Below are 144,179 nucleotides of genomic sequence, written 5' to 3'. Positions count from 1 at the left end.
TTCATTTTCCTTGTTTTGTGCTTTATTAAAATATCATATTGAATTAGTCTTCTGCCACTTCATTTGTTTTTTTTTTTAACCCAAAGCTATGTTTCTACGATTTATCTGTGTTGCTGCTTGATGATAGCAAAACGTATGAATTCACTCTAAAGTCCTTGGATGTTTGGGTTGCTTAGTGGGTTTTTATTTTAATTTTTTTGCCATTATGAGCAATGCTGCTGCAAATGTGTCACCTGGTGAACAGTTACAAGTTCTCTACGAATAAGGTCTAGGAATGCAGGGGTGGAGGTCGGCATTGCTGAGCCTCAGAGGATGAGCAAGTTCAATTTTAGAAGCTAGTACCAAGCTTTTTCGAAGTGATTGTATCAATTCACACTCCCACCAGTGGCATGTAGCTGTGGATCTAGAAGGAATTGAAGAAGGTAGAGAGAAGGTGGAAAGTCTCGTACTGAGCCATGAAGACCCTGAAATTTGTAGAGATGATCCTTGCAAAAGCATTTCCTGTGAGACTCAAGTATATAACATGTACATTTACTTATTGAATTAATATTTTTAATTTCTCCTATGTGCCAGGTACTTTATCTAGGCCTGAATGAAACAGACAAGATCCTTGCCCCTGTGGAGCTTATATTCCGGTGGTGGGGTGGGGACAAACAATAAACAAATGCATATATAATACATAGTATCAGGAAGTGAAGACCAGCTTTGGGGTCATATAGGCCAGTGCTCAGTTCTGTTCTCTACACCGTACCAGACACCTGACCTCTCTGAGCCTCAGTTTCATGTTTTATAAATAAGAATTGGTATCTTGCAGGGTTATTGTGAGAATGAAGAGCTGGTGTATAAAGGTTCCCAGTTCAGTGCTGAGCAGAAATGTTGGTATTCTCTCCTGCCTGGCCACTTTGAGGAGTGTCTGCGAGCAAAAAATTCAAGGACCTCAGGAGTGGGGCAATCTCATCTCCTAGATGGCTCCTTCTGGAGGCTGGGCAAACAGACCAATACTCCCCACAAATGCAAACAGAAGCTTGTGCATCTCTGCCGGCCAACACCAGCCTGTTCATTTTCTCCTGATAACCTCTGATCACCTTCTTTCACTTACTTTAACTGGCTGTGAGACATGGTATTGAGTTCTATTGTTTCCAGCCACACTATACTCCTTGCTATTTTTCAGACACTCCAGATAACCGCATTTAAAAATTGATTTTAACAAACCAGTTAGTAAAAATATATATGAGCCTATATGGGGAAGTTGAACACTAATGAATATCGGATGATATCAAGGAATTGTTGATAATTTTTATGTGATAATGATATAGTGTCAAGTCAAAGAAAAGTGTTTGTACCTTTGTAAATACATACTGAATATTTATCTGATGTCTTGGATTTGCTTTCAAATAATCCAATAGGCGGGGGGAGGCTGGTGAATTGGCTGGAAGTATAGAAGCAGAGTGATGGATCCATGGGGTTCATTCTACAATTCCATCTACTTTTGTATGTGTTTAAATGTTTCCATAATAAAAAGTAAAAACTGAGGTAAATGTACCTCTGCCTCAGAATATGCTTTGCACGTGCTGTTACCTCTGCCAGGAATGTTGTTCTTCCAGACAGCCACATAGCATCCTTCCTCGATTCATGCTAGTCTCTGCTCAAATGTCATCTCCTTAGACGTGCTTTCTCTGACTACTTTACACAAGACAGCATCCCTCTTCTCTTGCTTTACTTTTCTAGCCCTTTATCCTCCTATGTTTTTCTTCAGAGTACTTCTCACTAACTGGTATTTGCCATATATATATTTTTTTATAATTTGGCGGAACTGGGTCTTAGTTGCAGCATGCAGGATCTTCTTTGCGGCACGTGGGCTCTTAGCTGCGGCATGTGGGATCACGTTTCCCAACCAGGGATCGAACCCGGGCCCCCTGCATTGGGAGCGTGCAGTCCTAACTGCTGGACCACCAGGGAAGTTCCTGCCATATTTTCTTTTGTAAAAATGTAGGCTCTATTAGGACAGGGACTCTGTTTCATTTATTGCAGTCTCCATACCTTGAACAGCACCTGGCATGTAAGAGAAACACCAGAGATAACCAATGAATGAATGTACATGTTACACAGCTTACAGTCCCCATCAAAGCCAGATCAGAATTCTTGCTATGCAGAGTTCCTTTATATACTACCAATTGATCCTCTGTCCAGAGTTCTACTCCTGCATTTAAGGATGGGAGAAAGCACTTGGTAAATGCTAAGGTGCTATATAGGTTTGTTATCCATCATACAGTTTGGAGGCACTAAAAAGGAATTATTAGATCACTATGCTGAAGTCACCAGGTCTGCAATGTCTTAGAAAATCTTCTGCCGTAGAAATCAGCTCTTATCAAGGTAACTGCTTACAGGCAAATGTATTCTGGCTAATTTAAGCCTTAGAAACAGACCATTAGGATATTCTACAACTGGACACTGGAGTCTCCTTTTGCGGAAGATATGTAATCACTCCATGCTTTGGATTGCTTTTCTAATAGCGGTGAATTTACTCTGGGCTCCTTACAGCTGTAGAGCCTTCTCAGGACCAGGTGTGCACATTCACGTGAAACTGACCCTGGCCACTGTCCATGGAACAGAGAAACCCAGGGTCCAGGCTTCATTCCCCAAATCACAGAGACTTGCGGGATCCATGCCCCTAGTTCTCTTTCCTTTACCCTATTTAATGGACACTCTTAGCAGCCTTTGACTTCTCGCTCTTCCTTGGTTCCCCTCCTGGTTGTTCCCCACACCTCTTTTGGGAGGTTAACAGCAGAGACACTTACTGAGCCAGCAGGCCTTAAAGCTGCCCATTCCACAAAGACCAGCCCACAGGCAGAAGGTAAATGTCACCAGCAAAACTTAGATGTCCTCTTTCTGAAGCAAGAAATTTTGAAAAGCATGAGTTTATTTGAGGATTTCAAATTTAGCATATTTTACTTCAGGAAAATAAACATATTTCTCCAAGATTCTAAGAACAATCTTATTGCAAGCATTATACATAACACATATGTACATGATATCAAAGACCTTTCTTATCCGAACTACATTCATAATGGAAAGTTATATAACTGTTGGGATGATATCTAAAAGGAGAACAAAATTTTAATAGGAGAAATTATTAAATATAGTAAAGTTTGTGTAAATAAGCACTTTCATAATGCTTGTTTAGCATTTGCTTTCAAGAAGATTTTTCTGCCTACCAAATAGATCCAGGATTAGATCCCACATCTTGTTAAGGCTGACTAATGTGGACTCTAGCTTTTTTTACATGTAAACTTTTATGGGAAAAAGACTGGGATTCTGGGAAAGGTCTCTCCCATGTAATAATGATGCCTTATTTTCAATAGTTTCCATGAGAAAGGAAGCACAGAACCAAAAATGCAGAGAGCGTGACAAATGACCAACTTCTGCGCCATGCAAAGGTAAGTCTAGGGCTTCCCTGGTGGCGCAGTGGTTGGGAGTCTGCCTGCCAATGCGGGGGACACGGGTTCGGGCCCTGGTCCGGGAGGATCCCACATGCCGCGGAGCAGCTAAGCCCGTGCGCCAGAACTCCTGAAGCCCTGGCGCCTAGAGCCCGTGCTCTGCAACAAGAGAAGCCACCACAATGAGAGGCCCGCGCACCGCAGTGAAGAGTGGTCCCCCGCTCGCCGCAACTAGAGAAGGCCCACCCACAGCAGCAAAGACCCAACGCAGCCAAAAATAAATAAGTTAAATAAATAATAATAATAAAAAATTTAAAAAAAAAAGGTAAGTCTAGGAGGAGACACGCAAGAGATGACTGAGGGGGCAGGAATGTGATCGCAGTGGCCTTGGAGGAGGCCAGGAGTTCCTCCAGTGCTTTCAATCTCCCTCTAAGACTAAAATGTCACACTTCACATTCAAAATGGAATCATGGGGGACTTCCCTGGTGGTCCAGTGGTTAAGACTCCGTGCTTCCAACGTAGGAGGTGCAGGTTCCATCCCTGGTCTGGGAACTGGGATACTGCATGTTGCACGGCGCGGCCAAAAAAAAAAAAAAAGGAATCATTTTCCACAGGCACTTTGTCTGCAAGCCTTCCTCTTTATCTGCCAGCTAATTCCTACAAAGAATTCTGAGCATGAAGGGCATTCAATGATCAAGAAACATCAAAGGACACAAGAAGCTAATCCACAGAAGGATGGCTGAATAGTAAACAGTTCATCATTCTCAAGATATTTAACATAGAAGTATATTTCGTGCTTCTCTGTCCCTAGCTTAGATGAATTAATGCAAACTGTACAGGTATATCTAATGTATCATGAAATATTTCAGGCATTAAATGTATAAAGAATAATAAACACCCATTTACCCTTAATCCAGTTCAAAGAATAAAATTTTATCATTACAGGTGTAAGCTCCTATGTACCCCTTCAAAGATTGCATTCCCTTTCCTACAAGGATAACTACTGTTCTGAATTGAACGTTTAACATCTGGTATATTTCTTGAAAATTACATTTCATGCCAACCTGTGGACGTTACAAACATACTCTTTCAATTCTAAAGCCCTAGGGCACTTTTGACATTGTGCTAAAAATATCTCTTATTGCTCTAATAAGTTAATACTAAAAATATTTTTAGCATCACATGAAGCTTTCTACACTGTATTATTTTAAATAAGTCAATTAATTGATAGTAAATATCTCAAGCCCAAGAATAAATGTAAGAAAACTGAGGACTCTAGATTAAATTTATAGTTTTTATTCTACCTTTATTTAAACTTAAAAAAAAATCAGCCATTCAATAGTAGAAGGAGGTTGGCCAAAGTCCATGACATGTATAATCAACTGACAGTAGCCAGAAAATAATACTTTAAAGGGACTAATAACTAAGGGGTGTACTCTATACTCTTTAAGGTGGATAAAATCTCCAATGAACTCAGCCTTATGCCTGACACTCCCTGGTTATCATTAGGCATGTTTCAGAGTTGCATGAATGCTTGTTAACTAGAGGGGCACCATTTAATAAATCTCTGCACTGTTATAGTCATCTAAGAGGCCTGTCTGCTCGACACCAAGTACTTTTGCCAAAGTGGTAGAACAATCGATGCACTTAGAAAGGGCATTGTTTTCAGCTAGCTTAGTAAAACATGAATGGGTCAAAGGAAGCACAGTTTATTTTGTAAAGGGTCAGATCAATGATGCATTGTTGGGAGTCGGCAGCGAGGACAGCTAGAGTCTAGTGACTTGGTTTGTTGGTTTTCAGCTCCCAGGGCAAAGACCTTGTATTCTTAATTCAAGTCCACAATGTTTTCTTCAGAAACTGGAATCTAAGGAACTCTGAAAGCTGGCATTTTGTTCACAACTCATTTGATGCCCAAACCTTATACTGATCTGGACTCATTTAGTGGCGAATCATCACCTGCACTGACATTAATTTATTTAAAGTCTTTATGTAAACCAGTTACCGTGACTATTTATATGTTTTACTGCAGAAATATTAATGTACTTGATTAGAGGGTTTTGCTCCAGACCCCCTGGGGGTACTATATAATACAATTACCATTTTATGTTATTTTATTTTAGAATTACCATTTTAAAACCCTAAATCTTATGAATTCTGGAACATAATTGGCCCTACAGGTTTCAAATTTGGGGTTGCTGAATTATAGTGGCTGTCACTGATTTATTATTATTATTTTTTTTTTTTTTTTTTTGCGGTACACGGACCTCTCACTGTTGTGGCCTCTCCCATTGTGGAGCACAGGCTCCGGACACGCAGGCTCAGTGGCCATGGCTCACGGGCCCAGCCGCTCCACTGCGTGTGGGATCTTCCCGGACTGGGGCACGAACCCGTGTCCCCTGCATTGGCAGGCGGACTCTCAACCACTGCGCCACCAGGGAAACCCCAAAATAACTTATTTTTGTCACACAACAAAAGTCCAGAAAGCTCAAAGATGACTTTTCTGCCATTTCTTGATCTTTATCCTCATTGTCACAAGATGGTCTCCTGGGCTCCAAGCATCACACTTTCACACAATCACATTAAAAACAAAAAAGATGGGGATGGGAGGTGGGGAGAATAAACTTTTCTTTCTCTTCTTCTTTCCCAGAAATTCCCAGCAGACTTCCCCTTACATCACAGGCCAGAATTGAGGTCACAAGAGAGGCTGAGAATGCAAGTACTTGGTATTTTCTGCCTCTGCTGTGGGAGACATTTCTGCCAGCCAGGAAGACAAGGGAGAGGAGGTTGACCTTGGGAAGGCAGCCAACAGTGTCTGCCCAGGGGCTTTGTAGCTATGGCCACTGCATGTGCCTTGCCGGTTTCTAATGGCCAATGAGCAAAAATACGGAGTGTGCCATGTCCCAGGGAGTAGGAGGAAGAGGAGAGTGGAAAACATCTGGCTGGTATAGAAAGGCAGGCTGATGAATTGGTAGCCTGCAAGAGTCAGAAAAGTTATAAACTCTCCCTAATCCACAAAGCCACTCAAGTCGGTAGGACAAATCAGCCAGGGTAATCGAATGCTGAATAGTGAATACTAAGCACTGAGTGTTCCCCAGGAAGACCTTACTGTATCTTTCCCCCACTCTCTGAAGCCTCACGCATATTGAAAGTGATCTTTCTGTTGAGATTTCCCCTCTTAACGGTTTGCCTGGAAGTTTACTCTGTATTTGTTTGTTCACGTACTTTTATTCATGAGTTCGCATGCAATGCCGGAGGATCAGGGTCAGTAGGTACTTAGGAATTCAGTTAGAAATCCAGAAGCCAATGGACAGAGCATGGTTTACTCTGTTATTAAAGATAGTATGATTTCTCATTTGCTTTTATTAATGAGGACACCTTTCCTTACAGAATCCAAAGAATGACGCCGTGCCAGATTTTTGTTTAATTCAGTAGAATTCCATCTTCCCAGCAGCCTCAAAAGAGCTATTCTCAGTTATTTCCATAAAACCAGAACACTTAATGCCCAGCAATGCAAGAGGGGGTTGACTGGTCATTGTACATTATAAACTGCAGACAAACATCTTTTGTTGTTGCTGTTAACAAAGGCATGATAATAAACATCCTAATCAAATTTAAAAGGCAAGCATTTGAATATTTTTAATTAGAAGGACTAGTACATAGTGCCACATTTAGTCAAATCTAGAGTTCCCATTTCAAGCTTAAATCATAAATGTGGGCATTATTGCTTTTTACAATACACCATTGACAGAACACCAACTTTAAAGCCAATTAAAGGTTGGCAATCTTCCTACCATCGGCAAAGTAACACTTGTTAACAGTTCCCCTTGTGACACGTTTCGGCATAATCACTGATTTCTGGAAAACGTATTTAGCACTTACGGATATTTTGAAATCTCTAATGAATTTCTTTTTATAGACATTTTTACATTTTACTCTAATTTTTTAAAGGTGTTCAGGTAGTTTAATTTTATACACTCAGATGGTGCATGTACCGAGATATTTATACGTGAAGGACAAAATGTTAGAGTTTGTAGAACTATACTCTATAAATAAGGTTTGCTCAGATTTTAATGGTTCCATTTCTGAAATCTAATTGTACCCAAATTCATTCAGGAAAAACTTCATATTAGAATCTGAATATGCAGGTATTGTTCTGCTTAATAAATTACAAGTTCTTGTCATTTAAGAACTGGTTAAAAAACAGAATAAGTAAATTCTTTCACAGTTGTTTACTGCAAATAAAAGTGTTTTGGAGGCTTGTAAAACATTTTCATCATTTCATATGGAAATAATTTGATAAGCTTGGCAAGGATGTGACAAACAAATGAGCTAAGAACATTCAAGTTATTTTAGTCCTGAGTTACTAGCACTGAACAAAGAACTAGTTTTCACCAATTAAAGAACAGCTTGATTATATGCTATGCAGATGCTAATGGGAAAATGAACAACAGCTAGTTCTCACCTAGGTGTCGTATTCTGGCCAGCTTCAAGTAGATAATATTAATTCAAGATGACACAATGCATCCAGATACTCAATATCAGAGATGTGATAACATTAAAACAAGATTATAGGGGCTTCCCTGGTGGCGCAGTGGTTGAGAGGCCGCCTGCTGATGCAGGGAACACGGGTTCGTGCACCGCTCTGGGAAGATCCCACATGCCGCGGAGCGGCTGGGCCCGTGAGCCATGGCCGCTGAGCCTGCGCGTCCGGAGCCCGTGCTCCGCAACAGGAGAGGCCACAACAGTGAGAGGCCCTAGTACCGCAAAAAAAAAAAAACAAAAAACAAAAAACAAGATTATAGAAGGCATCTTGACAGTCAATATTAGAAACAGATAATATTAACACAAGATGATACAATGTATCCAGATATTGACAGTAGATTGATTCCAGTAGAAGTAGGTGATCTTCACAAAATTAACAACCTTCAGATGTTACTTATATTATTTTTGCTTTTTGTCATCTAGTCACACACAAATTAGCGATACTGTACAGGATCAGAGGGTCATAAAAGCCACATAATTTAACACGTCTTTATCTTTAGCTATCTATTCCTTGACCCACACAGTGTTTATGTCAGGACTACATATCAGTATAAACGTTTAATTGCCCCCCCGCCCCCCCCCCACGCCGCGTTTTTGTAAAAAACAAAAACCAAAAAACTCTACTGCTGTTATCATTACATGTTTCATTAAGTACCTATTGTTTATTTTGACTTCATAAGTGGAAAAATTCTTCCAAAGAAATGTGCTAGTTGTTTAGGAATACTTTTTTTCTGTGGCTGCGCCATGTGGCATGTGGGATCTTAGTTCCTTGACCAGTGTTCAAACCCAGGCCCCCTGCACGGGGAGCACCGAGTCTTAACCACTGAACCGCCAGGGAAGTCCCACAGGAATACTTTTTAAAAAATTAGAGTAAATTTAAAATTTAAACTTAAATTGTAATTTAAAAGTTTTTAAATGATGTTGATAATAGTGAAAAATCAGAAACAACCCACGTAAATAAAAATTAAGGTTTGGGTTTCTCTGGTGGTGCAGTGGTTGAGAGTCCACGTGCCGATGCAGGGGACACGGGTTCGTGCCCCGGGCCGGGAAGATCCCACATGCCGCGGAGCGGCTGGGCCTGTGAGGCATGACCGCTGAGCCTGCGCGCCATGACCGCTGAGCCTGCGCGTCCGGAGCCTGTGCTCCGCAACAGGAGAGGCCACAACAGTGAGAGGCCCGCGTATCGCAAAAAATAAATAAATAAAAAATAAAAATTAAGGTTTGATTAAATATATTATCTTTTGTCATGGCAGGAACAGTTAGTTGCCCATCCATGTCAATTAACCTTTATTTTTTAATAACAACCTGATTTCATTCCGGGTATTCAGGGTGGCAATGCATCCAGCAAAAAGATTACATTTCCAGCCGACGTGAGAGTTAAATGTAGACTCATGACTAAGTCTTGATTAGTGAGATGGAAGCAGAGCTGGCCTTCTGAAAGGCTCCTTCAGAGCACTGATTCGGCCTGGAAGAGTTGGTCCTTTTGCACTTCTCCCTTTCTCCTTTCTGCTGTTGTTGAACTCCAGCAGCCAACTTGGATCATGAAGTGACCTTGAGGATGGAAGTCCCCACACAGAAGATGAAGGAGCAAAAAGAGAAAAGAAGTCTTGCAGACTTGGTGGAGCATGGCAGCTCCATGGGCATGCAAGCTATGCTATCACACGAGGACCCTGCTCAGAAGGGCTCTGCATTGGTGGTTTCTACTGTGGCTATCTTGAAATTCTTAATAATTTTGTCTTTGAACTTGTGCTTTGTAAATGAAGTCTGATAGAATGACGGAGCATGTGTGTGAGAAGAGGGTTACATGCAATATGCTTGGTTGCTGTACCTTGTTGCCCCATTTGCATGAGCCGCGTGAGCTCAGAATTCCCGTGGTCCCACAATGAGCCAGAGTTCAGCAAGACTCAAAGTGAGTCCAAGGAAAGCGTGTTACATCTATACAGCTGATTAAGCCGGGGCCCTGAGAGCCCTGAGAGGACACACTTTTTGTTTGAACCAGAACTTGCTACTCGGTAAGAAGGCAATGACGTTCCTAGAAATACGACAACCAAGGAACCCTGTTATATCACTCCTTACTCATGTTATGTTACTTCCCTGTAATAGTCAACAACTTATGCAAAGGATCACATAGAAGGAAAAAAGAAGATAACCCAAAGATCCTTTTCATTTCAGTCCTTTTTACTCAATAGTATGCTGAAGGTAGAGCGTTGGTAGAAGGTGTGTGTGTCAAGAACTGAAATAAAAACAGTTGATTTCCTTTTGTGCAACGTTGTTCTGGTAAGAACAAGGTACAAATGTTTGTACACGCTACGAATTATGAATGAATGTGATTTTAGTGATTCCACATACAATTTAAATATTCCTCTATTTACTGGTTGTTGGGGTTTTTTTTTGGCCACACCATACAGCTTGTGGGATCTTAGTTCCCGGACCAGGGATGGAACCTGGGCCCACGGCAGTAAAAGCACCAAGCCCTAACCACTGGACCACCAGGAAAGTCCCTTATATTTGCATTTAAATTGGCATTACTCAATATAAACATGAAGGGTACAACACATACTAATAACTTAAAATTTTATCTTTTTGTTACCTAGAATGACATTAAATGGAAAATAAAAAAACACCATAACAAATCAAGAAAGAGATCTCAAAATGAAAGAATCTTCTTTTTTTTTTGGCCATGCCCCATGGCTTGCAGGATCTTAGTTCCCCAACCAGGGATCAAACCCATGCAATGGAAATGCAGAGTCTTAACCACCAGACTGCCAGGGACGTCTCCCCCTGTATTTTAGTACTTTTAACGTTTGCCCAACGAGCAGCAAGTTCATGCTGAGACACCAAGATTTGCAGCAGAGAAAGAGTTTATTCACAAGGCAGACAAGTCAGAAGACAATGGAACAAATCTCAAATCCGAAGCATCCAAGTTACGTGCTTCTTCATGGGATACATGTTCGAAAATGGAGGTATTTAGCATGATTTGAGGGTGGGGTTTTGGGCCCTCTGACATCAAAAGGTCATTCATCAGACACCTGTGCAGGTCCAGTTTTAGGGTCGATGGTGCCAACCAGTCTTAGCTGGCTTGAACTGGACAAGAGCTGACTCCAAGTTTCTGAAAAACAACTTAAGCCCCCCGTTACAATAGCGAGGTGTTATCTATAAGGTAGTTAAGGAGTCAAAAATAATTAAAACATTCAGAAAAGCAGGTTACAAGCAGAGGGATTTTCAACAAGCTGTTCCCTTACCTGCTGTTCTGTAGGACAAGCTCAAGAATTTCTGTTAGTCACCAGTTTCTGTTAACCCTGTGGAGCATGGTTTCAGAACACTCTACTTTTTTTTTTTTTTTTTTTTTTTTTTTTGCGGTGCGCAGGCCTCTCACTGTTGTGGCCTCTTCCGTTGTGGAGCACAGGCTCCGGACGCGCAGGCTCAGCGGCCATGGCTCACGGGCCCAGCCGTTCCGCGGCACGTGGGATCTTCCCGGACCGGGGCACGAACCCGTGTCCCCTGCATCGGCAAGCGGACTCTCAACCACTGCGCCACCAGGGAAGTGCAGAACTCTCTACTTTTTAAACAAGAAGACCCACGTTCTCATTTTGCACTGGACTCCACAATTATGTAGCCAGCCTTGACTTCTTGGAGCCAACATACCATCTGTGATCGGCCTACTTTTGTGTTTAATCACTGTTATTTTTTTATAGCTAAATCTAATCCTAAATGACACATAGTATACAGGGTAGCCACTAACTTACTGCTAAAGAAGGATATTTGATTATTGGGAAAACTTACCTTTGATAGGTTTTTAAAAATGGGATATGCACAGTATGCAACTTTAAAAAAAAAAGCACAGGCTTTCTCTCCAAGCCAAGGTTATGCCAGGCTAAATGTGGTGGCTAAAGAGGGCCTTGTCCTCAGGGACTGGGCTGGCCAGGGGCAAGCTTGTGCAATAGGAAGTTTGTCCCTGGTACACTCTCCAAACAGCTCCCTTTGCCCTTGGTGGCCACCTCTTCTCTTTTCCTCTTGCTCTCAGGGGTCTCTCTGTCCCTGGCTAAATTTTGCTCTCAATTGGCAGCTAATTAATGAGTAAGAGGGTACGTTTGTGGAGAAAACTGTGCTTCTAAGTATTTACAACTTCTTTATATGTTTCAACATTTTTCAGTTATTAGAAACAGGGAGGAAAATTTTGGTCGCAGAAAAACCAGTTTGGCTCTGGGTCAGTAAACCTGTCTGGCAATTTAATAGAATCACACCTTAGTAATGAATTTTGCATCTTATCGTGGTAAAAGACCCTAAAGATATCTAAGCAGCAGAGGTGGAAGGTAAGAGTTAGTAGTGGTTTTGTAATTTTGTTTTTCATGGAGTTGAAACAGTCATGGGATCCACCAGCGTCTGGAAAAATGGCTACTTTCTTCTTTGATATTTAGTGGAGGAGGGAAAAACCACCACCAGAAGAACTGTAATCAGAAAGTTTTGGTCTTGTGGGGATGCAAATATAGACTTTATTGGCTTAAATACGGGGAAAATGGAGTTTAAACGCCAACCACTTCCCACCTACAGCATAAACAAACAGGCTGAAAGACCAGGATGGAAAGCTTTAGTATGTCCTCAGGCCAAATTCTATATTTAACAGGGAGAAACCCACACTTGATTAGACTCAAGAGTAATTAAATCAACAGAAGAAAAATGTTAGCTCAGTTAAGTATGAATTTTTACTAAGATGTTATGTTCTTTTACAACCTTCTTTTAAAAGGGATGTTTTTCATAGTTAATTATAGCTGTAAGTTGTATGCATAGTTGTGTTTCCTTAATGAAGAGTTTAATTTGCTTGAGGTGGTTTGTCGGTTCTTACATGGGGATCTTCAAAATTCTTTGCATATGTAATCCTGAAAGAATTTTGAAAAACATAAGGCCCCTTGAACATTTTACATTGACATCTAAAACTGTTTTATAACATTTTAAGTTTAAATCATTGCAAAGAACGTACTTTCAGGTGTATTGTAATTTGAACATATATTTTAACTTCGTTTTTATCAAATCCTTGGAGCTGTAGGTTTAGCTCATTCAGTTTATAGAATAAGTCCAATATATGAATATAACACTTTTGAAGCCAGTCTTCATTGTCAAACCAATCAGTTAAATCAGACTTACTGTCAATCATTTTAAAATTTAAACAATTGAGATGATATCCTTCTGAAGCCTAATTTCACGTAACAGAGACAGGAGATAGAGGAGGCATGGAGACTTGCCGAGAGTTGTTACCTAGATAAGATAAGACTTCAGTACTTTTTACTGAGGCTTTCTTTGCTTTTTTGGGGGGAAGGTAGGTAATGGGAGGATGCCCCCTCAAGAGCAGCGCATGTCTAATTTTCCCCTTTTGAGTTGCCTTCGAAATTTTTATAGCCTGGAGCAATGCACCAAGGTAAGATTCAGGTAGGGAGAGAGATGTGTCCGTCTTCTCTGAGGGGGGAGAAGGGTGAATGTGTAAAAGGAGACATTGGCAGGCCTACAGAGGGGGCTGTCAGGAAAGGGACCTGTGGAAATTGAGAACTGGAAATTGGTTGCATTAAAACTATCCAATCACCATGTGTTTTGGGAGAGTCTTCTCGTACCCTAGGAGCATGAGTACCCAGTTTGAAGTTGGCTGCTCTAAACCCTATTTGGAAGAGTACATGTGGTACAGAGATTCAAGATACAAGATAGCCTTCCAATGGTGAGACACTCAGACGGCAACAGGCATACCAGAAACGCAGTAGGACAAAGGGAACTACTTTGTTAATGCTTCCTATCATAACACTCACATTCCAATCATATTTTAATACAGAATATAATCATATTTTAATACAGAACATTTAAGAGATGAAAAAGCTTATAAGATACAAAATCATAAAGCTAGAATCATGGTAAGTAACTAGCAGTGAGATTATTTGCCTTTTTTGCCTCTGCCTAAGTAGCGTAAGGGATCTTCTTAATGTTACCACTGAAGGTTCTAAATTATTGTGTCACATTAAGTGAAAATGTAAAATAATTCCACACATCAGAGAGTTGGAAAGCATGCAAACTTATGCCCCACTGTGAGAAACACCAATAATATAAAAATCTAAACTTCATAATAGATAAGCTAGTATTTCAAAGGAATGCTTCAAAGGACATCCTTCAGCATTGCTTTGTGTTAAATATGTTTTCATTTTACAATTGTTTCCTACAAAGAATACCTTTCCCTGTTGTTCTCTAGGAATTGTTAAAACACCCCAAAAAGGACAAACTAGCCACGAGGAAGGGTCGAATCTCTACCAGGAGTGAATGTTTGTTGCTTTTGTTCTTTCAGCATTTCTGTCTTTCATCTTCAGGTAAGATTTCTCCATTTCCTTTGGAGTGTTCTCCTTTCCTCACTCCGTGCAGTTCTGGGCTGCCACTCATACTGCCCCCATCATAGAAGCTGGCATGTGATACAGGTCTGGTCGGTCATACTATCCCAACCTCCTGACCATACACTGGCCCAGTGGTAGGCACATGACCCAAGCTGGGCCAATTAGAGTCCCTCTCTGGGATATTTACATGAAATTGGGGGCAATTCGCCCAAACACAAAAATGCTGAGTTTTGTTGAATTTCTTATGGAAGATGATAAATAATGGAGCATTTCCATTGGGGTTTAATGTGGAATGAAACCTAGCAGGCCATGTAGATACAGTGGACAGCAAAAGACAGAAAGATGCAAATAAGTTAAGGACAGATACATTATAAAAAGGGCTTGAGCTTCCCCAGGCCCTGAACTGGTAGTCAAAGATTTACCTGCATCACAGGTAAATCTGAGACAGGACGGCTCCCAGTGACATATGGATGACAGGGTCTAAAAACCAGAGGTCAACAAGTAGAACTTGCTGGGACAGACGCCACCAGAAGGTCCTGTTATATAACTTTTAACAAGCAGAATGTGCATCAGCTTGTTTGCCTTGATGGAATTTCCTGCATGAAAGGAGCTGTGTGTGAAAGGGGAGAGGGATGCTAGGTTTTCAGAGGAGGTGTAGGCTGGTGCGCTGTAAAGCTTTGCATAACTGGGAGCAAGCTGAGGTGGGGGTGGTGTGGGGAGGGGTACTGAGGCAGTTGCAATACCTGTGTTTCAATAGTGCCACCATGTGGCTGTGATACCAGCAACAGCTTAGCCCCAGCCTAATATGCCACCTTGGTTGAACAGCTGAATTTCTAGTTTTCTCTTCTGTAGGTGACCTATGTGGGGCTAACCTCTCAGTCACTGGGGTGTATGGATTTCATATGGTGGGAGATGAGGAATGGTTAGAGAGTGGGGATTACTGAGAAGAAGGATGTTTTCATGATATCAGAGAAGTATTGTTTGGGTAACAAAAATAGGTGGGTCTTCATTTTGATCCCCCGAAGGGGAGTTTATAGATGTCCTGGAGTTCGCTTGTGCCAGTTTGCCAGAGTTGATTATTAAATTTTTAGAAATTTTGCAAGCTCATTGTTAAGCAAAAACGTCGTGAAAAATTGACTACATATGTCAGATTTAATAACAATAGATTTATCAGGAAAAGAGTTAGCAGACTGGGCTGCAACTCCATTTGTCAAATCATAATTCAATTGCAACCATATTTTGGCCACAGATACAAAAGTTTGGCAAAAGCAGTGTGTAAGAATCCATTGGCTATGTGGCAGTTACAATAAAAGTATTGTATATTTTATTATTATTTGTAAAGTTTATGCTACACATTCTTTATTTTATAAAAATTTACAATAAACATATATATATATGCACACTCCTTTTCCCTGAAGAGTTGACTATCATTTACTAGCACACTACTGCTTATAGGTTATGTGTTTATAATGAATCGCTAATAATTACAAAATATAAATAATGCATCACGTCATTCCACTCACACCCACTTAGTTCCAGAGCAATATGATTCCATCCTGAGTCATACTCCATCTATGCTACAAAAAAGTTCAGGCTGTTACCAATACTTAATAGGAATACACATTCAGTTGTTTCCTTAAGTACTTTGTTGGGAAAGAGACAAGTGAATTCCTATGACATCTATGGTGCTACTTTAAAACCATCCTGAAGTGCTAAGTGACTAATATTTCTGGAAGTTCAAATTTATACAATTATATAAGAGGTTAGATCTCATCATGAGCTACTTTTTCCTTTTTCATGGAAAAAGTAGACAGGTAAATTCTTATGTATGATGACAACCAATAAAATTATTTTGAGACTCGGAAAAATAAGAAGGACTAGGGAGAGGCTTCCCACTTGAATGGCAAACTGTACACATGTATTTGGTCTGGATGCAATTAAAATGATAGTAAAGGAACAAAAATCAAAAAAGGAAATAAAATTACATGAATGAAGAGAATAGGAAGAGAATCACCAAGAGATGAAAGATTTTTAAAATTTTATGGAAGTCAGAAAAGAGATGGAATCATGTGATGGATTAAACAGAGAGAAAGAAGCCACAACCCAGATACAATCAGGAGGGGCTGCAGTGGCAGTAGGAGTGAATTTGCCCAGTAAAACCTCAGAGATTTTCTGAGGTTGGAAACTTGGAGTCAAACTGTCAAGTAAGCAATAGAACAAGATACAGTCATCCCTTGGTTTTCTGAGAATTCATTCCAGGACCCCCGTGGATACCAAATCCACAGATGCTCAAGCCCCTTACAGTTGGCCCCCCATAATGGTGGATGCCAAAACCATGGATAGGGAGGGCCCACTGTAAAGAAATTGAAGAACTCAGAAACTCCTTTTCTTAGGAATTTACTTGATGTAATTGAGAAAAAACAGGAGCGAGGGAAATTAGAAAGAAAATGACCTGGAGTACAGAAAAACATGGACCTAACCCAGGGTTCAATGAACAGAAATCCCAAATGACTGCTAGCACTGAAGGCCTAGAAATGTCTTTCCAAATTGGAACAAGAACTCAGTGGGGACCGAAAAGAATGTCTGTAATACGAAAAGAATAAATTCCACGCTATAGATAGAATAAATAAGGTGTTGGAAGTTATTTGGATATGGTGAAGGAGGCATATTCCTTTTCCCAAGAGAAAAAGAAGGCAATTAAAAACTCCAGAAAAATAGAGAAAACAAATAGTTGTGGTCCAAATAGTAATCAATCTAAAATGCGCTATAATTTTGAGCAATTGGTAGAGTACAAGGGAAAAAAAATGTATTTGACTATACAAATATGTATGCATTTTATATTTTAATAGCTATTACCAAAATCCCTTCTAAAGAGGTTCTATCAATTTTGGCAATAACTATTAAGATATAAAATGTATACACTTTTTGACCCAGGTATTCCACTCTAGGAATCTATCCTCAGATTTATATTCATATCTTTGTTCAAATAGTTAAATTTATGGATGTTTCATTTCATCATTATTTATAGTGGCAAAAAATTAGAATTGGTTAAAGGAATTGTGGTACATCTATACAATAGAATACCACACAGGCTTTACAAAGAATGAGGTAAATCTATAGGTATGATTTGAAATAATCTCCAAGATATAGAAAGTACAAAAAACAAGATGTTAGAAAAATGTGTACATTGTGCTTCTGCTTGAGTAGAAACAAGAACACACACACATGTACATCTGTGAAACTTATTCTGTGGTTGACTCTGGAGAGGTTGAATGATGTCTGAAATGAGATGGACATTTTCTTTGTCTTTTTACACTGCTTGAATTTTACCATATGCTTGCTTGTAAAAATTGTTTTTAAGCTTTAAAACATTTGGAAAATGAAACAAAATTAAAACTAACTCACCTTTTCACTTAGGATACTTTTGCCCAAAAGTAACAGAAAACCAGACTCCGCTTAGTTTTTATTGGCTCATGTAACTGGGAATTCATTGGTTCACATAATGGAAGTCTGGAGAAGGGTGGGCTTCAGGTTCAGCCTAGTTCAGCCTGTTAGGACTGTTTGTCGGATTCATCTTCACACTGGCTTTCTTATGGCAAAATGCTGCCTTCACATATGCTCTCCTCAATGTCCAAAGAAAGAGTATTTTTTCCTGTGATTCTCTTGCAAGAACAAGGAAAACTCTTTCTCAGAAGTTTCTGCATGTCTCTTCTCATTTCTTATCAGCCCAAACAGGTTTACTATGTTCTTCCTGAACCAGTCCCTGGGGTCAGAGGTATGCCATGTGCAGATCAGCTTAGGCCTGGGTTCCAGCACCAGTAAGTATAACAAGGGACATAGTATTATCCTTAATTCAAAACAGTTTTTCTCTGGAGTTGGGTGTGACGGTTTCCCCTGACGTACATGAAAAAGAGTCTTACTGGTACCCAAATTAGGATGCTGTTAGGAAGGGGAGAGAAGGAAATGGAAATGGGTGTCTTGCAGGAAAACAACAATGACCATTACTCCCATCCTAATCTTCCTCAGTGCTATTACAAAAGCCTTTTTACTATTGCCTTCCCAAAATTATTCTAACTCATAAAATTATTGTCAAGGAAAATAAATTAGTCTTCTGCAGCAGTGCAGTAAAGCCTGGCCATAATGATCATGATATATCCTTTGAAAAGATATAATTTAGGACTTCCCTTGTGGTCCAGTGGTTAAGACTCCATGCTTCCAAGCAGCAGGCACGGGTTCAATCCCTGGTTGGAGAAGTTCCACATGCTGCATGGCCAAAAACAAAAAAAAAAAGATGTAATTTATAGGAAGCTCTCCCATTTGATATAGAATAGGTCATTTGTTAGATTATCCTATTACTTAGAATACAATCCTCGGGGGAATAGGACTATATCCTTCAAGAATGTCAGGCTTGGAGAGAATATAGAATAATGCTCATCATGATGTATGTATAATAATTATAAACTCCAAAGTGGAATTCATCAGACTTAACTTTCCCTCACTAATGATTGGCTGAAAAGAAACAATGTAAACGTAAGGTAGATAGCTAGTGGGAAGAAGCCGCATAGCACAGGGAGATCAGCCCCGTGCTTTGTGACTGCCTGGAGGGGTGGGACAGGGAGGGTGGGAGGGAGGGAGACGCAAGAGGGAAGAGATATGGGAACATATGTATATGTATAACTGATTCACTTTGTTATAAAGCAGAAACTAACACACCATTGTAAAGCAATTATACTCCAATAAAGATGTAAAAAAAAATTACACACCAATAAAGTTGGAAAAAATAAAAAGTAAAAATAAAACACTAGTGCTTAGGAAATCTAATGGAGGCAGAAGCAGTAAAGGGTAGTTTTCTGGGAATAACCACAGATTTTCTGTAGAATACACAGATTTTGACTGGTTACAAAGTCAAGGAGGAATGCTTTTGTTCTGAAGATATAAACTCTCTTCTAAATTGAGCTGTTATTGGAAGTTAGAATTTTTTTGTTGCTGTTGTATTGCTTTGTGTTTTTATGATTATTCTGCTTGCATCTCCCTTGTTAAACCTTTGATTTGGGGAAGAGTGCCATTACTGGAAATGAGTTTAGAGAATTATTCTCAAAAACAGAAGGAAATGGTTCTCACCTAAATATTAAGAAATAAGCTCTATACTGGTGTACTAACAGAATTATGATTCAGGGATAATAATTCTATGAAATGTAATTAAACACACCATATATTTTTCTTCTTTAAAAAAGAAGAAACAATGTAAAAGTTACAGTAAGAAACCCACAAAAAGCCTGACAAATAAGCAACAGAATATTTCCTTGCTAATAATAGAATCAAGTTAAAATACTATGGACATTCTGTTTCTTCCAGATCTAAACCAATTTAGAGTAAATATTGGTATTCTCAGGGGAAGGAACAGCAATCCTGAACATTCTGGCTTATCTGTTTCTCATAGTATGCCTAGCAAAAGATGATATTCCTGAGTGACTGCAGAGTGCAAGTAAACCTGAAAATTTCATGCGTACCATCTACAAAACAGTTATTGTTTCGCTATATTTCAGACTTCAGAGTCCTATTGCGTAGGTCTCAAAAAGCCTGAAGTTTCTCCAGAACTGCATGGAATTCTTATGGGTAGGTTGCTGGAGAGGTAATCGAAGTGAATAATGAGTGAAACCCATAACTGTAGTGGATATTTAAATACTGGTTGAACAGAGTCATACAAAAATTTCATAGTGTGAAGGCTGCTCTATTAGGGATAACTGCCCTATTAGTAAGATGGCCTGAATCTGAAATAGTCTGGTATTTGGTTCATGGATTCTTGGCCGTGAGTTTAGAGGTGATGAGAAGTAGACTTGGACCTGTATTTGAAATGCCTATGGAAGGGTCACAAGTCTGGTGCCCCCCAAGGGCTCTGTAGAAAAGGAGTGTATTTGGTAGTCTGTACCGTTCCACCACATTTTGCAGGTGCGTGATGCAGGGGTATCTTGCAGGCACATGGTTGAGTGTCCGGTGCTGTGTGAACAGACACAGGTGATATATAAACTCTCCTCAACAATAGCCCCATCACCCTGAGATGGACACAGAGAAAAAGGAAGGTTTACGATTAAATTGCATGACTAGCAGGCTTAGGGAGCAGGAAAAGGAACAAAATAGCTCCTCGGGGATCACTGACTTATCTTTTGGCTGAGAGTATCCTTTGCATTTGTCTGATTAATGAAAGAAGTTATGTTGCATATGCGACTATTAGAGTCCCTAATGAGTCAAATTAGTTCTCTTGAAAAGTCCCCAGTGGCCCTATCAGTTTGCATCCTGGCACAGCAGAAAGGCCTGGATCCAAGCTTGTCTGCAGGGACATGTAAATGTAACTGGCTCTAGTCGCACAGGAGGCCTTCCTTATTCCCAGTTCACAGTGCTAACTGTCAGGGTGTTCCCAGAGTTCTGCCGAGCATGGACAGATGTAGGAATTTTCTTTTGGTGGCACTGGATGAGGTTTGCCAATCCTTTTGAGTTCTCAGGACTACAGAGGTTTTTGAATGGCTGATCTGGGATGGGATAGCTTTCTGACTTCTTGGTCTCAAAGCACATTCAAACCTAAAATTAACCGTTGGAAAAATTAAGCCTTGCCCTTAATTTCTAAGGGCAATAGCTGTTCAGGGTTTCATTCTGAACTTACTAAGTATGTCATTCTAACATACTAACATGAAGTATGTCTTTAGGGGTTAAAGGTGAACTTCATGGTGAGGAGCTACTTTTCTATCCTAGTAATTAAGTTCACGTGGCATTAGACTGTGTGAAAGTACTGAACGTATATCAGGGCGCCTGCCCAGGCGTTTTCCTGGGACAGAGGCATTGGAAGCATCAGTCTCTATTACCCCTACCAAGGGGTAGAGTACATTACAGCATCTCCAGCCTCCTGACTGTTCTGGCAGTAGCTAGATTCTGAGTGACCTCTTGGTCTTTCTCTTGAGTTGCACTGTCCAATACGGTAGCCACTGGCCACACGTGGCTGTTTTTAAAAAAGTTTTTATTGAAATATCATTGATTTACAATGTTGTGTTAGTTTTCAGCTGTGCAGTAAAGTGATTCTTTTTTTTTTTTTTCAGATTCTTTGCCATTATAAGTTATTACAAGATATTGAGTATAGATCCCTGTGCTATCCAGTAGGTCCTTGTCACGTGTGGTTATCGAGCACTTGAAATGAGATTGATCCAAATTGAGATGTGCTGGAAGTATAAAATAGACCCCAAATTTCAAAGATTTTGCATGATAAAAGAATGGAAATATCTCATTAATAATTTTTAATATTGATTCTATGAGGAAATGATTTTTTAATATTGGTTATATAACATTTATTATTAAAATTAATTTCACTTGTTTCTTTTACTCTTTTAAAATGTGGCTACTAGAAAATTTACAATGACATGTGGCTCACATCATATTTCTTTTGCACGGTACTGCTCTTGAGGAAAGTCAGGGAGATGGTTAGACTATTGAAAGTGTGTCCAGAGCCTAGAAAATCCGATATCTATGACTCTTTCTCATGTCTGAGGAGGTTCCCTCGGCATTCAAGGCATCTACAGGTGAATTTCTCAGGACTGGCCCAGAGATGAATATTCTGCCTCCATTTCATTCCAGGACTTTCAGCACCTCAGCTCATGCGAGGCAAGATCCAGGGAGCAAAGAAGTTTATTAATCCAGAGAGTCATAAACATATCCTTAATTAATGCAAGAAAACAGTAGTAATATTTGTAACCAGTACTCAAACAGCTTGAATTGGGTTTGGAAAAATGTTTTTATTTGGGCATGAGAGACATGCCCAAGGCTCTATCCTCCTTGGAGACCCAACTCTCTGATGAACCTTTCGGGACCCATTAATACTGGCTGAGAAGGAGGTTAGTGGATAAAGGTGCCCTGTGGTCACCGTGTGCAGTCACAGAATTCCTGAAATACGGTCTCATTCTTCACAAGGAGCATGGGACACCGGCAGTCTGATTTGAATTGAGGAGGGGGCCCTTCTTCAAGAACAGCTGGCTGTGTGTCGTGGGGACAATATCCACAGAAGCCAGCCTCAGCCACAGATGCACTTCTGAAAGGTTGCTTGGGTCTGTGTCAGTCACTTAGGAGACATTAGACATTGGCAGGCACCAAAGAAGCTGTGGTAATGGATAAAGTGAGGCCCAGAAAATTGTCATGGCACTGGCTTTCCAAGACAAGCACACATCTCAATGACCAGTCTGTGCGCCACAACTACTGAGCCTGCGCTCTAGAGCCTGCAAGCCACAGCTACTGAGCCAGTGTGCCACAACTACTGAAGTCCACGTGCCTAGAGCCCATGCTCCACAACAAGATAAGCCATTGCAATAAGAAGCCTGCACACCGCGACGAAGAGTAGCCCATGCGCAGCAACAAAGACCCAAATGCAGCCAAAAATAAATAAATAAACAAATAAATGTATAAAAAAGAAATACTGTTCTTGATAAAGCTGCAGTCAGAAGTTATTTTAGGGACAAAATGTTCACAAATAGAAGATTAAAAAAGGATAGAGGGAGTTATTAAGAAGTATTTTCATTTTTTTCCCTAGAAAATGCAAGTCGTTTATGTATTTCTATGGATAGGGTGAATTAGGTTTAGCACCAAATATTTTTAAATTATCAAATATTCAAAAATATACTAGGCCTCATTGGTTTTACTATCTCACAGGAAACCAGGGTTTAATTTCCTAATGAGAAGGCAGACCCTGATTTTTTGAGAGACATAATATGAAAATGGACTTTGGAATCAGAAGCCTGTTTTTAGTTCTAGGTCTTGCTGCTACCTATGTGATCTTGGACAGATTAATAAACTCTTTACACCCTAATCATCTCATCTTAAAATGCAAATAATAATTATAATTACTTCATAGTGTTGTGAAAGGGCTACTTAAATTAATCCATATAAAGAAAAGAATTCACAGGGCCTGGGATATAGTATATGCTCAAGAAATGGTAGATGTTATTATTGTAATACGACATACTTCTTGTGCTCTTAGAAAGTGAGTTTATAGGATGTTCTAAATACTTGAGGGCTATAAAGATATGCCCTGCTAACTTGTAAATGAGATAAAATAAAACCTCTAAGAATTTAGAGCCATAAAATGAATAAAAAATGAATCACCCAAAGGATAGCTTGAAGGCTCAGAAAATTTCAGTATAACCAGTTTGAAGTCATTACCATATCTTAAGAATGTGTCAGTCAAAAACAGTGTTTGTTCATCTGCGGGAGGATAGAACAGTAGTTCCAGGCCTTTAGGCTTTATGACTCAGTTTTTTAAAAAAAAGGAGGATCTGATGAAGTGCTGCCAACTTTTCAATTTACCAAAGACAGGCATGAAAAAGATCTACCAGTCTGCTGCCACCATCATGGCAAAAAAGAAAAGAAGTTTACCACCGAAAATTAATAAATACCATATTCTCAGAATTAACACAATTGTTTCCAGAAAGTCCACCAATCCAGGGAGATTTTTTTTTTTTTTTTTTTTTTTTTGCAGTACGCGGGCCTCTCACTGTTGTGGCCTCTCCCATTGCGGAGCACAGGCTCTGGACACATAGGCCCAGCGGCCATGGCTCACGGGCCCAGCCGCTCCGCGGCATGTGGGATCCTCCCGGACCGGGGCACGAACCCACGTCCCCTGCACCGGCAGGCGGACTCCCAACCACTGTGCCACCAGGGAAGCCCAGGGAGATATTTTTTTCTTTTCTTCCAAAACAGGTGAAAATCTCATATAAAGACAAGCAACACTCTCTTGGACCAGCCCTTGGGATAAGAAAAGAAGGATCACAGAGGAAAACATTGGTAGTGCCTGTTCTCCAGGGAAAAGGAAGCCTTACTGTCGGTCTCTGACCTTTTCCTTGTCCCAGTTGCAACAACATTTCTTTTTTTTTTTTTTTAATAAATTTATTTATTTATTTATGGCTGCATTGGGTCTTTGTTGCTGCGTGTGGGCTTTCTCTAGTTGTGGCGAGCGGGGGCTACTCTTCGCTGTGGTGGGTGGGCTTCTCATTGTGGTGGCTTCTCTTGTTGCGGAGCACGGGCTCCAGGCGCACGGGCTTCAGTAGTTGCGGCACACGGGCTCTAGAGCACAGGCTCAGTAGCTGTGGCGCACGGTCTTAGTTGCTCCGCGGCATGTGGGATCTTCCCAGACCAGGGCTCGAACCCGTGTCCCCTGCATTGGCAGGTGGATTCTTAACCACGGCGCCACCAGGGAAGTCCGCAACACCTTTTCTAATGCGAAGGTAAATATAGGAGACTTAGGCATCTGATTTTGAGTACTTCCTGTCACTATGGTCACAAGGTTGAAAGGACATTCACTAGACATTTGATTCGTTGGTTTCTCCTTGTTTTGATTTCATGCTCATGAAGCAACCTTCTAAGTTCCATATAGGTCTGCCTACAGAGAGAGAATGAGTTGATTCCATGAACTTTAAACATTTCTGAAATGGCTTTTGATAACTTGGATTTCTGTGTAGTTTCATCACAGGGGAGAGAATGTGTTAATTATGCTTACAGGACTGTTGCTGTTTTATTTCTCCCAGTAAATTAATAAATTTGCATTCAGGTGTCTACTTTGGTCTCTTGTGCATTTTAGACTTGTCCCAGTGTCTCGGGGCCTGATCACTGCTAGACACTGAGAAAAGGAAATTTCTAGGCTGTGGAAGAAAAGGAAATTTCTAGGCTGTGGAGGCATCTGGTTTTCTTGTAGATAATACCATATATTACTGTTCCATTTTCAGAGTCATGTCTCTCTACTGATGTTTACAAGGAACACGTAAAGTATGACAGTGGATTTACGAGTCAAGGTACAAACTAAGCTGCTGCAATAAAGACATTCCAGAATATAGTCACTTCAAGAGTCTAGGGTAAGAAGCCCAGGGCTGGCCTCGTGGTCCTGCTCCACAAGAGCAGAGGCCCAGGTTTCATGTAGAGACCCAGGTTCATTGCGTCTTGTTTCACCATCCCCTTGGCAGTTTGTCTTTATCCGTACGGTGGAAACCAGCCCCCTCCATGTCTGGGGAAATGAGAAAGAAAACATCCAGGGCAAGGGACTGCAACTTTAAGGAAAACCCCTAGAAATGCGCATGTCACTTCCACTCTTATCCTGTTGGCCCCAATTTAGTTACACAGCCATAACTGGCTGCCAAAGGGACTGAGAATGTTCTGCTCAGTTTTATGCCCTGTGACCAAAAACATACAAAACACTGATTTCTTTGAATAATTTGTCAGAATCTGTAAATGATCCCTGTGAAATGTGTCCTACCTGTTAATTTGTTAAAAATTTACATTGCTGGGACACACTATGGTCTTGTGGCTTAGTTTTTAAAAATTAGCTCAAGTTGTTCCTTTTTGTTTGCGGTACGCGGGCCTCTCACTGCTGTGGCCTCTCCCGTTGCGGAGCACAGGCTCTGGACGTGCAGGCTCAGCGGCCATGGCTCATGGGCCCAGCCGGTCCGCGGCATGTGGTATCTTCCCAGACCGGGGCACGAACCCATGTCCCCTGCATCGGCAGGCGGACTTTCAACCACTGCGCCACCAGAGAAGCCCCGAGTTGTTCCTTTTTAAAACTCTTTTAAATTACAAAATATACCTACAAAAGAGTGTACGATATATATATATAACAACATAACAATAACCTTATTATTGTTTAAAGCATAATAATAAAATGAATACTGGTATCTATCATGAATCTTAATAAATAGCACTTTGCTAATAGTTTGGCCAGTCCCTGTGTACCTCCCAGTCACCTCTGCCTCCCCTTCCTCCCAATCAGAGGTAACCTCTACCCTGAAATCTGTGTTAATCATTCTTTTGCTTTCATATAGCTTTATTACCTGTGTATATATTCATAAAAAGAAACAATTTCTGTGCTGCCTGTTTTGAGCTCTATATAAAGTTATCTATTCTTTTGTGTCTCTCTCTACATTGCTTTTGAGGGTCATGCATGTTGACAAGAACAGCTATCTTCCATTCATTCTCACCGCTGTAATGACTTTCCATTTTATGCCCAGACCACAGCATATTTACCTGTTCTGTTGGGTTGTTTCCAGTTTTTTGCCATTTGGAACAATGGTGCTGTGGTCTTAGGAGGGCTCCTAATGAACATATAAATGCTTTTCTCTAAACTAAATATTTAAGAGTGGAAGTACCAAGTTTGTGCAACTTTACTAAGTAATATCAAATAATTTTCCAATGTCATTGAGTAATTGACACTCCTTCTAACTGTGTAAGAAAGTTCCTGTTGTTCCTCTCTTCATTATGATTTAATATGCATTCCACGATTATTAATAAAATGCCTGTTTATAATTTTCACCTTTTTCTGTTCTATTAGCTGCTTATGTTTCACGTTGCCTTGTGGAATTTCTAAAAATGTACTTTGGTGGTTTTACATGTTGCAAATATCTTTTCCCAGTGGCTTGTTTTTTCATTTTCTTTTTGGTATCTTTTGATGAACAGATGTTCTTAATTATAATGCTGTTGAGTATATTAATACTTTTCTTTATTGTTTGTGCTTTTGTAACTTGTTTAAAAATTCTTCCTTATCCCAAAGTCATGAAGATATCCTTCTATATTTTCTTTTTTTTTCTTTATGGCCGTGCTGAAAGCGCAGAGTCCTAACCACTAGACAGCCAGGGAACTCCCTCATATTTTCTTCTAATAACTTTAAAGTTTTGCCTTCCATATATAAGCCTTTGGTTTGTCTGGAATTGAGTTTTGTGTACAATGAGGTAGAGAAGGTGAAGAAAAGCAGAGAGAAGAAAAAATATCTATAATCCTACTTTTTTCCCCTATGCATATATGTATACATTTAATAAAATACAAAATTATAAAATATTGCAATAACAGTTTTGTGTCCTGATTTTTTTCACTTAACATTATATTATGAGACTTTTCTTAAACTATACTACTAAAAATTCTTAGGAAACAATATTTTAAATGTTTTCATAAACATTCATAGATGTATTCTAGTTATCACTAGATGTTATTCTAGTTAGAATTAGGTTTATCTGCAAGTGACACAAATCTCAAAACAACAGTGACTTTGAAAAAGACAGAAGTTGCAGCAACATGGATGGACCTAGAGAATATTATGCTTAGTGAAACTAGTCAAAGACAAACGCTTTGTGGTATCAGTTATATGTGGAAACTAAAAAATAATACAAATGATTCTATATGCAAAATAGAAACATTCTCACAGATGTAGAAAACAAACTTATGGTTACCGAAGGGGAGAGGGAGGGGAAGAGGGACAAATTAGGAATGTAGGATTAACAGATACAAACTACGATAGATAAAATAGATAAGCAACAAGGATATACTGTATAGCACAGGGAATTATTTTCAATATCTTGTAATAACCTATAATGGAATATAATCTGAAAAAAAAATGCTGACTAACCATATTTTTAGCTAGAAATTCTATTATTCTGGAAGAAGGGAAGAACAGACATTGGGGGCCAGTGTTCTGCAGTGTACATGTAACAGAATGCATTAATCTATTCCTTCCTTTTGTACATTGGAATTGTTTTCCTCTTTTATGCATAGCACTTCTGTGAACACCTCTCTCTATATCTACCATTATTTCTTTTTGATCGATTTTTAGGGTTGTATCCTTTGGGTCAAAGGGTGTGGTTTTTTAAAAAGTTTTTCAAAGTGCTTTTCAAAAAAATTGGAGCAATGGATAAACATATTCTCAATATGTGCTTTGATCAAAGTTATACGGAGATCTGAAGAAGAAACGTGCTTAAGAGCACACAGAATGCTACTACTGCATGTCAAGATTCATTAAGGGATGAGTACTTGAAGCAGAAGGTCATTAATTAATCCACGGCTTCAGTTGAACTTACTGGTTATTTCCATATCATCTGGTACTAGAAAAGGGGAACCATGAGATAACAAGACGTATTAACTAGTTTCTCCCTCTGATTCAAACTCTAAGTGAACTGTTACCCATATACAGAGGAAGTCTGACTCAGTAATAGGAGAAAAAGTTACAGCAACTTTCTTTCTCTAAAATTCTTGCTGCCAAATAGTCATCTTGGATGTTTGTGTGTTCCTGCCTTGACCTGTACTTAAAAAATTATTATATATAACTATGCTTATATTTTGGTATCATTCCAAATTTGTGGAGTTGCTGGAAAGAAAACCCACAGCTTTATTAACTGAAGCTCTCTATGTGCTTTCTCTCTGACTATAGGTCTTACATGTACAAACTAAATGGGGAAGTATTTTTCTTTAAGTTAAATGAATTAAGGAGGAAGAATCCTGGGGATTGTTCAGTAATAACCTCCAAAGCTGTCTTGCATCAGCTCCCCTCCTTCAACTCAGCCTCACTATTGACTTCCCCCTAAGCATTTAAATATACTCAAATCTCTTTTCTCTTTAAATCTCTTTGCCACTTGCAGCAACATGGATGGCTTTGGAGGGCATTATGCTAAGTGAAATAGGTCAGAGGGAGAAAGACAAAACGTTATGATATCACTTATATGTGGAATCTAAAAAATGCAACACACTAGTGAATATAACAAAAAAGCAGACTCACAGATATAGAGAACAAACTAGTGGTTACCAGTGGGGTGAGGGAAGTGGGGAGGGCCACTTTAGAGGTCAGGGAATCACGAAATACAAACTACTAGATCTAAAATAAGCTAAGGATATATCATATAACACAGGGAATATAGCCAATATTTTATAATTACTATAAATGGAGTATAACCTGTAAAAATTGTAAATCACTATGTTGTATACCTGAAACTTATATAATATTGTAGAGCAACTATACTTCAATAAAAGAAAAAAAATGAAAACAAATTAAAAACTCCCTTGAATTTACTTCCTGCTAATTTCTCCTTTCCTTCACAGGCCAAGTTTCCTGGGGGGGGGGGGAAAGACAATATTCATTGTCTCTGTTTGTCCATTTTGCCATTTGTCATTCTCTCCTTGATCTATCGTGATCTGGTCCCACCATTTCACTGCACCTGCTCTCCTTTACTAAAGGCAACAGTAATTCTTAGTTGCAAAAGCCTTCAAAGACTTTTCTGTGCTTATCTTACCCCTCACTTGATAAGAACTGGCACTGGAAATATTCCTTCTTTGAAGTGTTCTCCTACTTTGACTTCTCTGACATCATTCTGTCCTCATTTCCCTCCCTCTCTGGACTCTCCCTCTTGGTCTTTATATGCTCTAATTCTTCCACCCACACCCTAGAGTGTTCTCTGGAGTTTTATCCACTGTAGAAATGTTTGGAGGGACCCCATCTACTCCCATGACTTTCATTATCATCTATTAGCCCATGACTTCCAACTATATACGCCTAACTTCAACTCTCCATCTGGCCAACTGCCCCGGACACGCCCAGTTCAAACGCAGCATAACCCAGTTCTCTGTTTTGGGAAATTGCACTTTCATCTACCCAGTCACCCAAGCCAAAAACCTAGGAGTCTACATCGATTATTTCTTCTCTTTCAAGTCTCCTTCAACTTCTGGAAGTAACTGGTACTATCAATTTTGCCTCCCAGATATCTCTCCTACCTGTCTCTTTCTCCGTATGCCCACTGTCCTTGCCAGCATGACTAGTTCCTGAGCATCTCTCATGTTTTAAGATAGTTTTACCTTATATGACAGCCACTCTCACTACTCATTCTGCAGCAGAATTATTTGAGAAAATTAAAAAACTAAATCCAATTGCCCAATGACTCACCCCAGAAATTGCTTTTGGATGAGGCCTGGGCTTTGGTATTTTGGAAAAGTTCTAACATGCATTTGGGACTCCAAACCATGGCTTTATGATCTTCGTAGATGAACTGGACCATACAGAAATAATCTGACTAGGAAACAGAGTGACCAAAGGCTACCAAAATTATGTCATGGGTCTCTGGTAATTATAGCCTTAAGCAAAACTAAATAAACAAAAGTAAAACCGAAAACCGCTGTTATTTTTGTTATAATTGATATATTGGATATAGAACAAAGGTGATGTGCTGCATCCTCAGTCACAAAAGGGCCAGTGGGTTATATAAGCATATGACGTGAATGTTGGTGAATGCATGACTTGTTCAAAGGCATTCTGATGCCAGTTTTTAAAAGCACTGTACAGAATCAGACTCACAGACATAGAGAACAGACTTGTGGTTGCCAACGGGGAGGGGTGTGGGGGAGGGATGGACTGGGAGTTTGGGGTTAGTAGATGCAAACTATTACACATAGGGCTTCCCTGGTGGCGCAGTGGTTGAGGGTCCGCCTGCCGATGCAGGGGACACGAGTTCGTGCCCCGGTCCCGGAAGATCCCACATGCCGCAGAGCGGCTGGGCCCGTGAGCCATGGCCGCTGAGCCTGCGCGTCCGAAGCCTGTGCTCTGCAACGGGAGAAGCCACAACAGTGAGAGGCCCGTGTACCGCAAAAAAAAAAAAAAAAAAAAACCTATTACACATAGAATAGGTAAACAACAAGGTCCTACTGATAGCACAGGGAACTATATTCAATATCTTGGGGTAAACCATAATGGAAAAGAATATAAAAAAGGATGTACGTATGTGTATAACTGAGTCACTATGCTATACAGCAGAAATTAACACAACATTGTAAATCAACTATACTTCATTTAAAAACTAAATTAAAATGAACAAGCACTGTAGTACATTTTAGGGACCATATTTTGCTTGGAGCTCCAGTTTAGTAACCTGTCTAGAGTCGTGTTCATGTATTAATTTGCTCCGTCACTGTCTGAGGTTGACAGCCATTGTTGTTACTCTGTAGCTTTTCATCCTTCTTTGAGTTAAAAAAAAAAATAGTACCTACCTTTGTAATTAAATTTATTCAATAACCTTGTGTAACCCATATTTATAAGGTTTGATAGTTACTGACCACCACAGTCAAAGGTAGACATGTAGCTGGAAAACACAAAATACTAGGTATGCTCTTTGCTACTGGAATATCATTGTTTCTAAGCCCTCTCAGATGCCAGAACAAGGAGTTGTATATGTATATACTAACCTGTGTATACATATACATATTGATAAATATGTATATATGTAACAAACTCTAATCCATTTATTTACTTATTTATTTTTTATAAATTTATTTATTTTTGGCTGTGTTGGGTCTTTACTGCCGCACACAGGCTTTCTATAGTGGGGGTTACTCTTTGTTGCGGTGCGCGGGCACCCCATTGTGGTGGCTTCTCTTGTTGCGGAGCACGGCCTCTAGGCACGCCGGCTTCAGTAGTTGTGGCTCCGGGGCTCTAGAGTGCAGGCTCAGTAGTCGTGGTGCACGTGCTTAGTTGCTCCGTGGCATGTGGGATCTTCCCAGACCAGGGATGGAACCCATGTCCCCTGCATTGGCAGGAGGATTCTTAACCATTGCGCCACCAGGGAAGTCCCTCTAATCCATTTAAACAAATGTAACAGTATGTATTTAGATATGCTCTCAATTTGGGACACAATTCGATTATTTTATCAATGTTTTATATTCCAAAATATTTTTGAAACTGCCTGTGGCAAAGATTGGTCATTGTCTTTCCAAATCCATTCTCCTTCCACCTCCCTCCACCCCCGAACCCCTGCCCTGCCCCACTCAGCTAAAAGACTACATTTCTAATCTTTCTTTGCAGCTAAGAATGGCTAAGTGACTAAGTTCTGGCCAGTGGGGAAGGGAAATTGTTGGGTGGGACTTACAAGGAAGAATTCTGAAAATGAGGACAGTCCACTGCATGTCCCTTTCCTTTACCTTTTCTCCTCCTTTTCTGTTATCTGTGATCACCAGCAGCTACCATGAATGGTGAAGTAATCATGAAGCTAGAAACCAGTGCTAGATAGTAAAACAAAAAGAGGAGCCTGGGTTTTTGATAACTCAGAGCTGCCATAATGACCCTGGTTTGTCTACATGTAGACTTCTTTTATGTGATGATAAACCAGACTGCTATCATTTGCCTTTCTGTTTCATTCAGCTAAACCTGATGCTAACTGGTACAATTTTTGAAAGTACCTTTAGATATAGTTTCTTAACCAAACTTTGTCATTTTCTTCTTTTTTTTAAAATGTTTATTTTATTTTTTGGCTGCATCGGGTCTTCGTTGCAGCACACGGGATCTTTTTGTTGCGGCATGTGGGCTCTTCCTTGTGGTGCGTGGGCTTCTCTCTAGTTGTGGCGCAGGAGCTCAGTAGTTGTGTCCCGAGGGCTTAGTTGCCCCGCGGCATGTGGGATCGTAGTTCCCTGCATTGCAAGGTGGATTCTTAACCACTGGACCACCAGGGAAGTCCCTCGATCATTTTCTTGACTGCTTACTTATTGTCCGTTCCCCCACCCCCCAAAAAAAATTTCTTGAGGAAGGTCATTAATTTATTTTTTTCCTTCCAGTTTTATTGAGATATAATTGACGTACAGCACTGTATAAGGTTAAGGTGTACAGCATAATGATTTGACTTATATACATCATGAAATGATGACCACAGTAAGTTTAGCGAACATCCATCATCTAATATAGATACAAAATAGAAGAAAAAGAAAAAAAAGTTTTTTCCTTGTGAGGAGAACTCAGGATTAACTCTCAGTAACTTTCATATATATCATACAGTAGGGTTAATTATATTTATCAAGATGTGCATTACATCCCTAGTACTTATTTATCTTATAACTGGAAGTTTATGCCTTTGACTACCTTCATCCAATTCCCCTGACCCCCCACCCCCTGCCTCTGGTAACCACGAATCTGATCTCTTTTTCTATGACTTTGTTTTACAAGCATAATTGACCTACAGCACCATGTTAGTTTCTGGTGCACAGTATAGTGATCCTATATTTCTATACATTTCAAAATGATCACCATGATAAATCTAGTTACCATCTGTCACCATAAGGTCTGTTATTGACTATATTCCCCACACTGCACATTTCATACCTGTGAAATATTTTATAACTGGGAGTTTGTACGAGGAAGGTCACTTAGAACTGAGTCCTAAAGAGTAGGGGGTAGAGAATGGATACCAGAACTTGTGGTGGAAAAGAAAGGGAGAGAAAGAGAGAGAGAGAGAGAGAGAGAGAGAGAGAGAGAGAGAGCCTGGGAGTTCAGAGCGATCTGGCAAGGGAGATAGTATCATTTTATCGTGGAGGTGAGTGAAAAAGAATAATAGCTTGGGGACAGATGTAAAAATGATTAGATAGCATGGGCCTTGTTGGGAAAGTCTTTTTTCCTCTCTTTCCCAGATTCTGAGGATATGAATGTTAGATCTTTTGTTGTCACGTTCACCCGAGGCCATGTTTTTTAGTTTGTTTTGTTTTTTTCCCCCGTCTATTTTCTCTCTGTTGTTGAGATTGGGTAATTTCTATTGTTCTAGCTTCCTATTCACTGTTTTATTTTTTTTTCAGTTATTACAGTCTTCAATTCTAAAATTTCCATTTATTTCTTTGTTACATCCTCTATTTCTTTGCTGAGACTATTTTTTTTTCCATTTGTTTTAAGTGTGTTCTAACCGCTCATCACAGTATTTTTCTGATGGTTGCTTTAAAACATTTGTCAGATAATTTTAACTTTTGTGTCACCTTTGTATTGACATTTTCCTTTTCATCAGTTTACACAACTCCTGGTTCTTGGTATGATGAATGATTTTTTTATTTCTTTGGTGGTACGTGGGCCTCTCATTGTTGTGACCTCTCCCGTTGTGGAGCACAGGCTCTGGACGCGCAGGCTCAGCAGCCATGGCTCACGGGCCCAGCCGCTCCGCGGCACGTGGGATCTTCCCGGACCGGGGCACGAACCCGTGTCCCCTGCATCGGCAGGCGGACTCCCAACCACTGCGCCACCTGGGAAGCCCATGATGAATGATTTTTTTTTTTTTTTTATGATGAATGATTTTGATTGAAACCTGGATGTCTTAGATATTACGGCACTCTGGATCTTATTTTAATCCCCTCTTTCAGCTGGCTTTTTCTGACACTGCTCTGGCAAGGGCATGGAGGAGGGCATTGTCTTTATTTATTTATTTAGGCTGCACTGGGTCTTAGTTGCGGCATGTGGGATCTTTAGCTGCGGCATGCGGGCTTCTTAGTTGCTGCCTGCGGACCCTTAGTTGAGGCACGCATGAGGCATCTAGTTCCCCAACCAGGGATCAAACCTGGACCCCCTGCATTGGCAGAGTGGAGTCTTACCTACCAGACCACCAGGGAAGTCCCACGGCACTGTCTTTGTTAATGCCAGGTGGGGATAGAAGTCTAGGCTCCCTATTTTGCCTCTGTTGACACCTATGGGGTGGGGGTGGGCCTTCTCATTACTGGCAGGTGGGAGTGGCAGTTTCAACTCCTCACTGGGCTTCCACTGACGCATCCCTAGCTAAGAGGGGTAGGAGCATTCCCCACGTGGCCTCCACTGACACCATGGTGGGGAGGGTAGTGGAGGAAGTCCGGCCTCTCCACTAGGCCACTCTGACTCCACCCTAGCCAGGAGAGGGAGGGGTACCTCATTGCTGTCAGTTGGGGGTGGAAGTCCAGGCTCCCCATGTGGTCTCCAGTGACTCCTTGGGGACAGGGGTGTGGGGAGTATGTGTGGATAGGTACTTGTTACCATCCAGAAATGGGAAAAGTCCTGGCTCTTTACGTGGCCTTCTCTGATACCACACCAGTGGGACTGAGGTGTAGGGGGACGGAGGCGTTAGGATGTTGAGGTGTCTCATTATGGCCTTTAGCGTGTGGAAGCGGGCTCCTCACTTGGCGTTTGCCGGCATGGGTGGGAGTGGGGCCATAGGTTTTTATGATGCAGTGTTTGTCTACAGTAGTGTGATTATTTTCTGAAGGTTATCTGTCTTGCTAGGCTGCCCCTTTTTGGTCCGTTGGCTAAAGAGAGTAGCCTTTTCCTGGGGCATTTTGGTTTGTGCCTCTTAGCAACTTTGGGTTTACGGTTTTTGGGTTCTCCAGTACCTAGTATGTGATCTAAAAGGCTAAATGAAAACCCAAGAACTTACCTCTGTGTTCCTCTTTGGACCCTGTGGTCTCTAGCTCGTATGCCTTCTTTTCTCCACCTTTCAGAATCTTCTTATTGTTACAGAGCAAGGACTTGTGTGCCCACAGTGCGGAAAGCCAAACTCTGACTTGGGTGGGTGTTTGCGGCAAATGTGAGGGTTTATCTGCAGGGTGCCAAGCAAGTAGAATGGGCAGCTCATGCTCAGAAAGACTTGAGCTTCTCAATGGCTTTCAGGCAAGGGTTTTTAAAGACAGTTAGGGTAGAGGGCTGTGGAACGCATGACCAGCTTCTTCTGATCAGTTGGTGGTGAAATAACAAGATGATGTTTTGGGAATCTCAGCTTTCTGATCCCAACCAGTCTGGGGTCTACCTGCTTGCCGTCAGGGTGTAGTCACCATCCTCCACCTGGGTGAAGGTCTCAGCGTCTGTAGAGCAACTTAAAGGTATGCATCAGATTGTTATCTATATCCCTTTAGGAGGGAGTCCTGTGATTCTATAGTCCTAATCATTAACTGCTTGAGCCTGCTCTTTGGAACACAGGAAAGACCTAGGAGACTAAAGCCTTTTTTCCTACAAACAAGAAATGGAAGACATAGAGGGGCTTTTGTACCTGGGAAGGCCCCTCAGGGTTCTGATCAGTTTCAAACCCCCCTTTTTCTTTGATACTCCTCAATCTTGAGGGGTACAGGGGTGGGACAAGAAAGGGAATAAAGGTTTGCGTAGAGAGATTAATCATAGACTTACTAAGGGAATTCGGTTTTAGAGGGACTCAGTTTCATTATGTTTATTTTAGATATAATGTCCAGAGTTTTGTTGTACTTAGTGGGAGGAACAGAGAAAAATATATCCACTACTTCTTCCCAGAAGCAGAAGTAAAGCGCCTATAATGCGTTGAAACACAATTTCAAGCAAAACTACTTGGCAGTGACTTAGGGAGAAGTTACAGGGCCTTTCCAACAAAGACATCAGGAAGGCAATCAACTAAAGCCAGCCGTAAGGAGTAACTGCCTTTTCAGATCCAATAAGATCTGTAAGCATCTTCAAATAGTAACAGTTACTTAAAAAAATCATAATACTTATGAGAAAACTTTTATGAAAATCTTAGAGCCTTAATTTATGAATCAATATAGGGCTACCATGAGGAGATATTTAAAACACATGATGTAGGAACATGGAGAAATTGTAACTTATCCCCTGGTCCTAGTTGAGCCAAAATCATCAAACTTTCAATGCTGCTCACTCCCTTTTCAAAGCCAGCACATCTGTTTTGTTTTGTTTTGTTTTTTAAGAAAAGCAAATTGAAAAGGCCTCATGTGCAGCTTTATCTCTGCTTCCTCTACTTTCTGAGTTCCTTCTTCTCTCCCCTTCCAGTCCTAGGAGAATGCTGTTCATAAGAGGCAGACTTTTGTAAAGAAATATTCATTTTCGAGAGGAGAGCCCTATAAACAACCTAGAGAAACAAAAACAGTAGCTCACAATAAAAATGACAAAAACCACCTGATCGGATATAAAATCTCAAGAGGATAGGGATATAAACCTTAGGAGCTGGGAGATCAATTGATATGTCGGCCTGTGTTGTAAATAGCTCTGCTATGTAGGTTCACATAGTTGAAAGGCAGACAGCATTTCAGCAGTTAATTATAGAAACCTGTAGGGCTATATTTATTGGTTGCAGGAGGTCTATTCCAGCTAAAACTCAATAAACCAGGAAGAGAGGATCAGGTAGGAAATGCTCCAGAAAGCAATAAATAGATTTGGGCAGGGACCCAAATCTAGGAGACTGTCCCCAATACCTGAAATAATTTTTTCTTCCTTGTCTTCCTCCTTTCCTCCGGTTTTGGTTTGTGTGGAGTAGAGGCTTAGGGTGGAGAGAAAGAAAAAGAAGGAAATTGTTTCTCTATCAGTTACAAATGCGGATCTTGCACTCTGAACCAGTTTTTGGAAACATTGCTAGCATGTCAAGAACACTGAGAGAGCCTCCTTGGAAATTATCCAATTCCTTAAGGTACTTTCAACACCTGTGAGTGACTGGGCAGAGGTTAAAAAAGGTTAAAGTCAACTCTGTTGATTCTGCTACTCAGATTAAAAGGTTAAGAACAACCTAGGCACGTGAATAAATAAAATGAATTCAGGGGAGTGGTTCCTATTGCCCTAGCCACTCCTCACTCTTTCCTCCTGTACTACCTTTCCGTAAAAACTGCAAGTCTTTCTTTGGTGTGCCCATGGCTCCCAACCCTTTCATGGGCTCAGAGAGGATGAGAACCCCGCTAACTATCGCCCAAGGGTTCAAAGATTCAAATATGTACACCAAGCACAGATACAAGAAATGAATGTCTCCTTCTCTCTGACACATACATATACATTACCTTCTGCATTTTCATTTACCTTTAGTTTTTACTTATGAAATGGATGCAGGATTTTCAAACATTAGAGGAATATATACTGGAATAGAGAGTGCAAGTTTCTAGCAATTCTATCCTTCAAAGAAAACAATATTAAGTTGTTTTCCTACAATTTTTCAAGTTCATGGAGAAACTTTTGGGTAAAATAAAATCAAATAATTTTAAACAGTTATTGCATTCATGGTAGATTTCTGTGAATGTTTCTCAACGAACAGACACTAAAAATACAAATGCTAACATCAAGAGACCCACGTTTTACTGAGGTTAAAAGTGGATTCCTGTACTTGTAAAGACTGGGAATTTCTGCTCTTGCTTAACTATTGGAGCAGCTGCCGCGAGTCAAAGTTATGCCCTTGACTGCAAAGAAGCAACACATGCAGTTACAACACTCCAAGGGGGCGGTTCTGAGGGTCAGATGCTCCAAGGAGGCGGTCGTGAGTGACAGCCGCCGCCTCCCACAAATCCTTTGCGTTTTGGTAAACAAGGAGACTCCAGCCCTCAGTCTGTAAATGAGGAGGAACTTGGGGGCGGGGCCAGGGCTCCGGATGTGCTACTCCGAGAAGGCCTCCTATTCGTGGTTCGCAAAGGGCGGAGGATGTGGGAATTCTGATTGGTCTGATTCCCTGTCCGTAAGGGGATTGACGTCCTATGTCCCGCCGGGCCGCGCCTCTCGGGGCCGCGCTCCTCCCCTCGCGGGTAGGTGCCCGCCCCGAGCGGCAGAGCGCGTGCGCATGCGGCCCCACGCCGCAGCCGATCCCGCCCGCCGCACCACGCACCCTAGCAGTCAGTGGGTGAGCTGGGAGCCGCGGAGGTCACCGTGGGGAGGCGGGGCGGGGGCAGCATGGCAGCCTCCTTACGGCTCCGTGGAGCCGCCTCCGGCCTGCGGTACTGGAGCCGCCGGCAGCAACCGGCAGTGGCCAGCCTTGCAGCGGGTAAGGACCTCGCGCCTTCTTCCCCAGTCCCTCCTCCGGCCGCCCGCTTCGCGCTCCCTGATGGCTGAAGAGGTCTTTTCACCGGAGGCGCTGCGGTTGGATCGGGGCTTAAAACCCAACATTTTGACTGGTTCCAAGGCCTGGCCTCTTCTGCGGCCCGCGCCACTAGTGCTTCCCCCCATTCTCCCCACCCAGATCTAGATGAATGGGGTTCGGCGTCCTTTTGGGACTTAGGAAGGAATGGGAAGAGCTTGGGGTAGAGAGAGGAGTATTTGGGTCCGAGTCCTGCTTCTTTGGAGTTAGGGCTTTGAGGACAATTGGAGGGCCCAGCCCCAGGGGCTACCCCTTACCCACCCCAGCGACCCCTGGCCTTGCAGCGCTGGCTGGCCTTGCAGCGCCCCGGGTGGGCGCGCTCTCCGGCCGCAGCCCTGATTTTTGTTTTAATCACCTTAATTGTTTCTGATGTTTTTACACAAGTGAAGTCTTACGAATCAGGTGATCAGTCTTTCCAGCAAAGTTTTAAGTCACCCTTGACCGGCCAGGCGGGCTTCCACCGCTTCTCTGTAACTGGGCTACCTGAAGATGACACTTCTGTCAAATTATTAACCAGAATACTTTCAACGTTCTCAAAATTGTGGCCTGAACCTATCCTGCTTCCGTCCCCTCCCACCCCTCATATCATTATAAGTTATGGAAGCTAACCATCGATTTAGGAAGAGGCAGTTTTTAGACCCACAGAGAACTAATCTTTCATTTTTCAGATGGAAGAACCTAAAGCCCCTTGGATAAGTGAATTAGGATATTACAGCAGGATCTAGAAAGTAGTCCTTGATTCTTTATGATTCCTGCACTTTTCTTCTACAGCAGGATTCCTCTTTAATTGGAAAATAGGTTGATTTGTGGGGAAACTGCCATTGTCTTCCTGTAAAATTTTTAGTTTTGAAAATGCACTATTTAGCACGCTCATACTTGGGAGATTGAAAAAGCCTTGGTATTAATTTTTTCTGATCTTTACTTTAAAAAAAAAGGCTGGGAATTGAGTTCTTAACAGCTTCCCTTCCTCCCCCTCAGTAAAAATCTAAGCAGAAGAGTGAATTTCCTCTCTGGCTTTAAAAGGGAAAGCTCCATATGATGGGAGAGAACAGATGTCTGATACAGAATCACAGTAATGAGATACAAACTCACAGAAATTGCCAAACTTGAGTGTAACCACTGTTCGAGCTACATGTATTGAACTACAAAAAATGCCTCCTACATTGGAGATACTTAAAAAAAATCACTCTTCTGCAGTAGTAAACGTAGCACCAGTTTTCACATGAATGCACAATTCTTTCAGTTTTGATTAGTCAAGGAAGACATACGTGCTGTTTAGTGGTTTTACAAGGTGTTCTAACGGTATTTTAATGAACCCTTGAAGTACCTTTTAGAGTTACAGGAAAGTTCTTAAAATTTATGGAAGAAGAGTCTGAGGCCTGTGACTATAATAAATGCTTCTGTAGACTGGAAAGGCCTACCTTGAAATGCTGGTAGACTACTTTGGCATATGATCTTGTTCTTTGACCCAAATACATTGTAAGAATATAGATTTATGACAAATTAAAAAAATTTTTTTGTGTGTGTGATGATTGTTTAAAATGCTTCAGTAATTGTTTTTACTCTGTGGAATTGTTTTCAACATTTTTGTTAATTTTAATTTACTACAAAAGTGTTAACTTTTTTGATGTTGGAGTCTTAAAAGAAAAATTATGTGCCAGTTTGGAGTCTAGGGACATTAAGAGAAAGAACTGTGTTCAAATAGTAACATTATTTAGTGTTCTGAATTCTGTGGGATGTTTGTCTCCATGATATGTTTAAGATGTTTATATCATATGGAGGGTAATATTATAAAGATCTATACAGTTATTTACAGTTTGAAAAAAATGACATCTAAAAGTTGGTGGTAATAGCATGTCTTACTTTTAAAATATTTAAAGCATTGAAAAGGAAATAGAAAAATGAGAACTATTAAACTAGACATACATTACTATTTTTTTCATACATTACTATTTCATCACCATTTAATAAAAGTAAGTTTTATGTTTTATCTTAAAAGGTAATTAAATTTAGTTTCAGACTTCTTTGTACAGACAAAAAAATGACAGATGTTGACCCTCTACAGTCATTTGATTCACTAACAAGTACAAGGAAAAATAATTTGTAACAGATCATCTTAAAGCAACCACCTGACCAAAAGTGGAGTGGGAAAATTAGCCAGCATTATAGACAGAAATGAGAATACAGTTCTTTTTCATTATTGGCTCTTTGTGTGTGTACGAACTCTGCCTTCAAAACAGCATAACTCGTTGTATAAATCAAATATATGCCATTTTTTCCCTCTTTACATTAGCTTCTAGGGTTGCACATGAAACTCTGAAAAGCTGCACATGGTTCTGGGGACCAAAAGTTGACCTTAAACTTGTGAAATTGCATAAGGAGAATACAGTTGACCTTTGAACAAAATGGGTTTGAACTGCATGGGTCAGCTTATGCATGGATTTTTTTCAATAAATTTGTACTACAGTTGGTTTAACCTGCAGATTTGGAGCAGGTTGTGCAGGGCCAACTGTAAATTATACTTGGATTTTGTGAGGAGCGTCAGTGCCCCAACCCCACTCATGGTTCAAGGGTCAACTGTATTTCTAAAATAACTTGACCCAAATAATAAAGGCCTTTATAGAGTAAGTCACTACCCTTAGTTTAGTAACTCTTAGCATTAAAGCAAAAAGAATGCTTATGACGTAATATGTGATAAAGTAGGACACAAAGGTGTGTATGCAGTATAGAGTCTCATAATGAAAAAATGCATTCAGAAGACTGGAAGGGCTATACAAAATGCTAACTGATTATTTTTGTGTAGTGAGATTAACTTTTTCCCTTATGACTTTATACTTTTTCGTATTTTTCAGTTTTCTACAATGAATTACTTTGATGAGAGAAAAAAAACTTTTAGTAGTGTAAAATAATTAACCTATTACCAATTTTTGCATTTTGAAACCTGGAGTCTCCTGGTTTTTGGTGGCACTCCATGTTACCAAGATATGGATAACTTTGTCCATGTCCCATTGGAGAAAAGGTCATAATCTGTAAATTTACATCTGTATATTTAGAAACTAACTTTGCCAAATTTTCTGGCTAGTTTCTTCTTCCTCCTGGCTGCCGCTTAAGTAGTGTTACGGAGAGTCACAAGAGTTTGCTGATTAGATACAATCTTTTCTTTAATCTCTAGTTCATTTCCTATTACATACTCTGATTTTTCACAGATTTTTCTAAAAAGATTTTTAAAAAAGATTTTTCTAAATCTTTTACTTAGGGCTGCCAATCTGTGAACAGTCATTTGCAGAGAGATGCAGGTACCATAATTGGTTTAGGTAATTTGGAACTTCACCATAGGTCTGGGAGGAAAGGATATTGGAGAGTCAACCTGCAGCGTTTGCTTAATGGTTGCTGCAATACAAATTACCTTTGATGGATCCACTTTATCACTGTCTTTACTCTTGCTTCAGCACTGACTTTTATCCTCATTTGATGAAAGCTCTCTCTAGTTAGTAATTCATTCATATAACACTATTAAACACTCACTGTGTGCCAGTTTATTTATTTCATTTATTATAAAAGTAGTCATAAAAGTTATATGCACATGGTAAAAACTCAAAAGATTATAAAATGAAAAGTAAGAGTCTTTTCTCTAACTCTGACCCATCAGTCCAACTTTCTAGCTGTAACTGCTGTTTCTTAAGCATCTTACTGAAACTTGAAAACGTTTAATGCATATGTATTCTTTTTTCTCATATACTGTATGTTATTATATATAATGCTCTGCGTCTTGCTTTTTTTCACTTAATAACATGTCCTGGAGATTTTTTTCTTTATACTTTTAGATAGATATATCACATTCTTTTGAACATTACATACTATTTCATTGTATTGATTTTCTATGAAATATCAAGTACCTTGTTAATGTATATTTAGTTATTATAAATTAAGTGCCCTGTTAATAATGTGTATTTAGTTATTTATAATGTTTCTGTTGTTACAAACATTCCTATAGTAAACTATATTTTTGTGTTGTTCAGAGTTTATATGTAGTAGAGGTCAGCAAACTGTGGCCCAATAGCTGGGTCCCTGTTTTTGTAAATAAACTTATATTGGAAAACAAGCACAGCCACTTGTTTTTATATTGTGTATGGCTGTTTTAAAACTATAGCGGATGAGTTGAATAGTTGTGACAGAGGCCTCGTGGCCCCAAACTGAAATTGTTTACCCCCTCACCCTTTAAGAAAAAGTGTGCTGACCCCTTACGTGTAGTATAAATTCCTGCAAATGGAATTACTGGGTCAAAGAGTATGTGCATTTTAAATTTAAATTTTATAATAAAATTCAAATGTAGATCCTTTTTTCAAATTGCTCTCTAAAAGGATGACGTAAAATACAATTCTACAGTGTATGAGAGTATATGTTTTATCAGTCCTTTCTAACCAGGTGTGAGTTTATCAAAGAAACACATTTGTCCAGCTGATAGGTGAAAATGGTATTACATTGCTTTGTTTTGCATTACTCTGGTTATGACAGAAGTTGAGCATTTTTTCAAAGTTTTTTAAAAATATTTTATGTTAACTGTCATTTTGTGATTTTGGCATACTTTAAAACAATGGATTATTTACATTTTTCTTCCAGATTTTAAAGTTATTTGCATATATAGTAAAGTAGCCCTATTTCTATCGTGTGTTGCAAGTGTTCTTCCTAGTTATTTGTGTTTTGTCATGTTTGTGATTTTTTTTTGAGATGTGCTAAGTTTTTCCCCCTTCTTTTATTATGAACAATTTCAAAGTATTGAAAGAATAATGCCATGAACATCTGTGTACTCTTTGCTCAGTGTCAACGGTTGTTAACCAGCCTTTTGCCATATTTGCTTTATTTCTTTCCAAGTATATTCATATCCCACCTGTATCATTTGAAATTAAAATGCAGACACTGTGACACTTTAAACCCTAAATGATTCAGTGTGAATCTCCTAAGAAGGACTGTCTCCTACATAACCAAATTACCATTACCTAAGACAATTAGCACTTCCCTGGTATCATCCTAATATACAGCTCATATTTAAAATTTCATAATTTTCCTTAGAATGTCATAAGACTTTCACCCCCAACACCCAAATCCAGATCCATTCAAACTTCACACGTTGCATTCGGTTGATATATCACTTCAGTATCTTTAGATTGAGAAATGTCTTCTCTTGTTTGTTTTTTCTGTAAACATGTTGACTCTTTAAAAACAGCTTTATTGCAATATAGTTGACTTACAATAAACTGCACCTGTTTAACATTTACAGTTTGCACCTGTTTAACATTTACAGTTTGATGAGTTTTGACGTGTATATACCTGTGAAACCATCAAACCATCATCACAATCAAGACAGTGAATGTATGCATTCACCCCTCCCCCATCAGTTTCCTCATGCCTCTCTACATACTCAAACATCTATAATTGTACAGTTTCACTGGCTAGATAGATTCCTATCTTGACAGTTGTTTTTTGTTTCAGTTCTTTAAAGATGATGCTCTCCTGTTTTCTCACTGGCTTTGTTTCTGACAGGAAATCTGCCTTCATTCTTATCTTTGTTCCTTTGTACATAATGTCTTTTTTCTGCCAGTTGCTTTTGAGCATTTTGATTATGATGTGTCTTGGTATAGTTTTCTTCATGTTTCTTGTGTTGGGGTTCACTGAGCTTGGATGCATGGGGTTTATGGTTTTCATCAAATTTGGAAATTTTTCCCATTAGTTCTTCACATATTTTTCTTGTCCCCACTTTGCTCTCCTCTCATTTAAGGACTCCAATTTCGCTATGTGTTTGGCTGGTTGAAGCTGTCTCACTGCTCACTAATGTTCTTTTTATTTTTTAAATTCTTTTTTCTGTGTTTTGTTTTGGATAGTTTCTGTTGCTTTGTTTTTAAGGTCACTGTCCTTTTCTTCTGTAATTATATTATAATCCAACCTATTACTCTGTCCTTTTACTACTGTATTTGAAATATTTTTCATATCTGTCTTTTCTATAGCCACCAGTCTTTATTAACTCTGCCCTTACTGTGGACTGAATGTTTGTAGCCCTCCAAAATTCATGTGTTGAAATCCTAATCCCCACTGTGGTAGTATTAGGAGGTGGGGCCTTTGGGAAGTAATTGGGTTATGAGGGTGGAGCCCTCATGAATGGGATTAGTGTCCTAAAAACAGGAAGGAGAGCTTGTCTTCTCTCTCTGCTCTCCAGAGATACAAGAAAATGGTCATCTGCAAGCCAGGAAGTGAGCCCTCACCAGATACTGGATCTGTTGCCTACTTGATCTTGGTCTTCCCAGCCTCCGGAACTGTAAGAAATAAATGCTTGTTGTTTAAGTCATCATAACAACTATACTATGGTTTATTTGTTACAGCAGCTGGAATGGACTAAGACAGACCTAGACAGTCACTTTTATGTTGGTCTTTTTGCCTCCAGGCTCTTCCTTTAGTTCATCCATTGTACACTGCTGCCTCATTTCTGTCCTAAAGCATGGGTTTGGTCAGGTCATTTCTCTTGCCCAAACCTTTCAGTAACTACCTGTCTTAGTCTGTTTGGGCTGCTGTAACAAAATACCATAGACTGGGTGGCTTATAAACAGCAGAGAACTATTTCTCACAGTTCTGGAGGCTGGGAATTCCAAAATAAAGGTGCTGGCATATTTAGTGTCAGGTGAGGGCCCACTTCTTGGTTCAAAGACAGCCATCTTTTCACTGTGTCCTCACATGGTGGAAGGGGATGAGGGAGCTCTCTGCGGCCTCTTTTGTAAAGGCGTTAGTCCCGTTCGTGAGGGTTCTCCCCTCATGATCTAATCACTGCCCAAAGGCCCCACCTCCAAATACCCTCACACTGGGAATTATTTTTTCAACATAGAAATTTTGGGAGGACCAAACAAACATTCAGTCTGGGGTACCACCACTTGCTTACAAAATACACTCAAATTGTTTAGAGCATACTTCCCAGCCTTCCACATTATGGTTGCATTTTTTCTTTCAATCTTAATCTTGCTGTTTTGTTTCTTTGTGCGTCCTGTAGGAAGAGTGGAGGGCACTTAAAAATGAAGAACCTAGAGTCAGATTGGCTGAATATGAATCTTGGCATTACAACCTTATAAAGTCTTGGGCATTTTATTTAAACTAACCAAGTGTCAGGGACCTGAGCTGGAAGACAGGCTTAATGATGGGATCGGATGACAGTGCTATTTATAAAGTACTGAGTATAGTGTCTGGCATGTAGTAAAATTGCCACAAATATTAACTTTTACTATTATTCATTTTTTTCTTGGCTTTCCTATTTCCTTGCATATACTCATGTGCATACTCATTCCTTTACTATATGGAGCTCCCTTTGTTCCTACTCTGATTCCATTTGAAAGCCTATACCCATCCTAGAATACTCAGGTCAAATGCTAGCTTTTTCAAGTTCCCAAACCAGATGAGTTCTTTAGTATCAGCATTATTTTTCATACTTTATCCTTCACTTTCATGTTTTAGTGTCTGTGTACATAGTCGTTCTCTTGTGTTTTAAGCTGGTTGAAAGCAAGGACTGTATGTCATTTGTGTCTTTGATGGCATCTGCCATGGTACATATGATAGTTGCTTCATATTTGTTGAATGTGTGAATGAATTATGGTTCTACCTTGCAATAGTTAAGTGTTTGACTTAGAGTGAGTTGCCTATTAAAATTAACTGCAGTTAAATAATAATATTTCTAGTTTCTAATGTTCTTAGTTAAATTATACCTTTTCAAGCTTAACACAGTAGTCAGGCATGCTAGTTGTTAGTATTAGAGTTCTCTTACAAAGTATACTTCTCATTCTGCTTAATATCAAAATAAAAATTCAGTGAGGTGTCATTTCTCTGTCATTAAACCCCTTGTGAACCAGAAAGTTAGGCACAGGACTCCTATCATACCCAGCATGTTAAACTCAGAACTGGTAAGGTGATGATGCACAGGGATGACACCCTTTTTAACAGAAATGTTAGAGACAGTCGTGGAGTTCATAGGAATGAAATGTGCTTCTGACCCAAGAAGACCTCTATTTCTTAAGCACGAGGGCTTCAAATCATTTGCTTTTAGGAATCTCATTACATTGAGATTAAGTTGAAGGAGGAGCAGGGATCCATTAGTTGGGAGGATCTGAAAAAGGGTGACTGTGATTAGTTGGTGCACGACACAGTTTTAAAACTGGAGTCCTTGAAAGAAAAAGGAAAAATAAAGCCGGGAAATGATACGGAAATGGGCAAGTGGAGTTATTTCTCTTTGTTCTCTCACTAGACTGTGAACTTTTGGAGGGCAAGGACCACATCTTGCTTTTGTCATAGTACTTCATGCAGTAAATACTTGAGAGGAGTTCTAAATCTAGAAATAGAGAAATCGTGTCTAATATTATTTTCATGGTGATGCGAAGCCTGTCTGCTCTCTTGCAAAAAGCATTACCTTGAATTGTATGCCCCAGTGTGATTTCAAAAAGCCTTTTGTAAAAAGGAAGAAAATCAAATCAAACAAAATCTGCATACAGCTTTTTTTGTGTGTGTGTGTGTGCATTTATTTATTTTTGGCTGTGTTGAGTCTTTGTTGCCGTGTGCGGGCTTTCTCTAGTTGCGGCAAGCAGGGGCTACTCTTCGTTGCAGTGCGCAGGCTTCTCATTGTGGTAGCTTCTCTTATTGCGGAGCACAGGCTCTAGGCATGTGGGCTTCAGTAGTTGTGGCTTGCGGGCTCTAGATCACAGGCTCAGTAGTTGTGGCTCATGGGCTTAGTTACTCTGCGGCAGGCATGTGGGATCTTCCCGGACCGGGGCTTGAACCCATGTCCCCTGCATTGGCAGGCGGATTCTTAACCACTGTGCCACCAGGGAAGCCCTGCATATAGCATTTTAAGAACAATTTTCTTTTTCTGTAAATGGAGATGCCCCTTCTCTGAAAGTGCGCGGAGTTGTTATCTCAGGATCCCGAGACTGTTACCCTGGCCATGGAAAGCCCATGGAAGTGTCCCCCTGCTCTCTCCTAGGACCCCATTTATAAACTGGTGACTTCTGGTTGAAATACATTCTTCTGGGTTTAACATTTTTATTAAGATTGTTTTTTATACCATTGGAGGGGATGGTTTCTATAAATGTGGAAGTGGGAAGGTAAAACGTTTTCCCATTCTTGGACCTTGTCCAAGATACAGGTTTTATTGAATACTTCCAGTTTTTAATACACATTATTAGAGAAGGTAATATAGATAAGAGAATCTAGGATACTTCACTTAACAGGTAAAGTATATAATAGGTATTTAATAAATGATAACATTAAGTTTATTGTTAAAAATAGTAAGGGGATGTTATAGAGATAGAAAGCAGAGGAGAGAATGCTTAAAATTTTATGATTGCTTCCTGGAGAACTATATACTCAGAAGTTAGTCTGCCTATACATTGTTGATATCTTTAAATGATCATTAGTTTAAAACTAATCTTTAAAAAGTTTTTTTTGATAGAATATATCAAAATCACAATGACTTCTTAATATTGAGTGAATATTTACAATAAAGCATGTTACTGCTCCTGTTAAAACTAATGTATTGAAATCAGTGTGTTCTAGGTCAATGGCTTCTAAGACTCCAGTTGGATTCATTGGAGTAGGCAACATGGGGAATCCAATGGCAAAAAATCTCATGAAACATGGCTATCCACTCATTATTTATGATGTGTTCCCTGATGCATGCAAAGAGTTTCTAGATGCAGGTGAACAGGTAAGACCTTTTCTTAAGATTTTTTTTAAAACTTTATTTATTTATTATTATTATTATTTTTTTGGCTGTGTTGGGTCTTTGTTTCTGTGCGAGGGCTTTCTCTAGTTGCGGCGAGCGGGGGCCACCCTTCATCGCGGTGCGCGGGCCTCTCACTATCGCGGCCTCTCTTGTTGCGGAGCACAGGCTCCAGACGCGCAGGCTCAGTCGTTGTGGTTCACGGGCCCAGTTGCTCCGCGGCATGTGGGATCTTCCCAGACCAGGGCTTGAACTTGTGTCCCCTGCATTGGCAGGCAGACTCTCAACCACTGCGCCACCAGGGAAGCCCCCGATTCTTTTAGATTTTGATGTTTAAAAATGTTTTCTAGATTTTGATGTTCCACATTCAAATAAGTGACATCTTCTTAGAAGTATACACAATGGATTTGTAAAGTTAACTTGTTAGTTTTATTTCTCTATATGTAATATTATATATGTGTATATTATATGATATGTAAAATATGTGTACAAACACACACACACACACACACACACACACACGAGACCGTTTACTAGTAACTGAATTTAGAGTTTTTTTTCAAGATATGAAGGAAATTCTTCTTGTACAAGTTGTAGAGTGGTAATTGAGGGCTGAATGTAATCCCAGAACCGGGTGAATACTAAAAAATTCCTGAGAAGTATAGAAAAAGGTTAGAGAACAAATAAATAGTCAACTTCTAGGTAATAGGCTTGAAATAAATACTGAGAAAATGCAATGCCTACATAAAGAACAGGTTTAAGCAACTTAGAGGCTACTTGCAGATCTGGATATCCTCCATCTCCTTCTCCATCATGGTTTGTATGCCATCTGGGGGTGGCAGCAGTGTTGTTTGAGGATGTGTGAGTATCATCTTGGAACTTTTCAGGGTAGGGTTGTGGCTGCTTATGCCCATATAGTCTCTGAATATTGACACTGTACCACCAGTGCAGCAGGTTTACTGATGACCTTAAGTAGCTTAGGGACTTAGACTTGTTGGAGAGGTTTGATCAATTCTTTGTTCTGGGAAAGGTGGCTTTACCATCTTCAAGGATGGTAAAGAGTTCCAAGCTGATATTCAGTCTGGGATGGATTGTTTTTCTGAGGAGATGGATATTACTTTTTGGGATAACACATCTATTTGATGTTGGCATTTTACAGTGGTTTATATATTTATTTGTAAGAGTAACAACAGTACTTGGTCTCTAAACAGAGGAAATATCTTCAATTAAATACAGAATTTAATCAAAGTAATAACAGCATATTCTTCTGGCATTTTGGAGAATAATGTTCCCGAAGTTTTCATGTGTGTGTGTGTTTATGAAAGATCACATGAATTTCTCTTCGTCTTTCTACCCCTTCTAGTAACACAGAGGTGGAAATTGAATGGAAACTGATTTACCTTGGACTGGCAAAGCAGAAGCTTAGGGCCTTTCAAATTGTGACCAATGCCATTACTCTTCCCTCTCTTCCTGTAGCACTTAACAACTTGCCTATGGAGAACTGAAATGGTCATCATCCCTTTGTGAATCTCTTTTCTGCTGCTTGCCGGATTTCCGGAGCTTTCTGATGCTCTGCCTGAATTGCCTCATATTCTGAAGTTATCCTTTTACCTCCATTTCCTAACAAAATTCTTATTTTTTTAGTGTTGCTAATTTTAGGTAGGTGTGAAGGAAGGCCACCTTAAGAATAAGACTTACACTTGAGTGAAGGAGACATTTGCATTTTAAAAGAGAGAGAAAAGAAACTAATATTTAATGAGTACCTCCTACGTGTCAGGTCTTTTACTAAATATTTTGTACATATTATCTAATTTTATCTTTGTAACAGAAGTATTTTCAGGAAACTGATGCTTGGAGAAGTTAAATAACATCCCCAGGGTTGCACAGTGAGTGAATGGCAAGAGCCAGGATCTGAACAAAGGTCTGTCTTTGACTTTGGAGCTTTAGCTCTTTTAATTACATGATGTGTAGTCACTAATTAATGAAATCTATGTATGAGACATTTTTAAGTGTATGTGTGGCATCTTCCTTGATGATTCTGAAATGTAGCTACCTGTTACCTATTTATAAACTAGTCTACTAGAAAATAAAGTGCCTAGATTTCTTTTGGATCAGTTAATGTCAGGCCAGTAATGATTATATACCACACCCTTGTTTAATATGTTGTTTTGCACCAATGAAATTTGTTGGAATTAAATAATAGTTATCTATTATGATGGATTGTATAATGAGTGGGTATACAGTGGGTTGAATAGTGGCCCCCCAAAAGATGTCCTACAAAAATCTTAGAAGAAAACATGAAGAAATCTTCATGACCTTGAATTTGGCAAAGGATTCTTAAATATGACACCCAAGATCATGAGGAACAAAATTAAAAATAAAACTTAATCAAAATTGAAAACTTTTGTGCTCCAAAGAACAACAGCAAGAAAGTGAAAAGGTAACCCATAGAATGGGATAAAATATTTGCTAATCATATATCTGATAAGGACTTGTATCTAGCATGTATAAAGAAGTCATACAATTCAAACAGAAAGATAAGTGACTCAATTAAATGGACAAAGGATCTGAATAGACATTTCTCCAAAGAAGGTACGAATGACCAATAAACACATGAAAAGATGCCAATATCATTAGTCATCAGATAAATGCGATCAAAACCACAATGAGATTTCCACACCCACTGGGTTGGCTAGAATTACAAAGGCAGATAACAAGAAGTATGGAGAAATTGAACTATCACACACTGCTGATGAGATTGTAATTCTACTCCTAGGTATATATGAAAGAGAAATGAAAACACATACCCACACAGAAACTTGTATATAAATGGCAGCATTATTCATTACAGCCAAAAGATAGAAACAACCTAAATGTCCCATCAGTGGTAAGCAAAATGTGGTATATCTATACAATGATATATTACTCAGCCATAAAAAGGGATGAAGCACTGACATATGAAAGTCCAGAACAGAGAAATCTGTAGAGACAGAAAGTAGATTAGTGGCTGTTTAGTGCTGGCTGGGAGAGGAGGGGAAAGAGGGAGGCAGGCATAGGGGAGAGATAGCTAATGGATATGGGATTTTTCTTCTTGAACTGATGAAAAGTTCTAAAATTGTGTTGGTTGCACATATCTGTGAATACACTAAAACCCATCAAATTATATACTTTAGGTGGGCAAATTATATGTTATGTGAATTATATCTCAATAAAGTGATTTTAAAAAAAGATAAATGTCCAAGTTCTAACCCCCAGTACTTGTGAAAGTGACCTTATTTGGAAACAGGGTCTTGGCAGATGTAGTTAGGTTTAAGATCTTGAGATGAGGTCATCCTGGATTTCAGGTGGGCCCTAAAGGCAATGATGAGTGTCCTTACAGAGAGCCACAAGGGGAAGGCCGTGGGAAGTCGTAGGCAGTCTTCAGAGTTATACTGTGGCAAGCCAAGGAACACCAGGGTCAGCCAGAAGCTAGTAGAGGCAAAGGAGGATCTTCCTTTGGAGGCAGCATGGTGCTGCCTACACCTCGCTTTCATACTTGTGGCCTCCAGAGCTGTGAGAATACATTTCTGTGTTTTAAGCCACCATGCTTGGGGTAACATTGCGGCAGCCACTGGAAACCAGTACAGCTAGAATCTACAAAATGGGTTTAGAACCTGCCCTTTCCACTTAGTATCTGCAATCTCAGGCAAGTTATTTAGTGTCTCTATATCTGTTTCGTCATGTGTAAAATAATAAGGATAATAATAATAACCTTTCTCAGGGAGTTGTTACGAGGATTAAATGAATTCATATATGTAAAGAGCTTAAAATGATGTTTGGCACAGTAAGGAGTGTGTGTGTTAGCTCTAAGTAAGTTCCCATAAGTCTTGGTTTCACCTCTGCTCTACAGAGCTGTTATTTCCTTTTCTAATGCTTTCTATTCACATGACAATGTCAGAGTCTCTCACTTCTTTGTGAAGAAAAGTTACTTTTTATTGCTTTGATCACTATGGGTTAAGGCTATCTTAGAATCTCTTAGCAAAACGGGATAGGACGTTCATTAATTTACTAATTTGACTGATGTTTCTTGAGTACTTTCTATGTGCTAGGTACTGGGAATATAGCCCAGAACAAAACAGTTACAGTCTTTGCCTTTGGGGACCAACAGGAGGTGTTAGATTATCACATCACACAAATATGTGATTCCAAATTGTGATGTGGAAAGAAGAAGAGTCTCTTCAGTTTTCAGTAAAATCTGCATTACGTTGGCTGAGAGGGCAGTCAGGGACATTCTCTGAAGACTAGACATTTAGGTAGATAGCACAAGAATAAGGATTTATCCAGGTGAAGAATGGGGACAAAGGAGCAATTTTCTTTAAAAGTGGAAGCCTCTCCAGGTTTCTAGAGATTTCTACGTTAGGTCGACCGATACAGGTTGAGTACCTTGCATGTGTCTAGCAGTCCACCTAGTGCTGTGGAGAATAAAACAGGTTGAGTTGGATGTGGCAATGTATTAGATGTGTCTCAGGTGGCAAGACTAAATAATAGAAGGGAGTTTTTATTAAAATTGTATTTTGACAGTAATAAAGTGCTGAAGCAGGTTTTGAGGGGAAAAATAATAAGTAACTCTTAAGAGTCGTTTCATTTCTGATAGAGAGCTACATAAATATTGTGCTTAATCTTCGCTCACCTACAAACAGAAATGCTGTAGCCTGAAATGAAGGTCAGGGAGACGAGATCTCTTGGATTCCTGGATAGAAATCAGAGGGTTCTAGGACACAGACTCAGTTATTAGATTTTCCTTCTTTTCCTCTTCCTTGAGATACATAAGTGGGCGTGGGGAAGGAAGGAGGATGGGTTCTGGGTGGCTGCCTGTCCCAGATTAGTGAAGCGTGAGACTCTCTTAGCTTCTGCCCACAGCTCCCAGCCCTGCCCCGCTCCCAGCACACGGTGGGAAAGTTGCGTGGGCGATTCACACTGGGGCGGCAGAGCCTGGAAGGCAGAACCCTCTTTTCCCACGTCCCATCTCCCTCACCGCTCTGCTTCCTCTCAGAGTCTTGACTCTAAGAGGTCCTCTGAGTATTGATTACAACAGCAGTGGAGGGCAGGAGAACGTGAAATTGAGATAAATGACAGGAGAAGGGTAAAGGGTATAAAAAAGCTTTGGGCCTGAGGGGAAATATTCTGTCATAATAAAATGAAAACATTTGTTGATAAATGATTTTTATGCCAGCAGCTTAAAAACCGTTTTGGTCATTTGAGCAAGTGTAATTTCCTAAGACCCCTACTTTAAAAGGTAATGTTAATTTGGATGTGTGACTTCTGATGTGTTAAAATGTCAGTAGTACTAATTCATAGCTATATTTAGTTTTAAAATGTTTGATAAAGGAAAAAATGAGTTTCATTTTACTACTAAAAGACAAAGAGAAGACTTGGGATGAAATGGAAAAATATAGGTGAAAACTTTGAAACTTCTTGCCATTGTGCACAATAGTGCGGTGAATGGATTAAGAGTTCAAAAATTCAAAGTATATTTGAGTTGACTCTTACATTTTAAGGACAGGTGTCCCTTCCTTTCCCTGATGTTACTATCGCAAGTGAAGTCGATGAAATGGCAGCCAAAGAAAACAGAATTTTTTTCCCTCAAAGTCTGCAGAAAACATGGCTAGTTGATTTCAAATGTCAACTGTGCTTTCAGTGGGAAATTTGCAGGGAGAGAAAGTACCAAACTAGACATATCTGGATCAAAAAGCAATCAATAGTTCTAAAGCTCTTTGGACATCTCCTTGAAGAAGTGTTTTTTTGTTTTTTTAAAAGCAAAAACTGGGCATTTATTGTTTCATGTAACTGAAGAGTTGGGGAGTGGCCTGAACCCAGGCACAGCCGAATTTTGGGCACAGATGTAATTAGATCCGTTTCTGTCTGCTTCTTGGCTCTGCTTTCCACGGGCCTGGCTCCTCCCTCCCCTCAAGGTGCAAGGTCCACCTGCAGTTCTGGGTGAAGTGCTTTAGGGTGTTACCACCCTGGAGGTTTTCCTTCCAGCTGTACCTAGTAGTAAAAAATACTACGTGGGTTATGAAGGAAATAAAAACTTGGACATGTTAAAATGCTTCACGTGCCTGACTGTATTTAATGAACTTATTTATACCTTTACATGTTAAGCAATTCTATTAGGGCATTTATAATTGGTTTAATATGTTACTTGTGGTCATTCCCATAAAAAATTTACAGTTTCCTCTCTCCGTATCCCTTTATTATATCTTTATTTCTGTTGGAAACTCGGGTTTAACATACAATGCATCATTTCAACTTCTAGCATCTAGTCTAAGAATGTAACCCATGATAATTATCAGGCCTTTGGGTATTAGAAATCATGAATCAATAAATTGTGAATGTAGTGGTTTAAAAGCATAAACCCAGGAGGAACCTGGCTGCCTGAGCTCAGATCTCAGCTCCATCATGTGCTGGCCGTGTGACTTTTAGACAGATTATTTAACTTCTTTCTACTTAAATTTTCTCATCTTATAAAATGGCAGTAGTAATAGTACCTTCCTCTTAGCCCTAGAGAACCTGGCACATAGAAAGTGCTGTTACTACTACCACCACTGTTACTACTGTTATGGTTGTTGCTTTAGTATCTATACCATATTTCTCCCAAATCTGCATTCCCCAGCACCACACATATAAATGCACCACTGTGTTGGCTGAGTCACTGAGTCCAGAGTTGTTTGGAATAGAATTGTAGACATATTTTTATTTATTTTTTTGCGGTATGCGGCCCTCTCACTGCTGTGGCCTCTCCCGTCGCGGAGCACAGGCTCTGGACGCGCAGGCTCAGCGGCCATAAGCTCACGGGCCCAGCCGCTCCGCGGCATGTGGGATCCTCCCGGACCGGGGCACGAACCCACGTCCCCTGCATCGGCAGGCGGACTCTCAACCACTGCGCCACCAGGGAAGCCCTAGACATATTTTTAAATGAAAGAATGATGATAAAAATTAAAACCAAATTAGGAGATAAAGTGATTTGACTGCATCCCCGTTTAAGAACATATTCTGCAGAGTCCCTTGTGTCCTCCTCTTATTTTACAGAAGATACCAATTTCTCTTTTTAAGGGGTAGCATCCAGGGCATGTGACTTGTGCTTCGTTTTCATTTTCATTGTGTGGGAATTTCCTTGGAGATGCCTCTGAGTGGTGCCAAAAGTCTTGGGACTTATGCAGCATTTCTGTGTGAGTTTTCTGGTTGAACTAGGCTTAATTGGATTCTCTTGTTTTCTCTCTAAAAACTTGGGAACCATCTTGTTCCTGGGTTATAAGGCTGAACATGTTTGGTTAAGTAATTCTATTGAGATCTAATCTGGCATCCACTCAGGTTTTGTTAGATGAGAACTTTAAAAGTCTCTTGCTGAGTGGGCTTCATCATTGTTGACCACATGTTTCAAGATGTAGGCAAAAACCGTTTTGGTCAGTTTTTTAAGGGTAGTGCAATTTTTTTTTTTTTTTTTTTGCAGTACGCGGGCCTCTCACTGTTGTGGCCTCTCCCGTTGCGGAGCACAGGCTCCGGACGCGCAGGCTCAGCGGCTATGGCTCACGGGCCCAGCCGCTTCGCGGCATGTGGGATCTTCCCGGACCGGGGCATGAACCCGTGTCCCCTGCATCGGCAGGCGGACTCTCATCCACTGCGCCACCAGGGAAGCCCAAGGGTAGTGCAATTTTGAAGCAACAGTATGCATTTCTACTTGGAAAGATTAAAATACACTGAGTGGCAGGTTTAACCAAGGTCATGTTCATCTTGTTTCTTTGCAAGTTTCTCTTACCCATTTGCTTTATGTGGAAGCAATGCTGAGCTTCACTTATGTGACTGTTTCGTCTAGCAGAGACAGCGAGATTTTTCTCTTTATGTAAAACAACTAGGTTAACTGTTGTCTCCTTCCATTGGATATGTAAAAAGGAGGTGCAGTTACTTCAGATTGCTCTGGGCCCTGATGCCCCCATCATTCCTCCCGCCACCCACCCAGCAAAGCAGATTTTGTCTTTAATCTGTCCAGTTGTCTAATCTTTATATTGTACACCTGCCATTGGTGCTTACTAGCATACAGATGAATCTAGTTGCAGAAATTCTTAATGACTGTAGATATTGTGAAGGGAACCAATCTCCTGTAATCAAAATTAAAATAATGGAAAAGTAGGGTCACCTTAATTCACAATTAAGAATGAGGCAGTTGGAATTGTCAAGAGATTTTTCTGGGATGGCCATGACAATCAGAGCAGAGCCAGGTTCCAGGGTCAGCCAGGTCAGTGACCGTCCACACATGTGGAGGTGTAGAAGAGTCCTGCTAATGCTTTACATTTGTACTGAGTCATTGCAGATGCTTCCCTATACCATCAGCCCTTTTTCACAGAGTCTGTGCCTTCCTAAAATTTAAGGTTACTAAATGTGAAAAATTCCCTTGGCTAAGTTTCCTTTCTACTTTGGAGATAGAAACGCTTGAAGATAATCCAAATCACTATTCTTATTTTGTAGATTCGTAAACTGAAGCCAGAGAGGTTAAGTGATTTGCACAAAAGCACAGATGATTTAGTGGCTGAGCTATAACTAAACCCAGTCTCTGGCTTCCCAAATTAGTGTTCCTTTCCCTGATCCATGCTGTCTTTGCTTATCCATTCAATTAGCAAATGTAACTGAAGGGACTCTAATTAAGTTGGCTCCTAAAGGCTTTTGTGGTGAGTGTCAGACTGGCAATAAGGTTTGTTTTTTTCCTGCCAGCTTTTGAGTCATGGCCAAATTTTGTTAGTCAGTTATTTCAGAGTCTTGAAGTCATCACATGGAAGGCAAGATGATTTGAATAACTGGACACACTTGTCTGTCTAGTAAACACGCCTTCTGTAGTGCAAATTAGAGACTGTTAGAATAATGTACCAAATTTATATAGTTGTTACATATGGAGCAGTTGTGGCCAGTACAGTGGTGACATTCCAGCTATCACTATCATTGTGTGTTTTTTTCCAGACCTGTGAGCTTTGACACTACTTTCCTGTATATTTGAGGGGTTAGCAGTACTCTGGCAACCCAGGCATCCCAAGAAGCAGATGCTAGGGATGCAGGGGGCTGATTGGCCACCCCATGCACTTGGCAGTTGCATGAATTGGCACAAGAAGCTTGGAGGTGTGAAGTATTCCTAGATCTGTGAGCTAATTGTTGGTACCCCTGAGGGCATGTCTCAAGGAGTTATCTAGATGGAATTGAATTTCCTTCAGTGGAAGAGACTCTGAATTCCTAAGAGAAAGTCTGAAGTTGACTCTTAGACCTCAGGGCTGGCTTACTACAGTCCCTGAAAGATCAAGAGAGATGGAGCTGAGATAGAAGGAAAGGCAGCTGAAAGGTATGCCACCATTTTGCATGCCTTTATTACTTCATTTAAATAGGATGAACAGATGGGGCTCTCTATGTAACCCATATTCTTGACACAGTCCAAGAGTAGAGAATTATGACTCCTATAGCTTTTCCTTTTCTTCTCATCTTACTGAGCTGTTTTTTTTCTTAAGGAAACTTGAATTGTTTGCCAGGAAATAGTTGCCTCTTTTCAAATCTCAGTATTTGTTTGAGTGTAAGAAAGGTTTTCACCTAACTTAAGTATTACTTTGTAATTTGATGGAAAAAAATTTTTTCCAGAATTATTTGTGGCCGATCCCCACTATATATCAAAATATACATATTGTTGAATGTGCCACTTTGTAGACTCTAAAATGCTGTATTGCCTTTAGATGAGAGAGACTGTCTTTTTTTTGTTGTTTTTGGCTTTAGAGTCTGAGGTGTTTAATATTATCACTTAGTACACAAAGTGCCAGGATACTTGATTATCCGAAATTTTAGAATACAACTTATGAAATTATGTTAAAACTGCCTTTATGTAGAATTTGATTTAGAAGCTGATAGTCTCTTACGGAAGAATGAAATGTAATTGCTTCTAGCTCATAATATTTAGATTGCACACTGTGTTTGGTTTCTCATTCTTTCATCAGCTGTACATCAAAGACAGAAAGAAAGTGTTTCGTTTACTTCCACCACATGAAAAGCAGAGGCATTCCCATTCCTAAGATGCTTATGTGCCAGTTCTCCTATGGAGAAAGTTTTGATTATCCTCCTGATAGTTCCTTGTCTTTTCTTTAAAGAGAGAAAAGGCTTTGGAAAGGAGCTTTCGTGATAATTGGGGTGATAGATTCTTTCTGTTAAAGGAGAGTTTCAGTCAAGAAGTGATCTCCTGGTCTCTTCTGGCCTCTTTGGTTGCTGACCAGCTGGCCAGGTGTATCATGGTGTATATATTCGAGAGAGCAGGGGGTGGGGGAAATGTGAGTGAGGGTATGTACACCCATACTTGTAAACATATGTACAGAGGATGGGCAGAGCAGCTTTCTTGTACAGTATGTTCATGGTCATCATTAAAGCAGAAGTCAGGGTTCTGACTTCTGAGAGAGAGAGCGTACCTTGATGCCTGTTCGTATGTTGTTGTATATATGGTTTCCACAGGAGACCTGACAGCTCATGCTCTCAGACTTCATGGTGGTACTCACATTCAGTGCAGTGCATGCTTATGTCCTTCTCTTGACTTTTTATAAAACAGGCTTAATTTTTTTTTTCTTGAAAATAGAGGCTGGAAGATAGTGGTAATGGGGGCCTGAGAATTTACTTGTGGATTTTGCTGCCCATGAATTAATTGGTGTATCCTGTAGTTCAGCTACCAAGTCTGATATACGAGAATGTTTTCTTAGAGCATCTACCAAAAAGTATGCTGTTTAAGAATCCAACTTAGAGGAATCCATGAGAAGTGTGTCCGTTCCCAGGCCTGTTGGGTTTTGCCCTTTTCCCCCTCAACTCACTTCACACTTTTTAAAGTAAACAGTGGATGTGATTCCATAGAAATTGCATCTGTATGTGTGAAGGAATGGACTCTATTTTAGGCAGTAACGGGTTTTTTTGCTCGTTTTTTGTTTTTGTCATTTGAAAACAAGGATTAGTTTTTATTCACTGTCACTATTATGGGCATGCATAAAAAGTGGATCCTACTTGTACTGTAGGAGCTGCTTGCATTTAATTTAAATAATGTGCCGTTGCAATTTTTTTTTTTTAAAGGTAGTGTCTTCCCCAGCAGATGTAGCTGAAAAAGCTGACAGAATTATTACAATGTTGCCCACCAGCATCAATGCAATAGAAGCTTATTCTGGAGCAAATGGAATTCTAAAGTATGTATTTCTCAACTGTAGATATGTTCTTGTTATGATAGTTTATGAATTTCACATTTGTTAGAACTATTGTGAAATTACAATTATGTTTGTTAAACCTTCTTGTACTGTATTTTTATGTCTTAAAAGTGAATGGTGTGGTTTCTCTCATTGTAAAGGGTTATTTTTTCAGTGAAGTCAAGTATGTGACTTTCGGGAATACATTTTTTTTGCTTTCTGTTTCTTCCCTTTAATCTTGCGTTAAACTTACATTGGTAACCTGTTTAAGAGATTTTTAAAGCTTGCATTTTAAACTGTACAAATGTTACAAGCATAATTTTCTTACGGTTTACAGAAATTCAGGAAGAGATTTCTATGAAAAATGAAACGAAGCACTGGAAAGAACACCATTATTTAAAATTTATTATAAAATAAAAAGTTATTGTATGTCCTTTGGGTTAGTACATCTGTAGTAAGAACTTAGAGAGGGTGGAATTAAAGATTAGCAGTAGCTCTTTAAATAATATATAATTTAGGTCAGAGTTTCCTACCCAGTAACTAGCTTCCCTGGCTTTGAGAACCTTTTGGTTACTTGCTACCTATTGCCAAAACCCTTGTGGTTATGTTAGGATGACAGCGGTTGAATTTAGTTTTCTGGTCTTACTGATTCCTGTTCCTAACTTGTTTTGTTGTTGAAGTTCAGCAGAGAGCTAGAGCAAACTGGTAGGCTTTGTAGACACATGAAGGGCTAAAAGAAAGGGTTTAATTTCTTGAAGCTGTAATACATGAAATTTGAGGTTTTGGGAAATTGAATTGCTTTGGAAAACTAGCAAATTTAGAAGCAACAGACACTTGAATATTAGGCAGAAAACTGATAAGATAAATGTTTAGATTTCAGGGAAAGTTGAAAGATTCTCATTTTGGATGGAGCCCTCAGGCCCACAGTGTGTATGTGGTCCTGAGGTGACCTAGCTGTCTCATTACCTAGTCTGTTCCAATTATGGCCCTGTTTTACCTCTGAAGAAAAAGTTACTAAAAACTTTGTGGAGACAAAATCCTACGTTTATTAATATCCTTTACTCGGAATATGGTGGCCAACAACCAGGGCAATTTTGTCTAGGGAGTGCTTTGAAAGATTTTGGCTTTACATTGAAGTGTAATTTGCTTCTCATGGGTAGTTCTTTATTTTCTTTTGGGTCTGGATCATTTCCCCACACCCTGTGCGTGTATAATTTTTGAGACCATTTCCCGTTTGCTTAAAGCTTTAAGATCTTAAAAATATTAATATCACAGAAGACTGGTAAACTTAATTCTTATATTTTAGGGTATGTAAAGTGGAATTCCACATACTGAGGTGATCTATATAACAGAGTGTGCTATTTCTTTTCTATGGAACATACCCAGCCGTTGCATTTGGACCAGATCAATTCATATGTCTAAAATTGTTGTTTAAAGCATTTTGCGTGCTATTTTTTTCTGTAGAAAAAAATTTCTTTTTTATAGTTTTTAGCAATGATTTTCTATTTCCCCTTCAATATTTTTATTTATTCAGTTCTAACTTTCCAATCATGGTTATGATTAAATGTCCTCTGGGTTAGTTTACCTGTAGTAAGAATTTTGGGACGTTTGAATTCAAGGTTAGCCATAGCCCTTTAAATAAATTGTAATTTAGGTCGGTTTCCAAGCCAGTGAAGATAGGCATAGATTATAGACTGTAAGGTATATAGTCTGCACTTATAGTGCAAACAGAACTGTTTTACTTTAAGAATGCCACTTAACTATTGATGTAAAATATGATATATGAAAAGACTGCTTCCCCCTTTTACCAATGTTTGTATATAAATTTACTGTAAAGAACAAAAAGTCTCTGTGAGATTTATAGGTCCATTCCTGTGTTTTCCTTTCTGCCTGTTTGATGTCTTATTTTGTCTTTCCAAAGTTGCAGTTATTAAAGAATATGCCATCCTAAAGCAAATGGCTAAATTTTAACTGCTTATGTTTATTCTACCTAGTGGAAATGAAAATGGATATGTGAAATTTGCAATATGCCTTGTTAAAGACAAATAAATTACTTTTTAAAGAGACCCAGCTACTTTACAAACAAAAATTTAAATCCTACTAAATAGCCCTTTTAAAGTTAATAGGTGTTTTAAATTGCTTACATCTTAGCTTACCTATATTATTATGGTTAGTATTTCACCTGAAACCAGAATTTATACCATATAGATTATTAGATTATTTTGGTTTCTTTGAAATAGTTCGAGTTTACTTTGAACTATAATTGATCTGAAAATGAATTTGAGATTTTGAACCAGTTCTAATAATGTTTTTAATATTAAACCAAAGACCTCCTTGATATCTGGTGAATTTTAGCAGATTCTGATATAGGTAGTTGCATGAAATGCTTATTCAGAGTTGTAAACTATATTTTTCAAATTATAAAACTGTAGTTTTTAAAAACTATATTTCTGTTCATTTACTTAGAAAAGTGAAGAAAGGCTCACTATTAATAGATTCCAGTACTATTGATCCTATGGTTTCAAAAGAATTGGCCAAAGAAGTTGAGAAAATGGGAGCAGTTTTCATGGATGCCCCTGTTTCTGGTGGTAAGTGGTAGCTAAAATATATGCACATCTATTCTGTTTGTCATAAGTAACAGTTATGATTTTGTGCTACCCAAGATATATCCAGTTATTTTTAGAGCTATTGCAGATTCTCAATTTCCTCATTAAAAATAAAAACAAAGCAAAACTGACTTATGTTATTTAATACTCTTAAAATACAATGCTTTTTCTAAATTCGGATAATAGGATATTACAGCTTTGAAGAGCTATGAATTTTTGGTCCAAATTACTGTGGGTAGGGATAGATCGATTCCTAGAAAATTTTAACTTTTCAGAACAGATTCAAGAAATAATTAGCCTGAATAATCTTGTAACTATTAAAGAAACTGAAGAAGTGGCAAAAAAGAAAAAATAATTTCGTAAGGGAAACATTAGGCCCAGGTGGTTTTACAGGTGAGTGTTACCAGACTTTCAAGGAGCAGATTGTCTCAATTTTTTTTTTTAATTATTTAATTTATTTATTTTTGGCTGCGTGGGGTCTTCGTTGCTGCGTGCGGGCTTTCTCTAGTTGTGGCAAGCGGGGGCTACTGTTTGTTGCAGTGTGTGGGCTTCTCATTGCAGTGGCTTTTCTTGTTGCGGAGCACTGGCTCTAGGCACGCGGGCTTCAGTAGTTGTAGCATGCAGGGTCAGTAGTTGTAGCTCACGGGCTCTAGAGCACAGGCTCAGTAGATGTGGCGCATGGACTTAGTTGCTCCGTGGCATGTGGGATCTCCCCGGACCAGGGCTCGAACCCCATCTCAATTTTATACAAACTTTTCCAGGCAATACAAAAAGAGGAAATGCTTCCCCAACTCACTCTGTAAGATGTGTATAACTCTGATAATTAAACCAGACGGAAACATTATGAAAGAGAAAAACTGTAGGTCTACATCAGTCATGAATATAGAAGTAAAAACTTTATAAAGTATATTAGCAAACTAAATCCAACCTCATATGAAAGAGATCAAACACTACCACCTAGTTTGGTTTATCTCATGTATGTACAGATGGCTTAATATTAGAAGGTCTATAAATAAATAAATTTCACAACATTGACATACTTAGAAATCATCATCATCTCAATCAGAGGACAAGGAGACCCACTAATAAAATTCTAAAAGCTTAATAGTATATAAAATACTAATAGCAAGATCGAATATAATATATATGCACATACACACATATGTATTTGTATACATATACACATACATACATATGTAATTATAGCAATATAGCAGTATACAATGGAGTAGCAATTTTACTCCTATTATATTAAACTCGATTGTTGGCTTTGGGATTAAAAAATAATAAAATAGGGCTTCCCTGGTAGCTCAGTGGTTGAGAGTCTGCCTGCTAATGCAGGGGACATGGGTTCGTGCCCTGGTCTGGGAGGATCCCACGTGCCGTGGAGCGGCTGGGCCCATGAGCCATGACCGCTGAGCCTGCGCGTCCGGAGCCTGTGCTCCACAATGGGAGAGGCCACAGCAGTGAGAGGCCTGTGTAACCGCAAGAAAAAAAAAAAAAAAAAAAAATATATATATATATATATATATATATGATTTAAATCAGTTTATTTTTTTCATAAAGAACCTAATGGTCTTGTAAAGGTATCTTATATCCCAAACCACATTTGAGTATAGGTGGAGGTATAAATAATTTTTAGCCCCTATAATGGTTATATTGACTTGGTTAAGTAGGATTTGGGGTGTAAAGGTTTATAATGTGGTATGGATCTTTGATCATAAAATACTAATAAGCAGTTTTAAGCTTGGTGTTGGTATTTTTTTTGTAGAATGGTTTTAATAAAGTGAACAATTCTTCTTTGAGTGGTTCTGTGATTTAATTAAAAAATTGATACATGGTACATATGATCTTGCTGTTGGTTGATCTTTTGCTTCAAGAGTATAGCCTGAAATTATCATTTGATAATGAAGAATACCAACTTGATTTTTTAAGTGTTATTTTAAGTTTTAAAAATAATATAGTCTTCCTTGGGATAAAACTTTGAAATTACTCCTTGTTCTTATCAAGCTGTTTTTAAACCCACTTTTGTAGTTTAAGAATGCAAAAATGTTAATTTGTAATAGTGAATACTTGAATCTGTGCTTATAGACTGGAAGCTTTGTGTAGAGGTGGTTTGTGATAATTTATCGGTTGACACGATCATTATGAGATTAGCCAGTATATAATAGAAGCTTATGTTTGTCTTCTCATAGTTATTATCTTTATATTTTTAATATGATGGATTAAAAATGTCTCCACTTTTTCAGTTAAAATAAAATAGAGGAAACTTTCTGTAAGTTAGAGTTGACTGGTTTAAAAATCATTATATTTTAACTAAATAAAATTAAGGAAAAGGGACCTGGAAAAAGCATAGATACCCAAGTTAGATACCCAAGATGGGACCACAATTTTATAGAGGTTCTATATTTGTCAGAAACATGGATTATTTGAGGTAATTTGAATAAAACCTTAAAAAATGTCCCCCATGTTTGTCCATTTTCCCTCACCCCTCATTTGTTCCTTATCTTAGATTTAAAAAAAATGCATTTTTGTGTATTTATATACAGCTATTACCTACAAATACAGTAGTATTCTAAAAATTAAAATAGGAACATATTATACTCCTTATTCTGTGGTTAGCATTTTAAGGACAAGCTTTTTTTTAACCTAGATGAATTTGAAGTTGCATAGATTTTTGAGATAGTGATTCATTTCTTTAGTCCAGCCCCTTCTTCTGCTTTCTACTAACTTTTATTCTGGGGAATGCAATGAAAAGAATCTTTACTGTATCATTTTACTAGCCCATGGAGTAATACATTGAAGGTTTTCCTCAGGTTTCATTATTGCAGCTTTTTATACATCATCCTTATTACAAATAATATAATTTTATTTAAATTCCATGTGACTTTTTAAAAAAATCAAAAGCAAGTGATGCTTAAACTGCTATCATTATCATCCTGAAACCAATGTGAGTAACCTTTCTACTTGTACAGTTAACACTTTGTAGCATAGATCATGCCTCAGCCCATTTGGTGCTTCCTTTAGAAGCTGTCAAACTGTACATGCTTTTATCAAAGCCCACATTACATTATATTTATAGGCATTGATTCACTTCCTCCTGTAGACTTTAAGCTTTTTGAGTGCAGGGAGTAACACTTTTTTTTTTCAATTTTTGTTAAATATTGAATTTATATACAAAATATTTATAAAATTATAAAGGTACCAAGTATAAGTATACATCAGGCCCATGTGTACTCTCCTCCCAGTTTAAGAAATAGAGCCTTACTGTTACCTTGTGTGTTTCTTCTGCTCTATTAATACTTAATTTGACTTTTATCTTATATTCACTTCTATGGATATTTAAAGAGAGAGAGTAACACCAGATCTGATTTATACAGCCGATTCTAGGGCTAGAGAAGGATTTTTAGTTCTAGAAATGGAAAATTTATGTTGAAGATCAACTAGAAATCTTATAGATGATTCCTGATTATATCCGAGGGGGAACCAGTGGAATTTGGAATTCAATTTGATGGTTCTTTAGTAAATATTCTTTAAGCAAGGAAGAAAGGAAATTGGTTAGTTCCTATAATTCTCCTACCACCTTTAGTTTCATTTTCTGCTGTACTTCTGTTAATAAGTTAAAAGAAGTTTACTTGGATATTAGGGAGAGCCTGGAACTTTAAAAGTAACTCTAAAAATGAAGGTCTTCATTTTTTCTTTAATGAAATGTCTTATACTTAAATTATTGTATTTATATAATTCTTACAAGATTATATCCTGTTTTCTGATTATACATTCTAATCCTATTATGCTGAGAGCACCTTGATTGCTGATTTCATATAATAAACATTTATTGAGTACTTATATACTAGGTATGTTCTAGGTACTAGAGTTAGAGCTTTAAAGATAGTGAACATCTTTTGCCTCATGGAGCTTATGATTTGGTAGGAATAGAGAGAATAAACAAGTAAACAAGAATAATTTCAATGATAAGTACTATGAAGGAAAAAAACAGAGTAAACAGTTAAGGAGACAGAGACTATGGGGAGGGCTCTTTTACGTAGAGTGGACAGGATGCCTTCTCTGGGGAAGTGACATTTAAGCAGAGATCTGAATGTGCAGTCAAGGGAAAGTGTTCTCAGTAGATGGAGGTGCTCTGTGAGGGCTCTGAGGCATGGACAAGCTTGGTATGTTTGTGGAACATTTATCTTTGTATCCCTAGGATTTAGCAGGTAGTTTCACTTGGCGTTAGTTAAACTGAATGATCTTTACACTGACTCCCCATATGTCTAATACCGTGCCTTTGTTTAACCGTTTGTGGTTCTCAAACTAAAGCTAACCAGGCTCTCTAGTAGCCCATGACACTGGCCTCATAAGTATGATGCCCTAATCTGTTTATCTGTCTTGTGTAAATCACATCTTTATGAAAGTTGTAATCCTTTAATGTGAAATGTTGTTTAGTCACACCAATTTGGACACATGCATTTTTTTTTTAGTATGGAATGGGTCTGCTATCACAATGTTAGTTCCAATTTGATTAGCTCTCTTGTATAATGAATGCTAGACATAAAGCAAATTAAAAACTATTGTTTGAGACTAATGACTACTGTTCAGTCTGCTCCAAGAGCATAACTATAGCACTTAACTGTGCTTGAATAATTGAAGAATAAGCTCACTGATTGCCTAGTATGTCTGTAGGTTTGCATAGAAACCTTGAGTTGAAGAGACTCTGAAGTGGCCCTTGTAGTTAGCCCCAGGCTTTCTGTGCTGGCAAGCCTCATAGATTTGCTAAAATATTGCTCCGGTTAGGGATTAATATCAAAATTAAATAATTGAACTTGTGTGTATGTGTTTGTATAACAGTTCCCTACCAGGAAACCAGATTTAATACTCTACTTACTTGGCTGGGTTAAGTTTTAGTAATTTGTTTGAGATATTCTTAGAATATGGAATAGTAAGCACAAAACCTATTAAGGACTTTCTCTTAGAGAGATAGACTTGCTTGCTAAATTCTTCAATGAAAGTCTCATATAGACTCCATTATTGTTTTTAAAATCAAGTGTGCAAGTCTTGGCCTTGAACTGGAACTGCTCACTGAGCTGGATACCTACTGTTTTTCCACTTGACCTGTACCTAATTTATGGTAAAGGGAGCACAAAAACAAAAATTATTTATATTTTGGCACCAAACAGCATTATGGTTAAAGGTCTATTGGTATTTCCATTAAAACATTTTCTTAGAGAGGTTTATAACTTGGCAATTTTACTTGGCTTTGGGCTGAAACATTGCTATTTCTGTCCAAAAGCAGATTCTTTTATCAAATTTCATATAACTGAATTTGCCATAGTTTAGAATGTATGGAGGGGAACGAGCTATCAATAGGTCTTTGATGCTCTCACAAGCTGTTTGATTACACAGTAGTATTGTGTGCAGTATTTATTCTTAGATTTTAGTCTTACATCAGTAACATTTTTTTTTTAATGATTTGAAATAAGTTGATTTAACATGATTAAGATAATTCATTTTCATGGGTTCTTCCCTTTAAAGAATTGTACTACTATGATGCTTTTAAAATGATCGATTCTGTTATTTATTATAAAATTTAAAAGTACTTTGTGGCATTGACTTCTGTCTCAGAGACTTGGATTATTCTATCTTGAAAAATATTAAAGTGAGCTTCTGCTTGGTCTGATTTGTGGTATTTAAAGCGTTAGTAGCTCAAGTAATTAAAATTTTCTTTAACTTGATTTAATGGACAAATCCATTTCCTCAGAAATGACATAAGATTCATCAGTACCAGTACACCCAGAAATGGGTTAATTATGATATCCACTTACATTTAACCATAATTTTACTTATCACCCTGATCCATTAAGTATCCTTTCTGTCTCTGGAGAATACATTTTGCCTGGGATTTTCTCCAGTTTGCACAAAGTGGTTCAGAAATGTTTGGTAAATAAATTCCAAGGATTTCTTTGAAATTAGTCCCAAAGAAGAGGTGCCCATAAAAACCTCTTTTTACATTCTTTGGCGTGCCTGAGACTCCCTTACAACAGTTGTCAGGGACAAGAGTCCCTGCATAAGGTGTTAATGAGTTCTTAGCATGTTTAGAGAAGACTGCTGACTCACTGCCCAAGATAACATGGTTGAGGCAGCTTTAATAATTTGTCTCCTCAGAAAATAGTAGAAGAGTGGGCTAGAGAAGGCAAAGTGATCACTTCACTCAGTGTTTGTATTATTGCTATCAGTTATTGTTAGTAATATTATTGCTAACAAGAACCTAGTTTATTTCTAAGAATTTACTCTATTGCAGTTTGCGATTCCTTCATCTCCAAATCTGCAGGCCAGATTTTAACTGCATTGCAATTTCCAGTCAAGTAACCGTTACCAGAGTTGCTCTTGCCAGGCTCTGTCCTGTGGTGGAGGGTTCTCCTCACATGGGTCTGTTGGAAAGAGCGTGGATAAGGCAGGGGTCCTGCCTCAAGTAATCCCAGGGTATTTTTAATGTCCTTTAATTGCCATTCAGGATGTAAGTCAGACCAGACACAACTGGGTCTGGTCACACAGTTCAGGACTGCCTAGCAGTATTTATATAAAGGTGAAGTAGATTTAGTAAATAAACCTTCTAAAGCTATTAATTGTATATAATTTATTTTTCATTAACATCTATTGATGCCTAAGCAGTGTGAAATTAGTTCCAGTATCCCTTATGTCTTTATTGTGTTTTGTTTGTGATCCCTGGATAGCTATTGGGGGTGAAGTGGGAGGATGCAGTGGAATTAAGAATTTGACAAGGGCCTTGTCATCGCAATCAAACCATTATCAGACTTACTTGCAGTGTTTTAGATGTCTGATTTTCTTAAAGAAAGTTTGATAATGTTAGCAGTTGAAAAGTATGTTAAGTTGAGGTTAGGTCCTTCTCTGTATATATTTGCCATACAATTCTGTTTTACTTGGGGTGTTTTAATTGTGAAAAATTTAAGTATACGTGCACACTTCATAGTAGCCATCCTCCCCACGTGGCCAATGAAGGTATGATAGCCGACTCGCCATCCCCCTTCTGCCTTAAGTAATTTAACTTGACCTGAAGGTGGAGGGTTTTTGTTATTGTTTTGTATTTAGCTGAGATTACCTCCAGCGATGGAGAAATGTGGACTCTTTTAGAAGAGTATTAAGAATTTTAAGATTTGTATCTGACATCTTTTTTTATTGAGTTATTGACTATTAGTTGTGGTCATCAGAATGTTTATCCACTGCAGTCTCTAAGGTAACATTGTTCGTAAGGAGATTTTTTAAAGTGAAATATAATATGAGGCCAGGCATACAAGTGATTTTATCATTAATTATATTTCATTTCCACTAAGTCTTACGTGTGAGGGTAATACTTGGTCTCAAGTAGCCAACATTGTTAATGTACTATGTACATATATTAAAGAGTAGAAAAATAGTCTTGGCAGACACTGAAATAGTTAATTTGCTTTTCCAGCCAAGGTAGGTTTATAAAACTTTCTGAAGATTAAGAAGTGGGAAAGAATTTTTCTTTGCATTAATGCCACATTAACCCTTTACCTTAGGCTATAAAAATTTTCTTGCAGCATTTTTTCATTAGATAAGCAGCTAGCGGAAGGATAGTTGATTTATTGTAATTGTCAAATATCTGCAAACACTCAGATAGCTGAAAGAATTATTTTGACATAAAATCCTGAGTAGAGATGAGATTTTTCTCTAAAAGTAAATGATAATTTTGAGAAAGGAATAGGAGCAACAGTATAGTTCTGACTTTGAGATCTATAATCTTTAGTAGCAAACTTTTAAAAACAGCATTTAGAAATATTTGATGGTATCTCATGGGCTTTAATTGGGCTGTACTTTTATATTCTTATTAGTACTCGTATAAAATCAACAGCTTTTCATGATTGAGCATTTACATCTTAAATCTTACACACTGCTCTGTTAGGAAACACACCCAGCAACACTGGGTATTTTGAAGTTAATAGGAATAGTCTATATTTTATGCAGAAAAGTTGCTTTATATAATATTCAAGGGCTAGTGGACAAGGGTGAGAGTGGCGGTAGAGGGAGGCAGGGTGGGCGCCTGTCGGGGAGTGAGAAAGCCATTACGCTGTCCTCCATTTTAGCTGGTAGTTTGGATTAAAACTGCAGAATTAAATTTTTTGGAATTGTTACTACCCCAAGTGGGAATATAAACTATATTGAACAAAATTTATTTAGCCTGTTAAAAAGTCAACCTAAAACTCTAGTTAATTAGTTTACATTATGACATCACTTCTAGTTGAGACTCAAACTTCTACTGAGTAAGCGGAGCTCTATCAGGTGAGCTGACTGCTACCCATATGGGGCTTTAAGATAATGATGAGTTTAAATTTCCTCTTAGAGCTAAGTGAGAATAAAACTGGAGGCAGTAAATACTCTGGGCCAAAGCCATTAAATGAAAAAGCTGGGAATTCTCCAGCTCTTGACTTAAATTGTTTGTTTATCAGCTGGCGCCTAGTCTGGAGTCAAGAGCTGGAGATTTCTATCTGTGACAGAACTTTGAAACTCTTGCAGGACACTTTCATTTCAACTTAAGGTAACTTGAGTTTATAGCTTTGGCTTTAAAGATTACTAATGATTTACTCATTTCCTTACCATTTAACCAGAGTGGACTTTTTCCCAGGAAGGGATCTGTGTTTATTTAGGGCCTTTGTCTGCGGAGGGATTAAAAGGCAGCCCACCAGCATTGTGAACTTGATGGTAATAAAAGGTCACCAAAACATACCATAAAAACGTTCTTACCATGGAATTAATTATACAGTGTAATTTTACAAAGCAGTTTGGTTACTCTGTCCCTATACCCCCGATTCTTAAGAATTTCACCTTTTAAAAATTAAAGCTTTCGTACAATTTAGGTTTTTGAAAAAAAATGTTTTGCTTCCTTTATGATATTTAAACACTAAGGAAATTGTCGCATGCAGTTAATTGCTTAAAATTTTTAAAGTTTGAAAATAAAAATTAGCTGTTATTGTTAAACTATGGGATGAATAGCTTGTTTAGGAGGAAGGCAGAGTAGTCAAAAGGGATGGTTGGTGTTTCATAGAACAGCTCAGTTTCTAAAAACCTAAGCCTTGTTAAAAAAATTTTTTTTCTGTGCCACCAGGTGGCATTGCATCCAAACCTGCTTGTGATAAAGGGAGGATTTTAAAATACATTCTTTTTTGTTCAGGAGAGGTCATAATACTTTTTCTAGATTTTGCTTTTAAGTTAGCTTAAAAATACATCTAATATCAAGGTTGATTAAATGTCTCTCTCCAAAGAACTGAAAAAGATTTCTGAAGTCTGCAAGTGTTTGCTTTTAGGTGGTTAATACTGAAATGAAAGTAAATTAAAATGTTGAAACATTTGCAGAGGATTGCCTTTTTTTTTTTTATTAAATAAAATGAACATTTAACAGTTGGTTATTTTTTTGGTTTTGTTTTACTTGTCTAAACACTCGAGAGAGGATCCTGCCTATAAAACCCTCACAAATGTTGCAGAAACCACCCCAGTGCAGCAAATCACTGCCCTACTCCCCTCAACACCCGCCCCAGCCCTTATAAAAAAAGTGTCAGCAGGTTTCACTGTATGGGAATTTTTAAAAAGAGGGAAAGAGCTCTGAAAGGTGCAAGTTGGTCCTTTTCACAAGCCTAACTATGAGATTCATTAGGCAGTTCATGTTCATGTCTTAAAAGCTGTTTTTGGGAAAGTAAATTCTTGCAGTTTCCTGTACTGGTTTTGAGGAAGTCTTTTGAATCAGCTCATTTTAAGAAAGTGATAATGTAAAAGCAGGAAAAAAAGGCTCATTATAAATTTTAATAAAAAAGATTTTTTCATTAAAATACATATTAATGTTCTATTTTATGAACTCATATATAAGTTAATAAACTGTACAGAAAACATTGTTTAATACAAGTATTCAGGTGCTACAGTATTTGTCAGAATAAATAAGGTTCAGTGTACATTCTATTGATTTTTATCCTTTTAAAAAATGTGTTCACTGTACAGAGAGATGTTTAATGCTTAGCTTTGATTAGCTTTGATTATTTATCAAAAAGCTTTATGAAATGTTGCTCATTCTATACTCTCACCTCTTTCTCTGAGGCTTCTTAGTGTGTACAGCCTGATTAAGAAATGTATATGTTTTCAAAGTAAATGTTTGACCTCCCACCTTGTTGTTCCCGCTTTTGTACACACTCAACCCTCCCCTTCCCTATATTTTGAATAACTCGATTGTAATGTGTGTCGTACTAAAACTAAATACATTCGAACCTTTGGTGTTACAAAGAAAACTTTGTTTTAAAAATCAGGAAAATTTCACATTTGAAAGTAGTCTAGACAAAGGTGCTCGTGACATTTGACACTGAATATTTTACTTTTAAACTTGATACAACAGTCTGCTTCTTAGCTTTGTTGTATGCTGATATTTCTACTTATTTAACATCAAAAAGCTGTAGTGGTTTTTCTTTAAAGATTGTGCCTGTGTTCTGGAATTGCCTCCTGCTGTCCATGAATTGCTTCTTGCCTTTTTTTGTTAGAATTTCTCACCAGGGTTTTTGTGAGCTATGTAGCCAACATTAAGGGGGAAAAAAAAGAATTTGATACAGTAGGCTGGATTAGTAAAAATTATACTTACCATTTATAATTATAATTGAGTCAGCTTTTATGTAATAAGAATAAGCACATGCAAATCTCATGTAATAATATGCATATATATTTATAATTGCCTACAGTGACTTTTTCTACTTATTTCTAAAATATTAAATGACTTTTTTTGCTAAAATTCTAGAAATCTACTTTTTTATTAAAAATAATGGAAAAAAATCCTTGCTAGTTAGGGTGTGTGTAATTTAGTAGTGAAGCATTAAGATTTTGGCTTCTCTCATTTCAGTTGGAAATACTGTTGGTGTAAGTGAGTGTTGCCATGGGAACCTCCACATAGATATAAAAGGCAAGACTGTCTAAGTAGAGGAGGAGGGGCAATGTACTCAGATACCACTGGCCTAAATGATCTATTTTCTGTATGTGCTGGGGGTTTAGGGGGAGCTAGGATAAGAAGGGAAGAGAAAGTAGTGCAGAAAGTAAATATTAAAAGTTAAAATCATGTACTCATACTTTTGGAGTCTCATAGGTGGAAGTATTTTAAAATTTAAATGGATGAAATGTGATTCTTAATTATTTGTATCACTTGCATATGTTGGGGAGTCTTTGCCTACCTTATTTGTAAACTGTGTTGATGGAACATGTTTAACTTACTTGATTTTTAGATAAAATATTTAATTCAGTGAAATTTTTTGGTTGGAAAGTTAGGATTTCAGTCTCTGAGATGGCTTTAATTATAAATTTTATTAAAGAGTTTAACATAATTTTTTTCCAGCTATCTGAAAAAAATTTTTTTTAAACCATAACTTTGCTGACAAGGAGACAGTTAATGTGGCTTTCAAAGAAAAGCTGGCTTTTAGACTTCATAGTATTTTTAATATTAGATTTTTTTAATTAAAGAAGTTTGTACTTTTCTATAAATATTGGTCAAGGAAACAATGACTTACTGTATTTGCATGTATAATATTGTGTGGTTTTCTAAAATAAAGAATGAAAGTCGCAAAAAGCAAGCATCAAATCCTTTTATATCGTTTAGGAGCACATGTGTAGCTGCTGAAAAAGAGGCTGCTGATATTTATGTTATAAAAACCAATGAAATTGTGCCAAACATGAGTTAGTGTGGAAAATGCAACATCATTATCGCAGTTTTATACACTATGGATTCTGGATGTCAGATCCATGTGTAAAAAAAAGAAAAGACGTTAACCTGACAAAAACTGTTTAAGCTTTACCTTTTTCGTCTATCCAGAGAAAAAGTAAAGCTGCCAAGGTAATAAAACATCCGGAAGTTTTTAAATTAAAAAGAGTAATTTAAATTTAAAAAAAGGGAGGGGGGAACGGGAGGAGGAAGAGGGGGAAAAGACCGCACACTGCTCCCCAGGCCTGGCTGAATCTGATGTAAATTAACCAGCAGTGGAAGTGTATTGTTTCCAACTCCTCACAAACAATGCTGGCATCTCCTGGGGTGGGTGGGTGTTGGGGTGTTGAGAAATGAACTGGAATGCAAAGAGTTTAGTCATCAGTGGATTCTGTGGCTTAAAAAACAACGGGAATGAGAGTAAAGAAGGAGAAAGTATGTTTCATATAAAATTAATCAAGTGAAACCTTCAAGTGGTGTGAAATAATTCATAACTGAGAGAGAATGCTTAGTCGTCAGTAATCTTCAGTGTGATTTTTTTTTTAAGAGACTGCATGAGGCCCTTACAGTATAAAATATTCAGCAACCAAGATATACCATGCTCACTTTTAGGTGTACTTTTGACATAGAATGTCAGCCTAGTTGTAGACTTGATTTCTTAACAAAAAGACAAAGAAAAATTTTATTTCTTGAAAAAATAGACGAGAGGGATAAAAAGTCAAGTTTATAAAAAAAATGAGAATGAAAGTAAGGGCAACAGCATCTGTGTTGTTTTTCTGTTTCAGTTTTTGTCTGCTGCTTCCCCTCCCCCCCTTCCTTAGAAAAAACCTGACAGTCTTAATGGAGTGGAAAGCATAAAAGTGCACATAGCCTTATCGATAAGTAGATTCAGAATATCTTTAATCACCTTAAAATTCATAATACAGAAATTTTTAGAAGAAGGCAACTAATATTTATTAAGTACCTTTGGTGTGGCAGGCTGTCATGCTAGGTGATTTGTGTATTTTAAACCATTTAATCCTTATAGCAACTTCATGAAATGCAGATTGTCCTCATTTTTTTAGTGTGCAAGTTGAGGCTCATTTAGGAAGGGACGATATGACAACATGGAATTATTATAAGAATTAGCCTGATACATAGCAAAAAAGAAAACATTTTAGGTAGAGGATTTTAAGATATTATGAAAGGAGCAGTACCTTCAAGTTTGGAATTTCTTTGGTTGCTAGAATAACGAAGAAGGCTTTGATTTTTTTTTTTTTTTGTAATTTAAAAACAAAATCAACAGAAATACTTCTTCATGCTCCATTGCTATCACCATTCAGTGACAACCCCGCCCCCCCTCACCTCCCCAGATATAGGAGGAATCATTAACCAACTGAAAGTCAACTTAGGTAATTTAAACCAATTTTGATTTTGGTCTTGTATGCTTGAATCTAGTCAACTACAAGAATAAAAGGGACAAGAAAATGCAAAACCAGAAGTTTTAAACCCTCTAAAATAACCTCCTTGGAATATTAAAAGGAGCCAGAGGGTATCTTTTTAGCTATGGAGTTGAAGTATTGAGTACACAGGACAGTTTCACATGTGTTTACTCTTTTAACTTGTGTTTTAAAATTTTTATTTTCAAAAATAAATTATTTAAATGCACTTTTACAACTTTTTAAATACCCAAAATTGGCCTTTACAAAAATAATGGGTTTCAGTGTTCATGTATACTTTTTTTAGTATGCTTATATTATTCAACATTAAGACTTAACGACTAACAGTGTATCAAAGTTTATTGCTCGATAATAATAAAGTACAGTATTTAGTCTGATTTGACATTATGACTATCATTATGTGTTTTACTGAAAGAATTATAATGTATCGGGAGTTAATGGTTTTTATCTTGTCATATTTTTAACCCCTCTCAATATGCACAGTTCTTCAGTCATATTATTAAAAGAAATCTGTCCCAACAGCTTTTATAGAAGGCCTTTAGGAGTAGTGTTGGGTGTGTGTTTGTCTGTGTCTTTTGATAGTTTTATTCTAAAGTTAACTCTGTACCTAATTCAGATTAGTTTAAAAAAAAAAAATGAACAAACCCGTACTCCTCATAGCTTAAGTAGAAAGCATAGGTTTCATTGAAAGCCATAAGAAAATACGATGTTTATGACATTTTGCTTTGCCATTTTCTCTCTGAATTTTGTAAAGATCAAGTGTGCTGAAGTGCAAAATGCTAGTATATATTTGGAAAACAAACTGAACCTCGCCTAACCTCTTACTTTGCATATGCTAAGAGTGAGAATTTCAAGTGTGATATGTCTGGTTTCATCCTCATAGATTTCTAGCTTCAAGCATGATTGGCAGTAGTTTGGAAAGAAGAGTGATGAGTAGGCCCTTCTTCCCCTTATATTGGTGTGTTAAACAGGGAAAAAACAAACGACCATTCTTGTTACTATAGCTCAGAACACTAAAGAAGAGCCTTGTACCAGTTCCCGGGTTATTTTGGAAGCCATATGTGAAGCTTCTTCCTTTTCAGATTGTTCTTATTCTAAGGATTACCCAGTTGTCTCCAGAAATGCATACTAGGTGGATTGCTGTGAAAAGCAAGGATAGAAAAGGCAGAGTAGAGAATACTGGCAAGAAATTTCTGGAAAAAATTTTTTCTTAAGGATATTTTGACTCTGCTCTTTACTGGGCTGAAATTCCAAGGGAATAATGATTATTGCTGGTCAGAAAATTGTCCAACTGGATAGTGATGAAAACTGGAAGTTAGTCAAATGTAACTTTTGTGTGGTTTTTCTCTCTTTTCCTGTTGTTGGTTGTACTGGAAGGGACCTTTAGTGGATCATCTGATTATGGTAAGGTCAAGATTAGCTTTGCCTGACTTCAGTGATGTTATCTTTTCTAACCAAAGCAGCCTGTGATAATGAGATTCTTCATGGAAAAAAAATGAAGAATTCTTGTTTTTTATCTATGCCTCAGTTTTAAGTGGTGATGTGTTTTTTGAAGATAGAGGTTGTGACTTTAAAAGAGTGAACTGTGATATTTCAGGAACTATGCTAATGTGAACATATGACAGTGTTTTCATGAAGGGGAGGTGATACGGAAAAACTGTAGTAATGAGGTAAAGAATAATATGGAACCTAAAGGAACAATACCTATTCTGTTTTGTTGTTGAAGGGAGAGAACTAGGGAATTTGTATATATTATCAATTATATGTAGATGTAAAGTTAACAATAGGAGAAAAACAGCATTGTAATGGTAACTTTGATGTCTACCCCTTATTAAGTATATTTGCAGTACAGTTGAACACCAGAATAAACTTCAAATGTTGACTTTTAATTTGTAGTATGTGTCATGTGGATATGAGAGTCACAACTGGGGAATGAGTTTTGGGAAAACGTACTGTGAAAATGAGCTGTTTGTGGTTTCATGCCCTAACCATTTACTATTTCCCACTTACTTTCCATTGAGAATGATAGATGTGCATCTGTGTGGATGTGCATCTTCATCTGGTTCTTCTCCCCTATCTGGCCAAATAAAGACAATTAAGATATTATTTCCGAATGTCCAAGAAATAAGAGGTTATTTTTCTCTGTTATGTCCTCCACATCTTTTAGTAACTTAAACTCTGAATTTTTTTCCCTTGGCAACAAAAATGAAGGTGATATACCTTCCTTTTACTTATGTCTGAATTTTAAATGTACTTGAATTTTTTTCTATGATGATACCACAATGTACACAATTACAAAGAAAGGAACAAGCATCTATGTATGATTTTTTTTTTTTATGTATGATTTTTTCATGCAAACCTTTTTCGAGGAAAAACTTTTCAAAAACCTTCCCAAAAACAAAAAAAAAAAAACAAAACCCCTGATCTTTTGAGTCATTGCTATTTAATTTTATTTGCATTATTATCCTTTCTCCTGCTTAATTTTAATCATAATTTAAAAAACTAATTAAAAATGTAAATGATTCAAAATAAAGTTTAGGATGAAAAATTTATCTAATTGCATCTGTTTTTTTCTGCGTTTTCTACTGAAATTTCTTAAACTTCCTTCCTTTTAACTGTGCTTTAAATTAAACCCAAGGAAGGCATTTCGTTAACTTTTTTCCTCTGGACCCCAAACGTTGACTTATTGGTATATATATACTCATATCTGAACACACATCTTTGATACAGTGTTTGGATTCTGAAGGGCTCCTTAATGATTCCTTCTCAGTAATGATCTAAAATGGATGGGATCAATCTCAGATTCTCTTAAGGTGTTCTGCATCTAACCTTTGTTTGACAGGGGTGATTATGTTGTATGTCCAGTTTGAGTTGTACCCACTTTGTCTTGGCTATGCTTCTAAGTGGGCACAGTTTTTGCTTTTCTTTTCAATGTTCACTCTACGTAGTTATTGAAATGAAATGGTGATAAAGCTTGTGTGGGAAAGAAGTCCTTGTTTCCTGTCTTTGTTGGTGCTTGCGGGTTCCTAATCTCCTAAGAGCCTTGGGATGTAGATTTGTACATCACAACTAGGGTGGGTAGTTTTTATGGCGAGGAAGAGGGAAAAAGATAGTATTGAAGCAATTCCTGTCTAGGTCTGCAAAGTGCAGATTGCATTTCTCTTTCAGTGGTGTTAGGTTTATGGCCCTTTTTTTGGAAAGTGCTATTAAGTGTTGGGAGACCTTTATCTTTCTCTGTTTTGTTGTAGCAGATGGAGTTGTCCTCTGGTGGTTTTGCTAGGTATGATAAATGTTGTACTAAAACTGCTTGGTGGAAGTTTGATCTGGAAAGATTACTATTTCTTTCAGTTTCCTGAAGAAAATGGAATCAAGAGTATTCAAACCCTTGAGCAAACAAGCCCATCAGCAGATCAACAGTAATAATGTGTACTTCTCATGGATGCTTGTGGCTTTTCCCCCTCCTTTAAAAAAGAAGGTTTAGGAATAAAAGCTAGACATGATGATCAGTTTTGTCTGAAGTAAAATAAGTGGTAAAAATAGTCAAACCTTTTCTCAGAGCCTACGGGGAGAGATGGCTGTAATGAAGGATTGTTCCTGTTTTATAAAAGAAGAATGAATGCAAAGCAGTTACGCAGTTCTCTTGTGTTCATAGAAAGATTATTCATGGGACACAGTGTTGAAGTCTTTATAGCATAGCTATCCTTAGTTTTATGGCTAAAAAGACTTCCTGGTGCTTGTTTCTAATATTGTAAGAGGCATTTATTTCCCTCTTTGGCCACAACTTCTTTAGTTTAATTCTGATTAATTAGACTAGTAGTATTTTTAGATAATTGTGTAGTTCTAGCTTTTATGCAAATCTGTGGTTTATCTACAGTGGAGTTGAAAGATATTGTCCACCACCTAGCTACTGTATTGACGTAAATTTTGATTGATTGAATCCTCCTTACAAATAAACTTGTAGCTAAAAACACATAGGAGGTTCTAACCAAATTACCTGGCATTTGAAGACAGTTTCACTGCCAAGGGCACGAGTTAGATCCCTGGTCAGGAACTAAGATCCCGCAAGCTGTGTGGCCCGGCCAAAAAAAAATGAAGACAGTTTATTTCTTTCTTGGGTGATTCGTACTCTAGATTGGCTGTGACACATCTGGGAGTAAAGTTGGAGCCTGAACTGAGTCTGTGGGGGCAATTTGCCAATTTTTATTATCTTCACATTTCAGTTATTTGCATTAATACTTCCTTCCTTACATTAATATAGGAAGTTAAAAATAGATTGTAGTTTTTGATCTGAAACTCCCTCTTCCAGCTCCTTTATCTTTTATGTTCTACCTCTTAACGTATTCATAGCTTCAATAGTCCGGAGCAACATATCAAAGCATAATAGTAAGGGTGTCCACAGTCTTAAGCCCCTCTTCTTGCTGGTATTGGGGGAAAGAATAAGAATACTAGGTGGTCTCAGTGGTGTCTGGAGTGCACACAGGTCTCTGACTATGGTTACTGCATCTGAGGTATAGGATGCAAAAGAGTCTGGTTTGGGGGATCCTGGCAGTACTTCCCACCGTGATGTACCTGTTGGAAGATTATTGACTCGCAGCATCATATTTTTCCTTTTACTGAGGTTGCAAGGAGACTCAGAGCTAAGGTACCCAGTGGTAATCATTATTTTCCCCAATGTTCCCTTCTTCCATATGGTTTCCATTCTCACTTGTAGCTTTAGCTTAACACATATTTATTTGGTCCGTACTGTCTGCTGCTAGACACTGGGAATACAATGGTGAACATGAGAGACCTGCTTTCCCTACTCTTAGTGCTTATGATCTATGTGTTTGTGTCATTTTATCAACTATCTCAAAATCTTTTTTGGAAGTAAGGATATGAGTCATAAATATGGACTCAGGGCCATAAGGTTTTCTTATCACTTCTCTCACTCCCTTTTTAAAATCTTCCTCTGTGTACTTTTATTCCTGCCTTTTCTAGTTTTTGCTTATTTTGTTCTTAAGTTATTTATTTATTTTTTAAAGGTAAAATAAAAATGTTTATTTTTCTTATTCTTTTTTTTTTACTGAGTTATATAGTTGATGTACAGTATTATATAGGTTACAGGTATACAGTGCAGTGACTCACAATTTTTGAAGGTTATACTCCATTTACAGTTACTATGAAATATTGGCTGTATTTCCTGTGTTGTACAATTTATCCTTATAGTTTATTTTATACATAATAGTTTGTACCTCCTAATCCCCTACCCCTCAGTTTTTTAAAACAAAGTGAAGGCTCTCTCCCGTTTCTTCTCAAAGCTTCTGTATATTGTAATTGAAGACTGCATCTTAATATTTTAAGAATATTTTAGTGCATGTATATGCGTATGCACACTTGTTAAAAAAACAAAAATGGGATTCTTTTTTTGCAACTTATTTTTAATTTAATGTAATTTAGTATCTTTTAATATGTAATAGATTTATTTTACACTTTAATTACTACAAAGTATTCTATTATGTGGACAGACTTCTGCTATTACAAAAAAGCTACTCTGAATATTCTTGAACATTGGTCTTTTCCAGTATATGCAAATTTATCAGAGAAATTCTAAGAAATGGAATAGCTAGGTCAAAGAGTATGTGTCTTTTCAGTTTTGCTAGACATTGCCAGTTTTTCCACCAAAGTTTGTACTTCCACCAACAATGTAGGAAAGTATTTATTCACACTCTTGTCAACACTATCTTTACATTTCTTTTTTAATCTGTTTAAAAATGTCATAGTGTGGCCTTGATTTTCTTACTTTCTTCTTTTTTTTAAATTATGAGTTCGTTTGAGCATTTTAAGAATGTTTATTGACCATTTATTTGTTTTTCTTTTTTCCAGTAATTGCTTCTTCCTGTCCTTTAGGCATGTTTTTATTGGATTCATTCCTTCAGCAGCTATTTGTTGAGTACTTAGAGGGTGTGGGGCACTGTGCTAGGCATTGATCTTTTCTAATTGATATGTATGAATGTCAGATGCTCGTTCATTTATTCAGCAAATATTTATTGACCATCTACCATATATTAAGTACTAGTCCAGGCCTGGGAATACATAAATGAGAAAACACACACATGTGTGTGGACACACACATGCTCTTAGGCTATATTTTTAATGAGTGTGAATATGTGTAGGGAGATACATATTCTGCAAATGTCTTCTGCCAGTTTGTCCTTTCTTTATTCATTTTGTTTATAGTACTTTCTGAAATATGGAAGTTTTGAATTTACATGTAGTTGAATTTGTCAGTCTTACCTTTTATGCCTTCTGAGTTTGATGTCCTAGTTCTTTTTCTTTTTCTTTTGTCTTTTCTCTTGGCTGCACTGCACGGCTTGTGGAATCTTAGTTCCCCGACCAGGGATTCAACCCAGGCCCTTGGCAGTGAAAGCGTGGAGTCCTAACCACTTGACCGCCAGGGAATTCCCTATGTCCTATTTAAAAAAGACTTACCGGGCTTCCCTGGTGGCGCAGTGGTTGAGAGTCCGCCTGCCGATGCAGGGGACAGGGGTTCGTGCCCCGGTCCGGGAGGATCCCACATGCTGCGGAGCGGCTGGGCCCGTGGGCCATGGCCGCTGAGCCTGCGCGTCCAGAGCCTGTGCTCCTCAACGGGAGAGGCCACAGCGGTGAGAGGCCCGCGTACGGCAAAAAAAAAAAAAAAAAAAAAAAAAAGACTTACCCTCTCCAAGATTATAAAAAAATTTTTTTTTAATTTCACATTTTTCTTTTAGTTATTTTACGATTTCATTCTTAAAAAATTTAAATCTTTGATTCATTTAGAATTTATTATGGTGGAGGGAATGAGGGTAGAGATCCAAATTACTTTTTTTAATTCACTTAATGAAAAATCCATCTTTCCCTATTAATTTCAAATACTCTTAATTTCATGCACTAAATTCCCATATGTATTTGAGTCTATTCTGAGCTCTCTATACTCTTCTGTTGATACCTTATTGTAGATTCTTCCCTAGGTAGGACATTTTAACTTTCTTTTGCTTTATTTTCCTGTCTAGGAGGTTAGTCTTCTTTCATTAGTCTTTTTTTTCCCCTCTCAGAATTTTCCAGACTACTTTTGCCTGTTTATGGTTCCAAATAGACATGAGAGGCATTTTATCATGTTCCTCCCAAAACATTCTGTTAATATTTTGAGTGGGATTGTGCTGAGTTTATGGATGAATTTATGAAAAATTAATATAGTTACGAAACTATTGAAGAGTAAGATTTACACATTATTGATTTCTTCTTTTATGTCTCTTATTAGGATTTTAAAGTTTTCTATTTGTGCACCAAATGTTTCTCATGCAGTTTATTCCAGAGTCATTTTTTACTTTTCTCCCTGTGTTGTGTCTTCGTCGCTGTGCACGGGCTTTCTCTGGTTGTGGTGAGCGGGGGCTACTCTTCATTGCAGTGCGTGTGCTTCTCGTTGCGGTGGCTTCTCTTGTTGCGGAGCACGGGCTTTAGAGAGCAGTCTCTGTAGTTGTGGCGCACGGGCTTAATTGCTCCATGGCATGTGGGATCTTCCCGGACGGGGGATCAAACCCGTGTCCCCTGCATCGGCAGGTGGATTCTTAACCACTGCACCACCAGGGAAGTCCCTCCAAAGTCTTTTTATCTTTGTTATTGTTGTTGCCAAACATGGAGCCCTTTCTTTTTGTATAATTCTAACTTGTTCATAAATATGAGAAGTATTGATTTCTATATATTAATTTGAATTTCACTTCCCTTTTGAATTCTTTTACTGTTTCTAGTGGTTTTTCAGTTGGTTCTTTTGGGTTTTCCAATTCTAAAATAATAATTTTGCTTCTTTTCCAAATTTCGGATCTCTTATTTCTTTCTTAACTAATTACGGTGGTTAATACTTCCAGAACAGTTTTGAATAACAGTAGTGGTAACAGGTGCCCTTGTCATGTTTCTGACGTTAATGAGAATGCTTTTATGGATTTGATCGTAAATACAGTGGTAGCTTTTGGTTTGAGGGATTGAAAAACTTATGTTAAGGAAGTATTCCATCATTCTTATTTTAATGTGTGCTTTCGTTATTCATTTCCTCAACAGATATTTATTATGTTTCTAGTGTGGGTCAGACACTGCGTTGGTACTGGAAAGTAAGCAGTCAGAATAGGCACAGTCCCTGCCCTCACGAAATTTATAATCTAGTTGAGGGGAGTCAGATGTTAGTCATATGATCACAAAAAGCTGTACAGTATTTTTACTCCTGTGGTGCAGTGGGGATACATTGGGCTATAGGAGTATATAAATAGGGAGATTTTCTTGTTGGAGAAAGTAGTCACTGATTTGTGATCTTTGATAAGGGAATGAATTAAGTAGGCACAGGGGAAGAACATTCCAAGCAGAGGGTGGCACATTTGCAGGGAAGCATGGTGTTGGACATTGCTGAAGAGAGAGGAGTTAGGTTGGACTTATCAAGACCTTTTCAGTCATGCTACTCATTTTGTTCTCTATGCTCAGGAGAATGGGAAGCCATTGAAAGTTTTAAGCAGGGAGGCAGCGCGATCGGATTTGGATTTCTAAAGGATCACAATAGCTACAGTGTGGAAAATATTTTAGAGGCAGGGTGAGGGTAAAAGCTGGGAGACTAATTGGGAGGCTATTGCAATAGGCCAGGCACAGGGGGATTGCAGTTTGAACTAGAGTTGTGGTTGTGGAGTTAGAGAAAATGGTAACCTAATTGATTGTTCATTTGGTTGTGTTCCTAAAAGTATCTTAGATTTAGGCATTACAAGAAGTCAGTGTATAAAATTCACCAAGAATAACTCAGGATGGGGGAAGCGAGGCGGAGGTGCAGCTTTTGAATAAAAAATATCCATGTTCATCCCAGTGGTTTGTTTTGTTTCTATCCTTGTCTTCTATTGCTTCTCATCTTCACTCTTTTGTTTCCTGACTTGAAAATCCAGTCTCTTTTCATCAGATTTCTCTCCTTTATTCTTCAGCATTCTTCATCTGGCAAACATTTATTGAGCACCTCATGTGCTGTGTTCTCTGCTGGGTGCTGGGAGAAGAGATGAGTGGGCCCTCAAAGTCATCATAATGTATTAGATGAGGCAGACGCATATTCATAAAACAACACATTGTACTAAATGTAACATAAAACATGCAAAATGAAGTTATTGATCCTTTTTGGTGGGGAGGAGCTCATGGTTGGCTTTTTGGAATAGGTGAGGTCTAAATTACATTTTAAAAGATAAATAGAAATTTGCCAGGGGAGAACAGGCAAAGGGAATATATAGCATGTGCAAGGATACAGAAACTTGAAATAGCACAGTGTTTTTACTGAAATAGGGCAGTTTGATATTTCTGGATTTGGGCGTTTCTGGTTGTAAATGGAGGGGGAATTGGCAAGAGATGAAATGGGCCAGATTGGCAAGACATTCACCGCGAAGGTTCTTCCAGAATCACTGCATTCAGAAAAGCATTTGTGTTGACTGGGGAGTAGAAGAGGCTAGCTGAGAAATTAACATAACAAAATATTTTGTTTTTAGAAGCTCATGATTTCTTTCTTTTTTTTTTTTTTTTTGCGGTACGCGGTCCTCTCACTGCTGTGGCCTCTCCCGTTTCGGAGCACAGGCTCCGGACGCGCAGGCTCAGCGGCCATGGCTCACGGGCCCAGCCGCTCCGCGGCATGTGGGATCCTCCCGGACCGGGGCACGAACCCGTGTCCCCTGCATTGGCAGGCGGACCCCCAACCACTGCGCCACCAGGGAAGCCCCATGATTTCATTTTAAAAAATGTCTTTTTACCTAGTTAACAAGTAAGTTGTTAAACTGAGTTTCAAGAAGGCACATTTCGTTGTATCTTGTAGAAAATATCATCTTTGTAAATGCCTTATGCTGTGTTAACTATAAATGCTTGCAGGTAATAAAACTAAATAATGAGAATGCCTGTGTCGTTGACTGGACGCAGTTAGAACTTGCAGTGGGCTCAGGGATATCTGAGTGAGCTGAGAGGGCTCAGGGCCTGGAGAGACTTGAGGTTTGTGGAGAGTCTTTTAAATGATAATTTTGACTCTACTCAGTTAATCGAATTGGATAATGCCTCTATTCAGAAAAAATGAAAGCTAAGCTTATAAAAAAAATTTAACCTTAGATGAGACCATTTGATACCAAAATATGATGGTGTTATCATTTAAGTCACTTATGAAAAGGAAAACTAAGGCAGTTCTCTTGCAGTATTAGCACTTTTCCTGAGCTGTTTTCTCCTGTTAACCATTTCTCTATTCCTTGAAAGAGCTCTTCAAGCACTGATACTAGCAGAGTGCTTCACTGAAAGGCTGGAAATATAATTTCACTTAACTGTTTCTCGTAGTATCTTCTAAATGTGATAAGAAAATACTTTTCTAATTCCAGGTGCTAGTATTATGCCCAGACTTTGAAGAAAGTGATATTGCTAGTTTACAGAATTAAGTGAGATCCTTATCTAGGACTCTGAAAGAATTAACAGATACTTTCAGAATGCTCTACAACTGAGGTATAGATAGAGGTAAAGCTCTAAAGGGATCAGATTGGTGGTAGTTAAGTAATAGCAGATGTTCCTTTTAAAATCTTCAAACCAGAGGTCTTTTAAGAATGGTGCTTGTTTTTTGCTGACTTGATTCTGTGGGAAACCTTTATGCTTATGAAAGAATCAAGAAGAAACTATTCAGATGATTGCAGACCAGTATTTTTGCTTTGCAAAGTAGACAGATTTGCATAGAAAGGAAATTCTGATTTACTATAGTGGAGCAGCAGAGTATTTAATAACAGTATGAAAGCGAGTTGGGTATAGTGGAAAGAACACTTATATTAGGAGGAATCTGAAGACAGGTTTAAGTTCCATTGTTTCCACCACCTGTAGTGTAGCTTTGGGAAAATAACTTGACTTCTCTGAGCCTCGGCTTTTCTGGGTATATATAAAAGTGGTGAGAGTATTAATACTGAGTCTATATATGTTATTTATTTTGAGGCTTAAGTGAAATATTGTATGAGATGAAAACTCTTATTGGTCCATAAAAATAAAACCAATGAATTTCCAGAGTGAGCACATTCCTTTCTGTAATGCCATTTTTAAGGTCTGTGGTTCTTGTGAAAATAAAATAATGAGATTTTTGTCTTTCCCTTTTTTTTCCCTCACCAAAACTCCAACTTCAGGGTCACGTTTACCAGAATGTTCTAATGTAATCAGAGTGGAAGGAAGGATACACGTTACTATTTATTTGGGTATGTTGTATCCCAAATCAGATATCTGACTCCGATTCCCAAAACAGGACTTCTAGAGCTTTGAGAAGAGGGAGCATGGTGCGATGGAAATTTCACGGGATTTGGATTCAGGATTCAAGTTCAGGTTGCTTACTAGATGTCTGGACTTCAAGTTCACACATTTCCAGAAGTGAACCATAAAATCTCTGCCATAGAGAAAACTGCTCAGAGAACATAACTGTTTTCAATTTAATTTATGTGCTGAGGGGTATTTCCCCAGATCACGTTTTTAGGATTGTCTTACACCAGGTGGTTGATTTCTATTTTTCTCTTAGTTTCTACAATAAATTGGAGGTAGTGAAGTTTAGGGTCAGTTTCTCTGCTGCGTACTAGCCATATGACCTTGAGCAAGTTATTTAATATCTCTGTGCCTCGGTTTCTTCGTGTATAAAATGGATGTTATAAATAATACCTACCACATAGGGTTGCTTCTGGAGAAAGATGCCTGGTCCATAGTTGCGCTCAATAGTGTTAGTTACTCCTATTATCATTAAAATCACATTGGAATTATAGATCTTTCACAGATGTTTCTTACATGGAGTTACATCCCGTTAAACCATTGTAAGTTGAAAGTATAATTTGAAATGCATTTAATACAACTAACCTACCCAACATCATGACTTAGCCTTGCCTACCTTAAATGTCTCCAGAACACTTACATTAGCCTACAGTTGGCAGAATCATCTATTTTATAATAAGGTGTTGGATATCTCATGTGATTTATTGAATACTATACCGAAAGTGAAAAACAGTTGTGGTTTGGGTACAGAAGGGTTGTTAGTGTACCTTCGTGATCAAGTGGCTCACTGGGAGCTGTGGCTTGCTGCCCTGCCCAGCACCACAAGAGAGTGTTATACTGCATATCGCTAGCCAGGGAGAAGATAGAAATTCAAAATTTGAAGTACGGTTTCTACTGATTACATATTGCTTTCACACCATCGTAAAGTTGAAAAATATTAAGTCGAACCATACTAAGCTGGGAACTTTCTGTATTAAGGAGAAAAAGGTGAAGTTCTCATTTAGTTAATAAGAATTTGAGCAGAGTAGTTTAAGGGTGAATCCAAGTTACTGATTTTCTACTTTGTATACAAAGATTTGGGGGAAATGGTTTTATAGAGGAGGAAAAAAATGTCTATTTTTCTCCTTTTACCCTCCTAGGTTTTCTGGCTGGGGCCCTGTAAATGAGACTGACAGAAGACAGATTAACAAGAGAAAAACATAAGCATTTCTTTATTTATTTGTTTAAAAAAAAATTTATTTATTTATTTTGGCTGTGTCGGGTCTTAGTTGTGGCACATGGGATCTGTCGTTGAGGTGCGTGGGCTCTTCGTTGCAGTGCGCGGGCTTCTCTCTAGTTGTGGCACACGGGCTTAGTTGCCCCGTGGCATGTGGGATCTTGGTTCCCCAGCCAGGGATCGAACCCATGTACCCTGCATTGGAAGACGGATTCTTAACCACAGGACCACCAGGGAAGTCCCAAACATTTCTTTAATATCAGTTTTGTGAAATAGAGAACCTTCATGAGGAAATGAAGACCTGAAGAAGTGTTTAAACCTGATTGTTTTTATACTAAGTTTGATGAAGAGTGGAAAATCGTAGAGAAACATGATAGGACAAAAAGTTGTGAGTTAAGGATAGTAAACTGGGGTAAATGTAGCAAAGCCTGTTCATTCCCTTTCCTCTGTGTCTCTTTGTCTTTGGAGATAAAGATGCTCTTTTCTTCTGGATATAGGGAGGGCACCTCTCACAATCTGTTTTAGGGAAAAGGGAAGGTCAGAGAGTCCTTCCTATACCTGCTGTTCTCGTATTCCTCCAGTTTAAAATACTCAGTGTATCAGGGTGCCATATTTTGGGATAGTGTGTTCTGAATCCCATCACCACCATAAAAATGAAAACAACTAAAATAAATCTTAGGTTTCTCCTAATCAAAGTATATACATTTTAATGATTTCTAAATGTAACAGAAATATACTTACCCTTTTTTATTAATTTGAATTTATAAGTAGAAATATAGCATGTTGATAAAAACGTTTCATTAGATAAAAATACACATTTTCAGTATTACCTTTATTTCCTAATATTGCCATTAGAGTGTTTATTTTTAACGTCATGACTATAGGATAGCTATTTGTTCTTACGAATACAAATGGTTTCTAATTTGCATACATAATATATTTATACTTTTATATACTTCAGTGAAATCATTTGTTTCCCATTGCAATTTTAACTTTTGTAAATTTCTTTTGAAATTTGTCTCTCAGAAGTTAAAAGATACTTGATTTTTAAAATCATGACAAATGAAGCATTTGAGAAGCGGTTTTTAAGCAATACATTTTTAGGGGTTTAAGGCCAAGCATATAGGCACTGTGCTTTCCCCATTTGATCAAGAACAGGTAAAGCAGTAAAAATAATTAGAGAATATAATATGCTTTTATTTTTTAATTTAAATTTTTTTTTAATTTTTTGGCCACGCCACATGGCTTGCGGAATTAGTTTCCCGAGCAGGGATTGAACCCGGGCCCTTGGCAGTGAAAACGAGGAGTCCTAACCACTGGACCACCAGGGAATTCCCTATTATATGCTTTTAGAGTGTTTATTCTTCAGCTATAATTAAGGAAATGTTAGTAATTCCTAGAAGCAAAACTAGAGAATTATGAATTAAATCATCTTATCAGATAACAAGATAGTTTTGAGATATATTTTAAAGTACTATATATTTTATTATATATATTGAAAATAGTGTATATACCGATGTAAAAATACTGTAAAACTGATATTAAAAATACTATATCTGTATCAATAGTTACCAAAATATTGCCTTGCATTTATCTTGGACTGTCTTTCCTTATTTCCTTACTTAGCTAGAAAATGAAGCAAAAACCCCACCCAAAATCAAAAAAAAAACAACCCAGTAGTAACCCTCCCTCCCTTGTCTTTAGGCTTTAAACCTGAAATACATTTTAAATGTGGCTTGTGCCTGGCCAGCTGTGTCTTCATTCTTTCAGTTTTGCAGTCAACAGTAAATTGTTATTTTCAGAGTAAAGACCCTAAACTTTCTTGTACCAGAAACATTCCTTGGGGACTGAGGTCCAAATATCATTTTGTCACTCTGCAATATCTGTTTTAGCTAAGTTTCTGTTGGTATTTGTACCATTGAATGATTCATAAACAAACATTTACTTAGACCCTCTGCCTCCCAAACTGCTGTACTCAGAGCATAGAAACCACTAGTTTGGAAGTACAACTACTTGATAAACTCATCTTTTTCTCTTACCTTCTCACTTGTTTAAAATGTCTAATTTTATAATGACATTACTTGGGTGAGACTCTCTGAACTATAGCTTTAGCCTGGTGGAATATTTTCTCAGGTGCTTTTTGAAAGGGTTAGAAATAGTTAAATGCCCTTGAATACTCACATCCCAAATAATCTTCAAATTATTGCTTGGTTAAAAAGAGGTGTTAAAAGAGAAAGAAACCCAATTGAAAGGGGAGGTGAAGAGGGTGCAGGCAAAGGAGGGAGGGTGTGCATGTCTCCGGGGTGCCTGGCTGGGGAGGGAGGAATGTAGACAAGGCAGTGAGCCATCAACATGAACTGTACCTGATGAAATTTCTTGTCACTTCTTTCTTTTTTATTTGAAAGTGGATATTAGTAAAAGTACTACTACAGCATTTTTCTCCTAATAATTCTTTTTTTTTTTTTGGCCCAGTATAACTTGTTAAACTAGATTTTTCTTTCGGTCATTAAGATTTAAATTTCACATTTCTAGTAGTAAAATCATCCTTGTCAAGTGTAAGGAGGCTATAGCTTTAACACCACTTCATGTCTGATTAGAAGGTTTCCTTTTATAATTAATTTTCCTCTGAGCTTTTTGTGGAGAACCGTAGCCCACTGCAGAGAGGTTAGAATACCGTGGACTTTGACTGTTCAGCTTTAATGATACAAGGGAATAGCAAAGCAAGAATAAATGAGGTACTTTCTGGTGAGCAAAAAATGTGAACTGACTGTCAGTGTGAGCTTGGTTCTATGAGCAGTTAGCCAGCAGTAATAGGGCACACTTGAGTAATTGAATTTGCATAATAAGGCTTGCTGAGGAGATCTGACAGGCATAGAGATTTGTCTAGCTAGCGAGCTCCAGATGGACGTGACCACGCAGCAGCTGGGCGGCACGTTGCTCAGCATGGACAGCACCGCCCAGACTGGCAGCTGGACCCTGGCGACTGCAGGGCTGTGGCAGGCCAGCTGGTGGCTTCTGACAGCCAGTGGCCCTGTTAGAGAGCCTTTTCATAATGGCCTGTCAGGGTACGGGACCTGCAGGGACTGGCAGGAGAATGTCACAAGTCACCAGTGAGGGTTGTTAAGCTGAAGAAATCTGTCCCAGGGAAGTAGAGGTGGTCACCGTTGCAGCCGCAAAGCTAACGCCTCCCAGGGCAATTCCCCTCCTTTTCAAAGAGGACAGGCTTTTTTTAAAAACACATTTGCTCTAGACTGCAGTCATTCTGGATTATGTTGTATTCTTAAAACCTTGAAACCAAGGTGGCCACCTTCCTGGGAGCACGTGTTGACTGTCAGTCGAGATGGAAGAGAATATTATTTTTTATGTTTTCCCTCTGTCTTTTCATACTTGCAACAAGGGTATATTTGTTTGGGGGGAAATTGGTGATACTTTAATGATTTATCTTGGATTTATTGCTTATAGGAAAAAACCATATGTTTCAAGAATAAGCTGCAGAGAAAGTGAGTGAACTGGTATGAAGTTAGTTTGTTTAGGCCACCTCCCGCCCGCCCCCCCGCCCCCGGTCCTATGTCCAGGTGGACTGCATTTATGTGGAAGAATTATATAACCACCCATCTTCTCAGATTAGACCAAACATGGAGGAAGGCCAGCTCTGTGCTTGCTATTAATGAAGTTTACATCTGTGTTCTTGAGAATTTTGCCATCTTATAACGCTTCTGCTCTAAAAAATCATGTAACTAGACAATACAACTTTTTTTTAAGGGCAGGAAAACTCTACTTAGAAGCATTTTTCAGTAAAATGAGAAATTTGCTGTTACTAGCCCCAAGTTCATTTACTTTCAGTACAACCGAATTCTAGTGAAACAACACAGTTCATACTGGAGCAACTTGGACTTTATGGCAGTAAAAACAGTCCAGAAGGTTACCATATTAACCTTCAAATTAGCAAAGATAGAAAAGTCTGTTCTTAGCTAAGACGGGAAATATGTAGCCTCACTGACTGCTATTGGGGATGTAAATTATTTCAGCCAATTCGGAGAACAGTTTGGCTGGATGCATCAAAAGCTTAATAAAAGTATGTAAAGTAATTTATCTAGTTATTCTGCTTTTAAGAATGTATCCCCCTGAATTCAGAATGTATGTAAAGATTTAGCTGTGAGAATGCACGTTTAGTGCTGTTCAGAACACTGGTTCCCGTTGTGCCATCCGTGGACCCCAAGTGGGACCATGAGGTCAAAATTATTTTCGTAGTAATACTAATATTACAGTGCAAAAGGAATGGTGGGTAGAAGTACTGGCCCTCAGCATGAATCCAGACACTGGCATCATGTTCTTCGCTGCCACCTGCATGCAATTTCACATAAGAATGGCCTTGATGAAGCAATACAAATTATTAATTTTGTTAAATCTTGATCTTTGAATACATGTGTTTTTTCAAATATTCCATGTGATAAAATGGAAAGCATACATAAAACACTTCTGCTATAACAGGTACTGTGATTGTCTTAAGGAAAAGTACTTTTGTGATTGAGTTGCCAGCTGAACTATCTGTTTTTCTGTCGAATATCATTTTTACTTAAAAGAATGACTGATAAGACATTTTACAGAAAAAGAACAAAGTGAGCCTGTTACTTCCAGTATTCGTTGCCAATGATTTTTCAAAGTTTTGGTTTACTATCAAAGAAAAATGTCCACAGTTATCTGAAAAGGTTCTTAAAATACTCCTCCCTTTTTTAACTTCATACCCATATGAAGCCCACTTTTCTTTATATTCATCAACCAAAACAACATATATCTGCTTCTGCGTTTAGTCTGGTATGAAAATCCAGCTGCTTTCTAATAAGGCAGATTTAAAGAAATTTGCAAAATTGTAAAACGGTACTACTCTTCTCACCGTTTGCTTTAGAAAGTCTTGTTATTTTTCATAAAAATAGTTAACATGTAATGGCTTTATTGTTTTTAAGTGAATTAAGGAATAAATATTTTAAAATTTTCTCAATTTTAATTTCTAGTGTAGTAAATACTGATAGATATAATCCACGTAAGCAAAAGCTTTGGGGTCCTCAATAATATTTAAGGCCAGAAAGTTTAAGAATCACTGGTTTAAAATAATGATTACTTGGAAATAACCCAGATGTCCAGTAGGGGAGAATTGATGAGATTACATAATATGAATCAAAATGTTAAATGTTTGACATGGAAAAATGTTACAGTATTTTGTTAGGTAAGAAAAGCAGGCTATAAAACAATGTATACAATATTCCATTTAAAAATCATTATAAATATATAATATGTTTATTTCGAATGTATTCTGTAACACTCATGTATTAAGCAGTTGAAAGAGGTAGAAAAAGTCTAAAAAAGTTGTAAGAATGTTAGGCTGCATCATGAGATACTGTTTCCTCCTGGCTTTTGATGAAAACATCTTGTTCTTTACTGACCAAGTTACCTAACCTGAAATTTTTTCCCCTTATTATTATTTGTTTTTTACATCTTTATTGGAGTATAATTGCTTTGCAGTGGTGTGTTAGTTTCTGCTTTATAACAAAGTGAATCAGTTACACATACACATATGTTCCCATATCTCTTCCCTCTTGCGTCTCCCTCCCTCCCACCCTCCCTATCCCACCCCTCTAGGTGGACACAAAGCACCGAGCTAATCTCCCTGTGCCATGCGGCTGCTTCCCACTAGCTATCTATTTTACGTTTGGTAGTGTATATATGTCCATGCCACTCTCTCGCTTTGTCACAGCTTACCCTTCCCCCTCCCCATATACTCAAGTCCATTCTCTAGTAGGTCTGTGTCTTTATTCCTGCATTACCCCAGGTTCTTCATGACATTTTTTTTCTTAAATTCCATATATATGTGTTAGCATACGGTATTTGTCTTTCTCTTTCTGACTTCACTGTGTATGACAGACTCCAGGTCCATCCACCTCATTACAAATAGCTCAATTTCGTTTCTTTTTATGGCTGAGTAATATTCCATTGTATATATGTGCCACATCTTTTTTTCCCTTTATTTTAAAAATCAGGACAATAATAGCTACCTCTCAAGTTTGTTGAAAGAATTAAGTGAGGTAATAATGCCTGGTATATGATAGTTGTCCTATGTATTTACTTCCCTCTAACATTTCTCTCAGGTCTAAAATTCTGTATGCCAGCGGTGTATCGGTGACATTCAGTGGCTAGTAAATCTTCCTTTGAAGTCAAAATAAGGGTCCTTTGAAAACAAGAAGAGCATATCAGGTGACTGTCATTTTTGTGGAAAAAAAATAACCTGTGGACCAATAGCTATAATACAAAAAGTAAATAGCATCATACACATGCCTTTTGGTAAAGATAGGTAAGGGAAACTAGTATTTAATGAGCTGCAGTTACGTAAGTCCTCAGCCAGGTACTGAATAGCCGGATGCTTTACAGACATTATCACATTTAATCCTCACGACAACTCTGAAGTAAGGACTGTTGTTACCCCCATTTTACTGATGTAGAAATGGTCGAACAAAGAAGTTACAGAACATGTCTTCAGTCGTTTGTGGAGGTGGAGTAAATTCAGACGTACAAGGTTTGTGCTTTGAACACTATAATATGCTGCCTCTGATAAAAGAGAAATGAAAACCACCGGATGAACACAGCAACAGCTAGCCTAGCTCCTCACTCTGGGAGATTCTGAGGTGGGGAAAACCTGGATTAAGGTTCATAAACTTCAAGATCTCTGGGTCTTAAAGACTTATTCCCCAGTGTTCAATTAAATTAAAATAACATATATAAAACAGTGCCTGGTACATCATAATCATTCAGTAAATGGAAGTGAATTATTATTGATATAACTCCATGGCCAAGCCAGAATTTGGGTTCCTGGTCATAAAATAGGAAAAGAAAAAAATACCACTTTAAGTTCATAATCCCTTACTTGAAACTCTTGGAACCATGAGTTTTGTTTTAAAATTTTTAGGAAGATAATACTATATACTTAACCATATATTACGTAACATCCCTAGCAGGGCAGGGCCACCCTCTGTAATCAAACACATTATTTCTGCAGTGAAATATATGAATATTCACACTAAGCATAATATGTGCCATTAATATGGAGAGATAAATAAAGACTATAAATATATAAATAACCTCACGTCAGTTCAGGTAAAGTTTTGCTGTCAAATGAGTGAAGAAAAAACCTTTTGCTTTTAGAGGTTTTGTAGAACAGAGTTGTAGGGATGGGATTGTGGACTCAAAGCATACAATATAATGTTTCAAGGAGAATAAAGAAGCATAGATTTCCTTACCAACTGAGGAACAGTCAAGTGGTTGTTCTGTTCAAAAGAGACCCTACATCTTAAGTCAAAAGCAGTAAGTCTTTTTTGCTCCTAATCTCAGATACTAGTTGTATCCAAAGAGAAGAAAACAAACACCACTTCTTTTATCTTCTCTCATATAAATATGCTTCAAGTACAGTATTTCATCTAGAGGATCTGCCTTTATCAAAAAACCACAAGAAACCAAACCCATTTGGATTGGTCTCTTCTTTCCAGATTCTTCTTATAATAGAATCTTGCTCGCGCGCTCTCTCTCTCTCTCTCTCTCTCTCTCTCTCTCTCTCCCCCCTCTCCCTCCCTCTCTCTCCCCCTCTCTCTCCCCCTCTCTCCCTCTCTCCCTCCGTCTCTCTCTCTCTTTCTCTCCCCCTCTCCCTCCCCCTCCTCCCTCTCTCCCTCCCCCTCTCCCCCCCATGGTTCCTTGTCTGCACATTCCTTTTGACAGCAGTATAGTATTTCTCTGTATGGATGTACTATAATATGTCTTTTTTCTTATTGACTGGCATTTGTTTCCACACTTCTCCTATTCCAAACAGTGCTACAGAGAGTAACAAAGACTTTGTAAGAACAGCATTATTCAAATGTGAAAAGATACCTGCAGAGTGAATTCCTAGCAGAATTGTTCAGCCAAAGGTCAAGTCAAAATTGTCATCTTGAGGAACTTTGACAAATGTCCCTCTGTTGGGGCTCTGCCTGTACTGCCCTTCCCCCCAACCTCCCGCAGGGCATGTGAAGGCTGTTCTCCAGAACACTCACCAATCAGTGAGGTACCAGATTGTTTTATGTTTGCCAAACTGCTAAGTAGAAAATGGTGTCTTGGTGAAGGCTTAATTTGTATATCTTTTTCTTTCAAAAGAGCTCAAGCATTGTTTCATACGTTTAAGAGCTCTTTGTCTTCTTTTTTGTGAACTGTCCTTGTCTTTGCCCATTTCATTTTTGGTACCTGACTCACATATAAGGAAAAATAGCCTTTCAAGATGTAAATTGTAAGTATTTTCTTTGGTTTATCATTTTAACTTTGCTATGCAGATTTTTTAGTGTAGTAAAATAAATTTTTGTGGCTTCTGGGTTTTGTGTCATAGTTGGAAAGACCTTTTCCACACTGAGATGATTAAAAGGAAGTCTCCCTTAAAAAAATATCTCCCTCTCTTTTTTGGTGAGAATGGAAAAATGATATTCTGTGTCTCGGTCTTTAAGTACTGAAAGACCTGCAAATACTAAATTCTCCTGACCTGTAAAAAAGACTAAGATTATAGGCTATGTTTGGTTATTCCTAAACAGTAGTATTCAAGAAATTTACCTCTTGTAAAAGAAAAAGAATTGAGTAATTTTAAAAGAAGGGAGTTTCAGATGTTGAGAAGACAAGCAATATAGTTACTGGCTGTGCCTGGTGGAACCAAGAACTGAAGCAGAATAGTAAAACAGCCTATTCTTTTTTTTTTTTTTTTTTGCCGTACGCGGGCCTCTCACTGTTGTGGCCTCTCCCGTTGCGGAGCACAGGCTCCGGACGTGCAGGCTCAGCGGCCATGGCTCACGGGCCCAGGCGCTTCGCGGCATGTGGGATCTTCCCGGACCAGGGCACGAACCCGTGTCCCCTGCATCGGCAGGTGGACTCTCAACCACTGCGCCACCAGGGAAGCCCCAAACAGCCTATTCTTTATCCCTGTCTTCCTCAAGTCTCACTCCTTTTCCTACTCAGTTTATGTGCCATGATACATGATTTTACACGATCAGCGCCCTTGCTCCTCTTTCCCTCTGTTGAATTTACCCCATCCCTGGCCAAATCCAACTGTTCTGCCATTCACTTGCCCTTGAGGAGCTGAACATGGTTGGAATAAATGGATACCCATGTTGGCCTGGTTTCACTTTTAAATTATTGAGTAATTATCGCTAATCTCAAGTGGGCCCTTAAGGCTGCTTGGCAGGTCTTCATTTCCTTAGTTCATCCACCCTTTCCATTACCTAAACAATTCTTTCCTACCTTCTCGTCTCTCTTCAGACTTCTGGGACCCTTCCCCAACGTCAGCTAGTGAGCTTCCTTCTTAACTTTCACTGAGAAAATAGACAATCCTGAAAGAACTTCCACGTGATCCCAGCACCACATCTACTAACCTACATGCATATTATGCATATATTCTGCCTTCCCTCCTGTCGCAGTGGATGAACCTTGAGGGCTCTATCTAAAGTTTACCTCTGTACTTCTGCTCTGATTTCTACCCCTCTTGCTTTCTCCCCAATTAAATCAGAATCTCTAGCAGTTGTTCTTTGCAGTTGCAGTTAAGAACTACTCTATTAGAATATAAGCTCCTTGAGAGCAGAGATTTGTTCTGTTCTGTTCAGTGCTTATACCAGTACATAACACATAATAGTTATGCACCCAGACTTGTGTTGAATGGATAAATGAATCTTTCTAGAAAGAAGAAAGATATAAATTATAAGCTCTGAAAAGGACAAAACATACATACCTAATAAATGATCTTTCCCTATGTTTTATAATTAGAAGTTCAGATCTGTTCACCAAAAAATAATTGTTTTAAAGAGTTTTCTACCGAGATCCTACGAATATGCTTATCTGAAATTTTTTCCTAGAATTTTTTTGCAGATAATTCTAGTTATTTGGATATTTTTCGGTTACTGAGAGCTGAGGTTTTTCTGATATCTAAGTGCTCAAGCCTTTGCAAATGGATTTCATTGGTGGCAGTTCCACAAATGAGTGGATGTGTAGAAATCTGCTGCTCAGAAGGCCTGGGTTCAAATACCTGCTCCATCCTTTTTCTCTCCTGTTGAGGAGGCAGATTCTATTGTGGCCGTAATCTAATTGATTGAATTTCTTTGATTAACATCAGAAGAAGAGTGTTTATTTTCCTGACACCTCTGTTTCATGAAACTCATAGGAAAAACAGCCACACATATTTCAATTTGTTCTATATCTCTTTTCCCTAAATACTAATTTATAGAAATGTGGCTATTCGGACTTGTGTGTATTTTGAAAATGTACATGTGCAATATACATGCGTGTGGTTTAGTACAGAAGCAAGCATTATGGATTTTCATGGGCTGTAACTCAACAGCATGGCACTATGTTACAGAAATAGTCCCTGAGCCCTGTTTACTTACTGATGTCAGTCAGATAATATTAGGATAAAGATACTAGCTTGTTTTTTGGCAGTTGAATGTTTATTTGTAAAACAAACATAAAATGGCACTCAGGTAATTTCTATATGTATGCCGTGGTAGATAGCCTAGAACAAATGCCATTAGTGTGGTTAGTCATTTACTTGGGAAGCTATTGCCAGGGTAGACTCAGAGCTACTAGGGACAGAAAGCACATATGTAAACCTGATTGTAAAAATGGAGATACAGAGTAACTCAGCAATATAATAATGTAAATTAATGAAGAATTACTCCATTTATAGAAATTTGACTCAGATGTTTTAGGAAGGTATCTTTTGTAAATCAGGATGCAAGTATTTACCTCCATTGGTCTTTCCATCAGAATTTTTCCTCCTTCACCTCCTGACTTTTTTTTTTTTTTTGCGGTACGCGGGCCTCTCCCGTTGCGGAGCACAGGCTCCGGACGCGCAGGCTCAGCGACCATGGCTCACGGGCCCAGCCGCTCCGCGGCATGTGGGATCTTCCCGGACCGGGGCACGAACCTGTGTCCCCTGCATCAGCAGGCGGACTCTCAACCACTGTGCCACCAGGGAAGCCCCCCATACTTTGTTCTTTTTGGCTGAAGCATTCACTCCCATCTAAAAACCATTAGCATAAATCTCCTGAGAACGAGGACATTCTCCTGTATAAATCCAAGACTGCTATCACATCTGAGAAATTTAACAATGATTCAGTGTCATCTAATATATAGCCCATATTCAGATTTTCTCAATTACTCCCCCAAATAACTGGGCTTTTCCTTTTCTGTGATCCACTTTCTAATAAAGGTTCATGTATTACATTTGATTGTCATGTTTCGTCAGCCTTCTTTAATCTAGAACAGTTCCCATATTCTTCCTTTAAAAAAAACTTTCATGATGACATTTTTGGAGTCCAGATAAGTCATCTTATGGAAATTTTTCTCATTCTGGATTTGTCTGATTATTTCCTTATTATTGGTCTCAGGTTAAACCTTTTTAGTTAACCATACAGGGCTTGATTTGAAAAAAAAAAAAGTTGACATTCAATTGTAGAGAATCTTGACTTGTTCTGCCTATTCTCAGGTGCTTTCCTTAGCGTCTCAGTCAGGTACAAGGAAGCAACAGTTGAATTTGTGTTTTTGTAGATACTGAAAACCTGGCATATTGTGAAGAAGAAAGTTTTTTTTATTAAGCAAAAATCAGCTGTCCAATTTGTGATCTAATGAGCCTTTCTGAAACCTGATGGTAGGGTGTGTGCTTTTCTGTTACCTCATAGAAATCTTAGAACAGCAGCATTAAATAAATTCTTCTGAAATGCAACCCTTTCAGGTTTACATCCCATCAAAAATGCCCATTGTGTAAAACAGAAACAGGCTGAAATGCAAGCGGATATACTACAATAATACCAAGAAAATGAGTATTTCATACCAGCACTCTTATACCTTATGCTCATGGGAGCAAATGGCATTCCAAAATCTGTATTTTTAGATTATTCTGGGCTTGTCTCTGGTTAATTTTGAAACTTGTATATAAGAAGTAAGAGTTTAACAGTGAACTTTAAAACCAAAATGACTTCTTACTCTAACCCTGGTTTAGGATGTTCTCTGTTTAAGAAAATAAAGCAAATATTTTAAATAACATATTGAACTTATAAAAACAGGTATCTCCAAAAAAATAGTTCCCTTAGTTGTAACAAATGTTTATATTTAAGTATTGTCTTCAGCTCTACCTTTTCAGAACTCTTATTAACTTTCACTTAGCAAAATTTGCATACCACATTCTCTAAAAATACTTTTTTCGTCTAAAGATTTGTTTTCTGTATTTTCATACTGAGGAACAGTAGATGTTAATAACAGTGGGGAGTAAGTTTTTTTCCTTTTTTTTTATTGAGGTTAGCAGTGTTTAGATTAATCAGGTTGACATTTCTTGCTGGTGGGTCATGAACTGTTGATAATAGCATTAAATGGTGATTCGGTTGTTGCAGAAGGTACAACTCATTATCCAGCTACTATATTAAATCATCATGGAAAACAACTGGTATCCCACACCAGTGTGTTCTGTAGAAATAGTAGCTGAGGAAGTATGTCTTTCTTTTGTTTATTGATACATCTTAAATTTATTGGAGGCTTAATCATGTTCTCTAAAGAAGCTGCAGCATTGCCACTACTTTAGAGAACCGGGATCAATACTTTGACTGATCTGAAGAGACAAAGGGATGTAGAATTCTTTTAATAACATACCCAAAGTCTTCTCTTCATATTGTGAACCTGTCTGAAGAGTGAGTATACCTGCATAGCAACTAATAAAAGCAAGTATGTTTACAGTCTTGTAAGTTGGGTTTAATTTTAAATTTTAGGCATATGGATATTTTTAAAAGATGTATTCATTTTAAGGGAGAGATGATACTTGGAAAGTTCACTTATGTACTATGGAAGTAGATTTCTTGAGAAGTGTCATTGTTAGAAAAACCTATTTTTAAAGAAAATTTTAAGAAATGGGCTAGATTTTTAAAGAACAGCTGCTAAGCAACTACCTTTTAAGATAAACTTCAGTAGTTCAGTATGCAGTGAATCTGAAGTTACTAGTCTCTTTGAGTTTTAAATTAAAATGTGTTTTCAGCATGTCCCGTGTGTGTATAGGCAATGAATAGTAGTAGCATTACTATTGTATTAATGTTAATTTAGTTTCTGATTAGACAGTGTAGAATGAATGAAGTCAGTTTCCAAGTAGTAATAAAATACCCCAAACACCCAGCTCAGGGTCATATATAGATGGGTGCTCAGTAACGATTTGTTAATGAATATGTGACACTTGGGCAGAAGCAGAAAAACTTACTTAGCACTTTGTATTTGTCACACAGAATGTTTTTTAAGGAGGGACGGTAAAAGAAGTATTTCCCTTTATAGGGAAAAGGAATATTAACATCTTTAAAGTAACAGCCTTATTTAGAATAAACACGTTCTTGGAATCTATGCTGACTCAAAGAGAAACATAGCGTTAGAAAATTACAGGCCACTAGAGGTCACTGTTTAGTAATCAACGTTTAATGAACCAGAACAGTCAGGAAAGCCAATAAATTACAGTGTGGGTTTTTCTAATTATGAATTCATATTTAATCATTCAATGACAAGTTAACTGTGGCAGTGATTCTATGTAGTTTGCATATGTGCTTATGCTAATATACTATTTCTGAGATGCTGGTCCTCCATCATTAGAGTAGTATTGCCAAAGGCTTTGTTATCTAGTCTTAATTACTAATTATGAGATATAATTAACTTTGTTATCACCTTCACCCCTTTCATGGACCAAAGGTTCTTTTGAACTAAAGTTCCACTGTAAATGAAAGATCCATTTATGTGATCATAGATGTAATGGTTCTGATCCATTCCACCCTCTTTCCCCTGTCTCAAATCTTCATGCTTCATTCTTGGTTTCTCTTGATCCCATCTCTGCTCTCTGTTTTGTCTCACCTGGTTTCTTTCTTCCCTCCTTTGGGCTCCTTTTCTACTTTAATGTGACTCAGCTGGTTTATTTACTCAGTGACTGTTTCTCCTCAAGCTTTCCAGCCTTGATTCAGTGAGTAGTAGAATGTGACTCTCACTGCATATATTAAAGGCATCCCAGGGTGGGCGACTTGGACTGAGCCAGCCAGCAAAGGGAAGACTGTATGCGTGTGAGCAAGTGTGCTGTGTTGCTGCTGCCACCGCCACCGCCGCTCCAAGCAGATGTCTCTCCTCAGCCTGTCCAGCTCGGAATCCATTAAGGAAAAGGCAGATTTCCCTGCTCATGTGATAAAAATTTGTTTTCTTCCTTAAAGACGAGGCTGGTTGCCCAAGAGGAGGCCTCCTAACCACAGGGAAGAAAAGGGAACACGTGCACAGGTGTTTCATTTCCTTGAAAACAATTCTGTGCATTCTGCTTAGAAAGCAGGTACCTCAGCGCTTTGCTGCTCAGACTTCCTCTGCTTCTTGTTGCCTTTACTATCCCTGCTTCTAGGCAACTGCTGAGTGCTTATAGAGTCAGCCCTCAGTATCTACAGGGGATTGGTCCCAGGACCCCCTGAGGTTACCAAACTCCACCTGTGCCCAAGTCTCTTATATAAAAGGCATAGAACAGTCGGTCCTCGGTACCCGAGTTTCCGCATTCACAGGTAGGAGGTGCCACCTGTATCCACTCAGTGTTGTCAGGGTTGCTTCTGTCTGCACCTGATACATTGTTCACCCAGGCCAGCCCAGTCTTCTCAGCCTGCCATTCAAGGTCCTCCACAGTCTGGAGCCAACTAACTCTTCTACTCTTGTTTCTTACTACTTCTCTTCACATGCCTTAACTTTTGGCCAAACTGGACCCTTGACTATTTCTTAAATGTATACTTCATTTACTCAAGTCTCCGGTTCTTGTTCATACTTTTCTTTTACTGGGATTTTAATCTCTTCCTCATTTCCTGTCTATCAAATTCTAAGCCCAACATAGATGCCACCTCCTGTGATACTCTCCTTAGGTAGAGGTCACCCTTCCTGTGAACACCGTAACATACAGGGCACTTACTATCCCACCTTGCATTGTAATGGCTTGTGTACCTGTGTTTTCTCCTCAGCTACATTGCAGATCCATTGAGTCCAAGGATTCTTGGCAAGTAAATTGGCAAATAAAAGTACTAAAATACAAACAGTTCTTATTAAGTACAAATAGTTCTTTATTAAGTCACCTAGGGGAGAGGAAAATGTATTTAATTCTTTGAAATGATGTTTCTCATATTTGCGTAGCTCTATTTATACAGAGATTGAGAGTTTAGTTAAAAATAACCTTTTGCTGGCTTCCCTGGTGGTGCAGTGGTTGAGAGTGCCTGCCAGTGCAGGGGACACGGGTTTGTGTCCAGGTCCGGGAGGATCCCACAAGCCGCGGAGCGGCTGGGCCCGTGAGCCATGGCTGCTGAGCCTGCGCGTCCGGAGCCTGTGCTCCGCAACGGGAGAGGCCACAGCAGTGAGAGGCCCGCGTAATGCAAAAAAAATAATAATAACCTTTTGCTTATAACAGCTACGAATTTCTTGTGTTTTTATCAAAATTTTAAAAAGTTGGAGGGTATGTGCATTTTGAACTTGAACTGTATTCTCCAGCTCTTTTCAATCATTATTTCCAGTGACTGAATACATATGTAAATTCCATATTATTAGAGGAATAAAGTATGTACTTTATTATGATAGACACTAACTTGCAGAGTGTTTATAAAAAGGTAAAATGTTACCTGTTTGAATTTGGAATATACTTTTCCTTGGAAACATTTTCTAATATATTTAGGTCCCTATTTTCTACCTCAAATGTAGTCAACACAATATTCCTAAGTTACGATTAGTATCATGTTTCTGTGGGAAGTGATTTCAGAGATCCAGCTTGGAATGCCAGCCAGGATGCCAGCCCTTCCTGTCCTTTGAGAAAATCTACCTACTGCTGCTTCTTCCTCTTTCTAAGCTGTGGGCTCTAACTTTTCCTATGAGCATTTATTTACTCTTCCAAAATTTAAGTAGCTCATCTCTGAAGTGTTTTCCTAATTCTGTATTTCCATCACAGGTTTTTTACTTTCTAGACCTGCATTTTAATCTATTGGACTCCTTAAATTAAACTCATTTTCTCAGTCAAGCTCATCTTTTCTATAAAACAAGTTCTTCCTCTTGATTCTCTATTTATAGTGTGCTACAGTATCAAATTTTTTAACTTTTAGGTTTAAATTCTGAGAACAGCACTGTCCAATAGAAATATAATGCAAGCCATATAGGTAATTAAAATTTTTCTAGTACTCACATTAAAGACATGGGAACATAATTTAATAATATTTCATTTAACCCAGTGTACCTAAAATATTATCATTTTAACATGTAATCAATATAAAAATTATGGAAGTATTTTACATCCTTTTTTTCCACACTAAGTCTTTAAAATCTGGTGTTCATTTTACACCTAAAGCACATTAAGAAAACAATCCCATTTAAAATGGTTTTGAAAAGAATAAAATACCTATGAATAAATTTAATCAAGGAGGTGAAAGACCTGTACACTGAAAACTATAACACATTAATGAAAGAAATTGAAGAAGATAACAAATAAATGGAACAATATTCCATGTTCATGGATTGCAAGAATTAATATTGTTAAAATATCCATATTACCCAAAGCAATCTATAGATTAAGTTCAATTCCAGTCAAAATTCCAACGGCATTTCCCATAGAAGTAGAACAAATCATCTTAAAACTTGTATGGAACCACAGAAGACCCCAAATAGCAACAGCAATCTTGAGAAGAACAAAGCTGGAGGCATCACACTCCCTGATTTCAAACTGTTAGAAAGCCATAGTAATCGAAACATTATGGTATTGGCATAAAAACAGACATAAATCATTTACTCCTGTATATCATACAGGAGTTCTCTTTTTTTTTCTTTTTTCTTTTTTTGCAGTACACAGGCCTCTCACTGTTGTGGCCTCTCCCGTTGCGGAGCACAGGCTCCGGACACGCAGGCTCAGCGGCCATGGCTCATGGGCCCAGCCTCTCCGTGGCATGTGGGATCTTCCTGGACCGGGCACGAACCCGTGTCCCCTGCATCGGCAGGCGGACTCTCAACCACTGCGCCACCAGGGAAGCCCTAGTCCTTTTTAATAGTCTATATTTCTCTGCCAAGAATCTCTACCTTTCTGTTCTGTTGGGTCCATCCCAGAGCCATACAACATGGATCTCACCCTAAGCAGCATACCAAAAGCTTTAAGAACTTAACTATGGGGTAGACCATCTCCTAAGTATCAGACTGGCCCCTGCTAATGCATATGTAGTATAATTCAAATAGCACCACTGAGACTTTGAAAGCTGAACTGACATTGAAACCACAACCCACAAAAGGTTTGCAGTGTGCAGCTTGACCCTAACCTGGCCAATTGTCTGTTAAAGCAAACAGACAGACAAAAACCAAAACACAGTATTCTCCATAGAATTTGAGCAAGACCCAAAGTCCCATAGTATATAATATTCCAAATATCTGTGATATGATGAAAAATTACTTGACATGGAAAGAACCAGGAAAATCTGATAAATTCTCAAGTGAAAAGACAATCAAGATGCCAACTCAGATTACCCAGATGTTTCATATCAAGCAGTGACTTTAAAATAGCTATCATAACCATGTTTCAAGAAGTAAAGAAATAGAAGCTCTAAAAAAGAACCAAATTGAAATTTTATAACTGAAAAAAACAGTACCTAGAAATTTGAAAAAAATCACTAAGTGTTCAAAAGCAGAGTGGATATGACAAAGGTAAGAATCAGTGAATTCAAAGATAGAAATGACACAAATACAAATTATTTGTTCTGAACAACAGAGAGAAAAAAGACTTTAAAACAATGAACAGAGCCTCAGGATCCTGTGAAATCACATCAAAAGGTCTAATGTTTGTGCCATTGGTGTTCCCAAAGGAGATGAGAGAGTGTGGTGCAGAAAAAAATATTTGAAGAAAAAAATGACTGAGAAAATGACTGAAAGGGCCCCCAGTTTGACAAAAGACAAACTTATAAATCCAGTCAGCTCAGTGAGCCTGAAACAGAATAAACTCAGAGATTCATTTCCAGATATATCATAAACAAACTGCCGAAAATCAGAGAAAAAGAAAATTACCTTGAAAGCAGCCAGAGAAAAGTGATGCATTACAGAGGAACAATGATTTGAATGACGTCAGAGAAACCATGAAGCCCAGAAGGCAGTAGAACAACATTTTTAGAGTGCTGAAACCAGAATTCTGTGTATGGCAAAATATCCTTCATGAATGAAGGTGGAATAGAGACATTCTCAGCTAAAGGAAAACTAGAAGAATTTATCTCCAGCAGACCTACTTTAAAAACATTAGGTACTGCACGTGATAAAGTAACGTCCAAAATTTGTGAAGCAAAAAAGAATAGAACCACAGGGAGAAATTGGTAAAGGTCCACCATAATAGTGGATTTCAGTATACCTCTCTTAAGCAATTGATCAATTAAAAAAAAAAAGATGCAATAGATTTGAGTAACACAGTTAACAAGCTTGATCTGGAGGACGTGTATAGAACCTCATACCCAGAAATTGAAGAAGAAGTGTATTTCTCAAGACATATGGAAAAAGTACTAAAAAGTGACCACAAAGTTGGCTATAAAGCAAGTCTCTAACTCCAAAGAATCTATATCTTATAGACTGCATTGTCTAACAGCAATGCAATTTAATTACAATTAAAACCTTCTATACATTTGAAATTTAAAATCACATTTCTAAAGAGTTCATATTCTTTACTCAAAGAAGTCATATGAGAGAAAAAGAATAGTACTCAACAATAATGGAAAAAATATATATTCAACTGTGATGCAGCTAAAGTAAGACTTCTGGGAGAATGCAAATGCAAATTTTGAATAGATTTTGAAAGTATATTATAAGGAAGCAAGCTGAGTATAGGAAAGAGCTCCTAAATTCCTTTTTAATTTTCAAAACACATTTTGAAAAATAAAGTTAAGTCAACAACAATAATAGGAAACCCAATTTAAAATTGGCCAAAGGACTTGAGTGGACTTCTCCAAAGAAGGTATACAAATGGCCAATAAGCACATGAAAAGATGCTCAACATCACTAATCATTAGGGAAATGCAAATTAAAGTCACAATGAGATACCACTTCACACACATTGTAATGGCTACTGTGGAAAAAACAAAACAAAATGACAAGTGTTAGTGGGAGATTGGGATTGACATATACACACTACTATATATAAAATAGATAACTAATAAGAACCTACTGTATAGCACAGGGAACCCTACTTAATACTCTGTAATAACCTGTATGCGAAAAGAATGTAAAAGAGTGTATATATGTATATATATATATATAACTGATTCACTTTGCTGTACAGCAGAAAGTAAAAACAGTGTAAATCAACTATACTCCAATTAAAAAAAAAAAAAGAAACAAAAGAGAAAACTGAGTCTTAGGATTAGTGAACTAACTTACTGATGGACATTTCTTCCAATACTGCAGCTTATGGAAGGAGAGTGGACTGTTTTCTCCATTAAATTGAAACTATATATTCTCTAATTTATGGTTATCTTTAATATAAGTTTTATTTTCAGAATACATTTTTGGTGTTAATTTAGTATAGTCCCTGAAGAGGGCAAGGAAAGAAATGCAGTTTACACCTTTGATCATGTGCCTCTTGGTTTCACCCTCTAGTCAGGCTTTCAAGACATACAAACACATACACACATGTATTTGACTTGAGAAGATAAACATGAGCTTTGCAAGGATGTATTTATATTTTGGTGAATACTGCTTAAATCTAGTCTCTAGATGTGGGCATAGTGGATACTTCCTGGTATGTAATATTTATTGAATTGCCTTTCAGTTGATGCTCCAGTGTTTTGTTTGTTTGCTTTTGGAAGCTCGATGAGGACTCATGCAATTGATTATTTTATGACATATGGCTTCTTTATCATTTTTCTTTGGTAAAAAATATTTTCCTGAACAGTGTACTTAATTCTTGTTGTATATATTTATATATGTGTGTTTGTGTGTGTGTGTGTAGGTATTTTTAAATTCAGTGGGTAAAATTTTTTTTTCTTTATTTTTTTAATCCTACGATTAACAATTGTTAAAAACAAGACAACAGGCCCAAAATGGAGTCACTTATGCGAAGCCCCACATCTCCAAACTGAGACTTACCTTCATTACAGTTTCAGCTCTCCCAGAAATGTAAACTTAAACCAGTCCATCAGGAATTGCCTGATCAGCACTAGTTAGGTAATCTGCCCAGTACACCCCTGATAGCACCTAAAGGAAAATGACCTTCCAAAAACCAGTGTACTGTTTTGTCTAGTATAAGTTCCTTGTTCCCACTCCCTTCCTCCTGTAAAATCTTTCATTTTGTATAGCTCCTTAGAACTCCTTTCTGTCTTTTAGATTGGTTGCTGTCTGATTGATGAAGCATTGGATAAATCCAATAAGTTCCTTAAAATTTACTCAGTTAAATTCTGTTTGTTTGTTGGTTTTTTAACACCAAACCCTCTTTTTTTTTTTAAACATCTTTATTGGAGTATAATTGCTTTACAATGGTGTGTTAGTTTCTGCTTTATAACAAAGTGAATCAGCTATACATATACATATATCCCCATATCTCCTCCCTTTTGCGCCTCCTTCCCACCCTCCCTATCTCACGCCTCTAGGTGGACACAAAGCACAGAGCTGATCTCCCTGTGCTACGTGGCTGCTTCTCACTAGCTATCTGTTTTACACTTGGTAGTATATATAAGTCCATGCCACTCTCTCACTTTATCCCAGTTTACCCTTCCCCCTCCCTGTGTCCCCAAGTACATTCTCTACATCTTCTCTTTATTCCTGTCCTGCCCCTAGGTTCTTCATAAACATTTTTTTTTTTAGATTCCATATATATTTGTTAGCATACGGTATTTGTTTTTGTCTTTCTGACTTACTTCACTCTGTATGACAGACTCTAGGTCCATCCACCTCACTACAAATAACTCAGTTTTGTTTCTTTTTATGGCTGAGTAATATTCCATTGTATATATGTGCCACATCTTTATCCATTCATCTGTCGATGGACACTTAGGTTGCTTCCATGTCCTGGCTACTGTAAATAGAGCCGTAGTGAACATTGTGGTACATGATTTTTTTGAATTATCGTTTTCTCAGGGTATATGCCCAGTAGTGGGATTGCTGGGTCGTATGGTAGTTCTATTTTTAGTTTTTTAAGGAACCTCCGTACTGTTTTCCATAGTGGCTGTATCAATTTACATTCCCACGAACAGTGCTAGAGCAAACCCTCTTTTTTTATTCTTTTTAGGTAATGTAATGACTTTCTTTCTGATATTACAGTGACCAGAACTCAATAGTATTTTATACATTGTATCATACAGATTTCCATGGCTTTCCTCACCTTCTGTTTTCATTGACAAATCAAGAAAAAAATTTTTTAATAAAATGCTATTCATTATTTCTCTTAGTCATTATTTTCTACATTATAAGACCTCTTCTACCTCTCTGCTGAAAAATTGTCAGTTTGTTAAACGGCCATTATGTAAAGAGCTCATGGTCTAGGGCAAGCAAACAGGTAAACAAGTATAACAGTGATGTGATTGAGAACAGAGGGATGAATAAAGCACTTGAGGAGGATGCATAGACAGGCTTACTGAGTACTTTAGGGGATGGTGGTTGGATATAGCCCTTGAGCTGAACTTTGAGGAGTAAGTAGAGTTTTGCTGGCTAAGCAGAACCTGAGATGGGTGCTGGAGTAGGGAGTACATGTGGATACAGCATACCAGGAAGAGGAGATAGCATGAGTGTGGCAGGCAAGAAAGATGTTCATCTTTTCTAGTGGGGAAAAGAAAGAGTCATCTGGTTTGGCTAGAGTGTCAGGCGTTGGGTGTCAGAGGCTGAGAAATTAATCTAGAAAGGTGAGCGAGACCAGACCTTGAAGGACCTAGCATGCCATGCTAAGAAAACTCCAATTTTGAGGTAAATTAGAGAGATTGAAAGATTTCAAGGAGACAAATAAGATGAATGGCTCTCATGGAATTGGTGAGAATTGGATTCAAGGGAGTGTTTGCAGACTGAGGAAGACCACCTAAGTTTTGTGATATTCTAGGTGAGAGATGAACAGAGTCATAGCGTAGTAGATGATAATGGAAAGAAAAGAGCAATTAGAGAAAAATAAAATGTATTTTGTTAAGATGGTAGAATAACTTCATGGGTTTTTTTTTTGTGGGTTTTTTTTTTTGCGGTACACGGGCCTCTCACTGTTGTGGCCTCTCCCGTTGCGGAGCACAGGCTCCGGACGCGCAGGCTCAGCGGCCGTGGCTCACGGGCCCAGCCGCTCCGTGGCATGTGGGATCCTCCTGGACCGGGGCATGAACCCGTGTCCCCTGCATCGGCAGGCGGACTCTCAACCACTGCGCCACCAGGGAAGCCCTAACTTCATGTTTTGATGTACCAGTTCCAAGTGCATGAAAATAATAGAATATTGTAATCAAATATATGAGAAAGTCAGTAAGACATAGTTGTGCTTTAAGATAAGATACGTGTCTCCATGGACCAAAAATAGAGTGGAAATAGAGTGCATTGAGTGGCACTACAGCCATCAGCCAGCTAAGCTCTGAGTCCAGAAGCAAGTTCTGAACCTAGGACATGGGAAGACACAATTACAATGGTAAGACCAGGCACTGAACCAAGCTGCCTGCTGACTCCATGTCTGGTTCTGAAATGTCCCTAATATCCCACAGAGCAGGAGCTCCAACCCCCACCGGTGTAAGAACTGGTCTTAAACTGGGGGCCTGGGAGGCCAAAAGAGTCAACTATAAAATATACAGGGAGAAGTGAGCACAGATGGCCAGAGGGAGAGGTGGGAGGGTGGGGAGTAGGGATTAAACAAAAAGCTCTCATTCTTGTGAGCCTGCAAACTGGAATTCTACACATGTAAAGAAAGAAAATAATCATAATAATAACCTTACCTAAGAAATTATTTTTAAATATTCTTCAGTAAGAATTAAAAATGAATCTAAGGAGAAAGGCATAAAATATAAGAAACAACCTTCAGCCATAAAAAGGGACGAAACTGCAATTTGCAGAGACATGTATTGGACCTAGAGACTGTCACACAGAATGAAGTACGTCAGAAAGAGAAAAACAAATATCGTATAATGTCGCTTATATATGGAATCTAGAAAAATGATACAGATGAACTTATTTACAAAGGAGAAACAGAGACACAGACATAGAGAATGGACGTATGGATACCAGAGATGGAAGGGTCGGGGGTGGGATGAATTGGGAGATTGGGATTGACATGTATACACCACTATCTATAAAATAGATAACTAACAAGAACCTACGGTATAGTACAGGGAACCCTACTCAGTGCTCTGTGGTGACCTAAATGGGAAGGAAATCCAAAAAAGAGGGGATATAAAGATTTATGTATACGTATAGCTGATTCACTTTGCTGTGCAGCAGAAACTAACACAACATTGTAAAGCAACTATAGTCCAATAAAAATTAATTTAAAAAAAAGAAACAACCATGAACACGAAATGATTTTAAAAATCAAATCACAAACTTTAAGAACTGACTTTAAAAAACCTGTTTTTGTGTGTTAAAGATAAAACTAAAACTGGACAACACTAAGATTTGAGGTGTGAGTGTGGTGGGGGAGTAGAGAGGTGTCCTCTGGCTTAAAGCATGCTAAGGTTCACAATTGAGAAGAGAATAGAAACACTGAAAACCTTCAGATATTATTAGAAAATTTTATAGTTAATTTTGTATCTGTAAAATTTTTGAGGACTATCATCAGAAGAATAGAAAAGTGATTCATAGCTTCCAGAGCCCACAGGGGGGAAGAAAAGGATCTTAGAAAACTTTTTTCAATCCAACAGAAGGGGAGAGAAGAGGAAAAAAAAAAATTAAGGAAAAATGGAAGTGAATACAAAAAATGTGTTAGGAATAAATCTAATTACAATAAATATAAGCAAATTAAATTCATTTCTCATGAGATTGTAATTTAAAAATTCAGCTGTCTACCCCCATAAGAGACATACCCAAACATCTTTTTTTTTCTTTTAACATCTTTATTGGAGTATAATTGCTTTACAATGGTGTGTTAGTTTCTGCTTTATAACAAAGTGAATCAGTTATACATATACATATGTCCCCATATCTCTTCCCTCTTGCGTCTCCCTCCCTCCCACCCTCCCTATCCCACCCCTCTAGGTGGTCACAAAGCACCGAGCTGATCTCCCTGTGCTATGCGGCTGCTTCCCACTAGCTATCTATTTTACGTTTGGTAGTGTATATATGTCCATGCCACTGTCTCACTTTGTCCCAGCTCACCCTTCCCCCTCCCCATATCCTCAAGTCCATTCTCTAGTAGGTCTGTGTCTTTATTCCCGTCTTGCCCCTAGGTTCTTCATGACCAGTTGTTTTTTGTTTTTTTTTTAGATTCCATATATATATGTTAGCATACGGTATTTGTTTTTCTCTTTCTGACTTCACTCTGTATGACAGACTCTAGGTCCATCCACCTCACTACAAATAACTCAATTTTGTTTCCTTTTATGGCTGAGTAATATTCCATTGTATGTACGTGCCACATCTTCTTTATCCATTCATCTGTTGATGGACACTTAGGTTGCTTCCACGTCCTGGCTGTTGTAAATAGAGCTGCAATGAACATTTTGCAAATGAAACAACTGACAAAGGATTAATCTCCAAAATTTACAAGCAGCTCATGCAGCTCAATATCAAAAGAACAAACAACCCAATCCAAAAATGGGCAGAAGACCTAAATAGACATTTCTCCAAAGAAGATATACAGATTGCCAACAAACACATGAAAGAATGCTCAACATCATTAATCATTAGAGAAATGCAAATCAAAACTACAATGACGTATCACCTCACACCAGTCAGAATGGCCATCATCAAAAAATCTACAAACAGTAAATGCTGGATAGGGTGTGGAGAAAAGGAAACCCTCTTGCACTGTCGGTGGGAATGTAAATTGATATAGCCACTATGGAAAACAGTATGGAGGTTCCTTAAAAAACTAAAAATAGAATTACCATATAACCCAGCAGTCCCACTACTGGGCATATACCCTGAGAAAACCATAATTCAAAAAGAGTCATGTACCAAACATCTTTTAAAAAAAGAAAACAGGTAATTCCCTGGCATCCAGTGGTTAGGAATCCATGCCCTCACTGCCAAGGGCCCAAGTTCAGTCCCTGGTCTGGGAACTAAGATCCTGTAAGCCGAGCTGCGTGGCCAAAAAAAAAAAAGGAAAGAAAGTAAGAAAAAAAAAACTATACAAAAAGATTAAACATTAAGGGGAGAGAAAGCACACTGAGAAAATATTAACCAAAATAGAAATTTCAGATCAGAATCGACAGAAATTAGTAGCTGGATATAGACAGTTAAAAAGAAGTCAGATGACTGAAGTAGCATTTCCTGAGAAAACTAATTCTGAGGAGGTCTCTTTTTTTGTATTCAAATAAATTTGAGAAATGATGCATTCTTTGTCCCCCTTTTGGAACTATTCAAAGTGCATATCTGCATATTAAAGTAAGCCCTTAAATTCTTAGGTATCTGTTTAACTTTGTTTAACCCAGTATGTATTTTACCACAGAACCTTTAATCAGTTTGACAGACTGGGGGCAGGAGGGTAGGAAATTACTGGGGTAGCTCTCAAATTGAAAGAAGAGCTTCAAGAGCCAGCGTTTTAGTGACTAGAATGAGCACCTCATGCGGCTAAAATACTCTTTTTTGTCTTTATTATCTGCTAGTTTCTGCTGTGCTTTTGCTTGTCAACCTCATTATCTTTTACTGCAGACACTGTTCACCTGGGCCTTCAGTAACCTTAGCTTAGCAACCCAGGACAGAACTCTTGGTTTTGTTGTATTTCCTTGGCCCCATGGACTAGGTACTGTTTTCCTGAGGATGGAGCACCCTTATTGTCTATGAGCCCAACCCTTTGGCCAGAGAGGCAGGATTTGTTAACAGAAGGAAAATGGGAAACCTTACTGGCCAGAAACAAACAACATAGCTACCACATGACTGTAAACATCCAAAAACATCCTGTAGAAGTAGTGTTCTGAGGAACTGGCCTTGAGAAATGTTGCCGTGGGGTTTCTAGTGTATGCGGATAGTAGTAATGTCTTAACTGCGAAAGGACGTGCAGAAGGAAGAACCAGGTTGGGGTCTGTGTGAGAGGAGGGCTGAGCTCGTTAGATTGGACTTTTTTGGATTGGAAGCTTTTGGGGCCAAGGGACTATAACCCTGCCTTGAAGTTGCCTAGCCTAGTGTAGTAGGAGTTCAGTAATGCTGAATGGATATGTGGATTACCTGTGATTAACTTGTCATTTTCACAGATTGGTACAGTTGGAGATGAGATTCATTTTATAGGAGAGGGCTCTAAGGCTCAAAGCAATTGATTTACCCAGAATAACCCTGTCCTGTCAGAACTGGAGCTGGAACATAGGTCTGGCGTGCCTTCTCAAGGTGTTATGCTCTGAAGGTCGTGCCCTGCTGAGGAGACCTGAATTGGGGGTGAAATTCAGTGTACTCTCCACGTGCCAAACTTGGTGTTCTCACCTCCTTCTGTCTGTTTAAGGTGAAGCCTTTTTCTGATTTGGCCACCCAAAGGGGCTGCCTTTTTCTGGGTCATCTGCCCTGAAGGGTACCTTTTCACAGTTCACACAAAGGCACCATCATGTCTCATGCCTTTGGGTTAGAAGAAGATTAAATAACCCTAACCCATTGGCCTAAATCTGGCTTCATAATTAGGCAAATCAGACAACCGTCACTCTGCTTCCAAGTAGTATTATCTTTGGGATGATTGCCTTCTCTTGAATCTTGAAGCCATTTCACTTTGTTTTATATTTTCTCATGTTCCACATACCTGCCCTTCACCCCAACTAAGTCAAGCCACTAGGTGTTATTTTTATGTATGATGGCATGTGTATATATGCCATGTATAACATATTGGGATTTTTTTCCCTGCTCCCATGTTTGTGGTTTAAATTTAAGTACCAATCTGCATGGACTTAAAATCATTTGCTTCTTTCTTTAGCCTATGCTTTTAGTTTAACCAGTTCTTGATCCTAGACCTTGTGTTTTGATCAGTGTCCTTTTTCACCTTAACTCCTAGCTGACCTCTCATCAGAATTTGTGCATTTTTCTTTGGGGGGGCAACTTGGCCTAGTGGAATGAGCGTAATATTGAAAATTAGAGGATCCTAGTTTTGAGCCATTTGGCTCAACTGTGTACACTTATTTATTTCCCGTTAACTGTTGTGTATTTTTTAAATGGAGGTTATAAGACTCTAGTCTTCAATTTTCTCTACATAACTGCATTAATGATTTGTAAAATTCATTATATTGAAGTTAATAGCATCTCATTGAAATACTCTGATCTTTTGGAGTATGTGAGAATCAGAATGCCACCAATTAAAAAATTTTCTTTGGTATTCTAATTAATTTACTTATTTAATTTAAACGTACAGTGGTTGCAAATACTAAACCATCATCGATCTCCAGAACTCTTTTCATCTTGCAAATCTGTCACTCTGTACCCATTAAACAGTACCTCCCTATTTCCCTCTTCCCCTCTGCCCTGGAAAGCCCATCTACTTGCTGTCTGTATGAATTTGACTACTCTGGGTACCTCATACAGCATTTGTCTTTTGGGGACTGGCCTATTTCACTTAGCACAATGTCCTCAAGTTTCATCCATGTTGTAGGATGTGTTAGAATTTCTTTCCTTTTTTTTTTTTTAATTAATTTATTTTTGCTGTGTTGGGTCTTCGTTTCTGTGCAAGGGCTTTCTCTAGTTGCGGCGAGTGGGGGCCACTCTTCATTGCGATGCGCGGGCCTCTCACTATCGTGGCCTCTCTTGTTGCGGAGCACAGGCTCCAGACGCGCAGGCTCAGTAGTTGTGGCTCACGGGCCTAGTTGCTCCGTGGCATGTGGGATCCTCCCAGACCGGGGCACGAACCCGTGTCCCCTGCATTAGCAGGCAGACTCAACCACTGCGCCACCAGGGAAGCCCCTTTCTTTCCTTTTTAAGGCTGAATAATACTCCATTGTACTTCTGCACCGTTTTACATTCCCACCAACAACGCATAGGGTTTCTAATTTCTCACATTCTCGCCATTGCTTGTTATATTTCTGTTTTGTTTTAGAGTTGCTATCCTAACGGACGTGAGGTTTTCTTTGGTATTCTTACAGAATAGATCCTGGTTCAGGTACGCTGAGCCAGACTTGGAACTGACAAGTTGACTTTGTATTCAGCATCCTGAACGAAATGAAGCTGCTGGCTGTGAGTGTAGTCAGGAGGTAGTTTGTATTAAGAGGTGAGGAGGGAGAAGGCTGTCGTGTCATCTGTGATAGGATGATGTATAATGGCTTATTCTTTACTTTCAGGGAAAAAAAAGGTAGGGCAAGAAACATTCCTTTCTGCCATGATTTATTCTCATGAAACCAGTGCAGAGTTCTCATACCACTTACATCGTCAGCATTCAGTAGTGGCCTTTAGCACATATTTGGTCTCACAGCATTCAGTAAAAGTTTTGTTCTGTAGGTTTTAGTGCTTGAAGTTGACCACAAATATAATAATTTTTTATTACTTCCTATAGGATTGTTTCTCTACTCAGTAAGGAAATAGTAAGTGGGATCTAAACTCTGTATAAACAGTAATGTGTCCTTGATCCTCATGCAGATCTGATCATTACCCTTTCTTAATATGATATCATGCAACATAGAAGTGGTGGCAAAAGGGTACTGAATAACTAAGGGGCTGGAAAGAATGGCAGAGTGGACTACGGCTGGCTTACATTTGGAAGTGCCACCTCTTCAACTATGCCTGCCCCACAATTCCAGAGTCCAGGTTCTCAAGGGACTCCCCAGTGGGTTCTGGGGGCGATAATTCCCAGTTAGCTGAGTGTAGCTTGTTAGCACAGCCTTCATAATCTTTAGTTTCTTGCTATCCTGAGTTTACTCTGATTTGCTGCCGTGTTATCACCTGGCCTTTTGCTTATTCCTCCTCATTGTCTACCCTCCCTTCTTTGTCAGCCATCACTTCTTTTACCTTCCCCCAAAGTTATAGCAGAACTCATGTGAACGATCAGTTCTATATAAAATACAGGGCGGGGGGGCTTCCCTGGTGGTGCAGTGGTTGAGGGTCCGCCTGCCGATGCAGGGGACGCGGGTTCGTGCCCCGGTCCGGGAGGATCCCACATGCCGCGGAGCGGCTGGGCCCGTGAGCCATGGCCGCTGGGCCTGCGCATCCGGAGCCTGTGCTCCGCAATGGTAGAGGCCACAGCAGTGAGAGGCCCGCGTACCGCAAAAAAAAAAAAAAAAAAAATAGAGGGCGGATGATCATTATGCTTGTGTTTCTTCTCAAGCAAGCTGGAGATGGAGGGGAACCCCAGAGGTTTGTGGAATATGGCAGTGATGGGATTACTCAATTTGGATTATTAGCCTTTGCTATACTTTGTGATTGTTAATGCTGAATGCAAGGAATGTATAGAAAATGTACAGGGAAGTGTCTGACTCCTATCACAGAAAAATGTTGCAAATTATGCAACTCGTAAAGAAAGTAAAATAAAAGGACGTAAAGGCTGCAAGCTGTTTAATACCAGATTTCTTATTTGACTTTTAAAAATGATTTTTTTAAAACTGAAAGATACATTATCTGCAAGATGGAGTTTTAAAAATTACATTCTCCCAAGACATCATTAACTTTCTCCTTGGGCTCCAGATATGTAGCTTTTAGGAGGCTAGAGTTTCATAGCAAATCCAATGTTATGTACTATCTTGATCTGGGGTGGATGTCAGAGAATTGGTTTTTAAAGTGATTTTCAAAATAAAAGCAAACCACTTCATTCTCCAATTTACCCCACCCTTTAAAAACCCCACTCTGATGGCTTCTTTTCTGCATTGGTCCTTCTCAAACCAGCCCAGCTCCATGCGGAACATTCTGTTGCTCTTTAAGCATAAGCAGGTCTATTGTGATATTTATCTGAATTCAAACAAGGCTAATTAAAAGAGCTGCTGACAGTTGTTGTGATCTGACTTTGACTGCAGCTTGATGGTCATTATGGGTAAATAATGAACCAGGTCTGCAAATGTAGCAGCTGCCAACTTGGGATAGAAGAATGGCTATTGCTTCCAATTTAAGGATCTATCGACCACTTCCCTTCTCCCTGCAGATCTTCTGCAGAAAACTAATGTTTTCTGCTGCTGTGTATTGTGGTTTCAGCTGTTTCAGATAGAGCCTATAATTTCCTTCTTTAATATTTAACTTAGGACATTATTAGCTTTCAGAGTTAACAACTTTTCTATTTTGAAGAAGTTCAGCTTTGTCCTTGTGTGTGCTATAACTAGCTGACCAGCTGTAGTTTATTTGTATGCATTTAATTTGTATTATGTGGGAAACAGCTAGCCTGAAAGAGCAAGGTGCAGCTTTATGAAGATGTTTCAAAATCCTATGTAGATGGGTGTTTTGTTTGTTTTGTTTTGTTTTTAAAGAGATAGATGCATGTCCGTTGCTTCTGTTTTCTTATAGATGGACACCTTTTGCCAAACCTCAGATTTGGGTTTTGTTCACTGCATCAATGACTTATGAAATATTTTGATAACGAAGCTTTATTTATCAGTTCAGAGGAACTGCAGTGACTTTCATTAAAATGCAGTACTGAATATATTGTCACTGCGTCATGAACTTTTCCTTATGCTATTAGCAAGTAGGAACAGGTGCATTAAAGGTAAGAGAAAAACACATTGCATTCATAGATTAATATACTCCCTTGCAGATTTCCCACACTTATAAAATAGAGCGTCTGGATTTAAAAGTCACATTCTAGAATTTAACACCAGCTAGTACTTAACAACACATCCCTAGCATTTGTTCACCTGCCATGGAAAAGGCTATCTGCCTTTGTAAAGGCTGAGGATACAGTGGTGCTTTGTGCATAATGTAGCAGAGCTTCGAGATCTTGCTGGGAGGAAATGATCCCAAACATGCCCTCAAAAGAAAAGTCTTATTTTGAAAAATAATGATGAAAAATTGATTATTTCTCCATGTATTTGTGTCTATGTTTATTTCAGGAAAAAACGAACTAAACTTTGTTTAGTGCAGTGAACGTTTTTGCTTTTCCATTTCCAGCCTGGATAATGCCAGAAATAGTGTTAACAAGGGGTTATGTTATGCTGGCTTATGTTAAACCAGATCACCCCCTAACATGTGCAGAGCCATTCATCTGTGTCACCAAAACCCAAGAGAACATCTGACATGGACTCTGAAACAGAAACAGTGATCACTTACAAATCAAACATGGCACGCTCTAAACTGATTGTGCACGGCAATCTTTTCTAGAAAGGACAACTAATTGAACATGATAAAGTGTAAAGTTAATTAACACCCTTAAATTTGTTGATTACTTTCACGAGATTATATTGTTCGTTGAGTAGCAGCTTTCTGTCCCAGCTGTCGCCTTTTTCAGCGAATGTCGCTGGTAAACAATAGAGACACCATAACAAGTCGTAAATGGTCCCTGTGACAGCAGCCCCTTGTGAGGCTGCATCTGTAGAAAATGATTAGAACAATTGCATTTTAAAGATGGCTCACATTGCAGCCCAAGTCCCATTGGCCCTCTTCTTGATCTCTTTTGATGGCAGACTGGTTAAAACATTTAAGTTCTTTTGAGTAAATTAAGTGATTTACTATGTTTTGCTATATATCAATGAGAGTGCTTTGGTGGCAGGATTTTTACAGTATTAAAGACAAATCTAACTCGATTGTACTTTTTAGATTTCCATCTCTTCCTTCTCTGGATTTGAAGACTTCTTTCAAGAGTCATAGGATCGAAAATGATCTCCTTATTTGTGACTTATAAATGGTTATTCTGAGTTACCTGCACTTGCATAATAGTTTTTCTGTCAAATCCCTTGGTTCAGCTTCTCAGTAAGGCTAAATTCTATATTTCAGTTCTTTGCTACTGCTTGGCTAAGTTCTTCGACGTGTTCAAGCTGAGTAGATCTACTTTTTGTTATATTTAAGTTTTTTATAACACCAGGGTAATAACTGTGTAAAATATCTTTCCAATGTATTCTTTCATTTGAGCTTCAAATTAAGTATGGCAGGTGTTTTTATATCACCATTTGTAGATGGAGCAACCAAGACTGAGAGGTGTTGTAACTGGTCCAGGTGGTGTGACCTTCACTCCAGGTCACAACTCAGATCACAAGTTCATTTTTTAAGTCTTCATTCTAATGTCTCCATACGTGTGTACTTAACGCTCACGCATGCTTATTCAGCAATAAGTGAAAATGCTATTATCACATGTGGAGAATCATGCTGCTCCAAAGTTGAGCTTTTTTGATAAGCTAGAAAACATTGTCTTACTATTCTTGGTCATTTTATTGATCATTGATTTCTTCTCTGCCTACCTCCTAAAAAGACAATGAATGTTTATCAGACACATGCTGGATGCTAAGATTCAAACAGCTCATGCCTATAAGGATCTTATCAAGACACCAGAATAATCATTGATTAGTATCAGTGCTTTACTAGAGATATCACTAGGAATGTTATAAGAATAGAAGAAGGGGGTCATGGTCATGCACTGCTTCTCAGAGTTGACCTGAGTTGAGTCTTGAAAGGTAAGCAGGAGTTAGGCAAAGAAGAAAGGGAAGGGAATTTCTTACGAGGGAACAGCCCAGGAAAGGCATGGATGCATGCAAAGTCATTGCACATGACAGCCACTGTAAATGGTTTTCAGTATGCATTGCATAGTGGGTTTTGTTGCAGGGGGTAGATGAGGAAACCAGAGAAGTGGTTGGAGTTCATTGAGAAGAATATTAAAAATGAAATTATCAGAAACCATTTAAGGAGAAAGAAGAGAAAGTTATTGCTTCCTGCAACTCAAGAAAAGGGGGGAAGATACAGTGAATTATGTAGGTCTCTTTTTTGCCGAAACATAAACATTTAAGTACTTCAGAAAAAATAACTTAATGGAAAAAATAGAAACTGTGAGACTATATAGAAATGGTGAGGAATAATGAATAATGTCTTCAGCTGCTGGTCACGTTCATGTTAATGCATAACTTAAGACTTAAGCCTGTTTTGGTTCTTCTGTCAAATAAAAATGCCAAAGATTAGGATAAACGTAAATATTAGAATGAGGTTATTAATATTGACTTATATTATAGGTACAAGGCTAAGATTAGCCAGAAAATGATGTAAAGTGGGAACTGAGTTTTAGCTCAGTTTAACTTGAAAAAATTATCACTGCTTTCAATGTAAAAATATGAAGAACATTGTCCATTACTTCATTTACTGTCACCTGCATAAAGTTCCAAATAATATTTTAAGCATGTAATTTAGTTCAAGGATAAGTTATGTTTTCCTTGAGACTGCTTTATTTCTCTCCCAAATAGGGTTTGCCAAAAAACTGAGATCTGTATTTGAAATTCATTGTGAAATCTTATGGTTTCATTTTGGTATTTGTTCTTAATTCTGATTTTCAGTTTTCTGATTGTTTTGTTCTAGTAAGCAAACTCAAATCTGTTGTAAAGAGAGGTAGGGTATTATGTACATTTAGATAACAGGCAGAACTCAGTGTCTGTATAAACAGACAAAATTATTTGCTCACTTCATGTTATTTGAAACTGCTCTGAACACAATTTACAAGTGGATTCATAATACCTGTATTCTTATCAAAGTTTTCACAAACCTACCGACAGTTAACAGTAAGACCATTACTCTCCGAGAACAATTTATTTGCTTCTTCACCCTTTCTCTTTCTGCGAATCATTATTCTTTTGATGATAGAGGTTGAAAAACAGAAGGAAAGGGGGAATCGGGATATGGCGGAGATTGTCCTCATCCACCTGGCACTTGGTATACGACGCTACCTTTTGGCATTTACTTCTGAGTGTATGTCTCTTTTTCCTAATTATGTGTTAGACTTTTTGAGGGCAAAGACTGTGTTTTATATCTATCATGACCTTACATTTTGGACTTTCTGGAATAGTTGTGTTTCAGATAGATAGTCTCCTAATACCAGAAAATGGGTCCTAATTTTTGATTTAGAAAATATGCTTATTCCCTGAATAATTGTACCTAGCACAGAGATCTAGCAAGTTGTTAAAGGCACTGAAGAGATACTTGCTGCTGATATTTTCTTCTTTGAACCTCCTTACAACTATGTGTATACCTCTCCTGTAGCATGCATTAACAGTCTTTTATTTTATTTTATTTATTTATTTTCTTGCGGTACGCGGGCCTCTCACCGTTGTGGCCTCTCCCGTTGCGGAGCAACAGGCTCCGGACGCGCAGGCTCAGCGGCCATGGCTCACGGGCCCAGCCGCTCTGCGGCATGTAGGATCTTCCCGGACCGGGGCACGAACCCGTGTCCCCTGCATCAGCAGGCGGACTCCCAACCACTGCGCCACCAGGGAAGCCCAACAGTCTTTTATTATTCATCATATTTGTGTGTTTTCCTTATCTCTTTTCCCATCTCCGTACACACCCACCCACGCACTGCCATCACCACAAACACTAGTTGTCAGACTCCTTGAGGGCAAGGACTGTTTCTTTGTCATTCTCAGGGTTGAGAACCACTGAGGAATGGATTTCGAATGGTCACATTTTTTATGTCAACTATTAGTAGGAGTGGCAGGAAAGAAAGAAGGTAGTTTAGATAATGGAGGCTCCCTGTGATACCTTTTCTATAAAGGGGAGGAGAGACTTAGAGACTTAGATTAGATTTAAAGTGCTTGATTGAAATCAAACTGCTACCAAGAGAAGTGATAGATGTCTATCACTTTAAAAGCAGGGTAGTCCGCCACCCATTTTGAATGGTTTGGGCATTTGCCTTTTCATTTGTCTGTACAAATGAGTTCAGTTTTTCTGATTCTAGGGTCATGAGAGAGAAACACGGGCGGCATCATCACAGGAAAGCGTTAGATAAAGCATTAAAGGCAACCACAAGTCTTTAGGCTTGTCAGATTTAATTACCGTCGTTACATGAGAAAATTCATTTTCTATCTCTTTTCTCTAATCTGGAACTTTTTATATATTATTTGCATAAAATGAAGCGTACTGCAGTTTTGTGTATTAATATGATGTGGGAAAGTGTATGTATGTGAACTTGAGAATCCCAAGTTACAGAATTTCAAAAGCTTAACGTAACTCAGTGATAATCTTGTCTAATCATCTCACCTTATAGGTGAAAAAACTTGCTAGAACGACAAATGCTTTGTTCGTGTCTCTAGGAGAGCAGCTCTCGCACATACTGCAGTCACTCATTTCCTTGCTCTTCCCTTCACCGTTGCTTCCTCTTCTCTCTTGGAATACATACTGTATTTACTGAGCATCTCCTATGTACCAGACACTGGGAATGTGGGGTGAATAAGCCAGAGTCGCTGCTCTCATGGAGCTAATTTTCATGTAGGGAATACAGATCAGAAACAAATAGAGGTGTTAATATAAACAGGTGGTAATCAATGCTGTGAATAAAATTAAATCAGGAAAAAGGGATGGAGAGTGGCAGGATGCCATTTTAGATTGTTAGGTTGAGGGGTCAGGGACGGCCTCTCTAAAGAGGTGAATTTTGAGAAGAAACCTGAATGAAATAAAGGAAACAAGTCATAACTATCTAGGAAAAGAACATTCCAGGCAGAAGGAATAGCAAGTGCAAGACTTTGAGATGGGGACTTACTTGACCTGTTTCAGGAACAGCAAGGAGGCCAGGATGGCTGGAAAGCAGAGAGCAATGAAGAGAATGGTATGAAATGAGATAGGAGAGGTAGCCAAGGGCCACATCACATACCACTTTGTAGGACTTTGGATTTTACATGAGAGTGATGGGACACTTTGGAGTCTGGAGAGTAGGGAAGGAACATGAACTAGATTTATACAGTTGACCCTTGAACAACAGGAGATGTACTTACATGCAGATGTTTTTCAATAGTAAATATTACTGTACTACACGATCCATGGTTGGTTGAATCTGCAGCTGCAGAGGGCTGACCATAAATAGACTCAGATTTTCACCTGTGCGGGGGGTCAGTGCCCCTCACCCCTGCATTGTTCAAGGGTCAGCTGTATTTTAAAAGGATTCCTCTGGCTGCTGTATGGAGAATAGACTTTGGAGGCAAGAGCTAAAGGGAGATAAGGTAGGAGGCTATTGCAGTAATTCAGGTGAGAGATGGTGATGGCTCAGCCCAGGTGGTAGTGATGGCTAAGGAGAGAAGGGGCTGGATCACGGATGTGTAACTTAAGGATCAGGGACATATGTTATTCATCTATAATCCTAGGGCTTACCATGGGCATGATTCTTAGTAGATTAACTTTGCTGAATGAATAAAACCAAACAAATACAGCATTCTTGTCATTTTCCCATGCTATGATGCTTTTGAAAGGTTTTACAAGAGGTCTTCACTGTAATCTTAATATCACTGGCTATGGACCACTTTAGTATTTCTCTTTTTTTTAAGATTTATTTATTTATTTTTGGCTGCATTGGGTCTTCACTGCTGCGCTCAGGCTTTCTCTAGTTGTGTTGAGCAGGGGCTACTCTTTGTTGCGGTGCACGGGCTTCTCATTACAGTGGCTTCTCTTGTTTCAGAGCATGGACTCTAGGCACGTGAGCTTAAGTAGTTATGGCATGCAAGCTCAGTAGATGTGGCTTGCGGGCTCTAGAGCGCAGGCTCAGTAGTTGTGGTGCATGGGCTTAGTTGCTCCGCGGCATGTGGGATCCTCCCAGACCAGGGCTAGAACCCACGTCCCCTTCATTGGCAGGCGGATTCTTAACCACTGCGCCACCAGGGAAGTCCTGTATTTCTTAATCTGGACCAGTCTGCTTCCATTATTTATAGGATTGGCTCAAGCCAGCCAGTGTTTAGCCAGAGAGGCTAAAATTATCATGGTAAAGACAGTGGCTTAGGTAACCAAATAGGAAAGGACTCAAGGCATTATATAGGTGAGGATAAAACTCCCACTTTGCAGATTCGGGTTATAAAGTAGTAAGGCCTTACATTTAAATAGCATTTTATATTTTACAGCATCATATATTCACAGCCACTCTATGAAGAAGTTATTAATGCTTTTCCTATTTTATACACTGAAACTCAGAGAAGTTTTGTAATTTGTTTATAATAACAAATAACATAGCCAGCACATCCCAAAACCAGATATTTCATCTCCAGATCCTTTACTGTTTGTTCCATGCTCATAAATTAATTTACTGAACAACTATTTATTGAATGTTTCACGCACTGTGACAGATAAGGGAATGCTGACATAAACATGGCCCAATGCTCACCTTGTGAGTGCTTTATGGTGTCACGGAGGAATTGGGTAAGAAAGTCAAAGATTTTAATTTAATAAGGTGTATAAATGCTGTAATAAAATTAAGCACAGGACATATTTTGGTTTTGTATGTACAATTACTAAAATATAAGGTAAAATAAATACTTCTCCCAATATTCTTTCAGCTGCCTAATTATATATTCTATATTTTCCTATTTTGGGGAGTGGACCTGAATTAAAATGGCGTGGCAGTGTAATTTATGGTTTCTTATTCATAGACATCAAAATATTTCTATACAATGTCTTCTGAAGTCCATGAGATGTCTTAACACAGCTTTAGCGTTCTGGCTTTCTATATGTTATTTCAAAGCTCAAAATGGTTGCATTTATTTGGGGATAACTTAGTTCTTAATTTTGCCTTTGCAATGGGACTAGCCTTGATAGTGTCATATGGTTGAATATGCATGAAAAGTTAGAATTTGGTCCCAGGGAATGCCAGAACTTCAGAATTACCCAGTTTAGTCAGACCCTTACATTTGAATGTAGATTATGATAAAGCTGGAAATAATTACACCACCATAATGAGCGGAGGAAGGAGTGGAAATACCACAGACTTCTGAATTAAAAGATGAATTATTCTTTTGTGGTCTTCTCTTAAGTAACTTATTTCTTCTTTTTGAAGTGCATGTTTGAACACGTGAGAAAGTACACCTGTCAAAAGATTAACCAGCTGAGAACCATTGTCGGCATTAATTTTCCTTTAATAAATGACTCTCTGAAGCTACTTAGCAGCCTGTAATCTAGATACAAAGCTCTTGACCTATGATGGATGGTGCTGGATTTGTTTGTAAGCTTTGACTTATATCGTCTACATAATTTCTCCAGGTCGGAGCAACAGGATTTAGAGTGAGGTTGGTTATGTGGTTCAAATTAAAATGGCCATAGAAATTGAGCAAAAATAATTGTAAAACATAATGATCCCACCATCTTGGTGAAGTAAATTAGAAACTAACGAAATGACAGTCACTTAAACTTCAACATTATCAGAATGTTCAAATGACACAGATGAGTTAATTAAAAGCATTTCTTATAATTGGGTTTTTGTACATAACCAGTTCCACAGTGTCTGAAAATATTGTGAAATAATGTAATTTAACCATATATAAGCATCTCAGGCTTTCAAAACATGTGGGCACTTCCTCTACCAACACTGTTTGGCTGACATAATGCTGACTTCTTTTGCTTTCAATAATTAGTTAAAAATAGCATGAACTGTAAAATAGAAAGGCTACTTGGTTTGGCAGTAGCAAAATATTCACAATTTGAATGAAATAAGGATCTCCTCATTTGGCTTTTTATGTATTAAAAACTGTGTATTCATTGAATAAATTAAATTCAAAAGTAGGCCATTACTTGCAGCTGTGTATATTCGAATGGCCAGGTTTGATACATAGTACAATTATGGTTTCTTTTTTTTAAATAAATTTATTTATTTATTTTTGGCTGTGTTGGGTCTTAGTTTCTGCATGAGGGCTTTCCCTAGGTGCGGCGAGCGGGGGCCACTCTTCATCGCAGTGCGCGGGCCTCTCACTATCGCGGCCTCTGTTGTTGCGGAGCACAGGCTCCAGACGCGCAGGCTCAGTAGTTGTGGCTCACGGGCCTAGTTGCTCCGCGGCATGTGGGATCTTCCCAGACCAGGGCTCGAACCCGTGTCCCCTGCATTGGCAGGCAGATTCTCAACCACTGCGCCACCAGGGAAGCCCCAGTTACGGTTTCTTTATTCCTAGCTGTACTATAAATAAGTTGTAAAGGCAAAAATTGTACTAATATAGCTCTTCCACACACTTCCCTGGTTGTGAACAACAAAACCTAACTTGAAAATTATAAATGAAGATTTCTCTAATGCTAAAAGTAGTAATAATGCTCTTGGTTTTATTTTATAGTTAATAAAAATTTAGTTGAGTGAAGTTCCCCCCCACTTCCTTTTTAAGACAAGTCTAGGCCATATTTTCTGTGCTGAAGTAGAAGTTGCTTCTCCAATCATTTCCATTAGTGAACATACATCAAACCTTTGCTAAGGAGTGACCAAACCAATGTTAAAGTTTATTTCTTCTTCCTGACATATCACTAAGAATGAATTGCCCAAAAGGTGTACAGGCATACCTCATTTTATTGCTCTTCACAAATATTGGGTTTTTCTATTATATTGTATATAGAATGGATAAACAACAAGGAAGGTCCTACTGTATAGCACAGGGAACTATATTCAATATCCTGTGATAAACCATAATGGAAAATAATTTTAAAAAGAATGTATATATGTATAACTCAATCACTTTGCTATACAGCGGAAATTAACATGACATTGTAAATCAACTATACTTCAATAATTTATTTTAAAAAGACAAATATTGTGGTAACCTTGGTGTCAGATGATGCTTAGCATTTTTAGCAGTAAAGAATTTTTAAATTAAGGTGTGTACATTGTTTTTATAGACATAATGCTATTGCCCATGTAATAGACTACAGTATTCATGTGACTCTCACCTTATTGTAATATTCACCTTATGGGGGTGGTCTGGAACTGACCCCACAAAATCTTCAAGCTATGTGTGCCTGTATAGCAGGAGGGAAAAGAAAAATCAAATAATATTAGAAAGTGCACATCAGAGTAATCAGTCTAGCTAAGCAACTGTTTTCTTTACCTTAAAGAACCTTTTTTTTTTTTTTTTTTTTGCGGTACGCGGGCCTCTCACTCTTGTGGCCTCTCCCGTTGCGGAGCACAGGCTCCGGACGCACAGCCTCAGCAGCTATGGCTCACGGGCCCAGCCGCTCCGCGGCATGTGGGATCTTCCCAGACCGGGGCATGAACCCATGTCCCCTGCATCGGCAGGCGGACTCTCAACCACTGCGCCAACAGGGAAGCCCTACCTTAAAGAATCTTTACCTACAAAGAATCTTTCCATCTGAAACGCCTACTTGTTTACGGGAGAAAGAGACAAGTCCCTCTCTTTGTAGATCTCATCTGTACATAGTGTGCAGAGAACGAGCGAGTGAGCCAGAGACCCCAGATCCAGACTCGGGCAGCTGACCCCTCTGGCTGCTCCCGTGCTGGTCAGGGCACAGGTCATCTTTTTAATATACTTTCTATTACTGAATAGGTTTCTCAGGAGAATAAGAGATGCATGGGAATAATAAAATTCACATTTTAAATCCCCATGGTACTCCATGATCGTGCCAGAATATTTGAGATGAATGCAGAGTTTGACTGAATCTGAATGTCCCCTTTGGCTTATAAGTAACCTGCATGATACTTGACAATTAAAATATTCCAAGAGAGGCTTATGCCTGACATAAATATAACTTGGAGGCAAGGTGTTTTCATTTGGTTTGAGGATTTTCTCTAATTTTGTAATATACTTAAACACTTGAAGAAATGTAACCCTCTTCTTCTATCCCTTTACCCCCCAAACTATTCAGGTGTGGGAGCTGCTCGGTCTGGGAACCTCACGTTTATGGTGGGAGGAGTCGAAGAAGAATTTGCTGCTGCCCAAGAGCTTCTGGGGTGCATGGGCTCCAATGTGGTGCATTGTGGAGCCGTTGGGACTGGGCAGGTAACGTTTGTACAGCAGTGACACTGACTTGATGATATAGAATCAGCTAATGTTCATTTTTCTTTCCTGACCACAATTTGATTCCTCCTTACTCTGTTCAATCTGTGGATTCTTCGTTTGCTCAGATTTTCTAAAATTAATTTGGAATGAGTTAGTTTTCCATCATTCCTGTTGGAAGTAAGCAGAGATAAACCAGTAATTTAAAAAGACATCAAAAGTTCCATCATTTCAAACTTTGACATACTTATCCCAGTGACCACAGAAATTATCCTTAAAATGGCTTCTATATGAAGTGCTTGTGTTATCTGATTTGCTGTTATCTTCCCTCTAATTTTGTAACTGCTCGCCACAGCTCTATTTGTAGTACTGTCGGGTAGAAGTAACCTATGCCCTTTAATCTTTTTCTTAAAAAACCAGATCATTTTCATTAAGAAATGTGTTATATCGATTCTCTGATCAGGTAGAGGTGAATGACTACAATGAACTCTGAAATTAAACTGGTTGTCCCCCTCCCACCCAACACACACACACACACACTATCACTCACTCCTCTTCCTGCTTTGTCCTGGTCACTGGTACCAGCTTTATCTTATTCAGGACTTTGGTGTGATCTTAGATATATCTGTTGTCTCCATTCCCTGGTCCAGTCAGTCTCCAGGTTCTATTGATTTTTGCTTCAGTGGCTCTCATTGTTGGCTATCTTGTTCATTCCACGCATTACCTGGTTCAATCTTTCATTATCTCACACCTTGTTTACTGTTCACTGGGCCTAGTAGATCTCTGGATACCAGGTTTACCACTTTGCCAACATTGTAACCAAAACCAACTCCATCAAGATGCTTGTATCATCATAGGTTTCCCAGATCTGACGCTTTGCACAGATCCCTATTTCGTACCACGTCAAATGTGGACACTAGCTTCCGTAGCTCTTGACATAGTCTTAACTATCAAACTTCTCCTCATTCCTTAAAACCACTGCACATGAGTCCATTTTCTTACTGTTCTCAGGAGTATCTCATGCCCTTGCGTATTTATTTTTTTCCCTGCTCTCCTTCTTTCCCTCTCTTGCCTATTTAAATCCTGCCTGGCCTTCTGAGAGATGGTTTCAGGTTCTGCTTCCTCTCCGCACCTGCCCTCAGTGATCTGGTTTCTCTGAACGCCTGTCTCTGTCTTACAGTTTCTACCATACAGTTTACCACTTAGTTGTGTTGGCTTGTTCATTGCCTTTTCATTTGGTGTGTTACTCCTGTTTCCCTAGTTAGAATGTCAGCCTCATTCCTGAAGGAGCAGTTGTGCCACATCAATCAGTATTCCCTGTTGTGCTTGCGCCCATAGGAGTAGCTCAGTCACCACACTGCAGAGCTCTTCCCTAGGGGAAGAGGACCCCCTCCCAGTCTGTTCTGGGATCTTGTGTTAGGCTCAGAGGGAGGCTTGCAGCACCAAGTGCCTTTCCTCCTTTGAAAGAATCAAAAGTTGGATGCTCTTACTTTTAGAAACGTGGAATAGGGTGAAGAAATCTTCCTGTGAGTTATAGCTTGAAAATAAAGATATTTAATATGTACTCAATTTATTTTCAGGCTGCGAAGATCTGCAACAACTTGCTGTTAGCTATTAGTATGATTGGAACCGCTGAAGCTATGAATCTGGGAATCAGGTTTGTTGAATAGTACATTTTCATATACTAACAGTTTTTATGAGCTTTCCGTTTTGATTTTCTGATGTTGAAAACAAATGTTCATGAGAGATAAATCAGTTGATCTAGGAACATTGTGAAAGTATTTCATTATTGAACTTTAATAGACTTTGCTTATTGGACGACCAATAGGACCCTGGAGAGCATGAATGCTCTCTGCCATAAGCCATAAAATGTATTGTGCTTTATATTTGAAGTTACATTATCCTTTTTATATGGGAGCTCCATTTCTTCTATTATGTCGAAAGGCAAGAGACACTTTTACTATAAAATTTAAACAATCTCTGGCAGTGTAGGACACATTTGTATAAAATACAGTTTTAATGTATAGTGAATTCAGGTGTTATGCTACCATGTGACTGGTTTTATGTATCTATTTTAAATATAGTCCCCAAAATCTACACTAAAAGGGTTCTTGGTTGTTTATTCTCAGGATAAACTGGATGGCATTCATAAAGCCGAAACTCGTATGCATAGCTCTTTTCATTTTAACTTCCCTAGGGTTCTGTTACATTACATTAAGGATATATCTTTTCATTGAAATAAAATGGCATTCATACTTTGCTGAAAGTGATTCAGGAATTCAGTTTTTCCTACGATGGTGATCATCCTTTAGAATGCTTAAGGTTAATGTCTTAATTTTAGCCTTTAATCTTTTGGGTTAGGAATGCTACATATGATTAATCACCTAATTAATTTTTGGGGTGTTTTGCATTTCATGAATATAATAAATATACATTTCTTACTTTAGAAAATGCTTAATGAGAAAGATGCTTTTACTGAGGTGTTTTCTTCACACGTCCCCAAACTGCTTGCCAAATATATCACAAATCAGAGTAGTGTTTCATACCATAGCTTTTGATGAAAGCAATAAAAAGAGCCAAAGTGCTTGAGATATTTTTTAAAACACAGTAATGGATTCACATTTCCTCTTAATTACCATATCAAGATGCTGTTGTTTTATTGAATTGCCCTTGTCTCAGATGTTAAACTGTCTTGACCTATTAAGTTGTCATGTTGTAATTGAGACAAAAGAGGAATTTGCTTTGCATCAGCGCTAATTGGTTTATCAATATCCTGTACCATTTACATTTTAAAATTGAATGTCTGTAAGATGGTAAGGCATATTTGTACAAAGCCTTAATAAAACTGGTGGTATATAAGAAGCTGTTCAGGGTGTTATGTCTGTATTGTAGCCAGTTTAGGCTATGGGTCACTTATCATAATTGAAAAACCGGTTACTAGTAACTTGTTTTTATGTTCATCCTCTAGATTAATTTTATGGAGGAGGAAAATGTAAATTTCTGGAACCAAAATTGCATACAAAATTAATTGGTGTTGACAGTAGGATTAGAGCATTAGTATGCATTTGCATCTTTAGAATTTTTTTTTATTTTTCTGGATATAAATGAGTATATAATAAAAAAAGTAAAAGCCTAGGTTATACTATACTGAAGTTTCCCTCTCTTTTTGCCAGTTTATTTTATATTCTGCTGCTTACTTTAAACGTCACTGGATCAGAATGTTCCTTAGGCATCCTCTAGCATTCCTCAAATAATTTTCCTAGCAAAAGTCTTATTAGATGATCATTCTAAAATGAAGTTTTTGTACAGTAAGTGCTTATGGAAGTCTAACTCCAAAAGCCAGCTAATGAAGAGTAGTATGAAAATCAGTTGAATCAAATGAATAAAATGTATACAATGAAATGTATACATTGGCTACTAGAGTAAGTTTATTATCAAAGAGAAAAGAAAGTGATAAAATTCCAAACAGCAATATTAAGAGCAGAAGCAATAAATAGATTTTCCCTTATTGTTGGCCTTGATCCACTATGACAAAAACAATATTTAGAAATATGAAACTTTCAATGTTTAATTTTTCCAAAACTCTATTACTGTTACTGATGTATATGTGTGTAAATGAAATATTTACACACACACACACACACACACACACACACACACACACGTCTGAACACAAAGCAGGAACTCATTGTTTTTACTTAACTGTTACAATAATTTGTAAGTTTATGGTGCTCTACATTGTACTAATGAATTGCTTATTTTCATGACATTAGGATTTTATCGGTTTATCTTACAGAGATTCTCAGTGGTTTGAAAGTCCTAAAAATGATTGCTTCTGCTATTGTCTTTTCTCCATGGTTTACAGACATGGTTTAAAATGACAGGAATGTTCTCTAATGGAGTATAGAGAGCGGCCACGATTTATTGAGCATTGCAAGGTGAAAGAGAAAATTGGCATCAGCAAGCATAAATTCCCAAGTAGTAAATTCCCACCAAGTAGTATAGCATCGAAGTGGTTCAGCCACATTTATATTCTGTTCACTCTGAAGTAAAAATTTTTTTAGAGAATTAATGTCAACATTTACAAATTGAGTTACCTATTCCCATGAAGTGATCGTTTCTGATTAATTTCATTCTCATAAGTCAGTGTCTTTTCTTGAACACTGACGTTTCCCTTTTATAAATAGAAGAATAAAACCTTATAGTTTTAAACTGTTGACCCTATGATCTTTTACAATGAGTGTTTATGGATGTTAGATTTTTAAATGCTATGAAAAAGTAACGCATAAAAAATATTGGTATACAACATATTTAGAAATTCTTTTTTACTAGAACTTTCTGCCTTCTAATTGGGATCTATTTAGGACTCAGAACATAGTTTTATGGTACTGAAAGGGCCTTACTTGCGTTAGAGAGGTTTTATTCCCGTGCACCACGTAAGAATAACATTGGTAATATGAGTTTTGTTTTTTTGTTTTCATTTTTGTTCTGCCAGAAATTATGTTTTTTGTTTGGTTTGCTTTTTTTTCAATATGGGCGGTATAACAAGTTGTTTGCATTGCCAACAGGGTCCAGGCCCCTCTAGCAACAGCCATATTGTCTCCTTCCACCAAAAGAAGCTTAAAACAGTCAAACTTTTGGAAGGCCGTTCAAGATGAGAACTTTCCCACAAGCATAATTTTAGCTTCCTGGTTACTTCCCTAAGAAGGTGTTGCCTTTTCATTTAGGTGATGACTGAAACCTCTTAGTTGTATACCCTGATAGATATAACATACGGCAAAAGGTTTATAATAAAGGTTTGGCCCAATTTCTTATTAAACTGATAGGATGCCATCATGTTGGCTGATTAAGTGACTACCCATATGACCCAGTGAGACTCAGGGCAGTGAGTGTGGGTGTCTGTTGATGACCACATCCCAGCTCTGCCACAGACTTAAGCTTTTCTCATCTGTAAAGTGACAAAAATAATAGTATCTATCCACAGTAGCAGTAGTATCTGTTGTGAACAGTAAATTAAATCATCCATGTAAACCTTTTAAAACAGTGCCCGATACATAGTAGGTGCTCAATACATGGTAGTTATTGACGTGATGGTGGTGGTGGTTGGTATTTGAATTGAATTGTACGTTAATGTTTTTTTTCTTTATAACACTTCTCACTGGCTAGCATTATATATTTATTTGTCTGTTTATTGTCTGTCTTCCCAACTAGAATGCAGGCTCTATGAGCTTTGTCTGCTCACCACTGTATCTTTTTTTTTTTTAAATAAATTTATTTATTTATTTTTGGCTGCATTGGGTCTTCGTTGCTGCACGCGGGCTTTCTCTAGTTGCAGAGAATGGGGGCTACTCTTCGTTGAGGTGTTCAGGCTTCTCACTGTGGTGGCTTCTCATGTTGCGGAGCACAGGCTCTAGGTGTGTGGGCTTTAGTAGTTGTGGCACGCGGGCTCAGTAGTTGTGGCTCGTGGGCTCTAGAGCGCAGGCTCAGTAGTTGTGGTGCATGGGCTTAGTTGCTCCGTGGCATGTGGGATCTTCCCGGACCAGGTCTCGAACCCATGTCTCCTGCATTGGCAGGCGGATTCTTAACCACTGCGCCACCAGGGAAGTCCCTCACCACTTTATCTTAAGAACATCCCTGGCATGTAATAGGCACTCAATGAAGATTTGTCAGACGAATGAGGTGGGGGTCGGGGGGCTCTTCCCCTGCCTCAGGTAAACGTTACTGGGCAGGCGTCTTAACTGGCCCACTCCTGGAGGGCAGGCACAGCCTCTTCTTAGATGGCAGGTCTGCGTAAACATTGGTGAATAACAGAATGATTGATTTAAGTTGACATAGTCTTAGATGTTTCATTTCCAGATCGGTTCCTGTGATACAAACATCTCAGTTTAGGGACATTGTTTGCTTTGTTCTTACATAAAACCAGACAGTATAGATACTTACAGAGACTATAAGGTGAACAAACTTTTTTGGCCCTTAAAAGCCTTGGTTACAGTGAAGGCAAACACTTGGCTTCTCTTTAATTTTTCTTATAGTTTATGCATCATTTTTACTTCTCCCAAAAGTTCATTTAAAATTCTTGTGTTTTAAAGGTGAGTAGATTTGACACAGTGACGTTTATTTGAGTTGCGTTATATATGCGGTCAGAGCAATGAATTCATTCTGTTTATATCAGAGAACATTCCAGCAATTGTAAAGCCACATGCATGCATGCGCACACTCTCGAACCACATCCAGTGGCAAGTTATTATGGGGACTGACAGACTGTCATCCTTTTGATGGCTTGAGCTGTATATCTCCTGAACAGCAATGGGGCTCTTATGCAGAAAGTATCATATGTTCCCAGCCAATTTACAGGGAAACAGCAATAACATTTTATCATGGTTGAGAGCCCAGTAGCTGCTTCCTATTAAACTTGCCCTTTCAGATACCTGTCTTGGATTAATTTGTTGATTTCAAATGAAACTCAGTCTTCTCCAGTGAAGCATGACGTTCTAGGATAGACTCCCTGAATGACAATTACTGTGTATTCTAGCTGGTTTCAGACCATTACAAGCCTTGGGCACAGTGGAAGACAGAGGACTTCAGTAACTGATTTTAATATCATGTCTAATTTTAACTGTCAGTTATATATATGCCAGTGAAAGAATCCTCAGAAAGATGAAATGCAAAACACTACTAACTTGACTTTTTAATGATACACTTTGCTGTTGGGGGGTTGGGGAGGACTGGAGAGGGAGTAGCCATCTCCTAAGGAGAATCAGCATGGTGGGGAAGCATCAGATTTGAAAAGTGAGCCCATAACAACTGCCACCTCATTTTTGTGTGTGCCCCTCAGGATGCTTCTAAATAGTAATATGTTCACCAAAAAGGGTTCCATAAATCAGCGCCAGTATTTTTCCCTGAACATTCAAGAAAAATGAAATGTAGCGTTTTACAAAGGATAATAAGCTTTGCTCCCATTTTGGTGAGTATTATAGACAGAGTATGAATTTCTTTAGCAATAAAGAGTGTTGTGAGGCACTGTTGAGTCTAACCTGGTAGGTTATAAGGAGGGGGAGTATCTCTGCTGCTTTGAATGTAATGAGCCATTTTAAAAGAAAATCTAAATTAGGAAGCCTGAATTATATTCCAAATGGAAGGTAAAGACAGTGTTTTGGGGTCTTTAAAAATATCCTCTGCTCATAGAGCACATTAGACATATACATTCTTGCATATTTGTGCTTAGACAATATATTTGCAGTTATAGCAAATTAACTAGTTGTTCATTTGTGATTTTACTTTTCACAATTTTTGCCTAAGTGCATTGACTTTATCTTTTCCTAAGTCATCTGTTACCATAGCATCCTGATAGCCTAATTATATTTGAAAGGGGAAAGGAAGCATCAGTAGCAAATTATACATGTAACAAACTTGGATCTTTATAAAAGAATGAATGAAACCATCAGGTTTCTTTCCAGCAGTGTACAGTTGAACAGAATGTATGACAGCTGATTTAGATGGAATCTTTATCTGTTATAATCTTTAGTAAAAACCGCTCATTATAACACAGGCTACCATGTGAGTTCATCTTCATGGCATGCCATATAGTATTGCTTGAACCACAGCTGCTCCTTGAAAGCCTGATTACATAACAGTTGTGTTATGTGGTGAGTCCGTACACATCCTGGCTGTTAGCCCTAGACCCTGCTCGAGCATTGGAAAAAGGTTTTACTGGTCATTCTATTCTGATCTGGAAATAGACAGACAATTTTGAACACACGAGTACTAAACAGCACCCCAAAATGCACAGTTTGTTTAATATTTACATGTGTCTCTGTTTAATCTTTTTTTTTTTTAATTCTGAAAGGGATTGGTTTTAAGAAAAAGCAGAAAGTTTTATTTGAAACTTGATTCAAAGATACGTAGCAAAACTGTGCTTCCCAGGCTTCACTAAGATACTTGGAATAAAGTAATAGAGCATTTTAATTCTACTTTTTTTCTGGGTCCACATTGAACAGCCGTTTATGCCATCAGCTCAGTGATAGAACAAATGATGTTTCCGCTTGGGCAAGCTTTGTTTTATCAGGATCAGTAACCTTATCAGCAGTTGACCCAGAACTATAATGCATGTCTCTGAATAGATAGCATATGTCACAACTCTGTGCAGACTTGCTTCATAAGCAAGAATGTCTAATGAAGATTTAATAAATAAGGAAAAGTTTCCAGCAAGAAATGTCTTCTTTTATAACGATAACTTCCCTGAAGCTCATTTTTACTGCTTGTGGCTCATCTCTTGCATTTATTCTCTCATAAGAGCTAAAGGAATAAACATACATATAAATGCATCCACATGGACTCCCATGATACATAATTTAACTGTCAATATTTCTTTCTGAAATACATCACTTGTGAGTAAAGACTGTAGAATTTAGATGATCATCTTGGCTTAAGGTTCTTACGTGACACATAAATGCAATAATGTCCAAAAGACTAGAAAACCCATGTGTGTGGTAAACCAACAATACTTTTATGCAGTCGTATGTTATTTCTTAAAAGCAGGGTAGTGCAGAAGGTTTTCTCTCAGTGCAAAATGTCCTGGCTCAGACATGTTTAATCACTAGCTTTTAATACCCTATAATTTAAGATTGGATTCTTCATTCTAGTCAGTCTGCTTAGATATTTGAAGACATATCATAAATGGAGAGAGAAGATGGAGCATCCTCACACATAAATAATCACACGTGACTTGTATATTTTGGCATTTAACACTTCTTTTCTTTGACCTTCTTTGACAGGTTAGGGCTTGACCCAAAACTCTTGGCTAAAATCCTAAATATGAGCTCAGGACGATGTTGGTCAAGTGACACCTATAATCCTGTACCTGGGGTGATGGATGGAGTTCCCTCGGCTAATAACTATCAGGGTGGATTCGGAACAACACTCATGGCTAAGGTATGGTAAATGCAGAGACTACCCAAGAGAGCAGGGAAATGTTTAGTGGTTTCGTTCTCCTTCCCTCCTTTCTCAGTCGCCCCACCTCAGCCTACCCCCACTTCTCCCCTCTCGTAACAAATCATACGTCTATCCTAGAAGGCAAGATTACTAAACTAGTGACCCAGTCACTGGAAATTATTTAAAACTTAGCGTGGATAAAAACCTTTTATCTTGTTCATTTTTAATCCTGGCCTTTCAGATGAGAAGAATAGGCTGGGATTTTTCTTTTGTGCTGGGGTTTGTTTGTAATGTGAGCCGGTAAAATGTTGTTCTTCATCCTAAATTTACATTATTTACCAAGTCCTTAGAACGGAAGCAGTAATAAGCATTTTCCGACGGTTAATAGTATAATGACATTGGATATACATATCACAAAAGAAGAGAGGACCTTTCGCATGATGCTAGATATCTAAATACATCTTCCTACTTTAAGAATGTATACATTTATGTATAAAGTCATTTGAAAAGCAAATTGTTGGCCTCCTCTCATTTGTGATCTCAACGTTAGAAAATACTTTTTAGACAAACGACTTGCAGATTTTGTGAGAGCTTATTCCCTACCCCACTCCCCACACCCCTGCCATTTACTTTTTGACAGAAGTAAGAATATGTACAGTTGTATACCGTATTCAGCTTACTCTCCTTCATTTCCCAGGATGTTTCATCCATTCTACTTCTCGGCTGTGCCCTGAATTCACCCACTTGCCCTCTCTACCACTACCAGTACCCTGGCTGAACCTTGTTTAGCTTCTACAACATCTGCCCTTAACTGGTCTCCTGGCCTTTCATTCTCATCTTCTTCTCCAGTTCATTTTCTACTGTAAAGAGTGGACTTCCTAAAATGTAAAACCCTGGTTATGTCATCTCTCCTGTTAAGTCTCTTTCATGGTTTCCAGTTACTTGTAGATTAAAGTCCATCTCTGCACATTGTCTTAAAGGCCTTTGCTCTCCTCACCAGCTCATTTCTGCCTTCCCACCCGCCTCCTCTGCTTCAGCCACACCGAACTCGTTTGGCCTCTTGTCCCCTCTCCCTGGCAGCCCTCGACGCCTGCTCTTCCCTCAGCCTGCCTCTTCCTTCCTTGCCCCTCCGGCCAGACCCCTGGCGCATTGTTGGCTCACTTTAAATATTTATTGGATGAAGCAATGTTTGAAACTACGTTTCTTATTTTGTAGTTTTATTTCTCCTCGTGTTTCATTTAAGAAAATATTTATTTTTATGCCGATCTGTACCTTGTATTTAGGTTTGCGTATCTTCCACACAGGCTTTTGTAAGTTGTGCTGTGTTGCTCTTGTTGCAGACAGAAAGTAGCTCCTTAAGTGGATTGTTTTCACAAAGCTGCAGGGTCGTTTATTAGGGCACACAGAAGAGTGAAAGAATCACATTTATGCCCAGTTTGCTTTACGTACATGTATGAAGTGGGTTGTGACCTGTTAGCTTATTTGGTTCCTAAAATACTGCTAATGGCTCCAACAGAGGAAGCAGCTGACAAGTAACCTGTAAGCAGTGCTGGCTTTATTTGGGGACTCTCCTCTACGTCACACCTTTACTTCCATCATTTTCTCCAGTGTCCCTGCCCAGGAAGAATCTGCTCCTGTTGAGGTCCTTTAAAATTATTTTCTTGATAATAAAAGATAGCATAAGACAGTACAGTAGTAAAACATATGGACATTCCTGTTCTCTTTTGCTCTTTGTAAGTTGTCATTTCGCTTATAAAGAGCAAGATTTCTGAATTTTGCTTAAAATGAAAGCATTTAGAAAGGAACTTAAAAAATGCTTTCATCACCTCAGATAGCTGTTAGCAAAACATACCGTAACTAATTAGACTTGTGTACAGAAATTGATAGAGATTAAAGAAGTCCCCATCAGTGCTACATTGATTAAAGCAATCATACCTGCTTGGGCAGATCAGGCCTTTACTTACTAGGAGATATTTTGCTCAACTACCATTAGATCTCATTGTGTTGGGGGAGATAATGTTAATGTGTCCTTGAAGTAGAGGCTTGTACATTTATTTCTAGGTCTTTTTTTTTTTTTTTTGCGGTACGCAGGCCTCTCACTGTTGTGGCCTCTCCCATCGCGGAGCAGAGGCTCCGGATGCGCAGGCTTAGCAGCCATGGCTCATGGGCCCAGCCGCTCCACGGCATGTGGGATCCTCCCGGACCGGGGCACGAACCCGTGTCCCCTGCATCGGCAGGCAGACTCTCAACCACTGCGCCACCAGGGAAGCCCTATTTCTATGTCTTAACGTCATAAAATTCTAATATATAGTGTGTATATAATCAGAACATAATCAATACAAAAACTAGATCTTTCTTCTAAACCCCACAACCTAGAAGTCTGTTTCTGATGGCCACTAAGGAACAAATTATGGAAAATTATGACCACTCTTATTACTCACCCAGTGTACCTGTGTCCTTGTAATACATAACGATTTGGTCCTCTATTAATTTGTTGAAACCTTTTGCAATTGTTTTGTATTTTTTTCCTGTACCACCCACTGAGCTCAGAATTCATAAATATTTTTATTTGATTAGTGAAGTGGGGTGTTTGTTTATTTTAAATTATATGTTACAAGCTTCAAAGGATACCTTCTTTTCTAACATTTCAGGATTGACAAGCCACTTAGGATTTTATAGACTAAATCACCTTTCTCTTTTTAGAATGTCCACCCTTTAAGGTAGCAGCCACCAAAGCTATTTTAGCTTCCCCTTTTTGGTTTTATTAGCTCTTATTTGGGATATTTACTTGCCCCTTTGAAAACCTCTAATAGCCTTTTCTTCTCAATAGCATTGTCTTCTCCTCGATATGTTGTGTTTACTCTAGGTTCTTATGTTCTAGTTATACTACTAGGTTAAAAATGATAGGCAGTCTTTCTATGTAGATTTTCTGTCGTTTTTACATAAATGCATCTTGCAGATGTGCAGCAAAATGACGTTGACAAAAGAGGCTTATCTGCTTGTCTGGGTATAAGCAATAATGTAGCTGTCCACATTTGTGAAGTGTGTGGGTAGTAATTAAACTTGCTTTTTAGTGAAAGCCGTAGAAGACTTTAAGGTTACGTAGATTTTCCAAATCTGTGGGTTTACATGTGAAAATTCTACAAGTAAGCACAAAATACTGTTAACACCTATAGCATCATAGATATCCAAGAGGCTAGAGATTTAATCCATTCTTTAAACTTTGCTTGTTTTTCCCTTGAATCATTTCCTCCTTTGAGTGGATGGTATCAGTAACTACTCCGTTATCAAGGGTGTTCCTCAAAGAATACAAATAGGCCTCATCTTGCTTCTTGTCTTCCTCTTTCATTGCTTGTTGGCTTTTCCACTGGTGGAGGAAATGAAGATGGTAATGGTAAGAAGGAAGTCTTGGTTTTGCCACTTGTTTGCAGCACTTATTTAATCACAAATGAAATGTGGGGAATATTGTTTCAGTTAACCATGCCTCCATTGTCTTCCATCTACCCCCAGATATTTCAAGGTTGGACAAGATTCCATTCTTACAGTAGAGGATACCATTAACTACAGTTTAACTATAAAAGATTCATTATGTTAACTTTTGTCTGTTTTTAAACAATAGACAATAATAAGTTTTCCAAAACTCTCTGAATGAAACATTAGCGCTCAGAGATGTTAAAGTGTTGTTGTGAAGCTGATTGTCTGTTGCACTTGAAAGAAAATCCAGCTTCGTCTCCAGACATCATAAAGCTTCCATGTTGCACCTCTGCCATCCCCAGTCTCAATTCCCTCCCCAGCCCCTTGCTTATTCTAGTTCAGCCTCATTGGCCTTCTTACTGTTTCTTGAGCATCCAAGCCATGCCCCCCCCAGGGGGCCTTTCCCTTGCTCTTCCACCCACCTGAAACTCTCTTCCCCCAGCTCTCCAAAGAACTCACTGCCCCCTCACATTCAGATCTTAGGTCAAGTGTCTTTGCCTCGGGAGGTCTTCCCTAAACATCTCATCAATCAGAACTCTCTTCCTTCCACCCCACCCCTTGCTATATATGACTTTCTGACCCCTTACCCTGCTTTATTTCTCACCAGAGCACTTGTCATTGTCTGGAAGTTTAGTATTTGTTTTACTGTCTGTCTTCCACGCTGGATAGTACGTTCCTGAGAACAGTGACTTGGTTTTATTATCATGACTGCATATCACCAGGACTTAGAACAGTGCCCAGCACACAGCAGTTGTTAAATATGTGTTGACTTAAGACATTGAATGGATATTTTCATCATTGATAATTTCATCATGCTTAATTTCATAATGGGGTTTGTCTTAGGCTTACAGGCTTCTGTAGATTTGAAAAAGCATTTCTCTGTGTGATCTCACCTGGATAGGAACACCTGGCCGAAGTCAAAACAAAACAGATAGGTTTTGTGGAGGGTGAGGAGTGGAGAGGCCACTCAGAAATCAAGGTTTTCTCTCTGGAGCAGTTTTGCAGCTAAGAAAGGGCGTATAAAAAATATATATATAACTTAACATCGTGCTTGTAAGTATCTTATTTTTTCAGGCTTCATTTTTTCTTCTTTGAAACCCAAGCATTAGGAGCCACAGTTCTGAAGTGAGCCTTAACTACCAACCTCAATGTATTCCCTCCGCCCTTGTTTGACTTAGGATCTGGGATTAGCACAAGACTCTGCTACCAGCACGAAGAGCCCAATCCTTCTGGGCAGTCAGGCCCATCAGATCTACAGGATGATGTGTGCGAAGGGCTACTCCAAAAAAGACTTCTCATCCGTGTTCCAGTTTCTACGAGAGGAGGAGACGTTCTGAGTTTGCCCTTTGGCTGTGGACACTGTTGGGAGCCAAACTCTATCTTGGAGCCTCTTATAGCTCACTCCACAAGTAAATGGACTTAATCAAAGGTCATCTGTCTGCTTTTGTTTGTCTAGTTCACAATAAACCCTGGGATTTTTCACCCATTTTTAACTGCTTATTCTTTTTACCTATTTAGCAAACACATACTATCTGAATTTTTGTTTTTTTTCTGCGAGCCGCTGATGGGCTCTGCTAGCTCGCTGACTGACCTTTTTCAGAAGTTTGATTCCTGAGCATCATTAGCTAAAACATTGCCTACTTCAATCAGGATATTGTTTACTCCACTTTACAAATAAAACCAATTTTTTTTTCCCACAGGATAAAACCTCTCCTGGAGGAAAGAAAAGAAATGGGTGTGAGGAAAGGAGTTAGAGAAAGGGGAAGTATAGTGAATTACTCGCTGTGTCCCTCAGAAAGTTTGCCCTGTTAACCCAGTGGTGGTATTCTTGCATTCTGAGGTTACTGGTTTATTTTCCAGGACTTGATAAAGCAAGAGAACTCCTTGCCGCATGCTGTGTAATTTGGACTCTGTTACATTACCGTGGTGTGCCGCTCTTGTAACAACTCCCAATACTCAGCAAACTTATTTTTTATATTTTTGCTTCCTTGTACATTCTTACTACATATTTTTTGACTTCAAAAGAATGGCATCTTTAGAACTGTTTCAGAGCCTACGATGATATGTGCTGTAGATAATTATTATATTATCCTAAATATAACCATATTATTTTGAATTCAAATAAATTTCTATGCTGATAATACTTTCTTGGAGTTTTTGTGTCTTCCTAACCATTTGGTGAACAGTCAAATGATCTGACAAACTGGTGTTGCTGACTAACGGGGAAAGGATGAGAAGGAAGGGAAGGGAGCGGGGAGGTCGAGAGGAACCGAGTGTGAACTGACCGGTGGCCAGCCCTCATCCTACTGCTCTGCCTGCATCCTTAGCGAGAATTTGTTTCAGTGTTTTCTGGGTTGTGGGTGCTGTAGGAATTTGGCCTGCAATAAATGAAATATGTCCCAGTAGGGAGCATAGTCGCCGCTTTCCCCACCACAGCCCCTAGAAATACTTAAGGCGATAGGCCTAGGTACCAGATTTAGCAGAAGGACTGCTATGTCCATCATTTTCCTGGTGATCAAAAATTCCAGGCATTAGTGTAAGTGCTGGGGCTGCAGTGATAAGCAAAACAGATAAAATCCTGCCCTTGTAGACCATAAATTCTGGTGTCTCGCATGTGTGTGTGTGAGGAGGTGTGACAGACAAGAAATAAATGTTTAATGTGTATGTCAGGTAATAATCGGGACTAAAAGGAGAAATAAAGCAGGGTAAGGGGGATGGATGGGGAGTCCTGGGGTATTTTATTAAGGTGGTAAGGGAAGTTATCTTTGTAAGGTGGCATTTGAGCAGAGATAGGAAGGAAGTGAGGGAACAAGCCATGTAGATATCTGGGGAAAGAACACTGTAGGC

The 144,179-nt window shown here is 38.5% G+C and overlaps 1 protein-coding gene across 1 annotated transcript; it reads left to right on the top strand.

The window, feature by feature from the left end:
* The first annotated feature begins 38,456 nt into the window (after nt 1-38,456).
* Nucleotides 38,457-143,473, top strand: HIBADH (3-hydroxyisobutyrate dehydrogenase). Its single transcript, XM_019926357.3, has 8 exons — nt 38,457-38,640; nt 48,303-48,463; nt 59,588-59,697; nt 62,161-62,282; nt 128,797-128,930; nt 130,508-130,584; nt 137,702-137,858; nt 142,511-143,473. Exons 1-8 carry the CDS (start codon nt 38,550-38,552, stop codon nt 142,667-142,669), a joined length of 1,011 nt encoding a protein of 336 aa, XP_019781916.1. The 5' UTR covers nt 38,457-38,549; the 3' UTR covers nt 142,670-143,473.
* Nucleotides 143,474-144,179: the final 706 nt, after the last annotated feature.

The sequence above is a fragment of the Tursiops truncatus genome, chromosome 9 (assembly GCF_011762595.2).
Source record: "Tursiops truncatus isolate mTurTru1 chromosome 9, mTurTru1.mat.Y, whole genome shotgun sequence".
NCBI classification, from domain to species: domain Eukaryota; kingdom Metazoa; phylum Chordata; class Mammalia; order Artiodactyla; family Delphinidae; genus Tursiops; species Tursiops truncatus.
Note: the sequence above shows the minus strand (reverse complement) of the source record. Positions and strands in the feature narration are given on the sequence as shown.

Bases quoted from the DNA above. Each gene is read 5' to 3' on its own strand.
- HIBADH (XM_019926357.3), top strand. From the start codon at position 38,550: ATGGCAGCCTCCTTACGGCTCCGTGGAGCCGCCTCCGGCCTGCGGTAC. The intron at 38,641-48,302 runs GTAAGGACCTCG...TATTGAAATCAG, and splicing joins AGTGGCCAGCCTTGCAGCGG to TGTGTTCTAGGTCAATGGCT. The intron at 130,585-137,701 runs GTTTGTTGAATA...CTTCTTTGACAG, and splicing joins GCTATGAATCTGGGAATCAG to GTTAGGGCTTGACCCAAAAC.